The sequence below is a fragment of the Pristiophorus japonicus genome, chromosome 12 (assembly GCF_044704955.1).
Source record: "Pristiophorus japonicus isolate sPriJap1 chromosome 12, sPriJap1.hap1, whole genome shotgun sequence".
NCBI lineage: Eukaryota > Metazoa > Chordata > Chondrichthyes > Pristiophoridae > Pristiophorus > Pristiophorus japonicus.
This window is the reverse complement of record NC_091988.1, coordinates 96,093,866-96,200,154: the sequence shown is the minus strand read 5'-3', so window position 1 is coordinate 96,200,154 and position 106,289 is coordinate 96,093,866. Positions and strand designations below refer to the sequence as shown.

General features: G+C 47.5%; 2 protein-coding genes across 2 annotated transcripts in view; both read left to right on the top strand.

The window, feature by feature from the left end:
• Positions 1–14,818, top strand: part of LOC139276822 (nicolin-1-like) — a 32,830-nt gene extending 18,012 nt beyond the window's left edge. Inside the window, exons 5-7 of the mRNA XM_070894820.1 lie at positions 12,179–12,358; positions 13,657–13,761; positions 14,561–14,818. Of these exons, the coding sequence (XP_070750921.1) occupies positions 12,179–12,358; positions 13,657–13,761; positions 14,561–14,602 (327 nt within the window). The 3' untranslated portion in view covers positions 14,603–14,818. The remainder of the gene's footprint in view (positions 1–12,178; positions 12,359–13,656; positions 13,762–14,560) is intronic.
• Positions 14,819–66,988: 52,170 nt separating this feature from the next.
• On the top strand, positions 66,989–105,534 carry amt (aminomethyltransferase). The gene is made up of 9 exons (XM_070895770.1): positions 66,989–67,102; positions 77,512–77,679; positions 79,810–79,890; positions 82,666–82,797; positions 85,261–85,339; positions 88,974–89,119; positions 101,232–101,412; positions 102,475–102,630; positions 103,448–105,534. Exons 1-9 carry the CDS (start codon positions 67,037–67,039, stop codon positions 103,624–103,626), a joined length of 1,188 nt encoding a protein of 395 aa, XP_070751871.1. The 5' UTR covers positions 66,989–67,036; the 3' UTR covers positions 103,627–105,534.
• Positions 105,535–106,289: the final 755 nt, after the last annotated feature.

Here is a 106,289-nt window from a genome sequence, read left to right as displayed (position 1 = left end):
GACAAGGTTTTTTTCAGGCCTAAAGAAATCTTCACTTTCTCCATTCTAAGTTAGTTTGGAGTATGTTTTCACTGTGGAAACTTTCAAATCAGGCGTAAGTGGCCGGACACGCCCCCTTTTGAAAAAAAATTCTGTTCAAAAGTGAAACTATTCTAACTGACTAGAACTGCAGAAAACTTAAATGTGGAGAATTCTGATTTCTAAGGTACTCCGTTCTCCACCAGTTGCTCCTAAAAATCAGGAGCAAATCATGTGGAAACTTGGGGCCTTGATTCCTCAGATGGGAGGGTTATCCTATGAGGAGAGACTCGGCCTGTATTCTCCAGAGTTTAGAAGAATGAGAGATCTCACTGAAACATAAAATTCTTACAGGGCTTGACAAGGTAGATGCTAGGAGGATGTTTCCCCTAGCTAGGAAGTCTAGAAGTAGATGTCACAGTCTCAGAATAAGGGGTCAGCCATTTAGGACTGAGATGAGAAGAAATTTCTTCACTCAAATGCTTGTGAATCTTTGGAATTCTCTACCCCAGAGAGCTGGGGATGCTCAGTTGTTGAATATATTCAAGACAAAGAGCGATAGTTTTTTGGATACTAATGGAATCGAGGGATACGGGGAGAATGCAGGAAGGTGGAGTTGAGGTAGAAGATCAGCCATGATCCCCTGCTCCAGTTCTTATATTCTATTCTCACACCTCAGCTCGAGAACCAGCACATATCAGTTCCTGTCATGGGCTCACGAAAAGAAAAAGTTTTCGGACCTTCGAGTTATACCATAATGCATCAACCAACAACTAAATAATGTGTATGTGCCGCCTTGGGTTGAGAAATTGAACCAAGTTGCAGTCACACTTCCATAAAAACAGAAAATACTGGAAATGCACACACTCGAAATGCAAAGCTAGCCTTTCCACCATCAACAAGGCACAAGTCAGGATAGTATACTTTCCACTTTCCTGGATGAGTGCAGCTCCAATAACACTCAAGAAGTGCAACACCATCCAGGACAAAGCAGCTGCTTGATTGGCACCCCATCCACTATCTTAAACATTCACTCCCTCCACCGGTGCACAGTGGCTGCAGTGTGTACCATCTACAAGATGCACTGCAGCAACTCGCAACGGTTTCTTCGACAGCACCTCCAAAATCCAAGACCTCTGCCACCTTGAAGGACAAGGGCAGCAGATGCATGGGAACACTACCTCCTGCAAGCTCTCCTTCAAGTCACACACCATCCTGATTTGGAAATATATCTGCGTTCCTTCATCGTCGCTGGTCAAAATCCTGGAACTCCCTCTTTAACAGCACTGTGGGAGTACCTTCACCACAAGGACTGCAGTGGTTCAAGAAGGCAGCTCCCCACCACCGGGTCAAGGGCAATTGGGGATTGGCAATAAATGCTGGTCCTGCCAACGACACCCACAGCCCGGGAATGAAAAAAAAAATCTGAAAATAAATACAAACTGGTTAAGGTTTTGGGTCAAGACCGTCCTTCAGAACTGGAGACAAGTAACTCAAGAGTGCCCCTTCATTGCACCGATAAACATTGAGGGGGAGTGGAGTACATGAAATAAAAGTCGAGAGTCAGATAGATACTATTATAAAGAGGCAAATAATGGTTTTAATAGTCTGTCATTAGTCATTTTACAAAGCTGAGAAGAGGTTAAAAGGTGACATTCAAAAGTCAAATTATGAAACGACAGAAAGGTAAACGATGAGATAAACAGCTCCAAAATTGAAGAGAATAAAGTGATTTATGAATGTGCAAATAGCTACAGTCTGATGTTGCTGAAGTTTAGACTGGAGGACTGCGCGGAGTTTAGACTGGAGGACTGCGCGGAGTTTAGACTGGAGGATTGTGAATTTCCAAGGGGAATGATGAGATCCTGGCCTAGATTTTCTGATTGTAGCCCCGCCAGGGTTACGGCCGGCACTACAAATGGAAAACTTGGCCGACTGTTCCTGAAGCTTGGGTTGAGGTTGGCTGGAGCAGTGTCAGAGGCCAGACCAAAAAGGTTGGAGTGAAACTGGGAGAGGGAGCTTTCAGACACAAGGGAGTTGCTTTTGGACTTCCCAATGTACAGTAACTACATAAGAACATAAGAAATAGGAGCAGGAGTAGGCCATATGGCCCCTCAAGCCTGCTCCGTCATTTAATACAATCATGGCTGATCCAATCATGGACTCGGGTCCACTTCCCTGCCCGCTCCCCATAACCCCTTATTCCCTTATCGATTAAGAAACTCTGTGCAGTACTTGCAGCACAAGCTGTGTAGTTCATGACACTTTGCACAGCAATTTGTTAAACCTAGATGTAATTTTTTCCCCACAATCCCAGGGAAGCCTTGCATACACAGCGCAGATCAGTAAATCTGCTGAGCTGCCAACAGTATTCAGTTCCGTGCTGGTTGAATGCAAGCTCTTGGAAAATCTCACCAATAATACCACATTTATAGGGGTAGACAGGAACTTCGAGAGAAGAAAATGGCTGAATCATCATCATTTTTATGATAATGTCAAAAATGTAATAATTACAAATTAAATAAAACATGCCTTGCATTTTCACAAAATTGACTCCATAGTACTTTCCCAGCAGATTCCAACAGTGAACTTACCATAGTGGGCTAACGTAGTCAGTGTCAGCTTAGTGACTTTACTCCTGGTTCCAATTGAAGTACCTGTACTTTAAAAAAGAAATTCTTTTAAACTTCGCTGTGTTTTTTAATCACATCAAAAGGAACCAAATCTTCAGCAGGTCTTGTGAAAATAACAGCTGAGATAAAAGCAGGTGTCAGGCATTCTGGCTGCTGCCATCTTTTCTACCTGCTGTCAACTAGAAGATAAGAAATAGGAGCAGGAGTAGGCCATTCGGCCCTTTGAGTCTGCTCCATCATTCAATCAGATCATGGCTGTATATCCAAACCAACTTTAAGAAATAGGAGAACTGAGGAGGAGTTTACCCATCCTGCTGCAGATGGGCTTTGTGGGTCTGCCAACAAGTGTATTACATTGATGTGTTGGGTTAATAAGGCCATAAAAAAGCAAACCAAGCACTCGGGTTTATTTCTAGAGGGATAGAATTGAAAAGTAGAGAAGTTATGCTCAACTTGTCGAGCACACTTGGAGTACTGTGTACAGTTCTGGTCACCATATTATAAAAAGGATATAGAGGCACTGGAGAGGGTGCAAATAAAAGGTTTACGGGGATGATAACCGGAAATGTAAGGTTTCCCGATCGGGAAAGAATGAACAGGCTGGATCTCTTTTCTCTTCTCTTGAAAAGAGAAGGTTCGGTGGTATTCTAATAGAGGTCTTGAAAATTCTGAAAGGTTTTGATAGAGTAGACACAGAGGGCCCAAGTTTCCACAGGATAAAAAACGGGCACCCCTCCGAGCTGGGCGCCCGTTTATCGCGCCTAAAACGGCGCCAGAAAAAAAACGCGCTATTCTCGAGCGCTTTGCAGCTCCTTGTCTGTTTGGCGCGGCGCCCAGGGGGCGGAGCCTACACTCGCACCGATTTTGTAAGTGGGAGGGGGCGGGTACTATTTAAATTAGTATTTTTCCTGCCGGCTGCGCGTGCGCGTTGGAGCGTTCGCGCATGCTCAGTGTGAAAAAAACATTGGCACTCGGCCATTTTTGTAGTTCTTGGTAGCTGTTTAATTTTTGAACATTTTTTAATAAAAGCACATTGCCATCAGCACTGAGGCTTCTTGCAGCCTTCTCACTGTCTCCTTCCCCTCCCCACCCTCCACGGCAACAAACGGCGGTTTCCTTCCCCTCCCTCCCCTCCGCGGCAACAAACCGCTGTCTCCTTCCCCTCCCCACCCTCCACGGCAACAAACGGCGGTTTCCTTCCCCTCCCTCCCCTCCGCGGCGGCAACAAACCGCTGTCTCCTTCCCCTCCCTCCCCTCCGCGGCAACAAACCGCTGTCTCCTTCCCCTCCCTCCCCTCCGCGGCAACAAACCGCTGTCTCCTTCCCCTCCCTCCCCTCCGCGGCAACAAACCGCTGTCTCCTTCCCCTCCCTCCCCTCCGCGGCAACAAACCGCATTCTCCTTCCCCTCCCTCCCCTCCGCGGCGGCAAACGGCGGTTTCCTTCCCCTCCCTCCCCTCCGCGGCGGCAACAAACCGCTGTCTCCTTCCCCTCCCTCCCCTCCGCGGCAACAAACCGCTGTCTCCTTCCCCTCCCTCCCCTCCACGGCAACAAACCGCCGTCTCCTTCCCCTCCCTCCCCTCCGCGGCAACAAACCGCTGTCTCCTTCCCCTCCCTCCCCTCCGCGGCAACAAACCGCTGTCTCCTTCCCCTCCCTCCCCTCCGCGGCGGCAAACGGCAGTTTCCTTCCCCTCCCTCCCCTCCGCGGCGGCAACAAACCGCTGTCTCCTTCCCCTCCCTCCCCTCCGCGGCAACAAACCGCTGTCTCCTTCCCCTCCCTCCCCTCCGCGGCAACAAACCGCTGTCTCCTTCCCCTCCCACCCCTTCATGGCAACAAACCGCTGTCTCCTTCCCCTCCCTCCCCTCCGCGGCAACAAACCGCTGTCTCCTTCCCCTCCCTCCCCTCCGCGGCAACAAACCGCTGTCTCCTTCCCCTCCCTCCCCTCCGCGGCAACAAACCGCTGTCTCCTTCCCCTCCCTCCCCTCCGCGGCGACAAACCTCGGTTTCCTTCCCCACCCCCCCGTGGCAACGAACGATGGCTGGAGCACTTTCACACAGGTAGGAAGATGGTTTATTTAATCTTTTCTTTGCTTATAAATGTTTATTCAGGTTGGATTTATTTGTATAATATTTGTAGAAGTAGAAATAAGGATTGATTGTAAAATTTAATGACTTCCCTCCCTCCGCCCCCCCCCCCCCCACCTCGTTCTGGACGCCTAATTTGTACCTGCGCCTGATTTTTTAATGTGTAGAACAGGTTTTTTCAGTTCTACAAAAATCTTCACTTGCTCCATTCTACTTTAGTTTGGAGTACGTTTTCACTGTGGAAACTTTGAAATCAGGCTTCAATGGCCGGACACGCCCCCTTTTGAAGAAAAAATTCTGTTCCAAAGTAGAACTGTTCTACCTGACTAGAACTGCAGAAAAAAAAATGTAGAGAATTGCGATTTCTAAGAAAGTCCGTTCTCCACCAGTTGCTCCTAAAAGTCAGGCGCAAATCATGTGGAAACTTGGGCCCAGAGAGTGTGTTTCCACTTGTGGAAGTGCAAAATTAGAGGCCATCAATATAAGATAGTCACCAATAAATCAAATGGGGAATTCAGAAGAAACTTCTTTACCCAGAGAGTGGTGAGAATGTGGAACTTGCTACCACAGGGCGTGCTTGAAGCGAATAGTATAGATGCATTTAAGGGGTGACTAGATAAACATATGAGGGAGAAAGGAAGAGAGGGTTATGCTGATAGAATTAGATGAACAAGGATAGGAGGGGGCTCGAGTGGATCATAAACACCATGATGGACCGATTGGGCTGAAAACCTGTTTATGTGCTGTATATTCTACGTAATCCTGGGATTGATCTGGTCTCGTCTGTGATGCAATTAGTCTAGCAATCATAATTTAGACAGTTGGTTGGCTCAAAAACAGCCCTTAAGTAGCGAGAGTCAAGAAAAAGAAGAAAAAGGTAGGTAAAGGGTTTAAAACATTTTTCAGGTGGGAAGGATAGGAACAGGAGTAGGTCATACGGCCCCTCGAGCCTGCTCCGCCATGGCTGATCTGATCATGGACTCAGCTCCACTTCCCCGCCCGCTCCCCATAACCCCTTATCCCGATCGTTTAAGAAACTGTCTATTTCTGTCTTAAATTTATTCAATGTCCCAGCTTCCACGAGGCAGCGAATTCCACAGATTTACAACCCTCTGAGAGAAGAAATTTCTCCTCATCTTTATTTTAAATGGGTGGCGCCTTATTCTAAGATTGTGCCCTCTAGTTCGAGTCTTCGCCATCAGTAGAAACATTCTCTCTGCATCCACCTTGTCAAGCCCCCTCATAATCTTATACGCTTCGATAAGATCACCGCTCATTCTTCTGAATTCCAATCAGTAAAGGCCCAACCTACTCAACCTTTCCTCATAAGTCAACCCCATCATCCCCAGAATCAACCAAGTGAACCTTCTCTGAACTGCCTCCAAAGCAAGTATATCCTTTCGTAAATATAGAAATCAAAACTGCATGCAGTATTTCAGGTGTAGCTGTAGTAAGACTTCCCTGCTTTTATACTCCATCCCCTTTGGCCTTCCTGATCATTTGCTGTACCTGCATATTATCCTTTTGTGTTTCATGCACAAGTACCCCCAGGTCCCACTGTACGACGGCACTTTGCAATCTTTCTCCATTTAAATAATAATTTGCTCTTTGACTTTTTTTCTGCCAAAGTGCATGACCTCACACTTTCCAACATTATGCTCCATCTGCCAAATTTTTGCCCACTCACTTAGCCTGTCTCTGTCCTTTTGCAGATTTTTTGTGTCCTCCTCACACATTGCTTTTCCTCCCATCTTTGTATCATTAGCAAACTTGGCTATGTTACACTCAGTCTCTTCTTTCAAGTTGTTAGTATAGATTGTAAATAGTTGGGGTCCGAGCACTGATCCCTGTGGCACCCCACTAGTTACTGGTTGCCAACCAGAGAATGAACCATTTATCCCGACCCTCTGTTCTCTGTTAGTTAGCCAATCCTCTATCCATGCTAATATATTACCCCCAACCCCATGAACTTTTATCTTGTGCAATAACCTTTTATGTGGCGCCTTGTCAAATGCCTTCTGGAAGTCCAAATACACCACATCCCTTAAAAATCTTTGGTTAACAGAAATCTATCGATCTCTGATTTAAAATTAACAGTTGATCCAGCATCACTTGCCGTTTGCAGAAGAGAGTTCCAAACTTCTATCATCCTTTGCGTGTAGAAGTGTTTCCTAATGTCACTCCTGAAAGGTCTAATCAGATAAGATAGATACGGTAGAATAATATAAAATAATAGTTAGAAAACAGAAATTTGCCGAATGCCTCGGAATCATGCTGGGCCATACAGACCACAAGTTACACTCTGGAACTCATTGTCGATGCTGCAGTTGGGCTTAGTATTTTTGGGCCAGTGAAGGGGAGGAAGAAAAGCATCGCTACTGCTCATTACTCTCCGTGACCCTTGCTGGAATACGTGTGTTTGCATGTTGGATGGGAACTGATTAGGCTCGGCTGTGATGCCTGCCACGCTCGTACGGTCTGCTGACTGGTCATTTTCAAGGCTCACAGATGAAGAATGGCCATCTGGGTGAAGACTATCTGAGCCTGTGGAACTGTACCCTAAGGAGTTGTACTCTGTTTATAAGAGTCAATGGGCTAGAATTTCGGTTGTCGGGGAAAACGGTAGTTTTACGCCAAAATTGTTATTTTCGCTGCACTACCATTTTTAGGCCTAAATTTCGGCGAGAGGCCTATAAAGGCCAGCGGGAGCTCGGAGCAGTCAGTCGAGGAGGCGGGAGCTCGGAGCAGCGCGAGTCCGGGGTCGGCGAGAGGCCTATAAAGGCCAGCGGGAGCTCGGAGCAGTCAGTCGAGGAGGCGGGAGCTCGGAGCAGCGCGAGTCCGGGGTCGGCGAGAGGCCTATAAAGGCCAGCGGGAGCTCGGAGCAGTCAGTCGAGGAGGCGGGAGCTCGGAGCAGCGCGAGTCCGGGGTCGGCGAGAGGCGTACCGGTGCAGCTACAGGGAGAAGGCAAAAAAACAAAGGTGACGTCACAGCCTAGGGGGTAAGTGATTGGCTGGTGATTGGTGAGTAGTTTTTCTTTTTCTTCTTATATTGGTCAGTAACTTTTAACATTGTTATTACCAGTTTAAGTGTATCTAAGGGTTAAGTCATGGCAGGAGAGCTCGGTCGGGTGTTATGCTCCTCCTGTACCATGTGGGAACTCAGGGACGCTTCCGGTGTCCCTGACGACTACGTGTGCGGGAAGTGTGTCCACCTCCAGCTCCTGACGGTCCGCGTTGCGGAATTGGAGCTGAGGGTGGATTCACTCTGGAGCATCCACGATGCTGAGAATGACGTGAGTATCACGTGTAGTGAGTTGGTCTTACCGCAGGGAAAGGGTCCACAGCCAGATAGGGAATGGAAGACCAACAGGAAGAGTAGAGCAAGGAAGGTAGTGCAGGGGTCCCCTGCGGTCATCCCCCTGCAAAACAGATACACCGCTTTGGGTACTGTTGAGGGGAATGACTCATCAGGGGAGGGCAGCAGCAGCCAAGTTCATGGCACCGTGGCTGGCTCTGCTGCACAGGAGGGCAAGAAAAAGAGTGGGAGAGCGATAGTGATAGGGGATTCAATTGTGAGGGGAATAGATAGGCGTTTCTGCGGCCGCAACCGAGACTCCAGGATGGTATGTTGCCTCCCTGGTGCAAGGGTCAAGGATGTCTCGGAGCGGGTGCAGGACATTCTGAAATGGGAGGGAGAACAGCCAGTTGTCGTGGTGCACATTGGTACCAACGACATAGGCAAAAAAAGGGATGAGGTCCTACGAAACGAATTTAAGGAGCTAGGAGCTAAATTAAAAAGTAGGACCTCAAAAGTAGTAATCTCGGGATTGCTACCAGTGCCACGTGATAGTCAGAGTAGGAATCGCAGGATAGCGCAGATGAATACGTGGCTTGAGCAGTGGTGCAGCAGGGAGGGATTCAAATTCCTGGGGCATTGGGACCGGTTCTGGGGGAGGTGGGACCAGTACAAACCGGACGGTCTGCACCTGGGCAGGACTGGAACCAATGTCCTAGGGGGAGTGTTTGCTAGTGCTGTTGGGGAGGATTTAAACTAATATGGCAGGGGGATGGGAACCAATGCAGGGAGACAGAGGGAAACAAAAAGGAGCCAAAAGCAAAAGACAGAAAGGAGATGAGGAAAAGTGTAGGGCAGAGAAACCCAAGGCAAAGAACAAAAAGGGCCACTGTACAGCAAAATTCTAAAAGGACAAAGGGTGTTAATAAAACAAGCCTGAAGGCTTTGTGTCTTAATGCAAGGAGTATCCGCAATAAGGTGGATGAATTAATTGTGCAAATAGATGTTAACAAATATGATGTGATTGGGATTACGGAGACGTGGCTCCAGGATGATCAGGGCTGGGAACTCAACATTCAGGGGTATTCAACATTCAGGAAGGATAGAATAAAAGGAAAAGGAGGTGGGGTAGCATTGCTGGTTAAAGAGGAGATTAATGCAATAGTTAGGAAAGACATTAGCTTGGATGATGTGGAATCTATATGGGTAGAGCTGCAGAACACCAAAGGGCAAAAAACGTTAGTAGGAGTTGTGTACAGACCTCCAAACAGTAGTAGGGATGTTGGGGAGGGCATCAAACAGGAAATTAGGGGTGCATGCAATAAAGGTGTAGCAGTTATAATGGGTGACTTTAATATGCACATAGATTGGGCTAGCCAAACTGGAAGCAATACGGTGGAGGAGGATTTCCTGGAGTGCATAAGGGATGGTTTTCTAGACCAATATGTTGAGGAACCAACTAGGGGGGAGGCCATCTTAGACTGGGTGTTGTGTAATGAGAGAGGATTAATTAGCAATCTCATTGTGCGAGGCCCCTTGGGGAAGAGTGACCATAATATGGTGGAATTCTGCATTAGGATGGAGAATGAAACAGTAATTTCAGAGACCATGGTCCAGAACTTAAAGAAGGGTAACTTTGAAGGTATGAGGCGTGAATTGGCTAGGATAGATTGGCGAATGATACTTAGGGGGTTGACTGTGGATGGGCAATGGCAGACATTTAGAGACCGCATGGATGAAGTACAACAATTGTACATTCCTGTCTGGCGTAAAAATAAAAAGGGGAAGGTGGCTCAACCGTGGCTATCTAGGGAAATCAGGGATAGTATTAAAGCCAAGGAAGTGGCATACAAATTGGCCAGAAATAGCAGCGAACCTGGGGACTGGGAGAAATTTAGAACTCAGCAGAGGAGGACAAAGGGTTTGATTAGGACAGGGAAAATGGAGTACGAGAAGAAGCTTGCAGGGAACATTAAGGCGGATTGCAAAAGTTTCTATAGGTATGTAAAGAGAAAAAGGTTGGTGAAGACAAACGTAGGTCCCCTGCAGTCAGAATCAGGGGAAGTCATAACGGGGAACAAAGAAATGGCGGATCAATTGAACAAGTACTTTGGTTCGGTATTCACTAAGGAGGATACAAACAACCTTCCGGATATAAAAGGGGTCAGAGGGTCTAGTAAGGAAGAGGAACTGAGGGAAATCTTTATTAGTCGGGAAATTGTGTTGGGGAAATTGATGGGATTGAAGGCCGATAAATCCCCAGGGCCTGATGGCCTGCATCCTAGAGTACTTAAGGAGGTGGCCTTGGAAATAGCGGATGCATTGACAGTCATTTTCCAACATTCCATTGAATCTGGATCAGTTCCTATGGAGTGGAGGGTAGCCAATGTAACCCCACTTTTTAAAAAAGGAGGGAGAGAGAAAACAGGGAATTATAGACCGGTCAGCCTGACCTCAGTAGTGGGTAAAATGATGGAATCAATTATTAAGGATGTCATAGCAGTGCATCTGGAAAATGGTGACATGATAGGTCGAAGTCAGCATGGATTTGTGAAAGGGAAATCATGCTTGACAAATCTTCTGGAATTTTTTGAGGATGTTTCCAGTAAAGTGGACAAAGGAGAACCAGTTGATGTGGTATATTTGGACTTTCAGAAGGCTTTCGACAAGGTCCCACACAAGAGATTAATGTGCAAAGTTAAAGCACATGGGATTGGGGGTAGTGTGCTGACGTGGATTGAGAACTGGTTGTCAGACAGGAAGCAAAGAGTAGGAGTAAACGGGTACTTTTCAGAATGGCAGGCAGTGACTAGTGGAGTGCCGCAAGGTTCTGTGCTGGGGCCCCAGCTGTTTACATTGTACATTAATGATTTAGACGAGGGGATTAAATGCAGTATCTCCAAATTTGCGGATGATACTAAGTTGGGTGGCAGTGTGAGCTGCGAGGAGGATGCTATTAGGCTGCAGAGTGACTTGGATAGGTTAGGTGAGTGGGCAAATGCATGGCAGATGAAGTATAATGTGGATAAATGTGAGGTTATCCACTTTGGTGGTAAAAACAGAGAGACAGACTATTATCTGAATGGTGACAGATTAGGAAAAGGGAAGGTGCAACGAGACCTGGGTGTCATGGTACATCAGTCATTGAAGGTTGGCATGCAGGTACAGCAGGCGGTTAAGAAAGCAAATGGCATGTTGGCCTTCATAGCGAGGGGATTTGAATACAGGGGCAGGGAGGTGTTGCTACAGTTGTACAGGGCCTTGGTGAGGCCACACCTGGAGTATTGTGTACAGTTTTGGTCCCCTAACTTGAGGAAGGACATTCTTGCTATTGAGGGAGTGCAGCGAAGGTTCACCAGACTGATTCCCGGGATGGCGGGACTGACCTATCAAGAAAGATTGGATCAATTGGGCTTGTATTCACTGGAGTTCAGAAGAATGAGAGGGGACCTCATAGAAACGTTTAAAATTCTGACGGGTTTAGACAGGTTAGATGCAGAAAGAATGTTCCCAATGTTGGGGAGGTCCAGAACCAGGGGTCACAGTCTGAGGATAAGGGGTAAGCCATTTAGGACCAAGATGAGGAGAAACTTCTTCACCCAGAGAGTGGTGAACCTGTGGAATTCTCTACCACAGAAAGTAGTTGAGGCCAATTCACTAAATATATTCAAAAGGGAGTTAGATGAAGTCCTTACTACTCGGGGGATCAAGGGTTATGGCGAGAAAGCAGGAAGGGGGTACTGAAGTTTCATGTTCAGCCATGAACTCATTGAATGGCGGTGCAGGCTAGAAGGGCTGAATGGCCTGCTCCTGCACCTATTTTCTATGTTTCTATGTTTCTATGTTTCTTTGCATCCAGATGCGCATTGGTAAAGTCAGCATTGCATGAGGATTCATGGCGCAAACCGCAACTTTAGTCCGGGGCCGATAGCACTGCAAGAGAGGCCTTGGGAGGGGGGGGGAAAAATAAAAATCAAAAATTGCAAAAAACATTCGCAAAATCGTTACCTACTAAATTACTGAAAAAGATTTAAAAAATAAAAACTTTAACTTACCTTTTTTTCAGGTTTTCATACTTACCGCTGCTGGCTGGGCTGCACCGATAGGTTTGACCTGTCTGTATTCTGGGTGTGGCGAAGAGTGACAAAAGTCCGACGGTAACGCAATCCGCGGCGTTACATCTCTCCCCGGTCGTACGTGGAAGCAACGCCGCAAAAAAGTGCCCGAAGATCCCGCTGACCGGGTTTTCGCCGCGGAGGGTCAAATTTCACACACACTGGTCGGAATACACTTAATCTTAGCAATAACATGGGGCGTGATGGCCTGCCAGGTATGCAGGCGCCACAAACGGCGGAAACGGACCAATCACCGTTCCCTGGATATTAAACAAGCCTGTTTGATAAGGGGACGGGAGGAGCTAGCCTTTGTTAATTTGATCTAAGCAACCGGGACTCCTGAAACCGCGTGACTGGCCAGCACGTTGAGGCAAGGAGTACCGGGCAGTGCACAAATATCAGATAAAGGCAGTACGGTCGGTTAAAAGGGGACTAGGACTAGTCCCTTTACCGAAAGGGGGGAATTGTTGTAGAGAGTAGAAATATATATAGACTTAGGCATTAGGCACCTGCTGGATATTTAAAACTCACATAAGCTTAAATGGACACACACATAAAATGGCTGCCCAGGCATTATGGGAAATCAGGTAGTCAAACTGTGAACTGTTGAACGTTCACTGACCGAGCAATAACCCTGTGAGGCCCACTGTAGGAATGCCTGGGAAGACAGAGATAAGAAGGAAACCATCTCCTGTGAACAAGGCCATGAAACCAATTATTTCAGGAAGAAAGATAAGAGGGAAACCATTTGCTGTAAACAAGGCTATATACCAATTATTTCTCCAAGAAGAAAGAACTAGTGAGAGAACCTATATCAATCAGCCCAAGCTGACAAAAGACGAACACATGGTTCCTGAGACATAAGGGGAATTCTATTGGGTTAAAATAACCTATATGTAATCTATAATCATTGTGATTGGCTTGTGTCCAGCCGTGATGGGCTGTGTAGCTGCAGTAAACTGTTTTGTAACTGTTGTGAAACATATAAAGGTACATGTAACTCTTTGTTCTGTGAAGAGAAACCTGGATACGGTCCTGAGTTTTTCCTTCCCGCTGAGCGTAATAAAAGCTGCTTCAGCATTGGAACTGACCCTGAGTGTTGAGTGATTCTTCTAAGAAAACACTAACGCTAGCACCATCCAACCCCTCAACCCTGTTCCACCATTCTATTGGATCATAGCTGATCTGGTGTAATAGAATGCGGGATGAGCAGAAAAGGGGGGAATTAAAAGGGTGACAGCGGAGAGAGAGAAAGGGGGTGTGGGAGGAATGCAAAAGGAAAGAAGTCATTGATGCAATGGGAACGAGAGTGGTGGGAAGGAAGGGGGAAGGAAGGAAACGAGGAGTTAGTGGCAGCACTGAGGGGGTGAGAAGAATGTTATTGTGAACTGAGGGGCCATGGTAAATAATAGTGTCACCATGAAACTGGAGAGAGTACAAGCAGGACTGTGGAGGATAAGGTGCAGTCACTGCACTTTGTTCACTTTCTTCAACTATCCATGTCCTTTAACAGGGACTCCCGGATCCAGAGGTTGTGGCTTCCAGTGTTCAGCAGATGTGGGTGTTAACAGAAATGGTCCGGAACAATCCATCGACTGCACGTGTCGGTCGGTTTGATGTAAGTGTCAGTATCTGGCTCTTGGTGTAGTTTACAAATGGGCAGAATGGAAAGTGGGACCCCTTTCTACCCCGCGAGGCTGGCCACGGTGTCAAACGGGGCGGAAGTTAAAGGGGAGGGCACCAGTGCCCACGCCACCATGTTAGATGTTTTGCCGACTCTCTGGTCGGCTGCATTACCGGTTACTTTGCGTGGTCCGGACCACCACTGTGCAATCCGCCACTCCGTTTTAGGTGCCGTGCTGCAGGCCCTGGTGGCCTAGTTGGCGCCATCAGAGGCCTTGCAGACTGCCCACTGTGAAGGGGAGGGGCGTTGAAGCGTGCCCACTACACGGAGCATCTGCGTAGCGCTGCAGTACTCGGCCCAGTAGTGGCCCGGGACCCGTCCCTAAAGGAACTGGAGCACGTGAGATTGCGCTCCACTTTGAGGAGCACTAAATTCAAGTAAGCAGCAAGGGCGGGACATCTGCAACGGGTGCAGGAAGTCCCGGCCCCAGTAGGTTACCCTGACCAATCGGGGCGTAGGGCAATTTCGGCCACCTTGTGTGTGGATGTCAGCTGAAGACAGGATTAGAATATGCTATGATAGCCTCTACAGTCCACCAGCTTGCCACGCTCACTGTCCAGACCCGTACATGAAGAATGCCACGGGCAAAGTACAGGAAGATGATTCACACCTGTAGAACTGTAGTTCAGGAGAGAAGGAAGGATTATTGAAAGAGAAAAAAGGCAATGAATTGAAATGTATTCAAACATGAAGGAGTCAGTCTCACCAGGCATTTCCTATGTCCTGCCCACAGGTGGATGGTTCCTACGATGTCAACCTGCTATCCTACACTTGATTGGCCCATCTTGTAGGACTGTTCCTGCTGGGAGGATGGGAGGATTCAGAACACCTGGTTTGTGACTGCATGCAGGTCGACATGAAAAGTACTTGATGCCCCAACTGAACATTGAAGTGAAACGGGAGCTAGTTTTTTGCTATTTGAGCTCATTTCAAACTGTTTTAACTTCACTTGCGTTTTATATACAAAGTTAATAAACGTAATGCACTGTTATTGTAAACGTGTTGTAGTAGAAAGAGCCATTATTAAGCTGTGCAAGTTTTTCAGATTAGTTGGACCCAAAATCTGGAGCCAGACTTCCTATTTTTGCAAATAAACAAATGTAATGATGAAGTGAAAATGTGCCTCTTTAATAGTGCTGTACAGTCCTGGGAGACTGGGGCTCTTGCCAGCTGCATAGTGGTGTGCAAAATAAACATAGAAACATAGAAAATAGATGCAGGAGTAGGCCATTTGGCCCTTCGAGCCTGCACCGCCATTCAATGAGTTCATGGTTTTAGCTGCCATTGAACTACCTTCAAAAAATGGGAGGAAAAGTAACCAATAGATCAGAAAAGCTTGCGAAGAATGACCAAAGGAGTGACTGCGTGAGTAATCCTACACTGCATCTAACGAATATATGTGACTTTGGAGGGAGGCTACCACCACTCTTGCCTTCAATGCAAAATGTAAATCTTTTTTTTTGTTCAAAGAGTTACATTCTCTGTGTTTCACACTGGCAACATTTATTTGCTTCGTGTTTAGAATGTAAAACACTTTAATGTCTGATAGTCTGCTCCCTTGGACATTTCCCCTGATTCTTTTCATGTGTTGTTTACTGTGATGGAGGTGGGCCAGCTTTAATTTTAATTTGTGGACTGTATATAGAAGCCCAACACGAGAGGGGCCATTGCTGGATCGAGTGATGGGAAATGAACCAGAACAGATAAGAGAAGTAAGCAGAGGGAAACATCTAGGCAATAGCAACTACAACATAATAAGATGAAGATTGAAAAGGACACAAGACAAAGACCAAATTAATAAATTAGAAAAAAGTTGATTTTAAGGGATGAAAGTGGAACTAGAGAAAATAAACTGAAAACAATTACTGGCAAACAAAGAAACAGAGCAGCAGTGGGAAACATTTACAATGGTGATCAATAAGGTCCAGGAGAATAGATACTACTAAAGACCAAGAACAAACTCGCCAGAAACGACACACCATGGATGAAAAGGAATAAGAACAAAATTGAAGTATATAGACAGCAAAGGAGAGGATGACAAAAGGTTCGGAAAAAAAAAAATTTTAATTAGGAAAGCAAAGAAAAATTAAATTATCAAGGAATATAAAAACAAATAGTAAAGTATTCGACAGACACATAATAGCAAAAGATAAAAGTCAGGACAGGGATAGGGGCACTAAGGGATACATACGATAAACTCACAGGTAATGACAGGAAAATAGCAGAAGTATTAAATACTTGCAGTTGTTTTACGTCAGTATTTATGAGGGAGACTAACATGGTGGGCATGGCATTCGAAGGGTCAAAAATGATATAAAGACATTTAGGATGGAAAAAGGGGCAGATAATTGATAAACTAATCAAACTTAAGAGAGGATAAAACCTCTGGTCTGGTTGGATTGTGTCCACGCACAGTGAAAAGTTAGGCAAGAGAATAGTGCTCGAGGACTGGCAGATAGCTAATGTGATTCCAAAAGGGAGATAGAAAAAATCCAGGGAACTATAGACCAATTAGCTCAATTAGTGGTAGGAAAGATAATGCAATCCTTACTCAAAGATGTAACAGAAAAACAGATAGACACTGAAAGTTTAATAGTCAGCACAAATTCCAAAAGTAAAGGTCAGGCTTGACCAAAGTTATTGAATTCTTTGAAGAAGTAACAAAGGGTAGACAAGTGTAATTCAGTAGATGTAATATATTTGGATTTTCAAAAGGCCTTCGATAAGGTACTGAACTCCTGACTACGGTCAGAACATGTGGAGTCAGGAAACAAGTAGCAGAATGGATAGAAAGCTGGCTACAAACCAGTCAGGGTTAAAGGTAGTTACTCAGATTGGTAAAAGGTGGGAATTGGTGTTCCACAAGGAATGGTGCTGGGACCACTGTTGTTCACAATTTACATAAACGATTTGGACTCTGAAATCGCAAGTACAATTTCAAATTGCGGGGTGTAGTTAATACAGAGGAGAACTACAACCAAATATAGGAAGGCATGTATAAACTTGCAGATTTGGCAAAGGAACTTCCATATTGATAAATGTGAGATGGTATTTTGGTAGGAAGAATATGGAGGTCACATACTACTTGGAAATGAACAGATAGAAATTCAGTATCTCCCCGTTTGGGGGCAAGTACATTTGGGCGGGTGGGGGGTGCGTGAGACTTAGCGCGAGGCTGAAGTCTCGCCCCTCTCAAACTTTAGGTTTCTGCCCCCAGAAGAAAGTGGAGCATTAAATCCACTTCCTTCCTGGGGCTGTGCACTGGGCCGTGCAGCGCTGCCTCATCCGAGGGGCCCTTCCCTCACTTAAAGAGAAGGGCCCACGCTGCTGACTCTGCAAAGTAAAGAGGGACCTACCTGGACCACCATGGAGCAGGGGTGCTGCACAATCAGCCCAGAGTGCCAGGACCCAATGAAGAAACCAGATCAGCAACGCCAACAAGATGGTAAGTTTACTTTTATTTCTCACTCGGCCACCTCGCCTTTAATTTTCGCCCCAGGAGCGGCCGCCCAAGCCACGCCTCCTGCAGCTGCTGGTGTTTTAGGGGTGAATTTTGGGGCCGGGGCAAATCGCATGGCAATGATGTCACAATCTTCAGGCGCAGAAGATCGGGGCTCAAAGCGGGAGTCGTTAACAGCGCCAAGTCGGTAACTCATTTGCGCCCCATAAGCGTCCCCAGGGGTGTTATCGGGAGGCGCAAGTAAGTTGAATTTCTCTCCCTAAGTATCTAGATGAGCAGAAGGATCTGGGAATACGGAGACACCAATCACTCCTCCTTGAAGACCATTGCTACATTGCATTTCTGCCTGCCAGCTTTTGACTCCAATTTACCCGGGCCAGATCACTTGACAATTCACTGAAATTAGCCCTCCTCCAGTTAAGTATTTGCTATGTATGCAAACCTCACCAATGTGTAAGACTTGCCACTAGGGGGCACACCTGTGGGAGACCCAAGGGTCACTTGTGCACTCTGGAGCAAGCAGGTATAAAAGGCAATCCACCATGCTGCTGCCTCACTTTGGAGTGAGATTAAAGAGACCAAGGTCACAATGGTTTGAGCTCACAACAGTCCCGTGGAATTATTCTGAACTTAACAACTGGCGACGAGTTACAGATCACAAACTTTCACGCGGTAATGTCTGCCTTTGGTATTCTTGAGAGATTTGTTGAGGGTGATGATTGGGAAGCCTTCGTTGAGTGTCCCGACCAATACTTCATAGCCAATGAGCTGGACACGGCTGAGATGGCGGTCACGCGGAGGGATTTCTCCTCTTCATATGTGGCCTCGTCAAAAATCTGCTGGCACCAGTCAGACCTACGGACAAGACTTACACAGAGCTGTGTACGCTGGTTCGGGAAGACTTCAAGCCGAAGGAGAGCATCTCAATAGCCAGGTATCGCTTTTACACGCACCATCGCTCCGAGGGACAGAACGTGATGAGCTTTGTCGCCTTGCGGGACAATGCAAATTTGCCGAATCTTTGGGGGAAATGTTGCGGGATTTTTTTCGTGCTTGGAATTGGCCACGAGGTCATTCTTTGCAAACTGCTGTCTGCCGAATCACGAGATCTGAGCAAGGCCATCACGATAGCCCAGGCTTGCATATCCACAAGCAACAACACGAAACAGATAGCTTCACAGCATCGAAGCTCGCCGGTAAGTACTGTGCATAAAATAATGCCTTCAGCAGGCAGAACTGTACATGATAGGGCCTACACGATCGCAGAGACCAGGCCTCGGGTGACTCGGAGGTCCCTGTGGGGTGTGAATGTGTATCCATTAACACTATGCTGGCGCTGGGGCAGTCATAGAGCTCATCAATGTCGATTCATAGAAACATAGAAAATAGGTGCAGGAGTAGGCCATTCGGCCCCTCAAGCCTGCACCACCATTCAATAAGATCATGGCTGATCATTCACCACCATACCCCTTTCCTGCTTTCTCTCCATACCCCTTGATCCCTTTAGCAGTCAGGGCCATATCTAACTCCCTCTTGAATATATCTAACGAACTGGCATCAACAACTCTCTGCGGTAGAGAATTACACAGGTTCACCACTCTCTGAGTGAAGAAGTTTCTCCTCATCTCGGTCCTAAATGGCTTACCCATTATCCTTAGACTGTGACCCCTGGTTCTGGACTTCCCCAACATCGGGAACATTCTTCCTGCATCTAACCTGTCTAGTCATAGAAACATAGAAAATAGGTGCAGGAGTAGGCCATTCGGCCCTTATAGCCTGCACCGCCATTCAATGAGTTCATGGCTGAACATGCAACTTCAGTACCCCATTCCTGCTTTCTCACCATACCCCTTGATCCCCCTAGTAGTAAGGACTTCATCTAACTCCTTTTTGAATATATTTAGTGAATTGGCCTCAACAACTTTCTGTGGTCGAGAATTCCACAGGTTCTCCACTCTCTGGGTGAAGAAATTCCTCCTCATCTCGGTCCTAAATGGCTTACCCCTTATCCTTAGACTGTGTCCCCTGGTTCTGGACTTCCCCAACATTGGGAACATTCTTCCTGCATCTAACCTGTCTAACCCCGTCAGAATTTTAAACGTTTCTATGAGGTCCCCTCTCATTCTTCTGAACTCCAGTGAATACAAACCCAGTTGATCCAGTCTTTCTTGATAGGTCAGTCGCGGGAATCAGTCTGGTGAACCTTCGCTGCACTCCCTCAATAGCAAGAATGTCCTTCCTCAGGTTAGGAGACCAAAACTGTACACAATACTCCAGGTGTGGCCTCACCAAGGCCCTGTCCAACTGTAGCAACACCTCCCTGCCCCTGTACTCAAATCCCCTCGCCATGAAGGCCAACATGCCATTTGCTTTCTTAACCGCCTGCTGTACCTGCATACCAACCTTCAATGACTGATGTACCATGACACCCAGGTCTCTCTGCACCTCCCCTTTTCCTAATCTGTCACCATTCAGATAATAGTCTGTCTCTCTGTTTTTACCACCAAAGTGGATAACCTCACATTTATCCACATTATACTTCATCTGCCATGCATTTGCCCACTCACCTAACCTATCCAAGTCGCTCTGCAGCCTCATAGCATCCTCCTCGCAGCTCACACTGCCACCCAACTTAGTGTCATCCGCAAATTTGGAGATACTACATTTAATCCCCTCGTCTAAATCATTAATGTACAGTGTAAACAGCTGGGGCCCCAGCACAGAACCTTGCGGTACCCCACTAGCCACTGCCTGCCATTCTGAAAAGTCCCCATTTACTCCTACTCTTTGCTTCCTGTCTGACAACCAGTTCTCAATCCATGTCAGCACACTACCCCCAATCCCATGTGCTTTAACTTTGCACAATCTCTTGTGTGGGACCTTGTCGAAAGCCTTCTGAAAGTCCAAATATACCACATCAACTGGTTCTCCCTTGTCCACTCTTGTCCTGTCAGAATTTTATATGTCTCTATGAGATCCCCTCTCATTCTTCTAAACTCCAGTGAATACAGGCCCAGTCGATCCAGTCTCTCCTCATATATCAGTCCTGCCATCCCAGGAATCAGTCTGGTGAACCTTTGCTGCACTCCTTCAATAGCAAGAACAGCCTTCCTCAGATTAGGAGACCAAAACTGAACACAATACTCCAGGTGAGGCCTCACCAAGGCCCTGTACAACTGCATTAAGACCTCCCTGCTCCTCTTCTCATCCCCTAGCTATGAAGGCCAACATGCCATTTGCTGCCTTCACCGCCTGCTGTACCTGCATTCCAACTTTCAATGACTGGTGTATCATGACACCCAGGTCTCATTGCACCTCCCCTTTTCCGAATCTGCCGCCATTCAAATAATATTCTGCCTTCATGTTTTTGCCACCAAAGTGGATAACCTCACATTTATCCACATTATACTGCATCTGCCATGCATTTGCCCACTCACCTAACCTGTTCAAGTCACCCTGCAGCCTCTTAGCATCCTCCTCACAGTTCACACCACCACCCAGCTTAGTGTCATCTGCAAACTTGCAGATATTACACTCAATTCCTTCATCTAAATCATTGACGTATATTGTAAATATCTGGGGTCCCAGCACTGAGCCCTGCGGCACCCCACTAGTCACTGCCTGGCATTCTGAGAATGACCCGTTTATCCTTACTCTCTCATTCCTGTCTGCCAACCAGTTCTCCATCCACGTCAATCCATTACCCCCAATACCATGTGCTTTAATTTTGCACACCAATCTCTTGTGTGGGACCTTGTCAAAAGCCTTTTGAAAGTCCAAATACACCACATCCACTGCTTCTCTCTTGTCCACTTTACTAGTTACATCCTCAAAAAATTCTAGAAGATTTGTCAAGCATGATTTCCCTTTCATAAATTCATGCTGACTTGGACCGATTCTGTCACTGCTTTCCAAATGCGCTGCTATTTCATCTTTAATAATTGATTCCAACATTTTCCCCACGACTGATGTCAGGCTAACTGGTCTATAATTACCCGTTTTCTCTCTCCCTCCTTTTTTAAAAAGTGTTGTTACAATAGCTACCCTCCAGTCCATAGGAACTGATCGAGATTCGATAGACTGTTGGAAAATGTTCACCAATGCATCCACCATTTCTAGGGCCACTTCCTTAAGTACTCTGGGATGCAGACTATCAGGCCCCGGCTTTCAATTCCATCAATTTTCCTAACACAATTTCCTGTTAATAAAGACCTCCTTCAGTTCCTGCTTTTCGCTAGACCCTCGGTCCCCTAGTATTTTCGGAAGGTTATATGTGTCTTCCTTCGTGAAGATAGAACCAAAGTATTTGTTTAATTGGTCTGCCATTTCTTTGCTCCCCATTTATAAATTCACCTGATTCTGACTGCAAGGGACCTACGTTTGTCTTCACTAATCTTTTTCTCTTCACATATCTATAGAAGTTTTTGCAGTTAGTTTTTATGTTCCCAGCAAGCTTCCTCTCATACTCTATTTTCCCCTCCTAATTAAACTCTTTGTCCTCCTCTGCTGAATTTTAATTTTCTCCCAGTCCTCAGGTTTGCTGCTTTTTCTGGCCAATTTATATGCCTCTTCCTTGGATTAACACTATCCCTAATTTCCCTTGTTAGCCATGGTTGAGCCATCTTCCCTGTTTTATTTTTACTCCAGACAGGAATGTACAATTGTTGAAGTTCATCCATGAGATCTTTAAATGTTTGCCATTTCCTATCCACCGTCAACCCTTTAAATAGCATTCGCCAGTTTATTTTAGCCACTTCATGTCTCATACCATCGAAGTTACCTTTCCTTAAATTCAGGACCCTAGTCTCTGAATTAACTGTGTCACTCTCCATCTTAATAAAGAATTCTGCAATATTATGGTCACTCTTCCTCAAGGGGCCTTGCACAACAAGATTGCTAATTAGTCATTTCTCATTACACATCACCCAGTCTAGGATGGCCAGCCCTCCAGTTGGTTTCTCGACATATTGGTGTAGAAAAGCATCCCTAATACACTCCAGGAAATCCTCTTGCACCTTATTGCTACTAGTCGCCCATGATAACTGCTGTACTTTTACTGCATGCATCCCTAATTTCTTGTTTGATGCTGTCCTCAACCTAACTACTACTGTTTGGTGGTCTGTACATAACTCCCACTAGCATTTTCTGCCCTTTGCTATTCCGCAGCTCTACCCATACAGATTCCACCTCATCCAAGCTAATGTCCTTCCTTAATATTGTTTAACCACCTCCTTTTCCTTTCTGTCTATCCTTCCTGAATGTTGAATGCTCCCGGATGTTGAGTTCCCAACCTTGGTCACCCTGGAGCCATGTCTCCGTGATGCCAATTACATCATATCCGTTAACTGCTATCTGCGCAGTTAATTTGTCCACCTTATTACGAATACTCCTCGCATTGAGGCACAGAGCCTTCAGGCTTGTCTTTTTAACACACTTGGTCCCTTTTAGAATTTTGCTGTAATGTGGCCCTTTTTGATTTTTGCCTTGTGTTTCTCTGCCCTCCACTTTTATTTTTCTTCTTTCTATCTTTTGCTTCTGCCCCCATTTTACTTCCCTCTGTCTCCCTGCCATTTTAGTTTAAACCGTTCCCAACAGCACTAGCAAACACTCCCCCTAGGACATTGGTTCCGGTCCTGCCCAGGTGCAGACCGTCCGGTTTGTACTGGTCCCACCTCCCCCAGAACCGGTTCCAATGTCCCAGGAATTTGAATCCCTCCCTGCTGCACCACTCCTCAAGCCACGTATTCATCTTGGCTATCTTGCCATTCCTACTCTGGCTAGTACAAAGCACTGGTAGCAAGCACTATATGTGCAAGGGCTGTGAAACAATGGGGCACCTCCAGCGAATGTGCAAATGACCTCTGACTCACCACGTGGCAGTCAGCAGAGAACGACTGATCCAGCGTGGATCACGCTGAACGAGAAGGAGAGGCAAGTCAACCTGAGAATGAAGAGGAAGTGTATTGGGTACACCCCTTCACCACAAAAAGCCCTCTGATAATGTTAAAAGTTAAACTTAATGGCATTCCAGTCTCCATGGAATTGGACACGGGCGAGTCAATCAATCATGAGCCCGAAGGCTTTTGAGAAACTGTAGGGCAACAAGGCACAGAGGCCAAAACTGATCCCGATTCACACAACGCTGCGCACTTACACCAAAGAACTCATACTTTCACTGCCGCACTGCCGATACGATGGAATGGTGCATGATTTACCACTGTGGATTGTACCAGGCGATGGCCCAACGCTGTTCGGCAGAAGCTGGCTTGGAAAGATCCGATGGAACTGGGACGACATCAAAGAACTGTCATCGGCGGATGAAGCCCCGTGCGCCCAGTTGCTAAACAAATTCCCAGCGTTATTTGAGCCAGACATCGGCAACTTCACAGGCGCCAAGGTGTATATCCATCTTGTTCCTGGGGCACGGCCAGTTCATCACAAGGCCCGAGCAGTCCCATATATGATGCGAGAGAAAGTCGAGATCTAGCTGGACAGACTTCAATGAGAGGGAATCATATTGCCAGTCGAGTTCAACGAGTGGGCCAGTCCAATTGTGCCGGTGCTAAAGAGTGATGGGACAGTCAGAATCTGCGGGGACTACAAGGCAACGATCAACCGAGTCTCGTTACAGGACCAGTACCCACTACCTAAAGTGGAGGACCTATTCGCAATGCTAGCAGGGGGAAAGTCGTTCACCAAGCTAGATATAACCTCTGCTTACATGCCACAGGAGCTGGCTGAACCATCAAAGAAATTGACGTGCATCAACACGCACAAAGGACTGTCCGTGTACCACAGGTGCCCCTTTGGAATTCGCTCGGCTGCGGCCACCTTCCAGAGAAATATGGAGAGTCTGCTGAAATCGGTTCCGCGCACCGTGGTGTTCCAAGACGTCATCTTGATCACAGCTCGCAACACCACCGAACACTTGCACGACCTGGAAGAGGTTTTAAAGCGACTGGACAGAGTGGGACTCAGGCTGAAATGCTCCAAGTGTGTGTTCCTGGCGCCAGAGGTCAAATTTCTGGGGAGAAAGATTGCAGCAAACGGCATCAGACCCACAGACTCCAAGACGGAGGCCATCAAGAATGCACCCAGACCACAAAATGTGACGGAGCTGCGTTCGTTCCTGGGACTCAACTATTTTGGTAACTTTCTACTGGGGCTGAGCACTTTGCCTGAACCTTTGAATTTATTGCTACACAAGGGTGATGACTGGATTTGGGGTAAATCTCAAGAGACGGCATTTAATAAGGCCAGAAACCTGCTATGCTGTAACAAGTTACTTGTGATACATCCTTACTATACAGTATAAATGCACACGAGGCCCATGCTTGAGAGAAGGTCAGTCTGTGACCTGTCCTTTATTTCCCAGCACTCAAGTGATGGAAGTAGGTGGAGCTTGCCCTTTTATATCTGAAGGTCTAGGTTAGGAGTATCTCCCACAAGTTCACCACCTAGTGGCCATTGTTCTCACAGTGTACAACTTAGGTCAGATTATACATGGGTTACAATGCTGGTTGAATACATGACATCACCTCCCCCCCCCAAAGTCTTATTGGGATCACAGGTTGAGTCTCTCTGGTGGTTTACGCTCCCTTGTAGAGCGCCTGAGTTGGGGCTCCGGTTGTTGGGCGCTGGCTTGAGTGTCTGCTGTTTGCGGTGCCTCAGGCCTGTCCGGACTGCCCACAGTGACTGGGCTCTCCTCCCTTTGGTACCTGTGTTCGGTCACCTGTGGAGGAGTGAACTCTATATCGTGTTCTTCCTCTGCTTCTTCTATGGGGTTGCTGAACCTCCTTTTTGTTTGATCCATATGTTTGCGACAGATTTGTCCATTGGTAAGTTTAACTACCAGAATCCTATTTTCCTCTTTGGCAACCACAGTGCCTGCGAGCCATTTGGGCCCTGCAGCGTAGTTGAGGACAAAAACAGGGTCATTTACATCAACACATCGCGCCCTCGCATTCTTGTCGTAGTCATATTGTGACTGCCGCCTGCTCTCGACAATTTCTTTCATGGTGGGGTGTATAAGGGATAACCGGGTTTTGAGCGTCCTTTTCATTAGCAGCTCTGCGGGTGGAACCCCTGAGAGCGAGTGTGGTCGGGATCTGTAGGCCAACAGGAGGCGTGATAAGCGGCGTTGTAGGGAACCCCCTTGGATTCTGAGCATCCCCTGTTTGATTATCTGCACTGCTCGTTCTGCCAGGCCATTTGAGGCCGGCTTGAACGGTGCCATTCTGACATGGTTAATTCCATTGCCTGCCATGAAGTCCTGGAATTCAGTGCTTGTGAAGCACGGGCCATTGTCGCTGACCAAGATGTCCGGTAGACCGTGGGCGGCGAACATTGCCCGTAGACTTTCTACCGTGGCAGAGGATGTGCTTGAATTTAAAATGTCATACTCGATCCATTTGGAGTAGACGTCTACTACAACCAAAAACATTTTTCCCCTGAAAGGATCTGCATAGTCCACATGGATGCGTGACCAAGGCTTGGCGGGCCATGGCCAGGGGCTAAGAGGGGCTTCCCTGGGCGCATTGCCCAGCTGGGCACACGTGTTGCACCTACGAACACAAAGTTCCAGATCTGCGTCTATCCCTGGCCACTAAACGTGTGACCTGGCAATTGCCTTCATCGTGACAATGCCCGGGTGCTCATTGTGGAGTTCTCTGATGAACACCTCTCTGCCCATCTGGGGCATGACTACGTGGTTTCCCCACAGTAGGCAATCGGCCTGAATCGAGAGTTTGTCCCTGCGCCTGTGAAATGGTTTAAATTCCTTAGGGCATGCCCTGTACGTGGCTGCCCAGTCCCCATTCAGGACACATTTCTTGACTGGAGACAATAGCGGATCTCTATTTGTCCAGACTTTAATCTGACGGGCTGTCACGGGTGAGCCTTCGCTTCCGAAAGCTTCAACGCCATGACCATCTCAGCAGCATGCTCGGTAGCCCCCTCAGTGGTGGCTAGTGGGAGCCTGCTGAGTGCATCGGCGCAGTTTTCGGTGCCCGGTCTGTGCCGAATTGTGTAGTCATAGACGGCTAACGTGAGTGCCCACCTCTGTATGCAGGCCGATGCATTTGCATTTATGGCCTTGTTGTCGGCCAAAAGGGACGTTAGGGGTTTGTGATCTGTCTCCAGCTCAAATTTCCTGCCAAACAGGTACTGGTTCATTTTTTTTACCGCATATACACATGCGAGCGCCTCCTTTTCTACCATCACGTAGCCCCTTTCTGCCTGGGACAGACTTCTGGAGGCATAAGCTACCGCCTGTAACTGACCCTTGGCAGTGACATGCTGCAACACACACCCGACACCATAGGACGACGCATCGCACGTTAACACAAGTTTCTTACATGGGTCATATAGCGTTAACAGATTGTTGGAACATAACAAATTGCGTGCTCTATTAAAAGCCCTTTCCTGGCTGTGCCCCCAGACCCATTCGCGACCTTTGCGTAGGAGCACGTGTAGCGGCTTCAATTTGGGAAAAAACTTCCCAAAATAGTTCAGGAGCCCCAGGAATGAATGCAGCTCGTGTTACGGGGTCTGGGTGCTCTCTGGATCGCTTCCGTCTTTGACGCAGTAAGGCTGATCCCGTCTGCTGCTACCCTCATCCCCAGGAATTCTACCTCTAGAGCTAGGAAGACGCACTTCGCCTTTTTCAGTCGCAGCCCTACCCGGTACAGTCTGCGAGGCACCTCCTCCAGGTTGTGGAGGTGTTCTTCAGTATCGTAACCCGTGATGAGAATGTCATCCTGAAAAACCACCGTCACTGGAGTCGACTTGAGGAGAATTTCCATATTGCGTTGGAAGATTGCGGCGGCCGAGCGAATCCCGAATGGACATCTGTTGTACTCAAACAACCCCTTGTGTGTCATGATGGTGGTCAGCTTCTTCGACTCACTCGCCAGCTCCTGGGTCATGTAAGCTGAGGTCAGGTCCAATTTTGAAAAAAGTTTGCCACCGGATAGCGTCGCAAAGAGGTCCTTTGCTCTCGGTAGCGGGTACTGGTCTTGGAGTGACACCCGATTGATGGTGGCCTTGTAATCGCCACATATCCTGACCGACGCATCCGCCTTGAGCACCGGCACGATCGGGCTCGCCCAGTCACTGAATTCGACTGGCGAGATGATGTCTTCCCTCAGCAGGCTGTCCAATTCGCCTTCTATCTTTTCCCGCATCACGTACGGCACCGCTCTGGCCTTGTGGTGTACTGGCCTGGCGTCCGGGTTTATGTGAATCACTACCTTGGCCCCCATGAAAGTGCCAATGCCGGGTTGAAATAATGAGTCAAATTTGTCAAGGATCTGTGAGCATGATACTCGCTTCACAGAGGAAGTTGCATTGATATCGCCCCATTTCCAGTTCATGACAGCAAGCCAACTCCTCCCCAGCAGTGCGGGACCGTCCCCCAGGGCAACCTGTTCTCCGAATCTTTGTGGGTCACGACTACCGTGGCGCTGCCTAGCACCGGAATGATCTGCTTTGTGTATGTCCGTAGCTGTGTGTCAATCGGCGATAATTTTGGCCTCCTGGCCTTGGATGCCCACAACTTTTCGAACTATTTGATACCCATCAGGGACTGGCTGGCCCCCGTGTCTAGTTCCATTGATTCTGGGATGCCATTGAGGAGCACTTACACCAGGATGCCACCGATAATGATGAATGAACTGTATACGTGCTCCACATGAACTCGCTGAACTTCAGCTTCCAGCGATTTCCCCCAGCGTTCATTTCTGCAATTTCTGCAGGTATTTTGCTCATCTCATCAAACTCCAGCTGAGTGTGTGCCTCCACGCCTCCAACATGAGCTGCTGTTTGAAACAAAAGGTCCCTTGCCAGTCGATCTTCCCTGACTGCCCCTGTCCTTGAGTGCGCCATTAACAGGTGTTGATGGCCCCATTACTGGCCGCATTGTCTCTTGCAATGGCGTGAATCGCCGTTCAGCTTGCCATTGTCTCTGTCGAACTCCCCCTCTGGGTTCGACTACATGTTGGCCCATGCCCGACTGCCCTTGTCTGCCTGGAGAACTGTGTGCTGCTTTAACAATGTTGAATCACTGTCCCAACCATTCCTTAACACACTACCTCTCGTCTGTTCTGCTCGTGGCCATGCTCGTGTGGTTTAAATCCCAGTTTCTCGTCGCCATTGATACGTCCTTACTATACAGTATAAATGCACACAAGGCCCATGCTTGAGAGAAGGTCAGTCTGTGACCTGTCCTTTATTTCCCAGCACTCAAGTGATGGAAGTAGGTGGAGCTTGCCCTTTTATATCTGAAGGTCCAGGTTAGGAGTGTCTCCCACAAGTTCACCACCTAGTGGTCATTGTTCTCACAGTGTACAACTTAGGTCAGATTATACATGGGTTACAATGCTGGTTGAATACATGACAACTTGTATTGTATGACCCATGTAAACATTTAGTACTAGCTTGTGATGCGTCATCGTACGAGGTCGGTTGTGTGTTACAGCAAGCAAATGTGTCGGGCAATCTGCAACCGGTTGCATATGCGTCCAGAAGTTTAGTGCCTATATTTGGATGCGGGACGAAGCATTGGTGTTTATACCTTTGCTTTCTGAGAGCAGTTAAATAAGCGGCTGAAAGAGACTACAGTATGGTTGAGAAAGAAGCGTTCGCATGTGTATACGGGGTTAAGAAAATGCACCAATATCTATTTGGTCTTCGGTTCGAGCTCGAAACCGACCACAAACCACTTACTTCACTGCTCTCAGAAAGCAAAGATATCAACACCAATGCTTCGTCCCACATCCAAAGATAGGCACTAACATTGTTGGCATATGACTATGTAATCTGCCACTGACCAGGCTCTGAGAACTGCGCTGACGCCCTCGGTGGAAATGGCACAACCCGCAGACTTGCTTCTGGTAATGGATGCTTTTGAGAGCGAAGGGTCATCCGTCACGGCTCACCAGATCAGGACCTAGACTAGCCAAGACCCTGTGCTATCACTAGTAAAAAGCTGCATCCTAAATGGGAGCTGGTCGGTGGTTCCCGGGGAAATGCAAAATGAAATTAAGCTGTTCCACCGACGTAAGACTGAATTGTCCATTCAATTGGATTATCTCCGATGGGGGAATCGAGTGGTTTTGCCAAAAAAAGGCAGGGAAACATTTATACACGACCGACACAGTACCCACCCAGGCATAGTCATGGTGAAGGCTATCGCCAGGTCGCACGTTTGGTGGCCCGGCATTGATTTGGAATTGGAGTCATGCGTACACCAATGTAACACTTGCTCACAGTTGAGCAACGCACCCAGGGAGGCCCCACTTAGCCTGTGGTCATGGCCCTCCAAACCGTGGTCCAGGGTCCACGAAGATTTTGCTGGCCCTTTTCTAGGAAAGATGTTTCTAGTGGCAGTGGACGCTTACTCTAAATGGATTGAATGTATTATGTCATCATGTATATCCACTGGCACCATTGAAAGCCTCAGGGCCATGTTCACCACCCATGGTTTGCTCGACGTCCTTCTTAGTGACAATGGACCATGTTTCACCAGCTCGGAATTCAACAAGTTCATGACCCGCAATGGTATTAAGCATGTCAGGTCCGCCCCATTTAAGCCCGCATCCAATGGTCAAACGGAACATGCAGTCCAAACCATCAAGCAGAGCTTGAAACGCGTAACAGACGGCTCCTTGCAGAGCCGGTTATCTCGGGTCATGCTCAGCTACCGGACGCGCCCTCACTCGCTCACCGGGGTTCCCCCTGCAGAATTGTTAATGAAGAGAGCACTCAAAACCAGGCTTTCCTTAGTCCACCTGGATCTCAATGATCACGTAGAAACCCGGCGGCACTGGCATAACGTGTACCATGGATTATCTCCGATGGGGGAATCGAGTGGTTTTGCCAAAAAAAGGCAGGGAAACATTTATACACGACCGACACAGTACCCACCCAGGCATAGTCATGGTGAAGGCTATCGCCAGGTCGCACGTTTGGTGGCCCGGCATTGATTTGGAATTGGAGTCATGCGTACACCAATGTAACACTTGCTCACAGTTGAGCAACGCACCCAGGGAGGCCCCACTTAGCCTGTGGTCATGGCCCTCCAAACCGTGGTCCAGGGTCCACGAAGATTTTGCTGGCCCTTTTCTAGGAAAGATGTTTCTAGTGGCAGTGGACGCTTACTCTAAATGGATTGAATGTATTATGTCATCATGTATATCCACTGGCACCATTGAAAGCCTCAGGGCCATGTTCACCACCCATGGTTTGGCGGGACTGACCTATCAAGAAAGACTGGATCAACTGGGCTTGTATTCACTGGAGTTCAGAAGAATGAGAGGGGACCTCATAGAAACATATAAAATTCTGACGGGGTTAGACAGGTTAGATGCAGGAAGAATGTTCCCAATGTTGGGGAAGTCCAGAACCAGGGGTCACAGTCTAAGGATAAGGGGTAAGCCATTTAGGACCGAGATGCGGAGGAACTTCTTCACCCAGAGAGTGGTGAACCTGTGGAATTCTCTACCACAGAGAGTTGTTGAGGCCAATTCACTAAATATATTCAAAAAGGAGTTAGATGAGGTCCTTACTGCTAGGGGGATCAAGGGGTATGGCGAGAAAGCAGGAATGGGGTACTGAAGTTGAATGTTCAGCCATGAACTCATTGAATGGCGGTGCAGGCTAGAAGGGCCGAATGGCCTACTCCTGCACCTATTTTGTATGTTTCTATGTTTCTATGATCGCGCAGCTCAATCACGTAACATTGAGTTAATGATCCGGTGTTCATTCTCGATTACAGTCATGGTCCCAAATGGATTGCTGGCACTGTTTTCGCCAAGGAGGGGAACAGTGTTTGTTGTTAAATTGTTGAATGGGCAAACGTGCAGGAAGCACTTGGATCAGACCAAACTGCGATTCTCTGACAACCAAGAACAGTTTGAAGAAGACTTTACTGTCTATGATCCACCAACACACACCCAACCAGCAATTGACCTCGCTGTCAACCATGAGGATGAATCCACCATGCTCGACAGTTCGATCAGACCAGCCACGCTGCCATGCAGCAATGATCCGACTAATTCACCCATGCCAGGACTTAAACTCAGACGATCGACACTTGAAAGCAGAGCACCAGATCGCCTCAACCTAACTTGTACATAAAACTTTGGGGGGAAGTGATGTTATGTATGCAAACCTCACCAATGTGTAAGACTTGCACTCGGGGGCACACCTGTGGGAGACCTAAGGGTCACCTGTGCACCCTGGAGCAAGCAGGTATAAAAGGTGATCCACCATGCTGCTGCCTCACTTTGGAGTTAGATTAAAGAGACCAAGGTCACAATGGTTTGAGCTTGCAACACAGTCTCGTGGAGTTATTCTGAACTTAACGGTATTTATATTCTAATTTGATTCTTGTCCTTCTCCATAACCAATCTAAACCTTATGATACCATGATCACTATTCTTGAGGTGCTCCCCGACTGACATTCTCCACTTGACTTACTTAATTTCCCTGGACTAGATCCAGCAATGCCTGATTAAGTAGGAAATATAGTGATCAAGAAAAATCTCCGAAACATACTTCAGAAATTGCTCCCCTTCTCTTCCCATAACACAATCACTGCCCCATTCAATATTGGGGTAGTTGAAGTCTCTCATTATCACTACTTTATAGTTCTTTCACCTCTCATTAATTTTTATCTCCTTCCCACTCTTTGGTGGCCTATAAAATACACCAAATAGCATTATAGCTCCTTTTGACCCCTCAAGGACATTCTTTCTAGCACAAGAATCATAGAAGCATGGAAGAAAGCCATTCAACCCGTCGAGCCCATGCTGACTCGAAGCAAGTCCCATTTTCCCTCTCCTTACCCCGCAGCCCTGCAAATCTTTTCCTTCAGATACTTTTTCCTTCAGATACTGAAACAAATGACCGAGGGGGATTGTTTGCTAGTGCTGTTGGGGAGGATTTAAACTAATAGGGCAGGGGGGATGGGAACCTATGCAGGGAGACAGAGGGAAATAAAATGGGGTCAGAAGCAAAAGGTATAAAGGAGAAAAGTAAAAGTGGAGGGCACAAAAATCAAAGGCAAAAATCAAAAAGGGCCACATTACAACATAATTCTAAAAGGACAAAGAATGTTAAAAAAAAAAGTCCGAAGGCTCTGTGTCTCAATGCGAGGATCATTCGTAATAAAGTGGAGGAATTAACTGCGCAGATAGCTGTTAATGGATAGGATGTAATTGGGATTACGGAGACATGGCTCCAGGGTGACCAAGGCTGGGAACTCAACATCCAAGGGTATTCAATATTCAGGAAAGATAAACTGAAATGAAAAGGAGGTGGGGTAGCGTTGCTGGTTAAAGAGGAGATTAACACAATATTAAGGAAGGACATCAGCTTGGATGAGGTGGAATCTGTATGGGTAGAGCTGCGGAACACCAAAGCGCAGAAAACGTCAGAGGGTGCTGTGTACAGACCACCGAACTGGCATAGTGAGGTTGGGGATGGAATCAAACATGAAATTAGGGACGTGTGCAATAAAGGTACAGCAGTCATCATGGGTGACTTTAATCTATGTATAGATTGGGCTAAACAAACTGGTAGCAATACAGTGGAGGAGGATTTCCTGGAGTATATAAGAGATGGTTTTCTTGACCAATATGTCGAGGAACCAACTAGAGAGTTGGCCATCCTCGGCTGGGTGTTGTGTAATGAGAGAGGATTAATTAGCAATCTTGTTGTGCGAGGACTCCTGGGGAAGAGTGACCATAATATGGTAGAATTCTTTATTAAGATGGAGAGTGACAGTGTTAATTCAGAGACTCGGGTCCTGAACTTAAAGAAAGGTAACTTCGATGGTATGAGACACAATTTGGCTCGGATAGACTGCCGAATGATACTTAAAGGGTTGTCGGTGGATAGGCAATGGCAGACATTTAAAGATCCCTGACTGGTATAAAAATAAAATGAGGAAGGTGACTCAATCATGGCTTACAAGGGAAATTAGGGATAGTGTTCAATCCAAGGAAGAGGCATATAAATTGGCCAAAAAAAAGCAGCAAACCTGAGGAGTGGGAGAAATTTAGAATTCAGCTGAGGAGGACAAAGTGTTTAATTAGGAGGGGGAAAAAGAATATAAGAGTAAACTTGCAGGGAACATAAAAACTGGCTGCAAAAGCTTCTACAGACAGGTGAAGAGAAAAAGATTAATGAAGAGAAATGTAGGCCCCATTACAGTCAGAATCAGGTGAATTTATAATGAAGAACAAAGAAATGGCAGACCAATTGAACAAATACTTTGGTTCTGTCTTCACGAAGGAAGACACAAATAACTTCCCGGAGATATTAGGGGACCGAGGGTCGAGCAAGAAGGAGGAACTAAAGGAAATCCTTATTAGTCAGCAAATTGTTTCGTAAAATTGATGGGATTGAAGGCCAATAAATCCCCAGGGCCTGATAGTCTGCATCCCAGAGTAGTTAAAGAAGTGGCCCTAGAAATAGTGGATGCATTGGTGGTCATTTTCCAACATTCCATGGACTCTGGATCAGTTCCTATGGACTGGAGGCTTTTTTAAAAAAAGGAGGGAGAGGGAAAACACGGAATTATAGACCGGTCAGCCTGACATCAGTGGTGGGGAAAATGTTGGAATCAATTATTAAAGATGTAATAGCAACGCTTTTGGAAAGCAGTGACAGGATCAGTCCAAGTCAGCATGAATTTATGAAAGGGAAATCATGCTTGACAAATCTTCTAGAATTTTTTGAGGATGCAACTAGTAGAGTGGACACAGGGGATGTGATGTATTTAGACTTTCAAAAGGCTTTTGACAAGGTCCCACTCAAGAGATTAGTGTGCAGAATTAAAGCACATGGTATTGGGGGTAATGTATTGACGTGGATAGAGAACTGATTGGCAGATAGGAAGCAAAGAGTAGGAATAAACGGGTCCTTTTCAGAATGGCAGGCAGTGACTAGTGGGGTACCGCAAGGTTCAGTGCTGGGACCGCAGCTATTTACAATATACATTAATGATATGGACGAAGGAATTGAATGTAATATCTCCAAGTTTGCAGATGACACTAAGCTGGGTGACAGTGTGAGCTGTGAGGAGGATGCTAAGAGGCTGCAGGGTGACTTGGACAGGTTAGGTGCATGGGCAAGATCATAGCAGATGCGTTATAATGTAGATAAATGTGAGGTTATCCACTTTGGTGGTTAAAAACAGGAAGGCAGATTATTATCTGAATGGTGACAGATTAGTAAAAGGGGAGGTGCAACGAGACCTGGGTGTCATGGAACATCAGTCATTGAAAGTTGGCATGCAGATACATCAGTCGTTTAAGGTTCGCATGCAGGTACAGCAGGCGGTGAAGAAGGCAAATGGCATGTTGGCCTTCATAGCGAGAGGATTTGAGTATAGGAGCAGGGAGGTCTTACTGCAGTTGTACAGGTAAGGCCACACCTTGAATATTGTGTACAGTTTTGGTCTCCTAATCTGAGGAAGGACGTTCTTGCTATTGAGGGAGTATAGTGAAGGTTCACTAGTCTGATGCTTGGGATGACAGGACTGACATATGAAGAAAGACTGGATCGACTAGGCTTATATTCACTGGAATTTAGAAGAATGAGAGGGGATCTCATAGAAACATATAAAATTCTGATGGGATTGGACAGGTTAGATGCAGGAAGAATGTTCCCGATGTTGGGGAAGTCCAGGACCAGAGGTCACAGTCTAAGGATAAGGGGTAAGCCATTTAGGACTGAGATGAGGAGAAACTTCTTCACTCAGAGAGTTGTGAGCATGTGGAATTCTCTACCACAGAAAGTTGTTGAGGCCAGTTCATTAGATATATTGAAAAGGGAGTTAGATGTGGCCCTTACGGCTAAAGGGATCGAAGGATATGGAGAGAAAGCAGGAATGGGGTACTGAAGCCATGATCATATTGAATGGTGGTGGAGGCTCGAAGGGCCGAATGCTCTACTCCTGCACCTATTTTCTATGTTTCTATGATGGCACTGTCAGGATTTGTGGAGACTACGAGGTTACGATTAACTGATTTTCGAAATAGGATCAGGATCCGTTACCGAGCGCTGATGACCTGTTCGCCATGCTAGCTGATGGAAAGTTGTTCACGAAACTGGATCTGACGTCAGCATATATGACCCAGGAGCTTGTCGACACTTCGAAGAAACTCACCTGCATCAACACCCATAAAGGATTGTTCGTCTACAACAGGTGACCTTTTGGGATTCGTTCGGCTGCAGCCATATTTCAGAGGAATATGGAGAGTTTACTGAAGTCCATTTCTATTCTGGTCACAGGTCGTGACACTGCTGAACATCTGAACAATCTTGAAGAAGTCCTACAGCATCTGGATAAAGCGGGACTTAGGCTGAAACGCTCGAAGTATGTATTCATGGCACCTGAATTTGAATTCCTTGGGAGGAAGATTGCTGCTGACGGCATCAGGCCCACTCTTTCAAAAGCCGAGGCCATCAAAAATGCACCCAGGCCTCAGAATGTGACAGAGCTGCGTTCGTTCCTTGGGCTACTCAACTACTTTTAGGACCGAAATTTGGTAATTTCGTACCCAGATTGAGCACTTTACTAGAGCCACTGCATGTATTTCTAAGAAAAGGTGACAACTGGGTCTGGGATGCATCTCAAGATAGAGCCTTTTAGTTGCTTATTCATTATGATCCGCGTAAGCGTCTTGTATTGGCCTGTGCTGCTTCATCATATGGGGTTGGCTGCGTACACCAACAAGCAAATGAATCAGGCAAACTACAACCTGTTGCGTATGCTTCGAGAAGTCTGTCTAAAGCAGAAAGAGCTTACAGTATGGTAGAGAAAGAAGCTTTGGCCTGTGTGTATGGAGTAAAAAAAATGCACCAGTACCTGTTTGGTCTTCGTTTTGAACTAGAAACAGATCACAAGCCACTCATTTCATTGTTTGCGGAAAACAAAGGTATTAATACCTTTGCATTGTCCCGCATTCAAAGGTGGGCGCTGACATTGTCTGCCTATGATTACGTCATCAGTCATAGACCTAATGCTGAGAATTGTGCCGATGCATTGAGTCGTCTGCCCTTACCCACAATTGAGATGGAAATGCCTCAACCTGCAGATCTACTGTTAGTAATGGATGCTTTGGAGAGTGAAGGAATGCATGTCACTGCTCAATAAGTTAGGATCTGGACCAAACATGACCCTATTTTATCGGTTGTGAAACGGTGCGTACTCAGTGGTGATTGGTCTACCATCCCTATGGAGATGCGCGAGGAGACCAAACCTTACAACTGTCGCAAGGATGAGCTGTCTATTCAGTCAGACTGCTTACTGTGGGGTAATCGTGTAATCATGCCGAAGAAAGGTAGAGAAAAATTTGTTCGTTAACTTCATAGCACTCATCCTGGTATTGTCATGATGAAGTCCATTGCTCGGTCTCATGTATGGTAGCCTGGAATTGACTCTGATCTGGAATCATGCGTGCATCAGTGCAATACTTGCATGCAGCTAAGTAAAGTACCAGCGGAATCTCCGCTGAGTCTGTGGTCGTGGCCATCCAAACCGTGGTTGAGGATCCACATTGATTTGCGGGCCCATTCCTAGGAAAGATGTTTTTTGTCATAGTAGATGCATATTCTAAGTGGATAGAGTGTGTTATTATGTTATCCAGCATGTATACAGCTACCATTGAGAGCCTTCGTATCATGTTTGCTACTTATGGTTTGCCTGACATTGTTGTGGATCTTGCTTCACAAGTCTTGAGTTCCAGGAGTTCATGAAACTCAATGGCATCTGACATGTGAGATCAGCTTCATTCAAGCCTGCTTCTAATGGTCAAGCAGAGTGTGCCGTTCAAATGATCAAGCAAAGTATGAAACGTGTAACTCAGGGCTCACTGCAGAGACGGTTGTCATGTATATTGCTCAGTTACAGGTCAAGACCTCATACGCTTATTGGGGTTCCTCCTGCTGAACTACTGATGAAGAGACCAGGCTTTCTATTTGTGTGGAAAGTGTGTCCAGCTGCAGCTCCTGTCAGACCGCATTGCGGCACTGGAGCTGCGCATGGATTCACTCTGGAGCATCCACGATGTTGAGGACGTCGTGGATAGCACGTTTAATGAGCTGGTTACACAGGCAGATAGGGAATGGGTGACCATCAGGAAGAGCAAGGGAAGGAAGGTAGTGCAGGGGCCTTGCGGTTACCTCCCTCCAAAACAGATATACTGTTTTGGATATTGTTGAGGGAGATGGTTCATCAGAGGAAGGCAGCAGCAGCCAAGGTCATGGCACCAGGGGTGACTCTGCTGCAGGAAAGAAATCCATGTACACTATGTCAACTGCATTACCCTCATTAACTCTCTCTGTTACCTCATCAAAAAACTTGATCAAGTTGGTTAAACATAAATTGCCTTTAACAAATCCATGCTGGCTTTCCTTAATTAATCCACACCTATCCAAGTGACTGTTAATGTCCCTAATTACTTTTTCTAAAAGCTTCCCCACTACCGAGGTTAAACTGACTGGCCTATAGTTGCTGGGTTTATCTTTGCACCCTTTATTGAACAATGGTGTAACATTTGCAATTCACCAGTCCAGCACCACCCCCGTGTCTATGGAGGATTGGAATATTATGGTCAGTACCTCCGCGAGTTCTGCCCTCAATTCCCTCAGCATCCTAGGATGCATTCCATCCGCTCCTCGTGATTCATCTACTTTAAGTACAGCCAGCCTTTCTAATACCTCTATCAATTTTTATCCTATCAAGTGCCTCCACTACCTCCTCCTTCACCATGTCTATGGCAGCCTCCTCTTCCTTGGTGAAGACCGATGCAAAGTACTCGTTTAGTACCTTAGCCATACCCTCGGTCTCCATGCATTGGTCTCCTTTTCGGTCCCTAATCGGCCCCATCCCTCCCCTTACTATTTATATGCCTATAGAAGACTTTTGGATTACCTTTTATGTTAGCTGACATTCTATTCTCATACTCTTTCTTTGCCCCTTTTATTTTCTTTTTCACTTCCCCTCAGAACGTTCTATATATAGCCTGATTCTCAGATGTATTTACAACCTGACATCTGTCATACATGCTCTTTTTCTGCTTCATCATATTCTCTATCTGTTTCATCATCCAGGGAGCTCTGACTTTAGTTGCCCTGCCTTTCCATTTGGGAATGTACCGTGACTGTACCTGAACTATTTCTCCTTTAAAGCAGCCCATTGTTCCATTTCAGTTTTGCCTGCCAATCTTTAATTCCAGTTTACCCGGGCCAGATCCGTTCTCATCCCACTGAAATTGGTCTTCCCCCAGTTAAACATTTTTACTCTAGGTTTCTCCTTGTCCTTTTCCATAGCTAATCTAAACCATATGACACTATGATCACTGTTCCCTAAATGTTCACCGACTGACACTTGCTCCACTTAACCTACCTCATTCCCCAGAAACAGATCCAGCAATGCCTTCTCCTTCGTCTGTCCTGAACACACTTCTGAAATTCTTCCCCTTCTCTGCCCTTAACACTATTATGACCCCAGTCTATATCAGGATAGTTGCAGTTCCCCATTATTACTACTTGATAGTTCTTGCACCTCTCTGGAATTTCTCTGCAAATTTGTTCTTGCATATCTTTCCCACTATTTGGTGGTCGATATAATGGCATCTTTATTGTTTCTTAGCTCTATCCATATAAGAACATAAGAAATAGGAGCAGGAGTGGGCTATTTGGCCCCTTGAGCCTGCTCAGCCATTTAATAAGATCCTGGCTGATCTGATCATGGATGCAGCTCCACTTCCCTGCCTGCTCCCCATAACCCTTTATTCCCTTACTGCTCAAAAATCTGTCTATCTCCGCCTTAAATATATTCAATGACCCAACCTCCACAGCTCTCTAGGGCAGAGAATTCCATAGATTTACAACCCTCAGAGAAGAAATTCTTCCTCATCTCAGTTCTAAATTGGCGGCCCCTTATTCTGAGACCATGCTCCCCAGTTTTAAATTCCCCTATGAGTGGAAATATCCTCTCTGCATCCACCTTGTCGAGCCCCCTCATTGTCTTACATGCTTCGATAAGATCACCTCTCATTCTTCTGAACTCCAATGAGTATCGGCCAACCTACTCAACCTATCTTCATAAGTCAACCCTCTCATCTCCAGAATCGATCTAGTGAACCTTCTCTGAACAGCCTCCAATGCAAGTATATCCTTAAATACGGAGACCAAAACTGTATGCAGTACTCTAGGTATGGCCTCACCAATAGCCTGTACAGTTGTAGCAGGACTTCTCTGCTTTTATACTTCATCCCCCTTGCAATAAAGGCCAATATTCCATTTGCCTTCCTGATTACTTGCTGTACCTACATACTAACTTTTTGTGTTTCATGCACAAGGACCATCCCGCCCGTGCACCCACCCCCCCCCCGCCCCACCCCAGGTCCCTCTGTACTGCAGCACTTCGCAATTTTTCTCCATTTCAATTATAATTTGCTTTTCTATTTTTGCTGCCAAAGTGGATAACCTCACATTTTCCTACATTATACTCCATCTGCCAAATTTTTTGCCCACTCACTTAGCCTGTCTATATCCCTTGGCAGATTTTTTGTGTCCTCCTCACAATTTGCTTTCCCACCCATCTTTGTATCATCAGCAAACTTGGCTACATCACACTCGGTCCCTTCATCCAAGTCATTAATATAGATTGTAAATAGTTGAGGCCCCAGTACCGATCTCTGCGGCACCCCACTGGTTACTGTTTGCCAACCGGAAAATGACCTATTTATCCCAACTCTCTGTATTCTGTTAGTTAGCCAATCTTCTATCCATGCTAATATATTACCCCCAACCACATGAACTTTTATCTTGTGCAGTAACCTTTTATGTGGCACCTTATCGAATGCCTTCTGGAAATCTAAATACACCACATCCACTGGTTTCATCCTCATCCACCCTGCTCGTTACATCCTCAAAGAACTCCAGAAAATTTTTCAAACATGATTTCCCTTTCATAAAACCATGCTGACTCTGCTTGATTGAATCATGCTTTTCCAAATGTCCTGCTACTGCTTCTTTAATAATGGACTCCAGCATTTTCCCAACGATAGATGTTCGGCTAACTGGTCTATAGTTTCCTGCTTTCTGTCTGCCTCCTTTTTTAAATAGGGGCGTTACATTTGCAGTTTTCCAATCCACTGGGACTTCCCCAGAATCCAGGTAATTTTGGTAGATTACAACCAATGCATCCACTATCTTTGCAGCCACTTCTTTTAGGACCCTTGGATGCAAGCCATCAGGTCCAGGGGACTTGTTCACCTTTAATCTCATTATTTTACCAAGTTGGGGCTGAAATTCCGGTCGGAGGCTTCCCACGGGCGGATGCCTCCGACCTGAAACATTTCTATGAATTTACCTGGTGGTCCCGGGGGAGCGTGAGATTCTGTTGGGGAGGCCCTCTCGTCCCGCACTGCGAAGTGCGCTCCCATCTTCCAGGTTCCTATGCAGATGGTGCTGCCACGTGTGACTGCTCAACCAATCAGGTACAGTATTCCACAGCTCCATATCTATGAGTTCTCATTGCTATTAATGAAAAAAAAACAAAGACATTAAACAAATGTAAAAAAAAATAAAAGCCACACCTCACATAATTAAAATCAATTGAAATTTAATTAATATCTTAGAAAGAAAAAAATTCCGAGTTTTTAACAAGTTTTGAAAATTATGGTTAAAAATAAATGTAACGTAGTGGACAGGAATTTTAAAAATGTGTTTTTTAAATTTTATATTATATTTTTGTATGTTTTTGAACTCTTATGCCTGTAAAAGTAGATTATGCACCTGCTTTTTATCAGGCGCAAGAATTTTGAGGACATTTGCTGGGCAAGATATGGGTAAATACCGCAATCTTGCCCATGCAAATATCCTCGCTCACAAGATACGGAAGATTGACAGATCGGGAAAGCCGGTTTTCAGCGCATGCGCATTGTGCGCTGAAAACCGGCTTTTGCGATGCCTTCCCGGGTCTGTAGAGACTCAGTACGGACCCGGGGAGGCCGGGATTTCCAGGACATTAAGTTCCTCTCTCCCTATAGCCCCTTGATTATCCATTATTGAGATGTTTTTAGTGTCTTCTACCATGAAGACCAAAACAAAATATTTGTTCAAAGTGTCTGCCATTTCCCTGTTGCCCATTATTAATTCCCCAGTCTCATCCTCTTGGGGATCAACATTTACTTTAGCCACTCTTTTCCTTTTTATGTATCTGCAGAAAATTTACTATCTGTTATTATATTTCATGCTAGTTTACTTTCATAATCTATCTTCCCTCTCTTAATTTTTTTCGTCGTTCTTTGCTGGCTTTTAAGTTTCCCAATCCTCTGGCCTCCCACTAGTCTTGGCCACATTGTATGTCCTTGTTTTCAATTTGATACCATTGCTTATTTCCTTAGTTAGCCACAAATGGTTATCCCTTCTCTTACAATCTTTCCTTCTCATTGGGATATAGTTTTGTTGAGAGTTATGAAATATCTCCTTAAATGCCTGCCACTGCTCATCAACAGTCCCACTCTTTAATCTATTTTTCCAGTCCACTTTAGCCAACTCTGCCTTCATACCTTTGTAGGCTCCTTTATTTAAGCTTAGGACACTGGTTTGAGATCCAACTTTCTCAACCTCCAACTGAATTTGAAATTCAACCATGTTGTGGTCACTCATTCCTAGAGGATCATTTACTAGGAGATCGTTTATTAATCCTGTCTCATTACACAGTACCAGATCTAAGCTCCCTGGTTGGTTCCGCAACGTACTGTTCAAGGAAACTATCCTGGATACACTCTATGAACTCTTCCTCAAGGCTACCCTGGCTAATTTGCTTTGTCCAATCAATGTGAAGGTTAAAATCGCCCATGATTATTGCCGTTCCTTTTTTACAAGCCTCCATTATTTCTTGTTTTATACTCCGTCCAACAGTGTAGCTACTGTTAGGGGGCCTATAGACTACGTCCACCAGCGACTTTTTTCCCCTTATTATTCCTTATCTCCGCCCAAATTGATTCAACATCTTGATCTTTTGAGCCAATATCATTTCTCACTAACGCACTGATCTCATCCTTTATTAACAGAGCTACCCCACCTCCTTTTCCTTTCTGTCTGTCCTTCCGAATTGTCAAATACCCCTGAAAATTTAGTTCCCAACCTTGGTCACCTTGCAACCACGTCTCTGTAATGGCTATCAGATCATACCCATTCGTATCCTATTTGTGCCATCATCCCATCTATTTTGTTACGAATGCTGCGTGCATTCAGATAAAGAGTTTTTAAATTTGTTTTTTTACTATTTTTCTTGCTTTGACCCACTTTCTGATTCACCTTTATGTTTATACATTCTGTCCCTTCCTGTCACGCTCTGGTTATCATTTCCCCCAGTGCTACCCTGCTCTATTGCCTTCTCCTTATTCTTTGACTTCTTAAATTTTCGCTCACCTGAACCCTCCCCCGCCCGCCCACTAATTAGTTTAAAGCCTTCTCGACAGCCCTAGTTATTTGATTCGCCAGGACCCTAGTCGCAGCATGGTTGAAGTGGAGCCCGTCTCAATGGAATAGCTCCCTCTTACCCCAATACTGGTGCCAGTGTCCCATGAACCAAAATCCATTTCTCCCACACCAGTCTTTGAGCCATGTGTGTAACTTTCTGATCTTATTTACCCAATGCAAATTTGCTCATGGCTCAGGTAGTAATCCAGAGATTATTATCTTTGTGGTTCTGCTTTTTAATTTGATTCCTAGCTGCTCATAATCCCTCAGCAGAACCTCTTTGTTTGTCCTATCTATGTCGTTGGTACCCACGTGGACCACGACAACTGGATCTTCTCCCTCCCACTCCAGCCCTGAGGAGATATCCTTAACCCTGACACCGGGCAGGCAACACAGCCTTCAGGGCTCTCACTCTCAGCTGCAGAGAACGTTATCTATCCCCTTAATGATACTGTTCCCTACCACTACAACATTTCTGTTTATTCCCCCACTTGAATGGCCTCCTGTACCATGGTGCTGTGGTCAGTTTGCTCATCCTCCCTGCTCTCGTCCACACAGGGAGTAAGAGACTGAATCTATTGGACAAGAACAAGGGCTGAGGCGCCCTTCCTCACTCATAGTTACACCCTTCTGTCCCTGACCATGGATCGAATTTGAATTAATTAATCTAATTGTTGTGACTAGCTCCTGGATTGCAGCGTCCAGGTAACTCATCCCCCTCCCTGATGTGTCGTAGTGTCTGCAGCTCGGATTCCAGCTCATCAACACGGAACTGAAGTTCCTCGAGTTACAGACATTTGCTGCAGATGTGGTCGCGATGGACCTCAATGGTGTCCACCAGCTTCCGCATGTTGCAGCAGTGACCCATTGCCTGCCCTGCCATCTATAATGAATTTCATTAATTAGATTTAGTTTTTAATCCCGGCCCCTAATTTAAGGCCCTTAATTTAAAGTAAGAAAGAAAAGAGCGACAAAACTCACCAACCAATCACTTCCCTGCTTTCCTGTGACATTGAATGTAGTCGCCCTGTCTTACCTGCTCGCGCTGCTCGCGCTGCTCCCTGCGGTGGCTGGCTGCGGCTGCTGTTGCTGCTTTTGTGCTCCGCCGCCGGTTAGTGCCCCCTCACAGGTCGGGGATTGGCGCTGAAATATAGATTCTGTCCTTGAACCCTCCTGAATATCCTACTTCTCCGGCACTGTAACGTTCTCCTTATCCAATACTGCCACATCACAGCCTATCTTTCCTTCTCTATCTTTCCTGGGCACCTTATAACCAGGAATATTTAAACCTGCTCTTTTATAAGCCAGGTCTCAGTTATTGCCACAACATCATATTCCCATGTGGCTATTTGTGCCTCCAGCTGACTTACCTTGTTTACTGTGCTTTGTGCATTCACATATATACACTGTAAACCCATCTTAGACCATCCTGTATTCTCTCTTAGTTTGATCCCATCCTAATACCTTACTATTTCTTACTTTAGTGCTCTCGACCTCTCCCAATCCTTTGAGCACTTTATTTCCTCTTTCTAATGTTTCATCCTGGTGCCCAGCCCCCTGCCAAATTGGTTTAAACCCTCCCCAACAGCACTAGCAAACCTCTCCGAGAAGATATTGGTTCCAGCCTTGTTGAGGTGCAACCTGACCTGCCTGTACAGGTCACAGATCCAGCAGACCGGTCCCAATGCCCCAAGAATCTGAAGCCCTCCCTCCTGCACCATCTCTCGAGCCATGTATTTGTAATGTCCTTACACAATACCACAAATCCACACGAGGCATATTCCATGACCTGAACCTTTATTCACAGGACCAAGAAGTGATGATCCTGCGTGGGACCTCCCTTTATATACCTGGGTGACCAGGTGAGGAGTGTCTCCCACAAGTTCACCCTCTGTGGTCAAGGTGTGCATTGCTTACGTATATACAGTATTGCAGTGTTGTTACATAAAGGTTACATACATGATATCACCTCCCCCTCAACATCTTATTGGGATCATAGGTTAAGCCTCTCCGGTGGTCTGCGCTCTCTCGTGGAGCGCCGCAATTGAAGTTCTGGTTGTTGAGCCTCGCTATGCGTGTCTGTCACCTGTGGTGATTCCGGCCTGTTTGGGCTGACCGCAGGGACTGTGCATGCTGCTGAATGTTCTTGTTGCTCGTTCACTGGCGGTGGTGTGAATACCATCTCATGATCTTCCTCAGGTTCCTCAGTGTCCATGCTGAACCTTTTTTTTTACTTGGTCCAGATGCTTGCGGCATATCTGCCCATTGTTAAGTTTAACCACTATGACCCTATTTCCCTCTTTGTCTATTACAGTACCCTCAAACCATTTGAGCCCCAAAGCATGATTGAGAACAAATACGGGGTCATCAATTTCCAAACATCTCCCCCTTGAATTTCGGTCATGGTACTCGTTTTGGGACTGGCGCTTACCCTCAACAATGTCGGACAGGACTGGATGAATGAGGGACAGCCGAGTTTTGAGTGTTCATTTCATGAGTAGCTCAGCGGGCGTGACCCCCGTGAGCGAGTGCGGTCGGGACCTATAGGCCAGCACGAGGCGCGATAGGCGGCATTGAAGGGAGGGTCCTTGAATCCGGAGCATGCCTTGCTTTATGATTTGGACCGCATGTTCCGCCTGGCCATTGGAGGCTGGCTTGAACGGTGCTGTCCTGACATGGTTAATGCCATTACCCGACATGAACTCCCGGAATTCGTAGCTTGTGAAACATGGGCCATTATCGCTAACAAGGAAAGCAAGCAAGCCGTGGGTCGAAAATACTGCGCACAGATTCTCCACGGTGGTGGATGTCGTGCACGAATTCAAAATGATGCACTCGATCCATTTCGAGTACGCATCAACCACAATAAGAAACATTTTTCCCATGAACGGGCCCGCGTAGTCTACGTGAATACGTGACCATGGCCTGGTGGTCCAGGGCCACGGGCTGAGTGGGGCCTCCCTGGGGGCATTACCTAGCTGGGCACACGTCGTGCATCTGCGAACACAGTGTTCCAGGTCTGAACTAATTCCCGGCCACTACACATGTGACCGGGCAATGGTCTTCATCAGCACGATGCCTGGGTGCTCGTTGTGGAGTTCCCTGATGAATGCTTCCCTGCCCCTCTGGGGCATGACTACCCGGCTGCCCCATAGTAGGCAGTCGGCTTGAATGGAGAGCTCATCCATCCGTCTGTGAAACGGTCTGACCTCCTCAGGGCATGCACTGTGTGCAGGCGCTCAATCCCCAGTCAGGACACATTTTTTAATCAAAGATAGGAGGGGATCTCTGTTGGTCCAGATTTTGATCTGGCGGGCTGTGATGGGGGAGCCTGCGCTGTCAAAGGCATCGACAGCCATGACCATCTCAGCGCTTTGCTCCGCTGCCCCCTCAGTGGTGGCCAATGGAAGCCTGCTGAGCGCGTCAGCGCAATTTTCGGTGCCGGGCCGGTGCCGGATGGTGTAGTCATACCCAGCGAGCGTGAGAGCCCATCGCTGTATGTGAGCTGATGCATTGGCATTGACAGCCTTGCTGTCTGACAGCAGGGATGTTAACGGTTTGTGGTCTGTTTCTAATTTAAAACCTCCTGCCAAAAAGATACTGGTGCATCTTTTTCACCCCATAGACACATGCGAGTGCTTCCTTCTCAACCATCCCATATCCCCGTTCAGCTTGAGAGAGCGACCTGGAGGCATAAGCCACAGGTTGTAGTTGGCCCTCAGCATTACCCTGCTGCGTCACGCACCCAACCCCATAGGACGATGCATCACATGTCAGAACTAATTTCTTCCGGCGGTCGTACAGGGTCAACAACTTATTTGAACAAAGTAGGTTCCGCGCCCGATTGAAAGCCCGTTCCTGACAGTCCCCCCAAACCAATCACAACCCTCATGCAGGAGCACGTGTAGCGGCTCCAACAATGTGCTTAAATTCGGCAGAAAGTTCCCGAAATAGTTCAAGAGTCCCAGAAATGAACGCAACTCCGATGTGTTGCGGGGCCTGGGTGCTCGTCGAATCGCCTCTGTTTTGTATTCGGTCGGCCGAATCCTGTCTGCAGCAACCCTTCTGCCCAGAAACTCGACCTCGGGAGCCAAAAACACACACTTAGACTTCTTGAGTCGCAGGCCTACCCGGTCCAGTCGGCGTAGCACCTCCTCCAGGTTGTGGAAGTGTTCCTCGGTGTCATGACCGGTGATGAGGATGTCGTCCTGGAATACAATTGTTCCAGGAATGGATTTGAGCAGGCTTTCCATGTTTCTTTGAAAAATCGCGGCTGCTGATCGAATGCCAAACGGACACCTGTTGTAAACAAATAGTCCCTTGTGCGTGGTGATGGTGATCAGTAGTTTAGATTCGTCGGCCAGTTCTTGGGTCATGTAGGCTGAAGTGAGGTCCAACTTGGTGAACAGCTTGCCGCCTGCCAGCGTGGCAAAAAGGTCCTCCACTCTCGGGAGTGGGTATTGGTCTTGTAGGGACACCCGGTTGATAGTGGCCTTGTAGTCGCCACAGATCCTGACCGAGCCATCCGCTTTTAGGACAGGAACGATGGGGCTTGCCCAGTTGCTGAATTCAACGAGTGAGATGATGCCGTCTCTCAGCAACCGGTCCAACTCGCTCTCAGTTTTCTCCCGCATCATATACAGCACAGCTCTGGCTTTGTGGTGCACTGGTCTGACGTCCAGGGTGATGCGTATCACTACTTTGGTACCTTTGAACGTCCTGACGCCAGGTTGAAATAGTGACTCAAATTGCAGTAGAACATGTGAGCATGAACTTCGCTCCACAGATGACGTGGCGTGCACATCCCCCCATTTCCAGGTAATCTCAGCTAACCAGCTCCTCCCCAACAGTGCAGGACCATTGCCCGGGACAATCCAAAGCAGCAGCCGGTTCACCGATCCATTGTGTGTGACAGCCAACATTGCACTGCCGAGCACTGGAATGATTTCTTTGGTGTACGTCCGTAATTGCGGTCTCAATGCGTTCTAGTTTGAGTCTGCTGGCTTTGAGTGGCCACAGCTTTTCGAATTGTTGAACACTCATGAGTGACTGGCTGGCCCCCGTGTCCAGCTCCATGCATACAGGGATGCCGTTTAATAGGACTTTCATCATCATAGATGGCATTTTGGTATATGAGCTGTGAATTGATTTGCCCCAAGCGTCATCCTGCCTCACAGACCCCTCATCTGGTTCATCCACCTTGTATGTTAGCCTGGTTACAGGCTTTCTGCACATTCTGGCTAAATGGCCACTGAGGTTACAATTTCTGCAGACGAACTGTTGAAACCTGCAAGTCCTGGCAGTATGTCTGCCCCCACACCTCCAGCATGAACTGAGATTCCCATTGTTGTGAACAAAAGAGCTGTTACAAGGCATTCCTCGCTGATTGTCCCTTTGACTGCTCTTGAGCACCCTGTTAGTGGGTGTCAATGGCCCCATCCCGGGCCGCATTGTCCACTGGGGGGGCGTAAATGACCGTTCAGCCTGCCCTTGCCTCTGTTGGAGACTTACTCTTGGTCTATTACTGCCTGGGGTGTCTCAAACTGCCCTTGCCTGCCTGTGGGGTTCTGTGTCGCGTTTATGATATTGACTCCCATGTTGGAGGCAGAGTTGTGCGCGTATATTATCTTGGTTTTCTCCTCCCCCACCATAAAAGTCTGAGCCATCAACGCCGCCGCTTCCAAGGTCAAATCCTTGGTCTCAATTAGCTTTCTGAAAATCCCAGCATGACCGATGCCCTCAATAAAGAAATCCCTTAGCATCTCCCCCCTGCAGGCGTCTGTGAACTTAGAGGCTGGCCAAGCGGCAGAGGTCCGCAACGAAATCCGGTATGCTCCGTCCTTCCCGACATCAGTGTGTATAGAATCTGTGTCGGACCATGTGTACGCTGCTCGCCGGTTTGAGGTGCTCACCGATTAGTTTGCTGAGCTCTTCGAAGGTTTCTAAGGTGTTAGCAGGTCTTTCATGAGCGCGTAAGTCTTAGGTCCACAGCTGGTCAGCAGATGAGCCCTTCGCTTGTCGGCCGCTACGTCTCCCAGCCAATCCTTCGTGACAAAGCTCTGCTGGAGCCTCTCAATGAAATCATCCCAGTCCTCACCAACACAGTACCGTTCATCTGTGCTGCCGGTGGCCATTCTCGTGGGTCGTTGATTCCCGTTTCTCGTCGCCAATGTAATGTCCTTACACAATACCACAAATCCTCACGAGGCACATTCTATGGACAAGGCCACTCCATGACCTTAACGTTTATTCACAAGACCAAGAAGTAATGACCCTGCGTGGGACCTCCCTTTATATACCTGGGTGACCAGGTGTGGAATGTCTCCCACAAGTGGTCAAGGTGTGCATTTCTTACGTATATACAGTATTGCAGTGTTGATACATAAAGGTTACATTCATGACAGTATTCATAAGAAAAGAACATAAGAACATAAGAATTAGGAACAGGAGTCGGCCATCTAGCCTCTCGAGCCTGCTCCACCATTCAATAAGATCATGGCTGATCTGGCCGTGGACTCAGCTCCACTTACCCGCCCTCGCCCCGTAACCCTTAATTCCCTTATTGGTTAAAAATCTATCTATCTGTGATTTGAATACATTCAATGAGCTAGTCTCAACTGCTTCCTTGGGCAGAGAATTCCACAGATTCACAACCCTCTGGGAGAAGAAATTCCTTCTCAACTCGGTTTTAAATTGGCTCCCCCGTATTTTGAGGCTGTGCCCCCTAGTTCTAGTCTCCCCTACCAGTGGAAACAACCTCTCTGCCTCTATCTTGTCTATCCCTTTCATGATTTTAAATGTTTCTATAAGATCACCCCTCATCCTTCTGAACTCCAACGAGTAAAGACCCAGTCTACTCAATCTATCATCATAAGGTAACCCCCTCATTTCCGGAATCAGCCTAGTGAATCGTCTCTGTACCCCTTCCAAAGCTAGTATATCCTTCCTTAATTAAGGTGACCAAAACTGCACGCAGTACTCCAGGTGCGGCCTTACCAATACCCTATACAGTTGCAGCAGGACCTCCCTGTTTTTGTACTCCATCCCTCTCGCAATGAAGGCCAACATTCCATTCGCCTTCCTGATTACCTGCTGCACCTGTAAACTAACCTTTTGGGATTCATGCATAAGGACCCCCAGTTCCCTCTGCACCTCAGCATGTTGTAATTTCTCCCCATTCAAATAATATTCCCTTTTACTGTTTTTTTTTCCCAAGGTGGATGACCTCACACTTTCCGACATTGTATTCCATCTGCCAAACTTTAGCCCATTCGCTTAACCTATCCAAATCTCCTTGCAGCCTCTCTGAGTCCTCTACACAACCCGCTTTCCCACTAATCTTTGTGTCATCTGCAAATTTTGTTGCACTACACTCTGTCCCCTCTTCCAGGTCATCTATGTATATTGTAAACAGTTGTGGTTCCAGCACCGATCCCTGTGGCACACCACTAACCACCGATTTCCAACCCGAAAAGGACTCATTTATCCCGACTCTCTGCTTTCTGTTAGCCAGCCAATTCTCTATCCATGCTAATACATTTCCTCTGACACCGCGTACTTCTATCTTCTGCAGTAACCTTTTGTGTGGCACCTTATTGAATGCCTTTTGGAAATCTAAATACACCACATCCATCGGTACACCTCTATCCACCATGCTCATTATATCCTCAAAGAATTCCAGTAAATTAGTTAAACATGATTTCCCCTTCATGAATCCATGCTGCGTCTGCTTGATTGCACTATTCCTATCCAGATGTCCCGCTATTTCTTCCTTAATGATAGTTTCAAGCATTTTCCCCACTACAGATGTTAAACTATCCGGCCTATAGTTACCTGCCTTTTGTCTTCCCCCTTTTTTAAACAGAGGCGTCACATTAGCTGCTTTCCAATCCGTTGGTACCTCCCCAGAGTCCATCTGCACTCTCTTCCTATTTCTATACTCACTCTCACATGCCACCGGGATAATTTGGAGATTACTACCTTTGAGGTCCTGCTTTTTAATCTCTTCCCTAGCTCCCTAAAATCTGCCTGCAGGAGCTCATCCCTCTTTCTACCTATGTTGTAGGTACAGATATGGGCCATGACTTCTGGCTGTTAACCCTCCCCCCTCAGAATGTTCTGCAGCTGGTCAGAGACATCCTTAATCCTGAAGTCACGTCTGAAGCGGCAGAAACACCTGTTTGCTCCCCTAACTATTGAATCCCCTACCACGATTGCTCTCCCACTCATCTTCCTACACCTCCTGTACAGCTGAGCCACCGTAGTGCCGCAAACTTGGCTCCGACTGTACTCGCCAGTGAAACCATCGCACCTCACTAGTACTCGGAACCGAATACTGTTTGGAGAGCGGGATGCACTCAGGAGACTCCTGCACCACCTGCCTGGTCCTCCTCTTCTGTCTGGTGGTTACCCATTCCCTCTCTGCCGGCACACTCCTGAAACATGCCACCCGCTAACAGATACACCGCCGGAGCTCGAGCTCCTCCAGCTGACGACACTTGCTGCACATGTGGTTGTCCATGACACGGTAAGCGTCCTGTATTTCCCTCATGACACAGGATGTGCATTGCATGGGCCTGAGCTGTCCTGCCATGCCTCTAATAGGCTATTAACTAACTTACAGAAATAAACTTAAGACAGAGGGCTGGATTTTCCGGTCTTCTGCGCTCCGTTTTTTTGCCCCGGAGCGGTGGCAATGGCGACGGTGAGATCTTCTGGGCAGGCGGTCAGCCTCCAGCGCCCTGCAGTGATCCCCGGGTCTGGTTTTGCTGCGGCAGGGAGCAGCATCGCACGGAAGAGCTGCGCTGGTTGTGACCCGTCACCTGGAAGTGCACCTCGCAATGGCTGCCTGGGAAATCAGGGCAGTCCAACCATCCCGTTGGTGGAGAGGTAGGTAATGGACTCCGAAGGTAAGTGTGATTGTTTTTAGCGATTTGTGTTGTGGTGGCATGAGCAATGTTTCGGAAATGTTTTTGTGGGGGGTTTTTCCTCCTCCGCCCCCAGACGTTTCTCGGAGCGCTCCCGGGCCAGCTCTTTAGCTTGGGAGTTTCCCATCCTGGCGCCAAGAGAGGTGTACGTCTCTCTTAGCACGGCGCCCCCTGACACAGGGCCCAGATACCCAAACGTACCAACTGAGGCGCAATCTGTTCCCGGACGCTAACTTTCCCGCCCTGTCACCATTATCGCCCCAAAAACATAGAGTCTGAAAAGTCGCCGCTTTCATCGTTAACGTCTTTATTCATACGATTATAGTTATATTAATTAGTTTATCTAGTTACGTTAGAGAGAATAAAACACTCATACTCACCCACCAATCACAGGCCTGCAGTCCTGTGACGTCACTCTTTGTTTTTACTGTTATTTTGAAATTCAGCGGCCCTGTACTCTTTATCCTGCGCTGTAATAGTTTCCTTACTCAAAACTGCTATCCTTCCTGTGTTTTCTTCCCTACATTCCTGAATACCTTGTACACGGGACCAGGAGTATTAAGCTTCCAATTCTCCACTTTTTTGAGCCGGGTCTCAGTTATCACCACGACATCACTTCCCACGTGGCTATTTGTGCCTACAGCTCACTGACCTTATTAACCCCATTTTGTGCACTCCAAAGCTAATTTACACCTCTTTGTATGTTCTATGATCCCATCTAATTCTCAATTATTTCTAGCACTGTTTCTCCAAGTCCTTTGTGCACCTGGTTTCTAATTTTTAATACTACATCGTAGTGCCCAGTCCCATGCCGAATTAGGGAACCAGTTAGCCTGCCCTAGGTACATTCCGCAAGGGGGAAAGGGAGGTGATACACTCATAATAAAGGGTGAAACTGAGTACTGTGTGCAATGAGCAAGTGTGACTTAGCTCCTTTAATAAGATTCCAGAGTGCAGGTACCTCGTGGGTGGCCTGCTTATATACTGTGCTCCCAAGGGATGCTGGGATCCCTTGGGACTCCAACAGGTTGGCCCTCTGGTAGTCAGATGTCGTACAGGTTGTAAAGTCCTGTCCCCTCAGTACAGATTCACACGAAGTATGTAGTGAAGTCAAGGTCACTCTGGACCTGCACCTTTATTTCACAGCTCTGGAATGCTGCACTTGTCTGAGACCTGTCCATATATACCTGTCTCTTGCAAGTGCACCCCTGGTGGTAAGGTATGCTGGTAATTACAGGTCATATCTTATTACAGTCATATATAGCATGTTAGGATACAGTTATATATAATAATGTAAGATACATGACATCACCCTCCCCCAAGGTCTTATTGTCTTTATAGGTTCAGTCTCTCAGGTGGTCTATGTTCTCGCGTGGAGTGTCTGAGTTGTGGTTCAGTTGTTTGGCTTGGTGTCTGTTTTTCTTTGGGTGTGGTTGCTGGTATCTCACCTGGGCTGTCTGTTTCGATTGGTGTGATGTTGACTCGTCTGGGCTGTCTGTTGGGATTGCCCTTTCCTCAGGTTGTTCCCTCTGTCTGTCCACCAGGTGTGGTGCGAGTTCCACATTGTAGTCTGCCTCTGGTTCCGCAGTGTTGTTGGTAAATCTGCTTTTGACTTGGTCTACATGCCTCCGGCAGGTTTTACCATTGTCCATTTATACTACCAGTAGCCTGTTTCCTTCCTTGCCCGTTACTGTCCCTGCAAGCCATTTGGGACCCCTGCCATAGTTTAGTACAAACACTTTGTCCCCTATCTCATTCCATCTCCCCCTCGAATTTCTGTCATGGTACTCAGTCAGCTTACAGCGCTTTGCCTCAATGATTTCGTGCATGTCTGGGAGGATTAATGAGAGCCTTGTTTTTAAAGTCCTTTTCATCAACAGTTGCGCGGGGGGGATCCCAGTCAATGAGTGTGGACGAGATCTGTATGCCAGCAGCAGTCGTGACAGGCGACCCTGCAGCGTGGGACCTTGGATTTTAAGCATGCCTTGTTTAATGATTTGCACTGCTCTCTCCGCCTGGCCGTTAGAGGCCGGCTTGAATGGTGCCGTCTTGACGTGATTTATGCCGTGGTCATTTATAAAGTCTTGGAATTCTGCGCTGGTGAAGCATGGACCATTGTCACTGACTAATATGTCAGGGATTCTGTGCATTGCAAACATGGCTGCGAGGCCCTCCACAGTGGTGGAGGTTGTGCTCGAGTTTAAAATGGTGCATTCGATCCACTTTGAAAATGCATCTACAACTGCGAGGAACATTTTGCCCATGAATGGGCCCGCATAGTCTACGTGCACCTGCGACCACGGTTTGGTAGGCCAGGCCAGGGGCTCAGTGGAGCCTCCCTAGGGGCATTGCTGAGTTGGACACAAATGGTGCACCTTCGGACGCAGAGCTCCAAGTCCGCGTCAATACCAGGCCACCAGACGTGGGATCTGGCTATGGCCTTCATGAGAACGATCCCCGGGTGCTCGCGGTGGAGCTCCCGGACAAATGCCTCTCTGCCTCGCAGAGGCATGACTACTCGGCTGCCCCACATCAGGCAGTCTGCTTGTAGTGATAGCTCATGCATGCGCCTGTGAAAGGGTTTTAATTCCTTGGGGCAGGCATCGCGAGCCTCTGCCCAGTCACCGGTTAGGACAAATCATTTTACTAAAGATAACGTGGGGTCGCTGGCCGTCCAGGCTCTGATTTGGCGAGCCGTCATGGGCGAACCTGTGGACTCAAAGGCATTGATTGCCATGACTATCTCACAGTCCTGTTTGTCAGACCCTTCCGTGGTCGCCAGGGGTAGCCTGCTGAGTGCGTCGGCACAGTTGTCTGTGCCTGGTCTGTGCCTTATGGTATAGTCGTAGGACCCCAGCATGAGTGCCCACCGTTGAATTCGCGGCGAGGCGTTGGCGTTTATTGCCTTGCTCTCGGATAGGAGGGACGTGAGGGACTTGTGTTCGGTTTCTAACGCGAACTTGGCCCCGAAAAGGTATCGGTGCATCTTTTTGACACCGTACACGCACGCGAGCGTCTCCTTCGCTACCATTCCGTACCTGCGCTCCGCCCGCGAAAGTGACCTGGAGGCATAAGCTATGGGCTGTAATTTGCCCGCACTATTGACATGTTACAAAATGCGCCTGACCCCATATGTTGATGCATCGCATGTGAGAACTAGCTTTTTACCTGGATCAAAGAAAGTCAAAACACTGTTGGAACACAGAAGGTTGTGTGCCTTATTGAAGGCGAGTTCCTGGGCGTCCCTCCAAAACCAATCGCATCCCTTCCTGAGTAGCACGTGGAGAGGCTCCAGCAGCGTGCTTAAGTTCTGCATAAAGTTCCCAAAGTAATTGAGTAGCCGAGAAAGGCGTGCAGTTCTGAGACATTCCGGGACCTGGGTGCCAGGCGAATTGCTTCTGTTTTGGACTCTGTTGGGCGGATTCCATCTGCGGCAATCCTTCTGCCCAAAAACTCAACCTCGGGTGCGAGAAACAGGCACTTGGATTTCTTGACTCGTAGGCCTACCCGATCCAACCGCTTTAGTACTTCCTCCAAATTACGGAGATGGGAGTCGGTGTCCCTGCCCGTGATAAGTATGTCGTCTTGAAATACAACCGTCCCCGGGATGGACTTGAGCAGACTCTCCATGTTGCGCTGGAATATGGCAGCTGCTGACCTGATGCCGAATGGGCATCGATTGCACATGAAAAAGCCTCGATGTGTGTTGATGGTGGTGAGTAGCTTGGATTCCTCGGTCAATTCTTGCGTCATATACACAGATGTGAGGTCTAATTTTGAGAAAAGTTTACCTCCAGCCAATGTGGCAAATAAGTCCTTCGCTCTGGGCAGCGGGTACTGGTCCTGTAGGGAGACTCTGTTTATGGTAGATTTGTAGTCCCCACAGATTCGTACGGATCCATCAGGCTTCATGACTGGGACGATGGGACTTGCCCAGTCGCTAAAGTCCACAGGTGATATAATGCCTTCCCACAGGAGCCTGTCTAGTTCGTGTTCAATCTTTTCCCTCATCACATAGGGTACAGCTCTGGCCTTGTGATGGACCGGTCTAGCATCCTGTGTGATGAAGATTTTGACTTTGGCCCCTTTGAAAGTGCCCACACCTGGCTGAAAGAGATGTTCAAATCGCTTTATAACTGTTGAGCAGGAGGTCCGTTCCTCTAATGACATGGCATGGACATCATCCCATTTCCAGTTTAGTTTTGCCAGCCAGCTTCTCCCCAACAGTGCTGGGGGGGGCTCCGGGGACAATCCACAGGGGAAGTCGGTTCACTGTCCCTTTGTGTGTGACAGAGAGCATGGTGCTGCCGAGGACTGGTACGATTTCTTTGGTATCGGTCCTTAGTTTGGTGTCGACCTTTGTGAGTTTTGGTCTGTCTCTTTTATGCGGCCACAGTTGTTCAAATTGTTGAGCGCCCATGAGAGATTGACTTGCTCCCATATCCAGCTCCAAGTTGACCGATATCCCGTTGAGTAGGACCCTCATCATTATAGGAGGCATCCTGTTGTAGGAGCAGCGGCCATTGATCATGTTGACCCGCTGTACATCGGTGTCCCGGGTACTGTCCCCACCATCTTCTGGTCCGCTTTCCGACCCATCCGATTCGTATATCAGCCGAGCTGCCGTATTTTTGCACATGCGGGCCAAATGCCCTGTATTTTCACAATTTCTGCAAACAGCCTGCTGAAATCGACATCCCCTTGACGAGTGCCCACCCCCACACCTCCAGCACAGACCTGTTCCATTGTTCAAAGTGTTCCCAAAGAATAAGCTCCGTCTGGCTGATCTCTCTTGAGCTTCTCTCAGTTTGTAGTTGATTGCTCGCATTGTGGGTTGATGAGGTCTGAACGGCCATTCCTGTGGCCCTTAATGGCTTCTGCCTGCTGTCGAGAGCCTGTTCTCCCGGCTTTGTCTGTGTGAGGGGGTAGCAGCTTGTTTAGTGCTGTGAACTTCTTGTTCCGATATTTCGTTAGTTGTCGTACCTGCATTGTAAATCAACCTTGTTTCTTCTTCCCCTACCAAGAATGTCTGTGCAACCAGTGCTGCTGCCTCTAAGGTCAGGTTCTTGGTCTCTATGAGCTTTCGGAATATGCCTGCATGGCCTATTCCTTCAATGAAAAAGTCTCTCAGCATTTCTCTCCTCAGTTCATCGGAGAACTCACATAAACTAGCCAACCTCTGAAGTTCCGCCACGAATTCAGGTATGCTCTGACCCACACAGCGTCTGTAGTTGTAGAACCTGTGTCTGGCCATGTGTAGGCTGCTCGCTGGCTTCAGGTGTTCTCTTACCAGGGTGCTCAATTCTTCAAACGACTTGCTTGCTGGTTTCTCGGGTGCCAACAGATCCTTCATTAAAGCGTATGTTTTCGAGCCACAGCTGGTCAAGAGATGGGCTCTTCTCTTGTCTGCCTTATCGTCGCCTAACCAGTCTTTGGTTACAAAGCTTTGCTGGAGCCTTTCTATAAAATCCTCCCAATTGTCTCCCGCATTGTACTTTTCATCTGATCCGTTGTTCGCCATTCTGTGGATTCTGTAATCGCGTAACTCGTCGCCACTGTAAAGTCCTGTCCCCTCAGTACAGATTCACACGAGGCATGTAGTGAAGTCAAGGTCACTCTGGACCTGCACCTTTATTTCACAGCTCTGGAATGCTGCACTTGCCTGAGACCTGTCCTTATATACCTGTCTCTTGCAAGTGCACCCCTGGTGGTAAGGTATGCTGGTGGTTACAGGTCATATCTTATTACAGTCATGTATAGCATGTTAGGATACAGTTATATATAATAATGTAAGATACATGACACAGGTTACAAAGGGTTAAATACATAACAGGAGGGCAAACAAAGCCAGAGCTCCCTGGCTGATGAAGGAGTTGGAGAATAAAATGAAACAGAAAAAGGGGCGTATGACAGATGTCAGCTTGATAATACAAGGAAAAATCACGCTGAATATTAAAAGTACAGAGAATAAATGGAAAAAGGAATAAGAGAATGAAGGGAGCAAAAGATTGGCAGCGAACATAAATGGCAATCCAAAGATCTTCTACAGGGATATTAACATTAAAAGGGTTGTCAGAGGAGCGGTGGAGCCGATTAGCGATCAAAATGGAGAACTATTGGTGGAGGCAGAAGCCGTGGCTGAGGTACTTAATGAGTACTTTGCATCGGTGTTTACAAAGGAAGAGGACTTTGCTAAAGCTACAGTAGACGGGGAGAATGTCGGGATACTGGATGAGATAAAAATAGATACTATAAAGGCTGGCAGTTCGTAAAGTGGATAGGTCACCCGGTCTGGATGGAATCCATCCTCGGTTGCTCAGGGAAGTAAGGGTAGAAATTATGGAGGTGCTGGCCACAATCTTCCAATTCTCCTTAGATACAAGCATGGTGCCAGGAGACTGGAGAATTGTAAATGTTACACCCTTGTTCAAAAAAAGGTAGAAGGATAAACCTGGCAATTACAGGACAGTCAGTTTAATGTCGGTGGTGGTAAATCTTTTAGAGACAATAATCTGGGTGAAAATGAACAGCCACTTGGAGAAGAATGAACTATGAAAGGAGAACCAGCACGGATTTGTCAAGGGCAATCCGTGTTTGACTAACGATTGATTTTTTTGATGAGGTAACAGTAATGGTGGATGCGGACAGTGCAGTTGATGGTGTATATGTGGACTTTCAAAAGGCGCTTCATTAGGTATCACATAATAGGCTTGTTAGGAAAATTGAAGCCCATGGGATAAAAAGGGCAGTAGCAACATGGATACAAAATTGGCTAAGGGATAGCGTTAGATAGGTTATCCGACACAGAAACAGGCCATTGGGCCCAACCATTCCATGCCGGCGTTTATGCTCCACTCGAGTCTCCCGTCTTTCCTCATCTAAATCTATCAGCATAACTCTCTATTCCCTTGTCCCTCATATGCTTGTCTAGCCTCCCCTTAAATGCATCGATACTATTCGCTTCAATCTCTCCCTGAGGTAGCGAGTTCCACATTCTCACCACTCGGTTTCTTCTCAATTCCCTATTGAATTTCTTGGTGACTATCTTATATTGATGACCTCCAGTTATGCTCTTCCTCAAAACAACAACTTATATTTATATAGAGCCTTTAACGTAGTGCAATGTCCCAAGGCACTTCACAGGAGTATTATGAGAAAAAAATTTGACACTGAACCGCATGAGGAGTAATTAGGGCAGGTGATCAAAAGCTTGGTCAAAGAGGTAGGTTTTAAGGAGCATCTTGAAGGAGGAAAGAGAGGCAGAGAGGTTTAAGGAGGGAATTCCAGAGCTTAGGGTCTAGGCAACAGAAAGCACAGGCACCAATGGTTGAATGATTATAATCAGGGATGCAAAGAGGGCAGAATTAGAGGAGTGCAGACATCTCTGGGGGTATTGGGGCTGGAGGAGATAGGGAGAGGCGAGGTAATGGAGGGATTTGAAAACAAGGATGAGAATTTTGAAATTGAGGCATTGCTTAACCGGGAGCCATGTAGGTCAGTGAGCACAGGGGTGATGGGTGAGCGGGACTTGGTGCGAGTTAGGATATGGGCAGCCGAGTTTTGGATCACCTCTAGTTTACGTAGGGTAAAATGTGGGAGGCCAGCCAGGATTGCATTGGAATAGTTAAATCAAGAGGAAACAAAGGCATGGATAAGGGTTTCAGCAGCGGATGAGCTGAGGCAAGGGCGGAGACCGGCGATGTTACGGAGGTGGAAATAGGCAGTCTTGGTTATGCTGCAGATACGTGGTCAAAAACTCATTTCAAAATCAAATATGACACCAAGGTTGCGAACAGTGTGGTTCAGCCTCAGACAGAAGTTGGGGAGGGGGATGGAGTCAGTGGCTAGGGAACGGAGTTTGTGGCACGGACCAAAAACAATGGCTTCGGTCTTCCCAATATTCACAGAGTGCAGCAGGAGCTCAGAGTGCAAAGGTAAGAGTTTGATAAGTGGGAGAGTTTGGGCAAGTGGGAGCGGGAGGTGTTGTTTTGTCTTGTTTTCCCCACCAGTGCTGACTCCCCGACCTGGGAGGAAAAGAAAACTAGGTGTGATGTCACAGCCAAGAGGGTAAGTGATTGGCTGGTTGATTGGTGAGTAGTTTTTCTTTTTTCCTTATCTTGTCAGTAAGAATCCTTTGGCATTGTTGCCAAATTAGGTTATTTTAAGGGTTAAGTCATGGCAGGAGAGCCCAGACCCGTGTCATGCTCCTCCTGTGCCATGTGGGAAAGCAGGGACGCTTCCAGTGTCCCTGACGACTGTGTGCAGAAAATGTATCCAGCTGCAGCTCCTGTTAGACCGCATGACGGCACTGGAGCTGCGAATGGATTCACTCTGGAGCATGCGCAATGCTGAGGATGTCGTGGATAGCACCTTCAGTGAGTTGGTCACACTGCAGGTAAAGGTTACAAAGGCAGATAGGGAAAGGGTGACCATCAGGCAGAGCAGAAGTAGGAAGGCAGTGCATGACTCCCCTGAGGTCATCTCCCTCCAAAACAGATATACCGCTTTGGATATTGTTGGCGGAGATGGCTCACCAGGGCAAGGCAGCAGCAGCCATGTTCATGGCACCGTGGGTGGCTCTGCTGCACAGGAGGGCAAGAAAAAGAGTGGGAGAGCTATAGTGGTAAGGGATTCTATTGTAAGGGGGATAAATCGGCATTTCTGCGGTCGCAACCGAGACTCCAGGATGGTATGTTGCCTCTCTGGTGCAAGGGTCAAGGATGTCTCGGAGCGGCTGCAGGGCATTCTGGAGGGGGAGGGTGAACAGCTGGTTGTCGTGGTGCATATAGGTACCAATGATATAGGTTAAAAAGTGGGATGAGGTCCTACAAGCTAAATTAAAAAGTAGGACCTCAGAGGTAGTAATCTCAGGATTGCTACCAATGCCACGTGCTAGTCAGAGTAGAAATGTCAGGATAGCTCAAATGAATACATGGCTTGAAGAGTGGTGCAGAAGGGAGGGATTCAAATTCCTCCAATGGGACATTGGAACCGGTTCTGGGGGCGGTGGGACCAGTACAAACCGGACGGTCTGCACCTGGGCACGATCGGAACCAATGTCTTAGGGGGAGTGTTTGCTAGTGCTGTTGGGGAGGGGGTAAACTAATATGGCAGGGGGATGGGAACCTATGCAGGGAGACAGAGGGAAATACAATGGGGGCAGAAGCAAAAGATAGAACGGAGAATAGTAAAAGTAGAGGGCAGAGAAACCCAAGGCAAAAATCAAAAAGGGCCACATTACAGCAAAATTCTAAAGGGACAAAGAGTGTTAAAAAGACAAGCCCTGAAGGCTCTGTGCCTCAATGCGAGGAGTATTCGTAATAAGGTGGATGAATTAACTGCGCAGGCAGCTATTAACGATTATGATATAATTGGGATTACGGAGAATTGGTTCCAGGGTGACCAAGGCTGGAAACTCAACATCCAGGGTTATTCAACATTCAGGAAGGATAGACAGAAAGGAAAAGGAGGCGGAGTAGCGTTGCTGTTTAAAGAGGAAATTAACGCAATAGTAAGAAAGGACATTAGCTTGGATGATGTGGAATCTGTATGGGTAGAGCTGCGAATACCAAAGGGCAGAAAACGCTAGTGGGAGTTGTGTACAGACCACCAAACAGTAGTAGTGAGTTTGGGGATGGCATCAAACAAGAAATTAGGAATGCGTGCAATAAAGGTCCAGCAGTTATCATGGGCGATTTTAATCTACATTTAGATTGGGCTAACCAAGCTGGTAGCAATGCGGTGGAGGAGGATTTCCTGGAGTGTATTAGGGATGGCTTTCTAGACCAATATGTCGAGGAACCAACTAGAAAGCTGGCCATCCTAGACTGGGTGTTGTGTAATGAGAGAGGACTAATTAGCAAGCTTGTTGTGCGAGACCCCCTGGGGAAGAGTGACCATAATATGGTAGAATTCTTTATTAAGATGGAGAGTGACAGTGTTAATTCAGAGACTAGGGTCCTGAACTTAAGGAACGATAACTTCGATGGTATGAGACGTGAATTGGCTAGAATAGACTGCCAAATGATACTTAAAGGGTTGACAGTGGATAGGCAATGGCAGACATTTAAAGATCATATGGATGAACTTCAACAATTGTACATCCCTGTCTGGTGTAAAAATAAAACGGGAAAGGTAGCTCAACCGTGGCTAACAAGGGAAATTAGGGATAGTGTTAAATCCAAGGAAGAGGCATATAAATTGGCCAGAAAAAGCAGCAAACCTGAGGACTGGGAGAAATTTAAAATTCATCAGAGGAGGACAAATGATCGAATTAGGAGGGGGAAAATAGAGTATGAGAGGAAGCTTGCAGGGAACATAAAAACTGACTGCAAAAGCTTCTATAGATATGTGAAGAGAAAAAGATTAGTGAAGACCAACATAGGTCTTTTGCAGTCAAAATCAGGTGAATTTATAATGGGAAACAAAGAAATGGCAGACCAATAGAACAAATACTTTGGATCTGTCTTCACTAAGGAAGACACAAATAACCTTCTGGAAATACTAGGGGTTCGAGGATCGAGCAAAAAGGAGGAATTGAAGGAATCCTTATTAGTCAGGAAATTGTGTTAGGGAATTGATGGGATTGAAGGCCGATAAATCCTCAGGGCCTGATGGGCTGCATCCCAGAGTACTTAAGGAAGTGGCCCTAGAAATAGTGGATGCATTGGTGATCATTTTCCAACAGTCTATCGACTCTGGATCAGTTCCTATGGACTGGGGGGTAGCTAATGTAACACCACTTTTTTAAAAAAGGAGGGAGAGAGAAAACAGGGAATTATAGACCGGTTAGCCTGAAATCGGTGGTGGGGAAAATGTTGGAATCAATTATTAAAGATGAAATAGCAGCGCATTTGGAAAGCAGTGACAGGATCGGTCCAAGTCAGCATGGATTTATCAATGGGAAATCATGCTTGACAAATCTTCTAGAATTTTTTGAGGATGTAACTGGTTGAGTGGACAAGGGAGATGTGATGTATTTAGACTTTCAAAAGGCTTTTGACAAGGTCCCACACAAGAGATTAGCGTGCAAAATTAAAGCACATGGTATTGGGGGTAATGTATTGACGTGTATAGAAAACTGGTTGGCAGACAGGAAGCAGAGAGTCAGAATAAACGAATCCTTTTCAGAATGTCAGGCAGTGACCAGTGTGGTGCCACAGGGTTCAGTGCTGGGACCCCAGCTATTTACAATGTACATCAATGATTTATATGAAGGAATTGTTTGTAATTTCTCCAAGTTTGCAGATGACACTAAGCTGGGTGGCGGTGTGAGCTGTGAGGAGGATGCTAAGAGGCTGCAGGGTGACTTGGACAGGTTGGGTGAGTGGGAAATGCATGGCAGATGCAGTATAATGTAGATAAATGTGAGGTTATCCACTTTGGTGGCAAAACCAGGAAGATAGAATATTATCTGAATGGTGACAGATTAGGAAGAGGGGAGGTGCAACGAGACCTGGGTGTCATGATACATCAGGCATGCAGGTACAGCAGGCGGTGAAGAAGGGAAATGGCATGTTGGCCTTCATAGCGAGAGGATTTGAGTACAGGAGCAGGGAGATCCTACTGCAGTTGTACAGAGCCTTGGTGAGGCCACACCTAGAATATTGTGTACAGTTTTAGTCTCTTAATCTGAGGAAAGACGTTGCTATTGAGGGAGTGCAGCGAAGGTTCACCAGACTGATTCCCGGGATGGCAGGACTGACATATGAGAAGAGACTGGATCAACTGGGCTTGTATCCATTGGAGTTTAGAAGAATGAGAGGGAATCTCATAGAAACATATAAAATTCTGCCGGGATTGGACAGGTTAGAGGCAGGAACAATGTTCCAGTTGCTGGAGAGTTCCAGAAGCAGGGGTCGCAGTCTAAGAATAAGGGGGAGCCATTTAGAACCCAGATGAGGAGAAACTTCTTCACTCAGAGAGTGGTTAACCTGTGGAATTCTCTACTGCAGAAAGTTGTTGGGGCCAGTTCGTTAGATATATTCAAAAGGGAGTTGGATATGGCCCTTACGGCCAAAGGGATCAAGGGGTATGGAGAGAGAGCAGGAAAGGGGTACTGAGGTTGAATGATCAGCCATGGTTTTATTGAATGGCGGTGCAGGCTCGAAGGGCCGAATGATCTGCTCCTGCACCTAATTTCTATGTTTCTATGTTTCAATTGGAGAAAATTTCTGCTCATCCAGAACTGGCTGTGGACAAGCAGCCCGACAATTTAGAGACCGAGGAAGGGTCGCAAGAAGTAGTAGTGAGGTAGAGCTCGGTGTCATCAGTGTACATGTGGAAGCTGACGCGTATTTTCGGATGATGTAGCCAAGGTGCAACATATAGATGAGAAAACGGAGCGGGCCAAGGATAGATCTTTGGAGGACACCAGAGGCAACGATGAGGGGGCCGGCAAAGAAGCCGTTGCAGGTGATTCTCTGGCTAAAATTCGATAGATAAGAATGAAACCAGGCGAATGCAGTCCCACCCAACTGGAGGACAGTGGAGAGGCATTGGAGAAGTATAGAGTATCAATCGTGTCAAAGGCTGCAGACAAGTCAAGAAGGATGAGGAGGGATAGTTTTCCTTTGTCACAGTCACAAAGGATGTCAGTTGTATCTTTGATGAGAGCCGTTTCGGTACTGTGGCAGGCGCAGAAACCGGACCGGAAGTAGAAACCTTCTGTGTCCACTCAAAACCTTTCAGAAAACAGATAGTTATGGTGAATGGTTGTTTCTCGGACTGGAGGGACGCTCCCCAAGGTTCAGTACTAGGACCACTGCTGTTTTTCATGTACATTAATAACTTGGACTTTGGGGTACAGGGCACAATTTCAAAATAAACTTGGAAGTGTAGTAAACACTGAGGAAGATAGTAATAGACTTCAAGACGATATAGAAAGGCTGGTGGAATGGTCAGACACATGGTAGATGAAATTTAACGCAGAAAAGTGTGAGGTGATACATTTGGGTAGGAAGAATGAGGAGACACAATACATTTTTGTTTGCTATTGATCTCTCTGTCTAAACCCACCCCAATTCCTGCCTCCAGTGTAGATATTTTTCTACCAGATGGGCACCATCCTGTCTACAACCATGCCTATTAGAAAAAGTGCTTTACAGACAATGAAGTACTTTGTGAAGTGTAGTCACTGTTTAAATGTAGGAAATGCACCATCCAATTTGCAGCAAGCTCCCAGCAATGAGATAACCACCTGATCATCTGTTTTAGTGATGGGTACGGGATAAAGGTTGGCCATGGATAAAGCCTCTTTTCTCCAAATAGTGCCATCGGATCTTTTATATCCACCTGAGAGAGTAGATGGGGCCTCGGTTTAATGTCTCATCCGAAAGATAGTACCTCTGACAGTGCAGCACTCCTTCAGTACTGCACTGGACTGACAGCTGGATATCGTGCTCAAGTCTCTGGAGCTTTATTTGAAGCCACAACCTGCTGAATCTGAGACAAGTGTACTACAGGTGCAGCGCCTAAAATCCGGAAACCTCGGAACCAACGCCATTTCGGATTCTGGGCTGTTCCAGATTTGCGATTTGTTTTCTGATGTCACGAATCCGGAAACATCCAAAGCCAAGTTCGGGTATTTCCGGATTTCGGAACGTCATAAAGTGTGGTGGGGATTCCTGCCAAAGAGCTGTTCGGGCCGTCCAGCCCCACCGAAGAGGATGTCATCGGGCAGGCCCCCGCCGAGGAGGTGTTCGGGCGGGCGGGGCCCCGCCGAGGAGATGTTTGGCGGGCGGGGCTTCGCCGAGGAGGTGTTCGGGCGGGCGGGGCTTCGCCGAGGAGATGTTTGGGCAGGTGGGGCTCTGCCGAGGAGATGTTTGGGCGGGTGGGGCCCTGCCGAGGAGATGTTTGGGCGGGTGGGGCCCTGCCGAGGAGATGTTTGGGCGGGCGGGGCTTCGCCGAGGAGGTGTTTGGGTGGGCGGGGCCCCGCCGAGGAGATGTTTGGGTGGGCGGGGCTTCGCCGGAGATGTTTGGGCGGGCGGGGCCCTGCCGAGGAGATGTTTGGGCGGGCGGGGCCCCGCCGAGGAGGTGTTTGGGCGGGCGGGGCCCCGCCGAGGAGGTGTTTGGACAGGGTCCCGTGGAGGTGGTATTTGGGCGGGGCCCCGCGGAGGTGGTGTTTGGGTGGCGGGGCTTCGCCGAGGAGGTGTTTGGGCGGGTGGGGCCCCGCCGAGGAGGTGTTTGGACGGGGCCCCGCCGAGGAGGTGTTTGGGCGGGGTCCCGTGGAGGTGGTATTTGGGCGGGGCCCCGCGGAGGTGGTGTTTGGGCGGGCGGGGCTTTGCCGAGGAGGTGTTTGGGCGGGGTCCCGCCGAGGAGGTGTTTGGACGGGGCCCCGCCGAGGAGGTGTTTGGACGGGTGGGGCCCCGCCGAGGAGGTGTTTGGACGGGGCCCCGCCGAGGAGGTATTTGGACGGAGCCCCACCGAGGAGGTGTTTGGACGGGTGGGGCCCCGCCGAGGAGGTGTTTGGACGGGTGGGGCCCCGCCGAGGAGGTGTTTGGACGGGGCCCCGCCGAGGAGGTGTTTGGACGGAGCCCCACCGAGGAGGTGTTTGGGCGGGCGGGGCTTCGTCGAGGAGGTGTTTGGGCGGGGTCCCGCCGAGGAGGTGTTTGGACGGGGCCCCGCCGAGGAGGTGTTTGGATGGGTGGGGCCCCGCCGAGGAGGTGTTTGGACGGGGCCCCGCCGAGAAGGTGTTTGGACGGAGCCCCGCCGAGGAGGTGTTTGGGCGGGTGGGGCTTCGCCGAGGAGGTGTTTGGACGGAGCCCGCGGAGGTGGTGTTTGGGCGGGTGGGGCTTCGCCGAGGAGGTGTTCGGGCGGGCTGGTGAGGAGGTAAGGGCAGCGGCAGCGGGGTGAGGCCCTGAGTTTGTCAGGGTCGTCGGGTCCGGATTCCGGAACATTTTACAGATCCGGACGACCCTGCCACCGATGGGTCCAGATTCCAGAACATTCCAGATTCCGGAACACCGGATTCGCGACGCTGCACCTGTACTTCTACATCCTTCACGGTGAGTATAATATCTATAAAACCAAAGCAGATTGTAGAAATATATAGCCAGATGAAGCTGTGTTTAAGAATGATGCACATTCCAATTAACCCACACTAAGTCTGATGAACGTGAATGATTGGTGGGGGCTGGTTATCGGAGTGCACCACGGGAGTTGTAGTTCCAGGTCGAGGATTGGTCGGCAAGATCCCGCAGCGGCCGGACTACAATCCCCGCAATGCCTTTCTGGCTGAGTGCGCGCATGCTCGGTTTGCAGGAGCCCGGGGAGAGGACGAGCGAGCGCTGCGCTGCACTCGGAGTGGGACATGTTGGGACTAAGCGCTCGGCTGGCACTCGGCGGCCGCCTGCATCGCTGCTACAGCCATGGCACAGTAAGTGCTGGGCACCGGGACTCCGCGGCCTGCAGGACTTTGGGAGTGGAGGGGGGACAGTATTGAATTATTTGTCATGGAGTATTCCCTGATTAGAGGACTAGTAATTGGATTCATCATCATATCGAAATCGAGAAAGACTTGCTTCCACTCTTAGCATGAGTTCTCAGGTGACTACAATCCAATACGGGAATTACAGTCCCTGTCACAGGTGGGACAGACAGTGGTTGAAGGAAAGGGTGGGTGGGGATTCTGGTTTGCCGCATGCTCCTTCCGCTGCCTGCGCTTGATTTCTGCATGCTCTCGGCGACGAGACTCGAGGTGCTCAGCGCCATCCCGGATGCTCTTCCTCCACTTTGGGCGGTCTTGGGCCAGGCATTCCCAGGTGTTGGTGGGGATGTTGCACTTTATCAAGGAGGCTTTGAGGATGTCCTTGAAACGTTTCCTCTGTCGTATAGGAGTTCCGAGTAGAGCGCTTGCTTTGGGAGTCTCGTATCGGGCATGCGGACAACGTGGCCAGCCCAACGGAGCTGGTCGAGTGTGGTCAGTGCTTCGATGCTGGGGATGTTGGCCTGATCGAGAATACTGACGTTGGTGCGTCTGTCCTCCCAGTGATTTGTATGATCTTGCGGATGCATCGCTGGTGGTACTTCTCCAGCGCTTTGAGGTGTCTACTCTATAGAGTCCATGTCTCTGAGCCATACAGGAGGGTGGGTATCACTACTGCCTTGTAGACCGTAAGCTTGGTGCCAGGTTTGAGGTCCTGGTCTTCAAACACTCTTCTTCAGGCGACCAAAGGCTGCGCTGGCACACTGGAACAGGTGTTGGACTTGGTCAGCGATGTCTGCCCTTGCTAATAGTAGGCTCCTGAGGTATGGAAAATGGTCCACGTTGTCCAAGGCCGCACCGTGGATTTTGATGGGCAGGGGGCAGTGTTTTGTGGTGGGGTCAGGTTGGTGGAGGACCTTTGTCTTATAGATGTTTAGTGTAAGGCTCATGCTTTCGTACGCCTCGGTGAAGCTGTTGCGATGACTTGGAGTTCAGCCTCTTTGCGCAGACGCAAGCATCTGCGCGTACTGTAGTTCGATGAAAGAGGATGGGATGACCTTGAATCTAGCCTGGAGGCAACGAAGGTTGAACAGATTCCCATTGGTTCTATTGTTTAGTTCCACTCCAGCGGGGAGCTTGTTGAAAGTGAGACGGAGCATTGCAGCAAGGAAGATCGAGAAGAGTGTTGGTGCAATGACGCAGACCTGCTTGACCCCGGTCCGGACATGGATTGGGTCTGTGGTGGATCCGTTGGTCAGGATCGCTGCTTGCAAGTCGTCGTGGAGAAGGCGGTGGATGGTGACAAACTTTTGGGGGCAGCCGAAGCATCATTAACATCAATATAGCCCCAAAGCAGCGACAGCAACAGAAACAATGCCGCAGAAAAATCAACGCCGGGGCACTCAAAGACCCAGTTGAGAGAGCACTATACAGCCAGTGCCTCACTGCCAACCTGGCTACCCACGACGACCCCGAGACGCAGAGTGCCCACAGCGCCTGGTCTGCCCTCAAGGCCTCCATAACCTGCAAAGAGACGCTCAGTCACTCAACCAGGAAACACCAGGACTGGTTTGACGAGAACGACCAGGAGATCCGGGAGCTAATAAGCCGCAAGCGCGGCATTTCTGAACCTAGAGCAGCAAAGCAGCTCTACGGGCAGCTGAAGGCCAAGGTCCAACAAAAAACCCGCGACCTAAAGAATAGATGATGGGTGGAGAAAGCACAGGAGATCCGACAGCTGGCCGACAGCCATGATGTACGAGGATTCTTCACCGCAGTTTAGACTACCTTTTGCCCAAGGCCCCACCCCACTGCTGGCCAAGAACGGAGAGGCACTCATTAAGGACACCGAGGCAGTTGGGGCCCGCTGAAAGGAGCACGTCGAAGATCTCCTTAACCGAGACTCTGCCTTCGACACGAGTGTTCTCTACTCCATCCTGCAGCATGAAATTGCATTACATGGTTAGGGTCATGACCAGATTATGGGGGGGGGGGGGGGGGGTAGTATTTCATTACCTGGTGAAGGGTATTCTGAGGTTGGGAGCATGATATTGCATTATATGGCTCGGGGTATTCCCAGATTAGGAGTTCTGACAAAGGGTCACAGACCCAAAACATTAACTCTGTTTCTCTCACACATGTTGCCTAACCTCCTGAGATTTCCAGCATTTTCTGTTTTTATATTAGAGGGATATTATTTCATTGCCTGGCCACGAATATTTTCAGACATGGAAGAGGTGAACCACAGCATTGTCAGGCTGGTGTTCTGGGATGACCTGGATTTTGAACTAATCTTTAAAATCAGCCCAAGTTCCGCTAGTGGCTCAGTTGGTTAAAGCGGTGATTGGCTGAGCTGTACGTCCTAGCTAATTCCAGATTCAATCCTTCTGTATTGCTACCTGATTTCAGCCAAGCCTGCAGTTGGGACTCGAAAATATGTTTTAGTGCTCTGGGCAACTCAGTGACTTGTGCTGGAAAAGGTGTTTGTGCGGATTTGAATCAAGACAGTTTTTGGTTTTGATATGATGACCCCCACGATTAAATATCTTGGATATGAAGAGTAGCCATTTGGGAATGTGATGGAGGGCTGATGGCCAATGTGGAACTGTACTTCAGTGTAGTCAGTGTCTTCAGGAGAGGAAAACAAATTACATTCTTCAGTGTATGTTTTCTAAATGTAACAAACTTGGAGTGGCAGTAATGTTCCAAAATAAATGGTAATCTGCTTGAGCTTTGCTCTTCTGATTGATTGTGCCTGGACCTGTTGATTATTGCCCTGCCTTGTAAACTGCCAGGTTTGCATTATTCATGTTATAAAATGGTAGAGATTAGATTTTCATATCTGGGATAGTTTGATATAAAGGAAGACCTGCATTTATATAGCGTCTTTGACGACCACTGGATGTCCCAAAGCGCTTTACAGCCAATGAAATACTTTTTGAAGTGTAGTCACTGTTGTAATATAATAAATATGTAGATAATCTGTAAATAATATTGCTAACTCTCAGTAAAATGTAATACTGGGTGTGTGAAATTTCCACTGAACAGAGAAACACCCACCAGAGCCTTTATGTTGTCATTATGATCTTGTCATTCCCAACTTTTGAGCAGTAAGATCACACTAATCACAATGATAGAAATTTACAGCACGGAAGGAGGCCATTTCGGCCCATTGTTGTAATGTTGGGTGTAATTTCACAAGGTGAGCGTTATGCAAGTGATTGATGCAATATTGCCCTGCAATGCTTTCCCCACGTACCTTACACTCAATGCACCCAGTGACAATGCTGAGTTTCTTTTTGTGTGGGGTGGTGGTAGGGGTGGAGAAGGTTTTGAATGATCTAGGGCTGCTTGCCATGGTGGATTTTAGCCTGGGTTCTTTAACATCTGCCAGTGACCTTGAAGAGCTGGCCAAGATGTCAGATTCTGTTTCAGCAGGTTCCAGGCTCTCTCTCATTCCTGTCCGTGGGCAGTGATCTCAGTCATTCTCCCTCATCCCCACCCTTTATATTTGCAGCATCTGTTGCTAGTGTCTGTGGGTCGGCACTGAAGAGCTCCAATTCGTGCGTCGTCTGGCTCTCTTTCGAAGCTGCAGGTTATTTATACTGGGATCTTTTTTTTAAGTTATTAAACTACCCAGAAAGTTAGGGAAACATTTCATGCCTGCCGAGCACTGGCATGCAATCATTACCCTGCTTTGTGTTGTACGACACTCTGATCTAAATCTTACAATTTAGCATTTTTGGAAATAGGCACGAGTAGAGCTGTGGGCCTGTAGTAGGAGACTTTGGATTCACCAGGTTTATTTTGCTGTAACCAGCAGCCCTGATGCATGTCTGTATTCTAAATGGGTCTGCAATGCCAGCAGTTCCCTGAAACATGGGACATTGGCTGACCGGGCATGCTGGTGCAGTGGTTATGTTACTGGATTAGTAATCTGGAGAGCATGGCAGTTTGAGAATTTGAATTCAGTGTTTAAAAATTCTGGAAATAAAAAGCTGGTATCAGTAAAAGTGAAGCTGTCAGATTGCCATCAATACCCTCCTGGTTTGCTGATGTCCTTCAGGGAAGGAAAGCTGCCATCCATACCCAGTCTGTCCGATAGCGACTCCAGTCCCACACCAACGCAATTGAGGCTTAACTGCGCTCTGAAGTGTCAAGGCAGTAAATGCTGGCCTTGCCAGCGACAACCACACCCTGAGCCGAAGCCATTCTTGTGAGTCCTCGGGCTAATTTTAAGCTAATGCGCTCCGGTGGTAAACTGACAAGATTGGATCGGCCGTCCCTTTGGTGGTGATGGGTGGCCAATCCGATTGTCTCAGTTTCCCACCAGGCACATTAAACTAAAATGATCCCAACTTGGCGTTTAACAGCCTTGTTAGTCGCAAATAGGCGTGTTCCCTCTGTTACTGTTTTATAAAGTCCGTTCATCCAAATTAGTGTTGGCTCAGCACAGGACCCCCGTGTCAGACTGTATTGGACATGACACTGAGCCCTATTGTACCTGGTGCACTGCTCAGTAAATGAAACTGGTGGGTGAGAGAACCTTTCCGTTTACATGTCTTGCATCGAGTGTGTGCCAGACCCACCTCAAATACAGAGAGAGTCAGTTTTCTTTGCTGTTTTTGTTTGTCCTGGAGTCAGAAATTTACGAGCTCCTACCAATGTGCCATCTCCCCTCACTAGCAGTCATTAACCTTCGACTTAAGTGTTAACGATGTCTGCAACTTCCTGCAATTCCCCTGGGAGGACAGACACACAAAAGTTAGCGTCCTCGATCAGGCCCAACATCCCCAGCATTGAAGCACTGACCACACTTGATCAGCTCCGCTGGGCAGGCCACATTGTTCGCATGCCAGACACGAGACTTCCAAAGCAAGTGCTCTACTCTGAACTCCTTCACAGCAAATGAGCAAAAGGTGGGCAGAGGAAACGTTTCAGGACACCCTCAAAGCCTCTCTGATAAAATGCAACAGCCCCACTGACACCTGGGAGTCCCTGGTCAAATAATTGGAGGAAGTGCATCCGGGAGGGCGCTGAGCACCTCGAGTCTCATCGCCGAGAGCATGCAGAACAAGCGCAGGCAGCGGAAAGAGTATGCAGCAAACCAGACTCCCCACCCCCCTTTCCCTCAATGACTATCTGTCCCACCTGTGACAGGAACAGTGGTTCTCGTATTTGACTGTTCAGCCACCTAAGGACTCATGTTTAGAGTGGAAGCAAGTCTTCCTCGATTCCGAGGGACTGCCTATGATGATGATGAACAACAGGTAACCTTGCATTCCTCCAATTCTGACTTCTTGAGCACCCCCAATTTCCTTTGCCCCTCCTTTGGTGGCCATGCCTTCAGCTGCCAAGGCCCTAAGTTCTGGAGTTCCCTCCTTAAACCTCTCTACCCTCTTTCCTCCTTAAAACCAACCTCTTTGGTCATCTGCCCTGATTTCTCCTTTTGTGGCTCGTTGTCAATTTTGCCTCATTATGTTCCTGTGAAGCAACTCGGGAGGTTTTGCTACGTTAAAGGCCCTATATAAATGCAATGGTTATGGTTTGTACCCCTCACGCTGTACAGAGGTCCAATTATCAGGCCCTGGAGAGCTGAACCAGCTTGATAAGTGTTTATGAGGGTGCTTAATTACCAAGCTCAGCACTTTCTTTGATTTCCTCAGTAATTAAAAGGGGCCAGATTAGTGCTGTTGGTGATTACCTGACACTATATAGAACTAGTGAATGTGCCACTTTATTCTTGCCCTCCTTAGAGAAACCTGTGAATATAGCCCCACACTTCACTGTAGGCTTTTTAATGTTAATCGGAAAGAAACGGGGCAGCCCTTCGGAATCAGGAATTCAGTGTGAGCGCTTGAAAGCCCCGAGTCATTCCATTCTCTCTTCCGCAATATGTTGATTGTGTGAGTTTACGATCAGTGGTAAAATAATTGCACCATATATTCTTGACTTGCCTTTGTCCCGTGTCCTTGGCAGACAGTAGGTACTCCGATGGGTTCTGGGAAGCCCAGATGCTGAGCACGAACAGACATCATTGTGCAATTGCGGAGGGGAAGTGCAGCACAGGGGTAGTGCCATGCAGGAGTCCCTTACTCTCGCATTATAATCAGAGCATTTTACAGCACAGAAGAAGGCCATTTGATCCATTGTCGTGCCTGTGTCGGCTCTTTGCAAGAACTATCCAAACATCCTTTGGGTTAGGTCGTGGTCGGGGAACAGGAGGGTGTGATTGCAACTCTGGCAGGTAAAGGGGGCCCAAAGTGCAGTGTTGGTGGAGCCTCGGCCTTTGCCTTTATCCAATAGGTGCAAGGTTCCTGCTGCCTGTGTGGATGAGGGCAAAGTCTGCTGGGTGGATGAGAGAACTGACCATGGCACCGTGGGGCTGGTGAGTGGGAGGGAGAGAGTGTAAAGGAATGTTGTAGTGGTAGGGGATGGATACTATTCTCTGCAGCTGTGACCGAGAGTTCCGAGGGCTCTATTGCCTGCCCGATGCCAGGGTTTAAGAATATCTCCTCGTGGCTGGAGAAGAATTTGGAGGGGGATGATCCAGTTGTCATGGTCCACGCAAGAGCCAACAACATAGGTAGAACTAGGAATGAGGTTCATGGGGCACTGGCACCAGTATTGGGGGAAGGGAGCTGTTGCGTTGGGATGGGCTCCACTGAAACCGGGTTGGGACCAGTGTCCTGGCGAATCAAATAATTCGGGCTGTAGATCGGAGGACTTTGAACTAAAAAGCTCAGGGTCGGGGGGAAGGGGGGGGGGGGGGAAGGGGGGCAGCGGTCAGGTGAGGAGAAATTTAGAAATCTAAAGAGAAAAGTCAAGGCAATGGACCAGCATAGCGATTTGGGTAAAGATATGCAGAGTGTGACGGGAAGGGACACAGAGTTTAATGGTAATAGTGCATCAGCGAATAATATAAAAGCTGGGAAAAATGATTGAAAAGTTCAAATTAAAGGCTGAATGCACGAAGCATTCGTAGCAAGGGGTCAAAAAGAAAAGAAACCAACCTAGATATAACCAAAAGAGGAAAGGAGAGCAAAGGAAAAACTAAACTAAGGGAGGACATATATGGCCAGGGAATAAATAATTATAGAACAGGAGTGTAAAAAAGGTGGTTAATAATAAAGTGAGAGGAGCTGCTATTAAAATGAGTTAAGCTGCCTGTACAGCAATGCACACAGTGTCTGTAATAAAACAAGGGAGCTGGAGGCTATCATGCGTTGCGAGGAACCAAACATAGTAGGGATTACTGAGACATGGCTACAGAAAAATCAGGACTGTGAATTAACCATGGCAGGGTACAATATATTTAGAAAAGATAGAATGGGGAAAAGGGGAGGTGGAGTAGCTGTACTTATTAGAGGTAACAGATGGAGGAAGAAATATGCAAACAAATTCAGGAAATGAGTAAAAAAAACATAGAATAATAATCATGGGGGATTTCAACTACCCTGAAATTAATTGGCCAGAAGAGGTAGGTAAATGATGAGAGTTCCTACACTGTGTACAGGACTCCTTGCTAACCCAATGTGCAAGAAGCCTGACAAGAAAGGATTCGCTACTGGAGGAATGAACCAGAGCAGATAAGAGAAGTAAAAGTAGGGTGGCATCTAGGCAATAGTGATTGTAATATAATACACTTTAAGATAATAGAGCATGATGAAGACTAGGGTGATAGATTGGAGAAAAGCTGATTTTCAGAGGCTGAGAATAGAACTTTGGAAAATAAAATGGGCAACAATATTGGCAAACAGTGATGTCGTACAGCAATGGGAAACGTCCTTGGAATGTCCCAAAGAACTTCACATCCATTGAATTACTTTTGAAAAGTAGTCACTGTTGTAAGTAGGGAACGCATCAGCCAGTTTGAATATAGCAAAGTCCCACAGTCAGCAGGGAGCTAATTGAACAGATCATAGAATTATATAAACTTGCAGCACAGAAGGAGGCCATTCGGCCCGTCATGCCTGCGCTGGCTCTTAGAAAGAGCACTTGTGCTTAGTCCCGCTTCCCCGCTTTTTGTCCACAAACTCTAAGTTCCCCATCCTCAAGAACCTGTCCAACACCCTTTTTAAAATTATTTATAGAATCCGTTTCCACCACCTTGTCAGGTAGAGCATTCAAGATCCCAACAACTCTGACTGAAAACACATCTCCTCAAGATCTTTTGTGACCCACTCACCAGAGGGAATACTTTTTTTCTAACTATATCAAAACCTCTCATCATGTTGAAGACCTATTAGGTCACTTCTGAACCTTCTCTCTTCCAAGGGAACAGTCCTAACACTTCCAACCTCTCCTCATAACTGAAATCCCTCATCCTGGTAAACCTCTGTACACTGCACAGCGGAGGAGAGAGAAGGTTGGGCAGATGAGCGGCCAGAAATCGTGGCGGAGGAGTGGTGAGAGATCGTGGCTGAGATGTGACAAGAGATGAGTGGCGAAGCTTGTGGTGGAGGTGTGGCGAATGCTTGTGGCGGAGGAGCAGCAAGATATTGTGGGGGAGGTGCGGCAAATGAGGGTGCGGCGTCCAGAAGAGCTGAGGGCCATGGGGCAGCACAGGCCCGCCCACACTGCTGTGTGCGCACTAGGTCTGTGCAGCAGAGCAGGTCTCCAGTCGTCCTGGTTTACCCTTGCCACTGGATATAAAGGCCCAGCTCTGTCAAGCCCGTGTGCTGGCTGATGTGCAACAGTTACCACACGCTAAAAAATCCATGCATAGGCATCTTCCACCCCTGGAGTTCAGGACTGGAATATTGGGTCCTCCATTGAAACATCAGTGAACTCATCCCTTTTGGTGTGGAAGCAGGTCATCCTCGTTTGAGGGACCGCCTATGATATGATATGATCTAAGACCTTTATACCTTTCCTGATGGCTTTAATTGCCCGCAGTGCTCCAACTGAGGTCCACCCAGTGATTTATAAGGTTCCAGCATATTTTCTTTGCTTTTATATTCTATTCCTCAATTTATAACCCCAAATAACCCATATGCATTTTTAATCACCTTATCAACTTGCCATGCCACCTTTAAGAATTTGTGTATATGGACACCAAGATCTCCCTGCTCATTTTACACTTTTTAGACTCGTGCCATTTATAGTATACTGTCTTTCCATGTTAGTCCTCCCAAAGTGCATCACTTCACACTTCTCCACATTGAACTCTATCTGCCGTGCTTCTGCCCATTTCACCATCCTGTCTGTCATCCTGAAATCTACAGCTATCCTCATCACTATCGATTACGTTGCCAAGTTTCATATCATCTGCACACTTTAAAATGCTGCTCCCTCTAGGTCGTTTATACAAATGGAAAAGGTAATGGACCCTAAACTGACGCTTGGGAAACACCACAGCATCACCTCCCAGTCTGAAAAACATCCACCCATCATCAATGAGTGCTTCCTGTCACTGAGCCAATCTTGTGTCCATACTGCCACTTTCCCCTGAATTCCATAACTTAATAAGCCTCCCATGTAGCACTTTGTCATGCCTTCTGAAAGTCCATACATATAACATCTACTGCACTACCTGTATCAACTTTCTCTGTTACCTCATCAAAGAATTCAATAAAGTTTGCCTTCAACAAATCCTGCTGGCTCTCCTTGATTAACCTTTCCAAGTGAACATTTATTTTGTTCCTGAAAATGATTTCCAGTAACTACCCCACCACCAATGTGAGGCTGACTGGCCTGTAGTTTCCTGGGTTAACCCTCTCCCCTTGAATCGTGGTACAACATTAGTAATTCTCCGGCTTGACTCCTATATCCAATCAGGATTGAAAGATTGTAAAGGAAAAGATTGTGACCAATGTCTCTGCTGTTTCTACCTTTACTACTTTCAGCAACCTAGAATGCATTCCATCCAAACCAACTTTGTGTTTTTCCAGCAGTGATGGATAAGGGATGGATATTGGCCAGGACACCGGGAAGAACTCTCTTGCTCTGCTTCGAATAGTGCCTTGGGATCTTTTATATCCACCTGAGAGGGCAGATGGGCTCTCGGTTGAACCTAGGTAAAACATCCCATTCTCTCAGTATTGCACTGAAGGATCGGCCTAGCTAAAGTGTTCAAGTATCTGGAGTGGGACTTGAACCCATGACCTTCGCCATGAGTGCTACCCATTGAGCCAAGGCTGACACTTAGTAGAGGTGACCAAAAGCTCGGTTAAAGAGGTAGGCTAAGGAGGTTGTTAAAGAAGCAGGGGCGTGAGGAAACCTCTCCCAGCTGTCTTATGAGGGGCTCATCCCTTGTATGTGCAGTCGATTTTGGGGGGAAAATGCAACCATATTCAGCCCTAACAAGGCCAAGATGTCTGAGCTACGCTTTGCGAATTTGTTTGTGTTTTTCTGTTCAGGAATCTCTCAAGAAGACAGCACTTTATGAATTCCATCGAAGTGAAGGAGCCCGGATGGTGGAGTTTGCCGGGTGGAGTATGCCTGTTCAGTACAAGGACAGTCACATCAGCTCGCACTTGCACACCCGCCAGCACTGCTCATTGTTTGACGTATCTCACATGCTGCAGGTAAGACCATTGTACCCGGTGGGGTAGGTTTAGACTGAGATGGCCAGACACCAAGATTGGGGTTACAGAGGTACATTTGGACTGAGATGGCCAGATACTACGATTGGGGTTACAGAGGTAGGTTTAGACTGAGGTGGCCAGGTACTAGGATTGGAGGTTATAGGGGTAGTTTTGACTGAGATAGCCAAGTACCACTTCTTAGGCAGTCCCTCGGAGTAGAGGGTGACTTGCTTCCACACTGAGTTCTCAGGTGACTGATGAGTCCATTGCAGGACCTACAGTCTCTGTCACAGGTGGGGCAGATGGTGGTTGGAGGGACGGGGTGCTGGGGTTGTTGTGCGCTCCTTCCGCTATTTGTGCTTAGCTTCTGCGTGCTCCCGGCGAAGAGACTCGAGGAGTTCGGCACCTTCCCAGTTGCTTCTCCTCCACTTTGAGCGGGCTTGGGCCAGGGATTCGCAGGTGTCGGTGATGATGCACTTTTTCAAGGAGGCTTTGAGGGTGCCCCTGAAATGTTTCCTCTGCCCACCTAGGGCCCTCTTGCCGTGTTGAAGCTTCGCATAGAGCGCTTACTTTGTGAGTCTCGTGTCGGGCATGTGGACAATGTAACCAGTCCATCGGAGCTGATCGAGCGTGGTCAATGCTTTGACGCTGGGGATGTTGGCCTGAGCGAGAACACTGACATTGGTGCGCCTATCCTGCCAATGGATTTGTAGATCTTGCAGAGGCAGCGTTGGTGGTACTTCTCCAGTGCTTTGAGATGCCTGCTGTACATAGTCCATATCTCTGAAGCATATAGGATGGTGGGTTTCACTACTGCTCTGTAGACCATGAACTTGGTGCTGGGTTTAAGGTCCCGGTCTTCAAAAACGCTCTTCTTCAAGCGACCAAAGGCAGCGCAGGCACACTGAAGGCGGTATTGGACTTTGTCATCGACATCTGCCCTTGTTGACAGTTGGCTCCCGAGGTATGGAAAATGGTCCACGTTGTCCAAGGCCTCGTCATGAATCTTGATAATTGGGGGGTAGTACTGTGTGGCAGGGGCAGGTAGGTTGAGGACCTTTGTCTTACGGATGTTTAGTGTAAGGCCCATGCTTTCGTACGTTTCAGTGAAGGCGTTGACGGTGGTTTGGAGTTCGGCCTCCGAGTGTGTGCAAACGCAAACGTTGTCTGCATACTGTAATTCAATGACGGAGGGTGGCACGACCTTGGATCTGGACTGGAGGTGACGGAGGTTGAACAGTTTCCTGTTTGTTCTGTCGATTAGCTTCACTCCAGCGGGGAGCTTATTGAGAGTGAGATGGAGCGTTGCAGCAAGGAAGATCGAGAAGAGTTTTGGTGCGATGCCACAGCCTTGTTTGGCCCCGGTTCGCACGTGTATTGAGTCTGTGGAGGATCCATTGGTCCGGATCACAGCTTGCATATCATCGTGAAGCAGGCGGAGGATGGGGACAAACTTTTGAGGGCAGCCAAATTTGAGGAGGACACTCCATAATCCCTTAATGTTGACCGTATCGTAGGCCTTTCTGAGATCAAAGAAGCCAAGTACTAGGATTCGGGTTAAATGTATAGTTTAGACTGAGATGGCCTGGTACCAGGATTGGGGTTATAGGGGTTGGTTCAGACAGAGATGGCCAAGTACCCTCTGGTGTTGGGGTGGAATGCTTCTCTGGAGGGCAGCAGACCAGGGTTGAACAATGGAGATCTGAGGTCGGATGAATGATCTGGAGTTTTGAGTGATTACATTTGGGGATCAGAGGGAGCTGATGCACAACTTTCCTTCGTGAGGTTAAACCTGTATCCTCATTTTATACAATTAAAATAAATGACCATGCCAAAGTGTGTTCCATGTAGTGCACGTTAAAATCTCGGTTTGCTTCCTCCAGCCGAGGGAACATGCAGAAGATGCATGTGGTCTCCGTGTTTGGGAAAGATAGTTACTTCTGTCATTCGCCTGCTGCTGTGTGCTGCAAGCACATAACTTAATATTTTATTTCAGCTGTGACACACTTGGGAGTTCTTGCATCTGCCGCGCGAGGGACGGTGCCTGCGCGGAGTGCGCGCGTGCCCGCGTGGAGTGTGTGCGCACGCGCGAGAGGGACGGTGTGCACACTGAGTGTTGCTGTGTTTCAGAGCAAGGTGACTGGGAAGGATCGAGTGAAGTTCATGGAGAGTTTGGTCGTCGGAGATGTCGCTGAGCTCAAGGAAAACCAGGTACATACGAACATAAGGAATGGGAGCAGGAGTCGGCCATTTGACACTTCGAGCCTGCTCCATCATTTAATAAGATCATGGCTGATCTGATCGTGGACCCAGCTCCACTTCCCTGCCTGCTCCCCGTAACCCTTTATTCCCTTATCGCTCAAAAATCTATCTCCGTCTTAAATATATTCAATGGCCCAACCTCCACAGCTCTCTGAGAGAAGAAATTCCTCCTCATCTCAGTTTTAAATGGCCAGCCCCTTATTCCGAGACTATGTCCCAAAGTTTTAGTTTCCCCTAGGAATGGAAATATATTCTCTGCATCCACCTTGTTGAGCCCCCTCATTATCTTATATGTTTCGATAAAATCACCTCTCATTCTTCTGAACTCCTTTGAGCATAGGCCCAACCTGCTCAACCTATCTTCATAAGTCAACCCCCTCATCTCCGGAATCGACCTTCTCTGAACTGCCTCCAATGCAAGTATATCCTTCCTTAAATACGGAGACCAAAACTGCACGCAGTACTCCAGGTGTGGCCTCACCAATACCCTGTACAGTTGTAGCAGGACTTCTCTGCTTTTATACTCTATCCCCCTTGCAATAAAGGCCAGCATTCCATTTGCCTTCCTGATCACTTGCTGTACCTGCATATTAACTTTTGTGTTTCATGCACAAGAACTCTCTCTGCACTGCAGCACTTTGCAATTTTTCTCCATTTAAATTATAATTTGCTTCTCTTTTTTTTCTGTCAAAGTGGATAACCTCACATTTTCCCACATTATACTCCATCTGCCAATTTTTTTCCCACTTACCTAGCCTGTCTATATACCTTTGCAGAATTTTTGTGTAATTCTCACAATTTGCTTTCCCACCCATCTTTGTATCATCAGTAAACTTGGCTACATTACACTGAGCCCCTTCATCTAAGCCATTAATATAGATTGTAAATAGTTGAGGATCACCTCTCAAATCAAACATTTCACACACAGAATTCTGATGGTCTGTTGCTCTGTTTCACACCACTGCTGTGCCACCTTGAAGTAGACTAGATTTTCCATTGGCATTTTAATGCCAGTGTTAACCAGTTTTAAAACAAATGGGGAAAATCTAGGCCAGTGAAAGAGAGAAAAGAAAGACTTGCATTTATATAGTGCCTTTCACAACCTCTGAACAACCCAAAGCACTTTACACCAATAAAGTACTTTTGAAATGTAGTCACTGTTGTAATGTAGCAAACCCAGCAGCCAATTTGTGCACAGCAAGCTCCCACAAACAGAAATTTGATAATGAAAAAATAATCAAGTGATGTTGGTTGAGGGATAAAAATTGGCCAGGACACCAGGGAGAACTCCACTGTTCTTCCTCGAATGTTCACATGGGATCTTTTACGTCCACCTGAGCAAGCTGATGGGGCCTCGGTTTAACGTTACCTCCGACAGTGCATCACTCCCTCAGTACTGCACTGGAGTGTCAACCTGGATTTTGTGCTCAAGTCTGTGCTGTGAGGCTTGAACCCTGGTCCGTGCTGTTCGGTGATCTCAGCAAGGGCCGCACTTGGGTGCTGTGGTCAGCCTCAGCCTCCTGGGCTAGTGAGAGGAAGCATCATTCTCTGGGTTTGTGGTCCTGGTTACTGTTTAATAATTTGTACGTCGATCTCTAGTGAGGAGAACCTTGGGGTTGGTTGTGATGCCGCCTGTGACTAAATAGCCTGCCATCTCCCACCATCCAAACCGAATGGGTGAGACACCGGATGGGTGATTGGCCCTCACGGAATCGTAGTTCACCATGAGTTGGGCAATCGAGAGAGAAGAGGGAACATGTACAATGAAATTCTGACTTTGGCTTGCAGTTCAGTTGTTATAAAGGCATGATTTTCTCAAGTATAATCCCAGAGCCTTGTGTGCTTGTCCGTGATTCACTGAAGGCTCAATGTGTTCCTCAAACAATGAGGTCAGCTCAGTAACCACTTACATGTACATGTGCTCTAAAAGCGCTAACATTTATGAAGAACTTTACTGACCCATTTAATTTTGCACAGTTTGTCTGTGTGGACTGGGCTAGCTGATGGCGATGACCAGTGAGAAATCTGGCCCCATTACTGCTCACTTTTCCATGGTCACTTTACCAACTTGAGTGATGCAGACCAGGCCACAGGTTTAGTTCACAGCCTGGGCTAAGTGAGCTCATTTCGGCCATGGCGGGGGGAGGATAGGATGCAGGGAGGTGGGTAATTGGCCTGGCTTTGTGTTCCTGATCATCATCCAGTGACCTTGCTGGGAAGTGTGCGTGAACGTCAGATTGAGCTTTGCTGTGATGTCTCTACAGTCAAATAGCTTGGTAACATTCACTGCCTGGGCTCACAAGTGAAGAAAGGCCACTTGGGCGAGGGGCTGGCCACAACCGAACACCCGCGAATTGCACACCTACTGAAAGAAAGTTGGCACTTGAGACAATCATCGGTAAAACACTTCCCACGGAAATTTCCAATGATTTTTGCCAGAATGATTTCCATAAGTCAGGGTGCACTTTATGCCGGTCCAGACCCCCCACCCCATGCACCAACCATGCAGTCTCCTTGGGGGGGGGGGGGGGAAAGCAAGGGCTAATTTAGGGGAAAGAGCTCTGAGGAACTGCTCTCCGAGCCGAGACATATCGAGGGGTTGTAGAGTCGGGAGCTGGTTTGACACTCGAGCTCATTGATGCGCTTATTCTGTGTGTGAGGTTACATTAAAGGAATGTGGCTGCTGTGTCCTTCTTCCCTAACCCTTCGCTTCTTGCTATTCAGGGCACGCTGTCGCTCTTCACCAATGAGAAGGGAGGGATAATGGACGATCTGATAGTGACCCAAACATCGGACGGACACCTGTACATCGTGTCGAACGCTGGCTGTGCTGACAAGGACTCTGCCCACATGAAGGTGCGTTGGCTTCAGTGTAAACTTCATGAATACAGAAACATACGGACGTGAAGTGGCTGGATGTCTGTGGATGAACTCACCAGTTAATGCTGAGCTGCACACTCCCAGCAGGTTCCAGGTTCAATCCCTGAATTATCACTTTGAAAACTCCTGAATTGTCCCAGCTTGAACGGGATATTGGGATAAGGGAGAAGACCGATTGAGAGTAAACTAGCAAGAAATATAAAAACAAACAGTTAGAACTTCTACAGGTTTATAAAAAGGAAGAGAGTAGCTAAAGTAAACATTGTTCCTTAGAAGATGAGACTGGAGAATTAATCATGGTAAACGAGGAAATGGCAAACTTTGAACAAATATTTTGTATCGGTCTTCACCATAGAAGACACTAAAAGCATCAAAATAATAATAGATAATCAAAGGGCTATAGGGAGGGGGGAGCTTAAAACTATCACTAGAGAAAAATTACTAGGCAAACTAATGGGACTAAAGCCAGAAAATCCCAAGGACCTGATGGCCTGCATCCTAGGGTCTTAAACGTGGCTGCAGAGATAGTGGATGCATTGGTTGGAATCTATCAAAATTCTGGAGAGGTCCCAGGGGATTAGAAAACCGCAAATGTAACGCCCCTATTCAAGAAAGGAGGGAGACAGAAAGCAGGAAATTATAGACCAGTTAGCCTAACATCTGTCATTGGGAAAGTGCTGGAATCCATTATTAAGGAAATAGTAACAGGACATTTAGAAAATCATAATACAATCAAGCAGAGTCAGCATGGTTTTATGAAAGGAAAATTGTGTTTGACAAACTTACTAGAATTCTTTGAGGATGTAACGAACAGGGTGGATCAAGGGGAACCAGTGGTTGTAGTGTATTTGGATTCCAGAAGACATTTGATAAGGTGCCACATAAAAGGTTACTGCACAAGATAAGAGCTCACGAAGCTGGGGGTAATATATTAGAATGGATAGAGGATTGGCTAACGGATAGAAAACAGAGAGTCGGGCTAAATGGGTCATTTTCAGATTGGCAAACTGTATCTAGTCGGGTGCCACAGGGATCAGTGCTGGGGCCTCAACTATTTACAATCTATATTAATGACTTGGATGAGTGTACTGTAGCCAAATTTGTTGATATAAAGATAGGTGGGAAAGCAAGTTGTGAGGAGGACACTAAGAATCTGCAAAGGAATATAGATAGTTTAAGTGAGTGGGCAAAAATTTGGCAGGTGGAGTATAATGTGGGAAAATCTGAGGTTATCCACTTTGTTGAGAATAATAAAACAAATTATTATTTAAATGGAGAGAGACTACAAAATGCTGAGGTTCTGAGGGATTGGGGGGTTCCCATACATGAAACACAAAAACTTAGCTTGCAGATACAGCAAATTATTAGGAGGGCAAATGGAATGTTGGCCTTTATTGCAAGCGGAATGAAGTATAAAAGTAGGGAAGTCCTGCTACAACTGTACAGGGTATTGGTGAGGCCGCAACTGGAGTACTGCGTACAGTTTTGGTTTCATTTAAGGAGGGATAGACTTGCATTGGAGGCAGTTCAGAGAAGGTTCACAAGGTTGATTCCTGGAATGAAGGGGTTGTCTTATGAAGAAAGGTTGAGCAGGTTGGGCCTATACTCATTGGAGTTTAGAAGAATGAGTGGTGATCTTATTGAAACATATAAGATTATGAGGGGGCTTGACAAGGTAGATGCAGAGAGGATGTTTCCCCTCGTGGGGGAATCTAGAACTAGGGGGCATAGTTACAGAATAAGGGGTCACCCATTTAAAATGGAGATGAGGAGGAATTTCTTCTCAGGGTAGTGAATCTTTGGAATTCTCTACCCCAGAGAGCTGTGGAGGCTGGGTCATTGAATATATTTAAGGTGGAGATAGACAGATTTTTGAACGATAAGGGAATAAAGGGTTATGGGGAGCGGGCAGGGAAGTGGAGCTGAGTCCATGATCAGATCAGCCATGATCTTATTGAATGGCGGAGCAGGCTCGAGGGGCCAAATAGCCTACTCTTGCTCCTATTTCTTATGCTCTAGTAATCCAAGCTGGGTATCAATGAAAAAATAAAGTGCAGGGATTTTTTTCTTGGGTTGGGGTGCTCTTTGGTAAATAAAATATTTGAATTGCTCTGCAGGACAGTGTTATTAAAAAAAAAATCAGCATTTCTTTACTTTTGAGAATTGGGAATGTGCGTAGGTGTTTCACAACTTGCTCTCCGGGCGGTTTAACATTATAGTAAGGATCTGGTTGGGAGTGGGGTTGTAGGACTTTCAACCAACCTGCAGATTGATGCTCCTGAGCCTTGCCCAGGCCTGAAGCCAAACCCCAAACCCAATCTTACTCCTGGGGCCAGGCTCTGGTTGGTTTGCCAGGGTGGCACTGAGTCAGTTGGTGAGGAGCCCTCGGTGGGCTCGGAGGTGTGGCCCCGTGCTCATCACCTTTCTTCTGTCTCCTAGGAGAAATTGACCGAGTTCAGAGCCGCTGGGAATGATGCCGATTTAGAGTTTTTGGAAGCCGGACTGATTGCGCTGCAAGGTGACTGCGTCTACCCCTGTGGATCAATCTAGAATACAACCCCACGGGTCCATCTAGAATCCTCCCCGGGCAGGACGCCCCCCACCCCCCCGCCGTGGATAGATCTAGAATACCCCTCCGCGGGACGATGAAGACACTCCACCCCCACCCCCCCGGTGGGTCGATCTAGAATAGCCCACCGCGGGACGATCTACACACGCACACGCACCCGCGCACACACCCGCACACGCACGCGCACGCACGCACACACCCCCACGCACAGGCTGATCTAAAATACAACCCCATGGGCCGATCCGGAATAGTCCAATCGAGGCTCCCACCCGAAATGTTGGCACGTCTTTCCCTGACCTTTTAATGTTTACATTTTAAGATTTCCGGCCTTTCTGAATCTCGGTCTACTCACCGACCTTTCCCCAGTTACAGCTATCAATCCAACCAATCCACACGAGAGTCTCAGAATTGTATTTAATCCATCTTTTTCTTAATTTAAAAAAAAACAATTTAAAGGAAGAACTTGCATTTCTCTAGCGCCTTTCACAATCTCAAAACGGCGCAAAACGCTTTACAGCCAATGAAGTACTTTTTGAAGTGTAGTCACTGTTATATTGTAGAAACCTGACCAACGGATCCACCACAGACCCAATTCACGTTCAGACCGGGGTTAAGCAAGGCTGTGCCATCGCACCAACGCTCTTAATCTTCCTTGCTGCAATGCTCCATCTCACCCTCAGCTGGAGTGGAGCTAATCTACAGAACAAACGGAAAACTGTTTAACTTCCACCGCCTCCAGGCCAGATCCAAGGTCCTCCCATCCTCTGTTATTGAATTGCAGTACGCAGACGACGCCTACATCTCCGCACATTCGGAGACCGAACTCCAAACCATTGACAACACCTTCACGTGTACAAGAGCATGGGTCTTACACTAAACATCCGTAAGACAAAGGTCCTCTAGTAATCTGCCCCCACCACAAAGCACTGCTCCCCGATTATCAAAATCCACGACGAGGCCTTGGACAATGTGGACCATTTTCCATACCTTGGGAGCCTACTGTTTACACAAGGGCAGACGTCGACGACGAGGTCCAATACCGCCTTCAGTGTGCCAGTGTAGCCTTCGGTCACCTGAGGAAGAGAGTGTTTGAAGACCAGGACCTCAAACCTGGCACCAAGCTCATGGTCTATAGTGCAGTAGTGATACCCGCCCTCCTATATGCCTCATCCAGCCGGACCATCTAGCCTGCCCACCTCATCCAGACACGAAGCACCAGCCTCCTGTTGGGCAGCCGCATGGGAGAGGCAGAATTCCATTCTGCCTCCGAGGTGATTGTCCAACGATCTGGGACTCCATAGTAACCCAAAAGAAGGAACTTGTATTTATATAGCGCCTTTCAGGACGTCTCAAAGCGCTTTGTGTTAGGGAAATTGATGGGATTGAAGGCCGATAAATCCCCGGGGTCTGATAGTCTGCATCCCAGAGTACTTAAGGAAGTGCCCTAGAAATAGTGGATGCATTGGTGATCATTTTCCAACAGTCTATCGACTCTGGATCAGTTTCTATGGACTGGAGGGTAGCTAATGTAACCCCATTTTTTAAAAAGGGAGGGAGAGAGAAAACGGGTAATTATAGACCGGTTAGCCTGACATCAGTAGTGGGGAAAATGTTGGAATCAATTATTAAAGATGAAATAGCAGCACATTTGGAAAGCAGTGACTGGATCGGTCCAAGTCAGCATGGATTTATGAAAGGGAAATCATGCTTGACAAATCTTCTAGAATTTTTTGAGGATGTAACTAGTAGAGTGAACAAGGGAGAACCAGTGGATGTGGTGTATTTGGACTTTCAAAAGGCTTTTACCAAGGTCCCACACAAGAGATTGGTGTGCAAAATTAAAACACATGGTATTGGGGGTAATGTACTGACGTGGATAGACAACTGGTTGGCAGACAGGAAGCAGAGAGTCGGGATAAACGGGTCTTTTTCAGAATGGCAGGCAGTGACTAGTGGGGTGCCGCAGGGCTCAGTGTTGGGACCCCAGCTATTTGCATTATACATTAATGATTTCGATGAAGGAATTGAATGTAATATCTCCAAGTTTGCGGATGACACTAAGCTGGGTGGCAGTGTGAGCTGTGGGGAGGACGCTAGGAGGCTGCAGGGTGACTTGGACAGGTTAGGTAAGTGGGCAAATGCATGGCAGATGCAGTATAATGTGGTTAAATGTGAGCTTATCCACTTTGGTGGCAAAAACATGAAGGCAGAATATTATCTGAATGGCGGCAGATTAGGAAAAGGGGAGGTGCAACGAGACCTGGGTGTGTCATGTTACATTAGTCATTGAAGGTTGGCATGCAGGTACAGCAGGCGGTGAAGAAAGCAAATGGTATGTTGGCCTTCATAGCGAGGGGATTTGAGTATAGGAGCAGGGAGGTCTTACTGCAGTTGTACAGGACCTTGGTGAGGTCTCACCTGGAATATTGTGTTCAGTTTTGGTCTCCTAATCTGAGGAAGGATGTTCTTGCTCTTGAGGGAGTGCAGCGAAGGTTCGCCAGACTGATTCCCGGGATGGCAGGACTGACCTATGAGGAGAGACTGGATCAACTGGGCCTGTATTCACTGGAGTTTAGAAGGATGAGAGGGGATCTCATAGAAACATATTAAATTCTGACGGGACTGGACAGGTTAGATGCTGGAAGAATGTTCCTGATGTTGGGGAAGTCCAGAACCAGGGGACACAATCTAAGGATAAAGGGGTAAGCCATTTAGGACTGAGATGAGGAGAAACTTCTTCAGTGGTTAACCTGTGGAATTCCCTACCGCAGAGAGTTGTTGATGCCAGTTCATTGGATATATTCAAGAGGGAGTTCGATATGGCCCTTATGGCTAAAGGGATCAAGGGGTATGAGGAGAAAGCGGGAAAGGGGTACTGAGGTGAATGATCAGCCATGATCTTATTGAATGGCGGTGCAGGCTTGAGGGGCCGAATGGCCTACTCCTGCACCTATTTTCTATGTTTCTATAAAACGCTTTTGAAGTGTAGTCACTGTTGTAATGCAGCAGCCAATTTGCACACAGCAAGCTCCCATTAACAGCAATGTGATAATGACCAGATAATGTTTTAGTAATGTTGATGGAAGGATAAATATTAGCCAGGAGGACTCCACTGCCCTTCTGCGAATAGTGCCATGGGATCTTTTACATCCACTTGAGAGAGCAGACTGGGCCTCGGTTTAACATCTCAATTCGAAAGACTGCACCTCTGACAATGCAGTGCTCCCTCAGCACTCTACAGGAGTGTGAGCTTAGCTCAAGTCCCTGGAGTGGGATTGGTACCCACAACCTTCTGACTCCGTGGCGAGAGTGCTACCCACTGAGCCACAGCCCAATGCAAGTCTTTTTCTGACCCCGACCAGCCAGCATCTTGCCCTCTATAGCTGGAAGTCGCCTCTCCCAGCAACCTAATCGACCGAACCGAAACACACTGGAAACTAGGGGACCTCAGAGCCCACCCCGGCCCTCCCCGTTCTGTCCGTGAGGTTCTTGCTTTATTGCGACAAATCTGCAGTTATTTATTTCCCCTTGCAGAGTGCTGGAACGTTGTGGATAATATGCAGCTGTTGTTTATGTTGCTCAGGTCCGTCTGCGGTGAGGGTGCTGCAGGAGGGCGTGTCCGATGACCTCGGCAAGCTGCCCTTCATGTGGAGCGCTGTGATGACGGTGTTCGGGGTACAGGGCTGCAGAGTGACCCGTTGTGGCTACACCGGAGAGGACGGGGCTGAGGTAAGTTACATCTTCCTGACAGATACAGTGAGACCCACTGAGGGGAAGTGCCGATAAACTCCGGGTAAACGGGTTTCTTTTATTTTGTGTTCATCGAGGGAATCGGTGTCCGTAACGCTGAAAGAAACCATTTTCGTTTCAGTGCTTTCCTGCATCAGCAACTTGCATTTATATAGCGCCTTAAACGTAGCAAAACATCCCAAGGCGCTTCACAGGAGTATTGTCAGACTGAGCTAAAGGAGGATAGATGATCAGCTTGGTCACCGAGGTAGCGGGGCTCATAAAATAAGGGCGAGAAAGAGAGAGACGGAGAGGTTTATGGACAGAATTCCAGAGCTTGGGGTCTAGGCGGCTGAAGGCACGGCCACCAATGGTGGGGCGACGGAAGTCGGGGATACTCAAGAGGCCAAAGTTGGGGGAACACAGAGATCTCTGAGGGTTGTACATCAGCATTCCCAAATGGTATATATGGTGGGTTTTTGCAGAGTACAACTCCCTCTACTGCACCCCAACGAGATGCCCCAGAGCGCCCCCTACAGGTCGAGCCATTGTATGGCCGAGGGGGATTTTTGTGCTCTTGGCCATTGCCCACTCGCAACTAGATTGAAACCACCCAGACCCATTCTACACAGGGTCTGGCCTGTGTAGAATGGGTCTACACATTTAGCAGCCAGTGGACAACGGTGACTTTCACTGCAGCTATCTGGAGTGGACTGCAGCCCGGGTCCAAGAGGTGAAAGGCCAGTGACTAAGGCACTGGTCACCCAGTCCCCCTCCTGTTAAGTGGATTTTAATTGATTGCGTCTATTTGCAACACCAAAGTTCTGATTGGTCCCCTTGGAGGACAAGACCTGATTGCTGATTGGGCCCTTTGGAGGACAAGACACACCCAGCAGTTTCTCTGGGATGTGTAATTAGATCCTGCCTGCCTACGTAATCAATTACTATGCAAAGTGTAACTCGAGCCAGTCTGACTTCCCACTGCAGACAGCACAGGGCTCACCCTCTCGGGTTAAGATCTTCCCCCGCGCCACCACCCCCCCTGCGCCAAACCAGTTCCTGACCTCTCCCTCCTGCAAACTTCCGCATCCTGCCCCCCACCGGGTTAATGACCCCCCCACCCCAAACAACTTCCTGACCTGACAGACACCCCTTCCTCCCTCACCACCACCTGCCCATTAGATGGGGCATTGTGTATGTGCCACGGATTGTTAACGGGTTTATTGGCTATGAAGTGAATAGAGACAGTGTCATAGAATGGTTACAGCCATTGGGCCTGTCGAGCCCGTGCCGGCTCTCTGCAAGAGCACTTCAGCCAGTCCCACTCCCCCACCCTTTCCCCGTAGCCCTGCACTTTTTCTCAGTTATTTATCCAACTCCCTTTTGAAAGCCGAGATTGAGTCTGCCTCCCCCATCCTTTCAGGCAGCGCATTCCAGATCCTAACCACTTCACACTTTTCTGCGTTAAATTTCATCTGCCACGTGTTCACCCATTCCACCGTCCTGTCTATGTCCTCTTGAAAGTCTATCACTATCCTCCTCACTGTTCACTACACTTCCAAGTTTTGTGTCATCTACAAATTTTGAAATTTTGCCCTGTACACCCATGTCCAAGTCATTAATATATATCAAGAAAAGTAGTGGTCCTAGTTACCGACCCCTGGGGACACCCACGCCCAGTTCCAGAGGACCTGCAGGGAGCCAGAAAATTGGTAAGTATATTTTAGACGCACTTTGTGGCGCGAAAAACAGGCGTCCAGGTCGGGACTGCAGCTTTCTAGGCGCGCCCCGAAACTTGTCCCATAAAAAGGAAAAGAGCGGCTAAAGTAAATGTTGGTCCCTTAGAGGACAAGACCGGGGAATTAGTAATGGGGAACATGGAGATGGCAGAAACTCTGAACAAATATTTTGTATCAATCTTTACGGTAGAGGACACTAACAATATTCCAACAGTGAATAGTCAAGGGGCTATAGGGGGTGACGAACATAACACAATCACAATCACTAAGGAGGTGGTACTCAGTAAGATAATGGGACTAAAGGCAGATAATTCCCTGGACCTGATGGCTTGCATCCTAGGGTCTTAAGAGAAGTAACGGCAGGTATTGTGGATGCATTGGTTATAACTTAACAAAATTCCCTGGATTCTGGGGAGGTCCCAGCAGATCGGAAAGCTGCAAATGTAACGCCCCTATTTAAAAGAGGAGGTAGACAAAAAGCAGGAAACTACAGACCAGTTAGCCTAACATCTGTGGTTGGGAAAATGTTGGAGTCCATTATTAACGAAGCAGCAGCAGGATATTTGGAAAAGCAAAATTCGGTCAGCCAGAGTCAGCATAGATTTATGAAGGGGAAGTCATGTTTGACAAATTTGCTGAATTCTTTGAGGATGGAACAAACAGGGTGGATAAAGGGGAACCAGTGGATGTGATGTATTTGGACTTCCAGAAGGCATTTGACAAGGTGCCATATAAAAGGTTACTGCACAAGTTAAAAGTTCACGGGGTTGGGGGTAATATATTAGCATGGATAGAGGATTGGCTGGCTGACAGAAAATAGAGAGTCGGGATAAATGGTTCATTCTCTGGTTGGCAATCAGTAACTAGTGGGGTGACCCCAACTATTTACAATCTACATTAATGACTTGGAAGAAGGGACTGAGTGTAACGTAGCCAAGTTTGCTGACGATACTAAGATGGAAGGAATCAGACGGGCTGCATCTCAACAGCGTCGGGACCAATATCCTCGCGGGGAGTTTTGCTAGTGCTGCTGGGGAGAGTTTAAACTAGCTTGGCAGGGGGATGGGAACCTGAGAACGAATTCAAGAGGGAAGGAAATAAAGCAGAAGTTGGATAGCAAGAATCTAGAAAGCGAATCTGTAAGATAGAGGAAATGGGGCTTAGTATGTAGTAAGCAAGGAAATCTTCCTGTGCTGAATGGTATATACTTTAATGCAAGGAGTATAGCGAATAAGGTGGATGAGCTAAGAGCACAGGTAGGCACTTGGGAGTATGACATTATAACCATTACAGAAACATGGCTGAAAGAGGGGCAGGTTTGGCAGATTAATATTCCTGGCTTACAGGGTTTTTAGACAAGATAGAGAGGGGGGTAAAAAGAGTGGGGGGGATTGTGGTACTAATTAAAGAAACTATTACAGCAGTGAGGAGGGATGATATGTTAGAGAGATCATTAACTGAAGCCATATGGGTCGAATTGAAAAATAAAAAAGGGGTGATCACACTGCTGGCCGTGTATTATAGACCCCCAAACAGTGGGAGGGAGATAGAGGAGCAAATATATAGGTAAATTATTGTGAAGTCTAAAAACCATAGGGTAGTAATAGGGGATTTTAACTATTCAAATATTGATTGGGACAAATTTAGTGTGAAGGTATAGAGGGTGCGGAATTCTTGAATTGCAGTCGAGAACTTTTTAGTCAGTATGTTGCAAGCCCAACACGAGAGGGGGCGGTCTTGGATTTTTTGGAGAATGAAGGGGTATTAGTGGGAGAGCACTTGGGTGCCAGCGACCATAATTCAGTCAGATTCAAGTTGGTTATGGATAAGGACAAGAATAGGCCTGGAATAAAAGTTCCGAATTGGGGAAAAACTAATTTTGCTTAGTTAAGGAGTGATTTGGCCATAGTGGACTGGAAATAGCGACTTGTGGGTAAATTGGTGTCGGAACAGTAGGAGGCATTCAAGGAGGAGATCCGAAAGGTTCAGGCCAAACATGTGCCCTTAAAGAAAAAAGCTGGGGAAAATAATTCTAGAGCCCCCTGGATTTCTAGGGACATACAGGGGAGGGTTAAGAAAAAAAGGGATGCTTATGTCACATATCAACGGCTAAATACTTTAGAATCTTTAGAGGAATTTAGAAAGATAAGAGGTAAAATTAAAAAGGATATTATGAATGCTAAGAGAGAGCATGAGAAATTCTTGGCCAGTAAAATTAAGGAAACCCTAAGATGTTCTATAAATATATTAAGAGTAAGAGGGTAACTAAAGAAAGGGTAGGGCCTATTAGAGACCATGAGGGTAATCTTTGTGAGGAGGCGGAAGATGTTGGTAGGGTTCTTAACGAATATTTTGCATGTTTTCACAAAGGAAAGAGGTAATGCAGATACTGCTATAGAGGAGGAGTGTAATATTCTGGATGAAATAAATATAGAGGGAGAGGAAGTATTAAGCGGTTCAGCAGCTTTGAAAGTAGATAAGTCCCCAGGCCTGGATGAAATGCATCCCAGGTGGTTGAGCAAACGAAAAGAGGAAATAGCAGAGGCCTTGACCATTATTTTCCAGTCCTCTTTGGATCTGGGCATGGTGCTGGAGGATTGGAGGACTGCTAATGTAGTACCCTTGTTTCAGAAGGGAAAAAGGGATAGGCTGAGTAATTACAGGCCTGTCAGCCTAACGTCAGTGGTGGGAAAATTATTGGGATAAATCTGCATTTGGATAGGCAAGGATTAATTAGGGACAGTCAGCACGGATTTGTTAAGCGAAGATTGTGTTTGACTAACCTGATTGAATTTTTTGAGGAGGTAACCATGAGGGTTGTGCGTACGGTGTATATATGCACTTTAACAAGGCTTTTGATAAGGTCCCACATGAAGGTTAAAGCCCATGGAATCCAGGGCAAAGTGGCAAGTTGGATCCAAAATTGGCTTGGAGGTAGGAAGCAAAGGGTAATGATTGATGGATGTTTTTGTGACTGGAAGGATGTTTCCAGTGGGGTTCCGCAGGGCTCAGCACTGGGACCCTTTTTGTGGTATATATCAACGATTTAGATTTGAATATAGGGAGTATGATTAAGAAGTTTGCAGATGACACTAAAATTGGCTGTGTGGTTGATAATGAAGAGGAAAGTCATGGGCTGCAGGAGGAATCAATCTACTGGTCAGGTGGGCAGAGCAGTGGCAAATGGAATTTAATTCAGAGAAGTGTGAGGCGATGCACTTTGGAAGGGTTAATAAGGAAAGGGTATACACATTAAGCGGTCGGCCACTTAATAGTGTAGATGAACAATGGGACCTTGGCGTGCTTGTCCATAGATCCCTGAAAGTAGCAGACCAGGTGGATAAGGTGGTTAAGAAGGCATATGGAATGCTTGCCTTTATTGGCCAAGGCATAAGAGCAGGGAGGTTATGCTGAAATTGTATAATACTTTGGTTAGGCCACAGCTGGAGTACTGCGTGCAGTTCTGGTCGCCGTATTATAGGAAGGACGTGATTGCACTAGAGAGGGTGCAGAGAAGATTTACTAGGATGCTGCCTGGAATGGAGAAACTTAATTATGAGGACAGATTGGATAGGCTGGGTTTGTTCTCATTGGAACAGAGGAGGTTGAGAGGAGACCTCATCGAGGTGTACAAAATATTGAGGGGCCTGGACATAGTGGATAGTAAGGGTCTATTTCCATTGTTGGAGGGGGCTATTACGAGGGGGCATAGTTTTAAGGCGGTTGGTGGAAGGTTTTGAGGGGGGGCTTCTTTACACAGTGGGGAACTGGAACTCGCTGCTTGGAAGAGTGGTGGATGCAGAAACCCTCGCCACTTTTAAGAGATGGTTGGATGGGCATTTAAAGTGTCGTAACCTGCAGGGTTACAGACCTAGAGCTGGTCATTGGGATTAGACTGGATGACCTTTTGTTGGTCGGCGCAGATTTAATGGTAAGCACTTCAGGGAATAGAATACAGCCAGGGTGATCTGCTGGACAAGTTTTGATTGCTTGGATGGGTCGGAGAGGAATTTTCCAAGATTTTTTCTCCCTAAATTGGCCTGTGTTTTTATCTGGTTTTTGCCTCTCCTTGGAGATCACATGACTCCAGTTGGGGTGGAGTGTAGATGTTTTTAGGATAAGGGGTGTTGCAGTGGTATGGGACAGACTGGTTGGGCTGGGTGCTCTTTGCCTTTCCGTTATTGTTCATGGGTTTGTATGTAACCTTTAGGGCTGCTGATGAAGGGCCATGCGACTCTTTGTCGGTGGGAGCGGACACAATGGGCCGAAATGACCTCCTTCTGCGGTGTAAGTTTCTGTGTTCTGTGTTACTGAAAAGCAATGTGTGAGGAGGACACAGAAAATCTGCAAAAGGACATAGGCAGGCTCAGTGAGTGGGCAAAAATTTGGCAGATAGAGTATAATGTTGGAAAGTGTGAGGTCATGCACTTTGGCAGAAAAAAATCAAAGATCAAGTTATTATTTAAATGGAGAAAGATTGCAAAGTGCCGGAGTACAGCGGGACCTGGGGGTACTTGTGCATGAAACACAAAAGGTTAGTATGCAGGTACAGCAAGTGATCAGGAAGGCCAATGGTATCTTGGCCTTTATTGCAAAGGGGATGGAGTATAAAAGCAGGGAAGTCTTGCTACAGCTATACAAGGTATTGGTGAGACCAAACCTGGAATACTACGTGCAGTTTTGGTTTCCATATTTCCGAAAGGATATACTTGCTTTGGAGGCAGTTGAGAGAAGGTTCACTTGGTTGATTCCGGAGATGAGGGGGTTGATTTATGAGGAAAGGTTGAGTAGTTTGGGCCTCTACTCATTGGAATTCAGAAGAATGAGAGGTGATCTTATCGAAACGTATAAGATTATGAGGGATCTTGACAAGGTGGCTGCAGAGAAGATGTTTCCACTGATTGGGGACACTAGAACTCGAGGACATGATCTTAGAAAAAGGGTCTGCCCATTTAAAACTGAGATGAGGAGAAATTTCTTCTGAGTGTTGTAAATCTGTGGAATTCGCTGCCTCAGAGAGCTGTGGAAGCTGGGACATTGAATAAATTTAAGACAGAAATAGACAGTTTCTTAAACGATAAGAGGTTATTGGGAGTGGACAGGGAAGTGGAGCTGAGTCCATGATCAGATCAGCCATAATCGTATTAAATGGCGGAGCAGGCTCGAGGGGCCGACTCCTGTTCCTATTTCTTATGTTCTTATGTGTTTTGTTTCATCTTACTCTGTATCTCTTTTGACATCCAGGGAGCTCTGACTTCAGTTGCCCTACCTTTCCCCCGAGTGGGAATGTACCTCAACTGAACCCGAACTGCCTGCCAATCTTGGATTCCAATTTACCCGGGCCAGATCCGTTCTCATCCCATTAAAATGTGCCTTCCTCCAGTATAAGCATTTTAAGTATAAGTATAAGTATTTTACTCTGGATTGCTCCCTGTCTTTTTCCATAGCTAACCTAAACCTTATGATACTGTGCCTACTGTTGCCTAAATGTACACCGACTGACATTTGTTCCACTTGGCTTACCTCATTCCCCAGAACCAGATCCAGCAATGTCTCCTTCCTCGTTGGGCCGGATATAAAGTTCTCCTGAACACACTTCAAAAATTCTTCCCCTTCTCTGCCCTTTACACTATTATTATGCCAGTCTATATTAGAATAGTTGAAGTCCCCTATGAATGTTATGGCTTCCGGAATGCGCCCAGTCCAATAATGTCACTTGTCACACACGCACCGAGCCTTCCGAGAAATCAGGGGTCTCTCCCTATCTCTCCCCCCCCCCCCCCCCCCGTCTCTCCCTGCCCCCTCGAGACCAGCTCTGCTGCACGGATCTACTGCGCACATATCGCAGTGTGGGCTGGCCCGTGCTGCACCTGGGCCCTCGCCTCGTCTGGGCCCCAATCATATCCCTCGCCCCGACCTCGCCGCTCCAGCTATACCTGCCCTCACTCCAATCACCGACCTGCATTTGGGTGACGTCAAATGCAGTCGCCCTCTTCTCAGCTGTCGTCCTCCTGCAGCAGCACGCGCTGCTCCCTGCATTGGCAGGTGCTGATGGTCTTGCAAGCCGAGACCGCTCCGATTTCCAAGCCGGGCTGCTGCACATTGCTCCCTCTAGATCAGCTCCACTAGATGGTGGTAGAGCGCTTCTTATGTGTGAATCAGAGAATGTATTGATGCAGTTCCCTTTCAAATGTTGTTTAATCTGCTTCCAACACACTTCCCAATCACAACGCGCTGTTTAACTTTTTTTCTCGTTGCCTCTGGTTCTTTTGCCAATTGCCTTAAGTCTGTGTCCTTCTGCCACTATAAAACAGTTTCTCCTTATTTACTCACATGATTTTGAACACCTCTATCAAATTGAGGAATCAACTTAATTTTTTACCTCTGCCCCCCCATTGCTAAAGTCTCCCTTGGCTGTGGTTACAGGTAGCTGCCGTTCTTCGGTCTATGTCTGTGGCCGTTAGGAGAGTGACGCACCTTTCCCCGGTAGCTGACTGGTGCCGAGGGGCCAGCCTGCTGACCTGCCACTCTGTGATATCGGCCGGTGTGGCTCCAATCAGCAATGCTGCGCTCTGGTGGTGGAGCAGTGTGGGAGCTTTAATACCACGGGAGGGGCAGAACCCAGGCACGATCACTACTTATGTCCAGTACCGCGGGAATGATAGTAGTGGCAGCTGGGGAATTTAAATTCAGTTACTTAAATAAACCTGGAATAACAAGTGTAGTATCAGTAATGGTGGCCATGAAACTATCTGATTGTCGTAAAAACCCATCCGGTTCACTGATGTCCTTTCAGGAAGGAAACCTGCCGTCCTTATCCGGTCTGGGCCTATCTGTGACTCCAGACCTACAGCAATGTGATTGACTCTTAACTGTCCCCTGAAATGGCCTAGCAAGCCACTCAGTTGTAACAAACTGCTATGAATAATAAGCATCGACCTCGGCACTGGCATCAGACACGACAAAGGCATACCCAGCCCAGCCGACCCGGCAAAGTCCTCCTCACTAACATCTGGAGACTTGTGCCAAAATTGGGAGAGCTGTTCCACAGACTAGTCAAGCAACAGTCTGACACAGTCAAACTCATACCTTTCAGCCAGACTCCTCCATCACCATCCCTGGGTATGTCCTGTCCCACCGGCAGAACAGACCCACCAGAGGTGGCAGCACAGTGTTATACAGTCGGGAGTGGCCTGGGAGTCCTCAACATTGACTGCGGTCTCCATGAAGTCTCATGACTTCAGGTCAAGCATGGGCAAAGAAACCTCCTGCTGATTACCACCTACCGCCCTCCCTCAGCTGATGAATCAGTACTCGTCCATGTTGAATACCACTGAGGGTAGCAAGGGCACAGAATGTACACTGGGTGGGGGACTTCAATGTCCATCACCAAGAGTGGCCAGACTGGGCCTGCAGCAGGTGGTGAGAGAACCAACAGGAGGGAAAAACCTACTTGACCTTGTCCTCCCAATCTACCTGTTGCAGATTCATCTGTCTATGTCAGCATTGGTAGCAGTGACCACCGCACATTGTGGAGACGAAGTCCTGTCTTCACACTGAGGACACTATCGTGTTGTGTGGCACTACTACTGTGTGAAATGGGATAGATTCAGAACAGATCTAGCAGCTCAAAACTGGGCATTCATGAGGCACTGTGAGCCATCAACAGCAGCAGAATTATATTCCATCATAATCTATCCTTCATTCTACCATTAACATCAAGCCAGGGACCCAACCCTGGTTCAAGGAGGAGTGTAGAAGAGCATGCCAGGAGCAGCACCAGGCATACCTAAAAATGAGGTGCCAACCTGCGGAAGCTGCAACACAGGACTACATGCATGCTAAACAGCGGAAGCAGCATGCTATAGACAGAGCTAAACAATTCCACAATCAAGGGATCAGATTAAAGCTCTGCAGTCCTGCCACATCCAGTCATGAATGGACAATTAAACAACTAACGGGAGGAGGAGACTCCATGAATATTCCTATCCTCGGTGATGGGGGACCTCAGCATGTGAGTGCAAAAGACAAGGCTGAAGCATTTACAACCATCTTCAGCCAGAAGTACCAAGTGGATGATCCATATTGGCCCCCTCCTGAGGCTCCCACCATCACAGAAGCCAGTCCTTCAGCCAATTCGATTTACTCTACGTGATATCAAGAAATAGCTGAGCGCACTGGATACAGCAAAGGCTATGGACCCCGACAACATCCCGGCTGTCGTGCTCCAGAATTAGCCGCTCCTCCAGCCAAGCTGTTCCAGTACAGCTACAACACTGGCGTCTACCTGACAATGTGGAAAACTGCCCAGGTATATCCTGTCCACAAAAAGTAGTGCTTATATTACTGGACTATTAATCCAGAGGCCTGGACTAATGATCCGGGGACATAAGTTCAAATCCCACCATGGCAGCTGGGGAATTTAAAATTCAATTAAATAAATCTGGAATTTAAAAAAAGTCAAGTATCAGATTGTCATAAAAACCCATCTGGTTCACTAATATCTGTTAGGGAAGGAAATCTGTCAATCTTTCCCGGTCTGGCCTATATGTGATTCCAGACCTACAGCAATGTGGTTGACTCTTAACTGCCCTCTGAAATGGTCCACCAAGCCACTCAGTTGTTCAAGGACAATTAGGGATGGGCAATAAATGCTGGCTTTTAAAAATCCAATCTGGCCAATTAGCACCCCATCAGTCTACTTTCAATCATAAGCAAAGTGATGGAAGGTATTGTCGGCAGTGCTATCAAGCGGCACTTACTCACCAATAACCTGCTCACCAACACTCAATTTGGGTTCTGCTAGGACCACTTGGCTCCAGACTGAATCCCCCACCATCATCCTTGGGTCACCATTGACCAGAATCTTAATTAAAACAGCCACGTAAATACTGTGGCAGCAAGAGCAGGTCAGAGTCTGGGTATTCACCTCCTGACTCTCCAAAGCCTTTCCACCATCTATAAGCCACGTCAGGAGTGTGATGGAATAATCTTCACTTGCCTGGATGAGTGCAGCTCCAACAACACTCAAGAAGCTCAACACCATCCAGGACAAAGCAGCCCGCTTTATTGGCACCCCATCCACCACCTTCAACATTCACTCCCTCCGCCATTGGCATTACTTCCAGGTTCCCCTCCAAGTCGCACACCATCCTTACTTGGAAATATATCGGCCATTCCTTCATCGTCGCTGGGTCAAAATAGTGGAACTCCCTCCCTAACAGCACTGTGGGAGCACCTTCGCCACACGGACTGCACGGTTCAAGAAGGCCGCTCACCACACACCACCTTCTTGTGAATTGACAGAATTGATCCAGGATTTCAATACCCGGGGCACAGGGTAAAATTAAGAAGTTGGAGGAAGAGCAGGAATATCGCCTTACAGACTGTCCCCTCCGCCCTCCACCAAACAGCACCCATTCCCTGCGTCCTCCTCCAAACACCACCCACTCCCTCGCACTAAAGGCAGGGAGCTCGGGGCTTTCTTTATGCTCAAAGTCGAGGCCGTGCACTCGGCTCCATCTGCTCCGTGTGACCCGACTCTTCCTCCTCATGTCCTCACACTCCTGGCTTCCTTCAATTCCCTCCCCACTCCAGTTTTCATTCAACTCCTCTCATGCAACCTCTGACCCACTCCCTTCATCCGCTCCTGTCCCAGCACATGCACCGTCTAACTTCCCTTCCTCATCTCTGTGCTGGGCATCATCAACTTGTCTCTCGGTGACTGATATATTCCTGCTTCCCGCAGAACTCTTCTCTCCCTCCTCAAGAACCATCGTTACTCCAACAGCATATCTTAAACCCCAGCATCCTCTGCACACTGGCTTTTCTACTTCTCATCCCAGCCAGAATCGCTGTCATATATCCTGCCCAGCGACCAATACCCACCATACTCTGTCGTGTAGAGTTGGAGCAACGCCTCGATTTGAAAATTCTCATCCTTGTTTGCAAATCACTCCATGGCCTTGCCCCTCCCTATCTCTGTAATCTCTTTCCGCCTCTCAACTCCGCCAAAATGTCTGCGCTTCTCAAGTTCTGCCCTCTTGAGCATCCCTGATTATAACTGCTCAACCATCGGTGGCCGTGCCTTCAGGTTTTTGCCTCTCCCAGGAGATCACATGGCTCCAGTTGGGGTGGAGTGTGGAATGTTTCAGTATAAGGGGTGTCGCAGTTGTGTGAGGCAGACGGGTTGGGCTGGGTGTTCTTTACCTTTCCGTCGTTGTTCATTGTTCATAGGTTTATATGTAACCTTTAGGGCTGTTGACCAAGGGCCTTGCAGCTCTTTGTCGGCCGGCATGGACATGATGGGCCGAAATGGCTTCCTTCTGCGCTGTAAATTTCCATGTTTCTAATATTTTCTCTATAAATGTTAGATCTCAGTCCCCATTGGCCGCACTGTTGAGCTGGCGGAGTCGCTGTTGAAGAACGGTGAGGTGAGACTCGCCGGCCTCGGCTCGAGGGATAGCTTACGCCTGGAGGCTGGGCTTTGTCTGTATGGAAGTGACATTGATGAGACCACCACTCCAGTGGAAGCGGCCCTTTTATGGACCATAGGTACTCCACCCTTCCCTGTGTGTCTATATAGGATGTGATGACCTACCTTCATATCTAGAGGGTCAGAAACCAGCCCTGGCTGCTTGGTGCTTTGAGTTAGTATATTTCGCTCCCATTCTGGCCCACACTACAGCCAGGTCCCCTCTCTCATTGCTACTACATCTTTTCCATGTGTCTAGTGCCTCCTGGCCTTGTTAGAAAGACACAATGACTGATTTTCCAACTTTCGCCCACTTGCCTAACTTCTAAACAACTTTTCACTCCAGTTCCCCAACTTCTCCCTCCTCCCCCAACAACCCTATTTTGATTTGAGTTTCAATTTGTTCCCACATCTGTTTTGTTGGTTAAAATCCTCCTACAGTCCTATTCCTCCTCTTCATGAGATATTGGTTTAGTTTAGATGAAGCATGTCCAATCGATACAGTTTCCCCTTGCCCCAGAACTGGTCCCAATGCTCGAAGCACTTGGATCCCTCCATTTTAAAGCAGACGTGCAGCCACAGATTAAGTGTGTAGTCTGCTTGTCCCTAACTATCCTGGTGAATGATGTGCAGAGTAACCCTGGAATTACTCTTCAACCTCGCACCTAACTCACTTTGCAACACCTGCACCTAATCCATTTCCTGTTATTATTTCCCACAAAAAAAACCTGTCTTTGTCCTTCTCTACCCAGAAGTTTTTCCCTCTGCTCCTCTCTGATAGGCCTTTGACCGGGTATCTGGGAAGCAACGTGCCATTCGGGACTGTATGTCACAGCTGCCTCTTGTAGTCTAGAATGGCCCACAGCTGCTGCTGTGCTGTGTTTCTGGGTGCCTTTACCTCCCACAGCGGCTGGTGTGTGTATTTTACCCACCCGATGATTGGCGAAGGGGTTTTATATTGTTGATTCCATCAGTTAACGAGTGAGATGGTATTGCCGGTCACCGTGCCTGGGAAGCGTTTCTAATCCTGGGGTCCCTCCCTCCCCTGCCCCTTTTCTCTCTCTCCCTCCTTCCCTCCCTCTCCTGCCCCTTTTCTCTCTCTCCCTCCTTCCCTCCCTCCCCTGCCCCCTTTCTCTCTGCAGGAAAGCGCCGACGAGCTGCTGCAGATTTCCCTGGAGCCGCCATCGTCTTGAGGCAGATCAAAGAGAAGACAAGCCGGAAGCGAGTGGGTCTGACGTCGGCCGGGCCCCCGGTCAGGCAGCACACGCCTATTTTAAACCCCGACGGAAAAATCATCGGTAAGTTCCAATAATGGCATCCTGGGAGATGTACGGGCGTCCTGTGGCGGCGATTGTAGAGAATCTGGAACGAATTGCCCGAAAGCGGATTTAATAGTAACTTTTTCAAAAGGGAATTGGATAAATACTTGGAAGGGAAAACTTTTCAGAGCCACAGGGAAAGAGCATGGAGGGAGTGGGACTAACTGGATAGCTCGACCAAAGAGTTGGCACAGGCACGATGGGGTGAATGGCCTCCTTCTGTGCTCTATGCTTAACCTTCATATCGTGCACCCTCCCTGCACGGAGTTGGGGAACCAGCCTCCAGCTGGCTGTTGCGGGGCAAGGAGAGAGCTGGAAGCTCCTCATGGCTCATGTCTCGTCAGCTGTGGCTCAATGGGTAGCACTCCCACCTCTGAGTCAGAAGGTTGAAGTCTAGAGACTTGAGCGCACAATCCAGGCTGATACTCCAGTGCAGTGCTGAGGGAGTGCTACACTTCTTTGGGATGAGATGTTAAAAAGGTTTTTTTTTCCCTTTTCTGAAAATGACCCATTGATTGCTGGGTGGGTTGGGCTCGTAGCATGTGTACAGCCCCCTTCCCTGCAGCTCATTGATGGGTAGCGTGTGGCCCAGCGGAAGCCTGCTCCTCTGCAGGATGCGGGAGGGGACGTGGGGTATGGACAGTCAAGTTTTGGCAGGGTGGTGTGGGGGGGGAGGGGTGCGGAGGAGCTAGGGATAATAGTATACCTTGTACATAAAATACCTGCTAATGAAATTAATGAGTAAGTCTATAGGATTTGTGCTAACTTCTTAACCCTGTTTTCCATTGACACACAGGGGAGGTGACCAGTGGCTGCCCCTCCCCCTGCCTGAAACGGAACGTTGCCATGGGATACGTGGATACGGAGTACAGCAAGCCAGGCACGCCAATAAAGGTGGAAGTTAGGAAGAAGATTGTGGATGCAGTCGTTGCCAAGATGCCTTTTGTACCGACTAAATACTATATTGTGAAGTGACTGCCTCCTTTTCTGAATGAGAGCAAGAAATGAATGCTTTGAGGAAGATAGCCAGACTTAATTTCATGTTTTACACAATTATGGGTGATTTGTTTGATGTAGTATCGGCCTTTGATTGGGTAGTATCGGCCTTTGATTGGTTTACAAAGGCTGGTGTGTAAGGTGTAGTGAGTGTTTGCAGAGGAATGGAAGAAATTCCATTTGATGAAAAAGAGCATTGTGGGAGTGCTGTTAATCAGTGCCGCAGCTGAACTGGAGAACCAGGCCAGGCGGACATTCCACAAATGCTGCTCCTGACTCACGGATCATTATCCGTCACACTCGTCGTGGTGGAGCTGTGCCCAGTGACAAATAAACCCGCCACCAACCTAGTGAGCAGCTCAGCTGCTGGGCTGTTGCAGCAGAGTCCTGTGTGTCCCACAGCTAACGATATCATTTGGTGGTTTCCAGAATAAAAACGGAGCTGGCAATGCACAAAGGGTTCATGTCCTTGGTGGGATTGTTCGGCGTTACTTTCATTTCTGGGCTGGGTTTTTCTCCCCTCTTCAACTTAGTGTCAGCTGTGGGTCAGTGGGTAGCACACTCGCCTCTGAGTCGGAAGGTTGTGGGTTCGAGTCTCACTCCAGGGACTTGAGCACAAAAATCTTGGCTGACACTCCCGTGCAGTGCTAGGGGAGTGCTGCACTGTTGGAGTCGCCGTCTTTCGGATGAGACGTTAAACTGAAGCCCCATCTGCTCTCTCAGGTGGATGTAAAAGATCCTATGGCACTATTTCGAAGAAGAGCAGGAGAGTTATCCCTGGTGTTCTGGCCAATATTTATTCCTCAATCAATATAACAAAAAAACAGAATATTTGGTCATTATCACATTGCTGTTTGTGGGAGCTTGCTGTGCGCAAAGTGGCTGCCGTGTTTCCCACATTACAACAGTGACCACACTCCAAAGAGTAATTCATTGGCTGTAAAGCGCTTTGAGATGTCCGGTGGTCATGAAAGGCGCTATATAAATGCAAGTCATTTTTCCTCCACCCGGTGCTCCTGTGGGTGCTGACCTCTTGCTACTGTACGGGAACCAGCACCTCGCCCACCTGGCTGGTCAATGCACGAGGCCGGAGGGTGAAAGTTCACTGGCTATTTGGCCACGGCAGCGTCATTTTGCCGCAGGGGTTGATGCAGAGCCGGCAGCAGTGCACCCCTTTGCCAGTTGTGTGTTCTAGTTTCTCGTTCTCTCTCTTTCTCTCTCTCTTTCTCTCTTTTCCACCAGCCCAGGACACAATAACAGCTCTGCTGCGAACAACGGACTCGGCACAAACCATGGGTCTGTGAGGCAGCAGGCCCCACTTCTGTTGGGATCATGCCATCCCCTGCAGCAGCTGCTTTTCAGTGGTGTTTGACAGTGACGGTGATGTGACCTTTGGTCTGCGTGTCCTGTATTTGTAATAAACAGCAGTCTGTCACAAACCACTGGAACCAGTTGTGTCCTGTGGGGGCGGGGCCGATTGTCTTGCTACAGTCAAGTTTCTGGAAAGTAGCCTTTGTGGACTAATCATGGGGACTGCAGCTGTAAAGGAACACGGCATGGTTACTAATGTCGGAGGGGGATAATTAAGATACTACGCCAGCTACCAATAGCGGACTGCCAATGCTGCTGAATGAGTGCTGCAATATCGGAATAATGACACGAATACTAATTTAACTGGTGAGTGAATTGATATGTGAGGCGATGGTCACTTTGACACGTGCAGCCAGTGCAGTAATTTTGATATGGATAGTGCCTTGTGTTTACAGACAGTCGATGGGGCTAGCCTGACCTCTGTAGAAGAGGCAATGCCTCCGTGAGTAAATGTTGATTTTTGTATACTTTTATCATGAATTGTATCTCTGGAATAATAAAATACATCAACAAGTATTGAGGGGAGAGGGACTGGGTTAAAGTGTGAGAAGATTACCTTATACTGTCCCACCCTGCATCTTTGAAAATCAGCCTTGTTTCTGACTCTACCTCAATTTTTCCCAGAACCTCAAAACTCCTCTCTTCCCTCCATCTCCTTCTCTCCAAATCCCCTCTCTTCCCTCGGTCTCCTTCTCTTCAAATCCCTCGGTCTCCTTCCCCCCTTCGATCTCGAGGCTTTTAAAACCCAAACTTAACATAGAAAATAGGTACAGGAGTAGGCCATTCAGCCCTTCGAGCCTGCACCACCGTTCAATATGATCGTGGCTGATCATGCAACCTCAGTACCCCATTCCTGCTTTCTCTCCATACCCCTTGATCCCTTTAGTCGTAAGGGCCACATCTAACTCCCTTTTGAATATATCTAATGAACTGGCCTCAACAACTTTCTGTGGTAGAGAATTCCACAGGTTCACAATTCTCTGAGTGAAGAAGTTTCTCCTCATCTCGGTCCTAAATGGCTTACCCCGTATCCTTAAACTGTGACCCCTGGTCACATCGGGAACATTCTTCCTGCATCTAACCTGTCCAATCCCGTCAGAATTTTATATGTTTCTATGAGATGTACTCTCATTCTTCTAAATTCCAGTGAGTATAAGCCGATCCAGTCTTTCTTCATATGTCAGTCCTGCCATCCCGGGAATCAGTCTGGTGAACCTTCGCTGCACTCCCTCAATAGCAAGAATGTCCTTCCTCAGATTAGGAGACCAAAA

Coding starts and splice junctions, on each gene's coding strand:
- amt (XM_070895770.1), top strand. CDS start 67,037: ATGTTGGGACTAAGCGCTCGGCTGGCACTCGGCGGCCGCCTGCATCGC. Junction 77,680..79,809: donor ACGTATCTCACATGCTGCAG/GTAAGACCATTG, acceptor GCTGTGTTTCAG/AGCAAGGTGACTGGGAAGGA. Junction 82,798..85,260: donor AGGACTCTGCCCACATGAAG/GTGCGTTGGCTT, acceptor TCTGTCTCCTAG/GAGAAATTGACCGAGTTCAG.